The sequence below is a fragment of the Schistocerca americana genome, chromosome 1, assembly GCF_021461395.2.
Source record: "Schistocerca americana isolate TAMUIC-IGC-003095 chromosome 1, iqSchAmer2.1, whole genome shotgun sequence".
Taxonomy (NCBI): Eukaryota; Metazoa; Arthropoda; class Insecta; order Orthoptera; family Acrididae; genus Schistocerca; species Schistocerca americana.
In genome coordinates, this window is record NC_060119.1 from 364,767,720 (window position 1) to 364,911,898 (window position 144,179).

Consider the following 144,179-nt stretch of genomic DNA (forward strand, 5'->3'; position numbering starts at 1 on the left):
GAACGATTGCGTACTTACTGAAACATAATCTGAATACTTATGTGTAGAAGAGAAGTATTTCAACCTGTATACAACAAAAAGTACGCTTTTACGACGTCAGTCACTCCGATTAGATCTTCATAGAAATATGAGTAGCGTTCAATAAGTATTGCTACACTTTTTATTCTGCGGCCGATTTCGGCTGAAAAACGCCGAATTTTTTGCGGGACATAATGGAATATTTCCGCTTAAGACACTATAGGTCATAAAGTACCTACAGCTGGCGACGACATACGTAGTCTTCAGGATGGCGGAATGGAGGTGAGTTCAAAGCAGAGAGTTGACACTGAGTTTCTTTTGGCGGAAAACCAGAGCATCGCATATATCCACAGCCACTTTCAGAAGATCTATTGAGACCTGGCAGTGAACAACAGCACGATGAGTCGTTGGGCGAGGCGTCTCACTATCGCAACAAGGTCGTGCAAACCTGTCCGATCTCCCGCGTGCCAGTTGCCCGCACACAGCCGTGACTCCTGCAGTGTTGGAACGTGCGGACACTCTCAGTCGAGATGATCGACGGATCACTAACATCTCGCTGCTCAGCTGGACGTCTGTGTTGGTAGTGTTGATACACGGTTTAATCAGCTAGGATATTCAAAGACGTGTGCCCTAACAGAGGACCATAAAGATCTTTTGTCGAACGCCTTCACAGGCGATGAAACAGAACGGAAATCCATGGAATGGCGCCACACCACCTCTCCTCTGAAGAAGTTCAAAGCCGCACACTCAGCTGGTAAAGTCAAGGCGACGATCTTGTGCGACTCAGAAGAAGCTATTCTGTTTGATGTCCTCCCTCGTTGTGCAACGATCAGCTCGGAAGTGTACTGTGCTACTCTCAGGAAAATGAAGAAACGATTTCAGCTTCTTCGTCGCCACAAAAATGCAAACTAACATCTCCTTCTCCATGACAACGCAACGCCCCAAACGATTGTGCGCACCCGAGAGGAGCTCACAACACTTCATTGGACTGTCCTTCCTCAACTACCTTACAGCTCGGATCTCGCACCGTCCTACTTCATCCGTCTGGCCCAATGAACGATGCACTCCGCAGGAAGCAGTACGTGGATGATGGGGAGGTTACTGATGCAGGAAGACGTTGGCTCCGACGTCGACCAGTAGAGTGGTACCATGCAGTAAGGTGGCTTAAGGCCGTCGTATTGAAAAGAGATTGTATTGTAAAATAGTCTTTTAGCCGAAAAAGAGAAAAAAAATTAGCTTATTGGCATCCTGAATAAGAGTAACCTGCTTTCAGAAGAAAAAGTGTTGCATTACTTATTGAACGGCCTTCGCAACATACAATATGATATGTGGTAACCGCCGGCCGGGGTGGCCATGCGGTTCTAGGCGCTTCAGTCTGGAAGCGCATGATCGCTACGGTCTCAGATTCTAATCCTGCCTCGGGCATAGATGTGTGTGATGTCCTTAGGTTAGTTAGGTTTAAGTAGTTCTAAGTTCTAGGGGACTGATGACCTCACATGTTAAGTCCCATAGTGCTCACAGCCATTTGAACCATTTTTATGTGGTAACCTAAGAAGAATGGCGATGAAATAAAAATACAGAAGAGTATTGCTAGTGGATATGGGTAAGCGGATCCAAAATAGAGTCTATGCTCGCAATAATTAATTCCAAAAATTCTGCAACAGGATTAATGGAGGGTTTGAGCATTAGTTTCAACGTCAGACATCTGTGTGTGTTAATTTTAAAGGAAAAGTTCTGAGGTTGAAAAAATGATGTGCTTCACCTTGTCTTTAAATGCAATAGGGTGATGGATTGTGCATAGAGTGCAGGATAGTTTCCTGTGGAGGCGGGTAGCAGCAGTGGAGAAGGAATTTACGGATGTTTTCATTTTAAGGATGGGCACAGCTAACTATTAGATTAGAGAGATCTTGTGCTCGATAATCATATGACAGTTGCTTTATCTGTGATCTGAGACACTGAAGTGCGTACGAGATGATGAACCGATGAAGTAAGCATAGAATGTGATGTTCACGTAACTTGTCCGGCCGGAACCATTCTAACTGGCTTCCTGAAAGACTGGCATGGTCAAATAGATGGAGGTTGCAGATTCAGCAGACACAAGATTCATGGTTTCTTCTAAAGGTGTCTAGTTTCGTCTTCCCTCGTCTCACTGGATTACTTCACAGTAATGGAGGTCGGTAGAACGCATGACTGCACATGTTGGCGTTTCACGTCCTGTGGACATGTTCCGAGAACACAGAGGTAAGTCAAATTATTCTTGTTAGCGCTGACAGTTTTCTCTTCCCAAATAAGTTCCTCATCCTTGCCTTCAGTGTCCTCTACATTTTTCTTTAATTTCAGTTGTCACCTTCTCGATGAAGACATACAGGACGGTCCATTGATGGTGACCGGACCAAATATCTCACGAAATAAGCGTCAAACGAAAAAACAACAAAAACGAAACTTGTCTAGCTTGAACGAGGAAACCAGATGGCCCAATGGTGGCCCCGCTAGATGGCGCTGCCATAGGTCAAACGGGTATCAACTGTGTTTTTTTAAAAATAGGAACCCCAATTTTTATTACATGTACGTGGAGTACGTAAAGAAATATGAATGTTTTAGTTGGACTACTTTTTCGCTTTGTGATAGATGACGCTGTAATAGTCGCAAACGTATGGCTCACAATTTTAGACGAACAGTTGGTAACAGGTAGGTTTTATAAATTTAAATACAGAACGTAGGTACGTTTGAACATTTTATTTCGGCTGTTCCAATGTGATACATGTACCTTTGTAAACTTATCATTTCTGAGAACGCATGCTGTTACAGCGTCATTACCTGTAAATACCACATTAATGCAATAAATGCTCAAAATGATGTCCGTCAACCTCAATGCATTTGGCAATGCGTGTAACGACATTCCTCTCAACAGCGAGTAGTTCGTCTTCCGTAATGTTCGCACATGCACTGACAATGCGCTGACGCATGTCGTCAGGCGTTGTCGGTGGATCACGATAGCAGATATCCTTCAACTTTCCCCACAGAAAGAAATCCGGGGACGTCAGATCCGGTGAACGTGAGGGCCATGGTGCTTCGACGACCAATCCACCTGTCATGAAATATGCTAATCAATACCGCTTCAACCGCACGCGAGCTATCTGCCGGACATCCATCATGTTGGAAGTACATCGCCATTCTGTCATGCAGTGAAACATCTTGTAGTAACATCGGTAGAACATTACGTAGGAAATCGGCATACATTGCACTAAATAGATTGCCATCGATAAAATGGGGGCCAATTATTCTTCCTCCCATAATGCCGCACCATACATTAACCCGCCAAGGTCGCTGATGTTCCACTTGTCGCAGCCATCGTGGATTTTCCGTTGCCCAATAGTGCATATCATGCCGGTTTACGTTACCGCTGTTGGTCAATGACGCTTCGTCGCTAAATAGAACCTGTGGAAAACATCTGTCATTGTCCCGTTGTTTCTCTTGTGCCCAGTGGCAGAACTGTACACGACGTTCAAAGGCGTCGCGATTCAATTCCTGGGGCACACAAATATGGTATGGGTGCAATCGATGTTGATGTAGCATTCTCAACACCGACGTTTTTGACATTCCCGATTCTGGCGCAATTTGTCTGCTACAGATGTGCGGATTAGCCGCGACAGCAGCTAAAACACCTACTGGGGCATCATCATTTGTTGCAGGTCGTGGTTGACGTTCCACATGTCGCTGAACACTTCCTGCTTCCTTAAATAACGTAACAATCCGACGAACGGTCAAGACACTTGGATGATGTCGTCCAGGATAACGAGCAGCACACATAGCATAGGCCCGCTGGGCATTTTGATTACGATAGCTGTACATCAACACGATGTCGACCTTTTCTACAATTGGTAAACGGTCCATTTTAACACGGGTAATGTATCACGAAGCAAATACCGTCCGCACTGGCGGAATGTTACGTGATACCACGTAGTTATACGTTTGTGACTATTACAGCGCCATCTACCACAAAGCGAAAAAAGTGGTCCAACCAAAACATTCATATTTCTTTACGTACTACACGAATATGTAATAAAAATGGGGGTCCTATTCTTAAAAAAACGCAGTTGATATCCGTTTGACCTATGGCAGTGCCATCTATCGGGCCAACCATAGCACCATCTGGTTTCCCCCTTCAAGCTAGACGAGTTTCGTTCTTTGTAGTTTTTTCGTTTGATGCTTATTTCGTGAGATATTTGGCCCGGTCACTATCAATGGACCACACTGTATACTATATAGCTTGCCCGCGTGGCCTAGCGCGGTCTAACGCGTTGCTTCCCAAGCCGGAAGGTGGGTATTGAAACGGGGACCTAGAAACAACGGAGAGAATCCGCCCGGCGGATTTGTGTCGAGGTCCGGTGTACCGGATAGTTTGTGGATGGTTTTTAGGCGGTTTTCCATCTGCCTCGGCTAATGCGGGCTGATTCCTGTTATTCCGCCTCAGTTACACTTTATCGGCGATTGCTGTGCATCCAATGTCTCCACGTACGCGTACACCATCATTACTCTACCACGCAAACATTGGGGTTACACTCACATGGTGTGAGACGTTCCCGGGGGAGGGGGGATCGGGGTCCACTGGGGGCCGAACTGCAGAGTAACTCTGGGTTCGGTGTGGGGCTGTGGTGGGGTGGGTGGACTGCTGTGGTCTGTTGTGGAGTCGTGAACCACTGCGGGCTATGGTGGGACGAAGCCTCTCTGTCGTTTCTAGGTTCCCAATTCAATATACAAATACACAATTCATACCTTTTTATGAGAACATTTCCCTCTGCGTCGGAGAGCGCACAGTTCTGAAACTTCCTGACAGCCTGAAAAGTGAACCGAATCAGGAGACGAACCTTGATGTCAACTGACCTAAGCAGCCACAACTCACGATCCGTCCCAGCAGCTTCATTATTGCCAGTAACTCTCCACTACTTAACGAACTTCACAGTAACACTCTTGCACACACTGCGGGACTAGATGTCCTGAAAGGAAGGATATCGCGGATAAACGCATTTTCCAGTCTCTAGGACGTTGTATTCAGAGCAGATCTTTCACCGTGTAACGAAATGAGGGTTGTCTTAAGAACTCCAGACAGATTAAGACTGAATACTGGATCGGGTTCCTAATCCAGAAGAGAACTGCCCCCGAAAGGCAGACTTCCTGTTTCGTGTCACGGTCCATCACACACACTCGTGAACCAAAACATTGTGACCCCTGCCCACAGCATGGTTGATAGCCGCCTGGTGGCGCACGTGATGTGGTAAGGAAGGTGTATAAGAGGAACAGAGACGATTGAGGAACCATTCTAGCGACATTGTAGTCCCGAAATGGGGAAATCCACTGACATAAATGACTCTGACAAAGGAAAAGTTGCTATCGTGAACTGGGAACGAACAAGTCGGAATCGGTAAAGCTGCTTGGCTGTAGACGTGCTACTGTCGTGAGCATGTATGCGAAGCGGCTGATGGACATTGAAACCACGGATTGGAGACACTTTATTGGACTTGCACGGGTCATCATAGGACGTGGAGGTCGGAAGTCTGCCCGTTCTGTAAAGCAGGTCGATAGTCGCCATCCAGGCTAGTGACTGCTCGAAAGACTCACCACGCAACCTGACGTCGGCCGTTGAGGGCAGTATTGTGCTATGGCGGACATTCTCCATGCTTCAATGCGACATGTGGTAGTAATCGAAGATATCTGTAGATTACGTGAACATTTCTGCAGACCAGCCATATCCCTTCATGATTCATGTCTCCTCCGTCGGCGGTAGCCTCTTCCAGCAGGATAACTGTCCGTGCCACAAAGTCACAATCATGCTACAGCGCCATGCGCAGCATGAAGCAGAACTCACGTATGTGTCTGAGCCACAAAACTCGGCTAATCTGAATCCATGGTTCAAATGGCTCTGAGCAGTATGGGACTTAACATCTTAGGTCATCAGTCCCCTAGAACTTAGAACTACTTAAACCTAACTAACCTAAGGACATCACACAAGACCCAGCCATCACGAGGCAGAGAAAATCCCTGACCCCGCCGGGAATCGAACCCGGGAACCCGGGCGTGGGAAGCGAGAACGCTACCGCACGACCACGAGATGCGGGCTGAATCCATCGGAAGTAGGAATGCTTTAGAACGGCTACTCTGCGTCCCTAACGTCCAGCCCACGCTTTACGTGAATTTTGTGAGCTGTGTGTAGACACTTAGTGCCAAATACCTCCGGAAACGGACCAAGGATCTATACTGTAGGAAGTGGGACAGAATCTGCAGATATTAACCAAGATGTTAGATAAGGCTGCTCTCTGTGTCGTCCGCCATATTAATCTTTATAGAGAAGGTATCAATCATAAATGATGATTACGTTAAAAGGCACACTAAGAAGTGATCATTTTAATTTCATGATGCTACTGTTTGCTCATGATCGGCTTATAATAGGAAAATCTGGAAAAATGGTTCGAACTGCAGAACATAAGTTGAGTCAAATTGCTGCTAAACACAAAATAAGAAAATTCCCAGGTAAAACATAACGGATGCTATCTCATTGACTGGAACCCATAAGACCCGAAACTGTTATAAATGGCCAAACACTTGAATAAGTGAGGGAGTTAAAATACCTAGGGTGCAACTGAACTGTTTATTACTGAAATGGGATAACTTCTTAAAAACTGGAAATGCAGATTTTTGTCAGTTTCAGTTTCTTGAGACCCAGATGCATCGATTGGAATTAAAAAGGATCGCCGGAATTCCTTGCTACCTGGAGAGAGCAGATTTAAAAACGCAATTGTTTCTAATAGGTGACAAATCCAGAATTAGTCATGTTTTAGAAATAAACTTGTGGCAGGCTTGTAATCGTGCTGAATCAATCGGTCTTTTTAATTGAGAACTTTCGTTAACTATTACAATTATAAAGTAAGATCAGCAGCTCAGAGTTCAAAGTACCAAAAAATAATGAAAAGGAAAGCGAGAAAATGGAAGAAAGGTAAACATGATTATTTTTTAATATGCTATGAGTTTTTGAGATAAACAACATGAAAAGAGATGGAGGCACGTTTCATTGTTATAATGAGAGCTAAGGTAAGAAAGGCCCTAATGAAGCGCTCCTTTCTGTACCGTTACTTTAGTATTTAGAAAACTCCACTTGTCCAGCAATGGCACGTGGTGGCCAAAATCGCAACGATATGGTTATAATAATGTTATTCTTCTTAAAAGACAGTGACAGATTTCATAAAATATAGCATTGTTTTCCCACTGGAGGGCACTCTCATCTAGCATCTGGCCGCACTTACGAATGTGCGACAGAGTACTTATTCCGGATCAGTATATGTCACTTATCACTGAATCCAGCCACCCTGGTCACTTTCAAGTTTATGCAACAAACACAAGCGAAATAGAGAAATTTTTTAACATGTTGGATTCGTTTATACGAAATGTTCGTCACCTTAACTGAAACGGTGGAGAGAGGCACTAGAAAACTGGACAAAGTATCAGTTGCTCCCAATTACGTTCTGTGCTATTGCCACAGGTCAAAAAAGAAAAGGTAAGCCGTATATCGTTGGACCCGAGATCCATATCTCAACGTTGGTGAAAGCCAGGACATATTTTCCCAATTAGAACATTGGGCTTCCTCAGACAGAGGCCTATTATGGGAACGTTTCCATAAACACAAAGAAGAAGGGTGTTATTGAGAAACTAATGAAGTGTGTTGCATATCGACAGTATCAAGTGTTTAGAAAAAGCTGAAGACGTAACCAATACAGAAGTAAATGGAATTGACTGCAAACTGACTAGGAACTGTGATTTTTTTGTACAATGATTTCGTACTCATTTTTGCTAATAAACTTAATACACGTTTCTGAACAAGTGACCAATCATCATTTGCAACATTTTTATATTCACTTTTGATTGAAGTTCGGGCATTTCTGTGAACTTTTAGTGTTATATAGATAATATGAAACGTATTCATTGGTTTAGGTTCAAAAAATTGTGAAGCAGTAAATTATTTGGTTACCATGTAAGTGTACTTCATATCATGATTATGTACGGTAATTTTTCTGTGCGAGTAGGCTCAAGACAGACATACATACATTATGTTAAATTTATTGTCCTCGAAATGCTGTCATTAATAAAATATAACTATTTACTTTTCTTGTAATTCAAATAAGAGCCTTAAAATATATTTGGGTCCTCATTTATTGCTGTAAGAGAATAACTCCACGTGATAAAAATCACCGTAACAGCTATAAATATTTTCTAATTAGTGATATTAGCCTTACACATTCCAGCAAATGATTTGTTTCACAGGACAGAAATAAATTCGCCGTTAAATTGAAACGAAGTTCGTGGAAATTTTTTCTTCTTCTTGAATAATTTGTCTGGCGCGAGTTGTCCACTTTTTATAAATAAGTGATTCACTTTGAATCAATGTAGAGATAAAACTGGCCAGACTCAAACATTTCTGTGGAACCATACAACGTACAATAGAAACGTAATGTAAGTAAGGAAACTTCACACAATCTTCGCAAATTACAAGCTAATATGGAATTAATTACGACAAATCGAATCTTCGCTTTCTAGCGGGAAACTCATTACTGGACCATAAAAGAAACACCTATATTAGACAAGAACTAAATGTAGAACCGATTACAACTGTAACCGAAAAAGCCAGATTGAACTGGAAAGACCATGTCCATGTACACTGAGATGGCAAAAGTCATAGGATACTTCCTAATATCGTGTCGGCCCTCCTTTCTCCCGGCCTAGTGCACCAGCTCGACTTGGCATGGACTTAACAAGTTGTTCGAAGTCACCTGGAGAAATGTTAAGCCATGCTGCCACTAAAACCGTCCATAATTGCTAAAGTATTGTCGGTGCAGGATTTGGCGAACGAATTGCAATCCACGAATGGCTGCAAAGGGTCTCCAAGTAGCCGGAAATAACTACTTCCAGTCAATGATGGTTGATTTGAACCAGAGGACCACGACCATTCCACGTAAACACAGCCGACACCATTATGGAGCTACCACCAGCTAGCGCAGTGCCTTGTTGACAACCTGTATCCATGGCTTCGTGGTGTCTCTTACCAACTAAAACTGGAACTCATCTGACCAGGCAACGGTTTTTCGGTCGTCTAGGGTCAATCCGATATAGTCACGAGCCCAAGCGAGGCCCTGCAGTCGTTGTTGTGCTGTTAGCAAAGGCACTCGCGTCGATCGTCTGCTACTATAGTCCACTAACGCCAAATTTCACTACACTATCCAATGGATAAATTCACCGTAGGTCCCACACTGACTTCTGCTGTTATTTCACGCAGAGTTGCTTTTCTGTCAGCACCGACAGCTCTAGCAAACGCCGAAGCTCTCGGTTGTCAAGTGAAAGCCGTTGGTCACTGCGAAGTCCGTGGTGAGAGGTAATGCATGAAATTTTGTATTCTCGGCACACGCTTGACGCTGCGGATCTCGGAATATTGAATTTCCTTACGGTTTCCGAAGTGGAATGTCCCATGCATCTAGCTCCAACTACCATTCCTCGTTCAAAGTCTGCTCATTTACGTTTTGCGGCCACAATCACGCCGGAAACATTTTCAGGTGAATCACCCGAGCACAAATGACAGCTCCGCCAATGCGCTGCCCTTTTATACACTGTGTACGCGATGCTATCGCCGTCTGTATAACAGCATATCGCTGTCTCATGACATGGTCACCTCAGTGTACGCCTAGTAATGGAATAGCTAAATTTTCAATACTGTATAAACAAATAGGAACAAGAAACTTTGGATGTCCTTAAGGAACTGGTGTGAACATTGTGGGCGGAGCAAGCCAAAAGGCCTGATCCTCGAAGACAATGATGATGACTAACCAAGCAAGGACTTGTCGAATCCACGCCACAAAGAATCGCTGCTGTATTGTGCTTCAGTGGTGGACGAAGGTGCTATTAAGCAGGGAGTCATCATGTTTTGCCTCGTCAGTAGTTCTAATTCATGGGCAACTATTCAACCCTGGTTCAAATGGCTCTGAGAACTATGGGACATAACATCTGAGGTCATCAGTCCCCTAGAACTTAGAACTACTTAAACCTAACTAACCTAAGGACAGCACACACATCCATGCCCGAGGCAGGATTCGAAACTGTGACCGTAGCGGTCGTTCGGTTCCAGACTGAAGCGCCTAGAGCCGCACGGCCACACCGGCCGGCAACCCTTGAAATTTATCCAATTCGAACTTGTTCTAGAGTATCCAGAATGAGATTTTCACTCTGCAGCGGAGTGTGCGCTGATATGAAACTTCCTGGCAGATTAAAACTGTGTGCTGGACCAATACTCGAACTCGGGACCTTTGGATTTCGCGGGCAAGTGCTCTGCCAACGGAGCTACCTAAGCACGACTCACGCCCCGTCCTCACAGCTTCACTTCTGCCAGTACCTCGTCTCCTACCTTCCAGACTTTACAGAAGCTCTCCTGCGAACTTGCAGAACTAGCACTCCTGAAAGAAAGGATATTCCGGCGACGTGGCTTAGCCACAGCCTGGGGGATGTTTCCAGAATGAGATTTTCACTTTGCAGCGGAGTGGGCGCTGATATGAAACGTCCAAAATTCCTGCAGGAGACCTTTTGTTTGGAAGGTAGGAGACGAGGTGCTGGCAGAAGTGAAATTGTGAGGACCGGGCGTGAGTCGTGTTTGGGTAGCTCAGTTGGCAGAGCACTTGCCCGCGAAAGGCAAAGGTCCCGAGTTCGAGTCTCGGTCCGGCACACAGTTTTAATCTGCAGGAAGTTTCATGTCCTAGAGTACGCCATTTTGCACTATGACCTTCGCCTCTTTACTGACGTTGCGAGTAACACGAATGTTTTTAAAGGTCATAGACCCTTCGATTACGTGATCATTAACGATTTCCATTGTGCCGTTTTGTGATCAGCTGAAGGCGGTGTTTGTCACGTGCTAAAAGTGTAGGTGTAAAGAGACGACAACGGCACCAAAACACTTCGTCAATTAAACGTCCTCCGTGTGGCAAGACGGTTAAGAAGAGGTTTTGTGTGTGGGACACTGAACGGCGACGCTTTGTGTTACGCGAGTCGCGACACAAACGCGGGCGCCGACTTGCGTGAGAAGAAGGCGGGAGGCCTTCGCACGCTCTGGCGGCACCAAGACGGAGAGGAAGCGGCGGAGCGCCAGCAGCAGCCGCGGGCTGGGCGAGGGAGGGGAAGGTGTCTGCTGCTAGGTCGCGCGCCGGCACAGTGAGCGCCCATCTGCAGACATGGCAGCCACGCCGCTACTCAGCCTGCTCCTACTGGCCGCCGCCGCCACCACCGGTAAGTCAGCCTCAATACACACGTTTTCAAGTGTTCTCTCTCCTGTTCCTGAAATGGACAAGCTACATGTGCACACATATTAAACCAACGGTATATACACTACTGGCCATTAACATTGCTACACCAAGAAGATGACGTGCTACAGGCGCGAAGTTTAACCGACAGGAAGAAGATGCTGTGATATGCAAATGATTAGCTTTTCAGAGCATTCACACAAGGTTGGCGTCGGTGGCGACACCTACAACGTGCTGACATGAGCAGAGATTCCAACCGATTTCTCATACACAAACAGCAGTTGACCAGCGTTGCCTGGTGAAGCGTCGTTGTGATGCCTCGTGTAAGGAGGAGAAATGCGTACCATCACGTTTCCGACTTTGATAAAGGTCGGATTGTAGCCCATCGCGATCGCGGTTTATCGTATCGCGACATTGCTGCTCGCGTTGGTCGACATCCAATGACTGTTAGCAGAATATGGAATCGGTGAGTTCAGGAGGGTAATACGGAACGCCATGCTGGATCCCAACGCCCTCGTATCACTAGCAGTCGAGATCACATGGCTGCAACGGATCGTGCAGCCACGCCTCGATCCCTGAGTCAACAGATGGGGACATTTGCAAGACAACAACCATCGGCACGAAGAATTCGACGACGTTTGCAGCAGCATGGACTATCAGCACGGAGACCATGGCTGCGGTTACCCTTGACGCTGCATCACAGGCTGGAGCGCCTGCGATGGTGTACTTAACGACGAACATGGATGCACGAATGGCAAAACGTTATTTTTTCGGATGAATCCAGGTTCTGTTTACAGCATCATGATGGTCGCATCCGTGTTTGGCGACATCGCGGTGAACGCACGTTGGAAGCGTGAATTCGTCATCGCCATACTGGCGTATCACCTGGCGTGGTGGTATGGGGTGCCATTGCTTACACGTCTCGGTCACCTCTTGTTCGCATTGGCGGCACTTTGAACAGTGGACGTTACATTTCAGATGTGTTACTATCCGTGGCTGTAGCCTTCATTCGATCCCTGCAAAACCCTACATTTCAGCAGGATAATGCACGACCGCATGTTGCAGGTCATGTACGGGCCTTTCTCGACACAGAAAATGTTCGACTGTTGCCCTGGCCAACACATTCTCCAGATCTCTCACCAATTGAAAACGTTTGGTCAATGGTGGCCGAGCTACTGGCTCGTCACAATACGCCAGTCACTACTCGTGATGAACTGTGGTATCGTGTTGAAGCTGCATTGCCAGCTGTACCTGTACATGCCATCCAAGCTCTGTTTGACTCAATACCCTATCAAGGCCGTTATTACGGCCAGAGGTGGTTGTTCTTTGTTCTGGGTACTGATTTCTCAGTATCTATGCACCCAAATTGCTTGAAAATGTAATCACAGGTAAGTTTTAGTATAATATATTTATCCAATGAATACCCGTTTATCATCTGCCTTTCTTCTTGGTGTAGCAGTTTTAATGGCCAGTAGTGTAATATCCTGTTCTCCCTTGCAAGTTCCCTCGCATAAGTAGCACGAAAGAACACAAGGTGTTTTCAGCAGGAACTGTAAATACGAGGGGCTTTGAGTAAACTGCAACGCATTTTTTTCCCGCCCAATTTCTGTTGGAAAAATGTGGAATTTATTATGGGTCATCGTGGAATATGTCCGCTTCAGCCCCTATAGTTTCACGAAGTTCGGTAGGTCGAGGCGCTATACGTAGCCTTCAAAATGGCCTCTGTAACGGAGATCCGTTCCAAGCAGAGAGCTGTTATCAGGTTTCCTCTGCAAGAAAAACAGAGCATCGCAGGTATACACAGGCGCTTTCAGAATGTCTATGGAGACTTGGCAGTGACAAAAGACGGTGAGTTGTTCGGCGAGGTTTCTGTCATCATCGCAAGAAGATCGCTAGAGCCTGTCCAATCCGCCACGGGCCGAACGGCCGCACACAGCTGTGACTCCTGCAATGTTGAAGCCTCATTCGAGGTGATCGACAAATCACAATCAGACACACTGTTCTGCAGCTGGGGAGGTTATTGATGCAGCAAGACGTTGGGCATACAAGGCCGCCCTGTAAGCTGGCATTGAACGAAGTTTATGTTGTAAAACAGGACTTTTTAGCCAAAAGAATGGGGAATAATATAGCGTATTGAAAACCTGAATAAAACCAACCTACTTTCAGACAAAAATGTATTGCATTACTTACTGAAGACCTCTCGTATTTTGAGAGGTAGAACTATAGACTATTTCGAATAAAACATTCCGTGTAACACGTGTCGGAGATGTATTGGTTAAAAAGATGTACGTGATACTCTGTCACCTAAACAAATACTAACAGAAGGTTTTAAGACTGTCACCCAAACAAATACTCACAGAACGTTTTATGCAAAGACAAATAAGTTCGAAGTTGATTTTCATAAATTCAACACTCTTTGCATTCAATGGACATTCTAGTTCTCCTCTCAAGTTGTCTCGGCGTTCTTGTTGAGGTCTGCGCTATTCAGAATCCGATCAGTTTTTTGATTACAGACTCTATCAACCATCATCACAGTCAAAAGTCTAAAGGGGTAAGGTCGGGGGATATTGGTCACAAGAAGCTTGACCATTTCTGCCTTTCTAGCTGCGGGGAATCCCAGCTTAGGTGATGTGTAATCTGACGACTTGAATATGCAGGGTCTTCCATCATGCTGGAAGAACATACTCATCCTTGTACCCAAAGGAAAAGCTCCCAATAGCGCTGGAAGCTCGTTTTCAAGAAAGTCCAGATAACAGGGACAGGTGAGACGATGCGGTAATTCAATAAACGCTATCAAATGATCGTCCATCGAACCAGCCCACACATTTATAGAAAAGCGTTCATCGGACCACCAAAACAAAACTAATAGTGGATAAATAAACCCATAGCAGCTGGAGTTCAAACATACGAAATGCAAAATTCTCTCTATAACCAACTGTATCTCTGTACCTAATAAAAACTTGACACATGTTACACGGAATATTTCATTTGTATTGGCCCATATTTCGACCTCCTAAAATATTTGTTATTCTTCCCGAAACACTCTTTATATCCCTAGGAATCGGCAACTATCGCTATTAACTTGCCCTTACGCAGAACATACAATAGAAACATTTAGTATTGTTTTGCTGGTTCTCGTATTTTATCAAACAACGAATATTAAGCAGAATATAGTAATTATTCCATCACTGCCCATCTAAGTTTCCAGAACATAGCTTCAAAACATTCGTATTGACTAAAAACACACGTGATAAGTATCACTCAGTGTCTTCGACATGTATCTTCAGGCTGACTTAGTGTTTCGATCGTGATCTTCAGCCCGAATACTGGTATGACGTAGCGCCTGACTGTGGTCGGTCGTGTGCCAGCTTCTTCATCTCCCTGTAGCTGGGGCAACAAACATTAACTCGAGCCTCCTTACTGTTATCAAGACTGTCTCCATCTACATTTTAGCCGGACGCTGTGGCCGATCGGTTCTAGGCGCTTCAGTCCGGAACCGGGCTGCTGCTATGGTAGCAGGTTCGAATCCTGCCTCGGGCATGGATATGTGTGATGCCCTTAGGTTAGTTAGGTTTAAGTAGTTCTAAGTCTAGGGCACTGATAGCGTCAGATGTTAAGTCCCATAGTGCTTAGAGCCATTTGAACCCTCAACATTCGCGCCCGGGTTCCCAGGTTCGATTCCCGGCGGGGTCAGGGATTTTCTCTGCCTCGTGATGACTGGGTGTTGTGTGATGTCCTTAGGTTAGTTAGGTTTAAGTAGTTCTAAGTTCTAGGGGACTGATGACCATAGATGTTAAGTCCCATAGTGCTCAGAGCCTCCCTCAACATTTTCAACCCCCACACTCCCCCCTCCCCCCTCTCCCCGTTAAAAAATGTACGACTCCTTGATGCCTCTAGATCTGTCCTATTAACCAATCCCTTCCTTTAATCAAATTGAACGATAAATTTCTTTTCTTCCTAATCCAATTCCGTATCTCCATTATGTAAACCGATCTTCCCATCGAATCTTCAGCATTGTTGTACAAACCACATCTAAAAAGCTTATATTCTCTTCTTGCCTGAAATATTTATCATCTATCTTTCATCTTCAAACGGAAAAAGATTTCCTAATTCTCTAATTGATATTCGATGTTAACATTTTTCTCTTTATCAGGCCAACTTTCTTACTGTTATCAGTTTGCATTTATATTTTCCCTGGATCGGCTATTATCAGTTATTTTGTAGCAATACTTATCGTCTGCTACTGTTGTCTGATGTCCTAATGTAATTTACCCACCATCACCTGGTAATACGACTCCGTCCTGTTACTCTTATTCAACTTTTGTTGATATTCTTTTTATAATGTCTTTTCATTACAGCATTACGAATATAGGCCACACAATGATAGAATACGCTGTTTATTCTGCAGAGGCATCTTATTCTCGCAAACTTTTTTGTGATGAAGTCACCTCGCCTCCCAGTAACTTACTCTCTTCCTCTCTGTCGCAACACCTAAATATGTATTCGATATGACTGACTCCGGATGTTGTTATTAATTCTATAAAACAAAGTAATATTTTCTGATATTTCTGAAATATAATTTAGCTCCTATTCTCATATACTGCGAGCCTGACTTGAGTAGAACTATTTCGGCAGTCAGTGTCACTTTTGCGAGGAAAGAGATGGCGAGGGGGGGAGGGGGCACATCCGTGTTCTGACTTGCTTCTATACGGCGCGCTACGACTTCCCCTTCTGTCCAGCCTCTTCATTTCAGAGTAGCACTTACACCCAACGTTCCATCTTATTTGTTGTTTGTATTCCGATCTCTGTCTACCCCTACAGTTTGTACCGTCTACAGCTCCTCTTGTACCATGGAAGTCACTCTGTGATGCCTTGAAACACGTCCTGTCATCCTGCGCCACCTGCTCAGTGTTTTCCACATATTTCTTTCCTCACACATTCTGCGGGGAGTCCCCTCATTCCCTACCTTATCAGTCCACCTAATTTTCAACATTCTTCTGCAGCACCACATCTCAGACGTTGGGTTCTCTTCCTTTCTTGTTTCCCCCCAGTCCATGATTCACTTCTGCACAACGCTCTGCTCCAGACATACATTCTCAAGAATTTCCTTCTCAAATTAATCCCAATGTTTGATATCAGTAAACTTCATATAGGCAAGAACGCTATTTCTGCCTGTGCTAGGCTGATTTTTATGTCCTCTATTATTCGTCCGCCGTTCGTGATTTTGCTTCTGAACTATCAGAATTTCTTCACTCTTGTGGACCTTAATTTAGATGACAAATGTCTCATCTCTTTTCTATCACTCTTCATTACTTTCCTCTTCCTTCGGTGTATTCTCAATCGATATTCTGTGCTCAGTGGATTGTTCATTCCGTTAAGTACGTTCTGTGTCCCTCCTTGCTTCCAGTGAGGATAGCAATGTCATCATCGAATCTTATCGTTGGTAAACTTTCATACTGAATTTTAATCCCATTCCGGAAGCTAGCTTTAATTTATGCAATTACGTCTTTGACGTACTTATTGAACCGAAGAGGTGGAAGGGATGGGGTGGGTGGAAAGACTGCATGTCTTGTACCTTTCCAAGCCGATCACTTCTTATTTGGTCTTCCATTTCTGTTGCTCCTTCCCGATTCTTACGTATGTTCTATATTACTGTTTGTTTTAAAGCTTACGTTTGTTTTTCTTAAAATTTTGAACAACTTGCACGCTTTTACTTTGTCGAACACTTTTTCTAGGTCCACATGTCTTATGATGTGACTTGATATTTCTTAGTCTTATTCCCATTAGCCAATCTGATCGTTACCCATGTATGCTCAATTTTTTTATCCATTCTTCTGTATATTGTTCTCGTCAGCTATTTGCGTGCTTGAGTTGTTAGGTCAAACTTGCGATGATTCTCATATTCATTTAAACTTTGCATCTTTGACCGTTTGTGGATGACATTTTCCCGAAAGTTTGATGCTAGGTTTGCAGCCTCATAGATTCTACTATGTCACTTACGCACTTTAAATAATGGCTCTACTTACGCACCTTAAATAATGGCTCTCAAGTAAGATATCCTAATAGTAGAAATACTTTTAACAGCTACCCGTGGACCACAAATTGACATTAATGCTGACGACACCACTGATCCACTGAGGCAACTGAGGGAAGCAATCTGTGTGCCTGTATCGTTTTCACCTTCTCACTCTCATCGCGCAATCACTCATAATGACACAGAGACAAGCATTCGCCGCAATCGTTTGCTTGTCATCATCACGCAGTGGAGCCCGCCTGCCCATCTGACACGTAGGCGCAGCTGACTGCCTTGCGGAGGAGCCGGGTTAGATTCCAGATACAGTCAGGTTTCTTTCTGCATGAAAGGAGGCATCCAATGACGCCAGTGGCAGAGGTTAGCTTTGCAGTCGGTCGGCGGACGGAGTTATTTAGTTAATTAGTGAGTAAGCAGAGAACGCCAGACACAGAACTATAAGATAAAGAACTCAGCTCTGAATTTTTCTTTGACTTAGTAAAACTATCCGCAAATCAGTTGCAAATTCAGGTTGGAGAAATGATAAGGCACTACATTTCAAATGCTAGAAATAACCGCTGTCTCAATGTTCATTAATCACTGCAGGAGAATACGAATGCAGCTACCCTATTTCAGTAGTTATATTACCCAAATGTTCCACGAAACTGGTGCATTAAATCTTTGAAGAACAATACTAGAGCGATTGCTGGAGAGTGTCTGTTATTTGTCCTCCGGCATACCTCTAATCCAAGTGTGGAAGTTGTTCCATACCTTCTTTCTCTTCTCTTTATTCTTCTGTTGTCTCTATATCGCTAAATGTACTGAATTCACAGAAATAACTGCAAAAATTATTTCTTAGAGATTACTAAAACCCGATTTCCAACAGACTCTTAATGCGAAATTTGCAAAGTTCTATGAACACTCTACATTCTTTTGGTCTCACATGACGTTATGCCTAGTATTTTGTGGTTTCCTAAACTCAAAAGATATTTTCTTTCAGTTTTATATACACGCTTCTTACAGCTTCATTCTCATTACTGATTGTGGAACGCTTACTTGCTTCCATTTCCTTCTTATTTCTGTCTTTAAACACTCGAGTTTTCATATAATGTAGTTGATTTTCTACTATGTAATGACACTGTAGGGATGCGTTTTACTTAGTAATACTACAGGAACCAAATATATAAGAAATGCAGAGAGGCCAAGGCTAAATACCTGAATGAAAACTGCGAACCGATGTAAAAAGAAATGGTCATCGGAAGGACGTATGCAACAAATAGAAAATTCATGACAAGCTTCGGTGGAATTGAAATCAAAGGAGTTAACTCGAAGAGCTCAAGAAGGATTTCACTGTTAAACGGTGAGCAGAGTATACTGACAGTCCCGGCGAGTGGGAGGAAACTGACTGAAGATGTGACAGAATGAGAAATGGGAGTCGATATGGAAGACAATAAGGATCCAGTATTAGAGTCAGAGTTTAAGAGAGCTTTGGAAGACTTTCCATCAGATAAGACGGTAGGCGTGTACCACATATCTTCCGAATTTCTAAAATCATTGGGAGAAGTAGCAACCAAACAATTAAAATTTCTTTGTGGAATCTCGTTTGAAGATTTCGGAAAAATGTCATCCACACAATCCCGAAGACAGCAAGGGCAGATAACTGTGACGACTGTCGCACACTGATCTTGAAAAATTATGCATTCAAGTTACTGCCAAAAATAATATACAGATGAATGGAAAAGACTACCCCTTCAGTTTTTATCTTCTGCGACTTCCTCAACCACCACGGAAACTATTCTCTAATGTCTTAACACATGGTCTATCACTTTATATTTTTTGTCAATGTTTTCCACATGATCCTCTCCTCGATGGTTCCAGGGTGAACTTCCTCATTTCTTATCATATCAGTTCACCAACTTTTAGGCATCCTTCCGTAGCAGCACATCCTAAACTTTTCGATTCGCCCCTTTCCCAGTTCCCCCAACAGACCATGATTCACCTCCATACACTGATGTCCTCCACACGTGTATCACCAGAATTTTCTTCCTCAAATTAAGGCCATTGTATGATGTATAAAGAAAATGAATGATCTTTTAAATGACGATCCATTTGGCTTTAGTAAAGATAAAAGGCACCAGAAAGGCACTTCTGGAAGCAAGACTTAAGAAAAACGAAGACACGTTCAAAGGATTTATGGATCTAGTAAAAGTGTTTGGTAATTTAAAATGGTGCAAGATGTTCGAAATCCTCAGGAAAATAGCAGTAGGCTACAGGGAAAGACGGGTAATAAACAATATGTATTTGGACAACTAGTCGCATCTTCACATGGCTACAGTTGTTCAATAAGCCTGTCACTGTCGTTTCCTGTTGTACTTCATGAGAATATGTACGCAGTTTGCGCCACTTTATGTGTTTTATGGATGACTTACATAAATAAAAAATGTACTAATGTACAAAAAGCGAATGAAATGTGACCATTGATGAGAGCATCAGTGATCGATATTTGTATTAATATTTGTGACTAGTCGATCTCAACAACCTTGTTGAAATGTATCTGACTCTCAAAACAAAAATTTCATTCCGCTAGTAGAGTGCACACAGTAAAGAAAGATGCTAACATGTTAAAGCTGTATATCGGACCACAGCTTACACATTATCTGATAACACAACTGAATTTGCTTGCAAATTTCGTCACCGTAGGAAGATAATCAGTCGAATGGAGTAACAAACTAATGGAATCTGACATTGTAGCTTGTGAAAATCTGACATCGAAAGGTGACAAAATAAATTCCCAAAACCGAATTTCTCTCTCATTACTCCTTATTGGCGTATGCTGTTAACTTGTTTGCAAGACTTTTAAGGGAACTTATTGCCTACGTGTTGTATGGCACCCTGAAGTGCTAAGATAATGATAGGAAAGAATACGCATCTACTTAATAGTCAAAAGCGTTTCTTGTTTCAAATACTATGCTATAACACGACTGCTTCATTGTAGTGATGAAATTACATAGCGAGGAAGAACAGCCTGCAGGTGAAGGACTATCATTAGTTCCGCTTAGGCAGAGCACCTGAGAAACAGCGTTTTCGTTACCCAACGTGCCTCCTCAGGATTGTCACCGCATAGGCTAGTCTTGTGACGATGCAGGAGGATATTTATCAAGATGTAAAACTGTATTGTTGTGTGTGGTCTTCAGACCGAAGGCTGGTTTGATGCAGCTCTCCATGTTACTCGATCCTGTGCAAACCTCTTCATTTCCGAGTAACTAGTGCAGCCTACAGCCTTCTGAATGTGCTAACTGTATTTCTCTCTTGGTCTCCATGTACGATTTGTAACCCCCACATTTCCTTCCAACACTAAATTGATGACTCCTTTATGTCTCAGAATGTGTCCTATTATCAGATCCCTTCTTCTACTCAGGTTGTGCCACAAACTTTTTTTCTCCCCAGTTCTCTTCATTACCTCGTTATTAGTTATGTGATCTACTTATCTAATCTTCAGACTTCTTCTGTAGCATCACATTTCAAATTCTTCTATTCTCTTCTTGTCTAAACTGTTTATTGTCCATGTTTTACTTCCATGCGTGGCTACACTCCATACAAATACTTTCAGAAAAGATTTCGTAACACTTAAGCCTATATTCGATGTTAGCAAATTTCTTTTCTTCAGGAAACCTTTTCTTGTCGTTGCCAGTCTACATTTTATATCCTCTCTACTTCGGTCACCATCAGTTATTTTGCTTTCTTAATAGGAAACCTCATATAGTACTGTAAGTGTCTCGTTTTAATCTAATTCCCTTAGCGTCACCGGGTTTAATTCGACTGCATTCCATTAATCTTGTTTTGCTTTTTTTATGTTCATCTTATATCCTCTTTTCAAGACACTGTCCATTCCGTTAAACTGCTCTTCCAAGTCCTTTGCTGCTGTCTCTGACGGAATTACAATGTCATCGGCAAACCTGAAGGTTTTTATTTCTTATTCCAAAACTTTAATTCCTTCTCCAAATTTTACTGCTTGTTCAGTGTAGATATTGAATAACATCGGTGATAAACTACAAACCTGCCTCTCTCCCATCTCAACCACTGCTTCCCTTTCATGTCCTGCGACTCTTATAACTGTCATCTGGTTTCTGTAAAAGTTTAAATAGCCTTTCGTTCCCTGTATTTTTCGTCTGTTATCTTCAGATTTTCAAAGAGAGTATTCCAGTAAATATAGTCAAAAGCTTTCTTAAGTCTACAAATGCTGACAATGTAGTTTTGACTTCCCTTAACTTCTCTTCTGAGAGAAGTCGTAAGGTCAGTATCGCCTCCTGTGTTCTTACATTTCTCCGGAATCCAAACTGAACCAGTGGTCGGCTCCTACCAGTTTTTCCATTCTTCTGTAAGGAATTCGTGTTGGTGTTCTGCAACCACGAGTTACTAAACTGAGAGTTCGGTGCTTCCTTAGCAATTGGGATTATTATATTATTCATGAAATCAGATGTATATTGCCTGTCTCATACATCTTGCACATCAGATGGAAGACTTTTCTGATGGCTGGCTCTCCCAAAGCTATCAGTAGTTCTGATGGACTGTCGTCAGCTCCTGGGAATTTGTTTCAGCTTACGTGTTTCAGTGCTCTGCCAAATTCTTCTAGCAGTGTCATATCTCCCATTTCATCTTCATCTATGTCCTCTTCCAGTTCTATAATATCGCCTTCAATTACACCTCCCTTATATAGACCCTCTATATTCTCATTCTACCTTTCAGCTTTCCCTCCTTTGCTTAGGACTGGTTTTCCATCTAAACTTTTGGTATCCATACAGCTGTTTCTAATTTCTTCAAAGGTTTCTGTAATATTCCTGCAGAGGGTATCTATCTTTCCTCTAGTGATATATGCTTCCAAATCCTTATATTTGTCCTGTAGCCATTCCTGATTAGCCAATTTGCTCTTCCCGTCAACCCCATTTTTTAGATTTTGTATTCGCTCTCTCCTGCTTCATTTGCTGCATTTCTATATTTTCTCCTTTTATCAGTTAAGTTCAGTACCGCCTGTGTTATCCAAGGATTTGTACAAGGCCTTGCCATTTTCCCCCATTTGATTATCTGCTTCTTTCACTATTTCATCTCTCAAAGCTATCCATTCGTCTTCTAACGTATTCCTTTACCAGTTCTTGTCATCGTTGCCTAATGCTCCCTCTGAAATTCTCAAAACCTTTGTTTCTCTCAACTTATTCAGGTCCTGTCTCCTTAATTTCCTACACTTTTGCAATGTGACAGTTTTATTCGTCGTATAATCTAATACAGAGTCTAAAAATAGCTATACTCTCACATCAGACTTAAAAATAGATTTCCATTCTCCGTAGCTTACGATGAAATTTGTCGACAATTCAAGGAACTTCCGGCCCCATTAAAAGCGTTATTTTCAATATACACATTTTTTCCGAGACGTTATCCTTGGATTAGATTAACACAATGCCTTCTAGCATAAGATATGACGGACTCAAGGCTATGTTGTAAGGCTGGAGGAGACTACCACACAGTAAGAGTCTGCTACACCTCCTTAATTGTATATCTACTAGTATTTAAAAAAACTCCAGATTTATTGTTATACTCAGTGAGGGTTAAAAACTGAAGGACATATTTGGTGCCCTGCAATAGTCTGTCAGTACTCTTATAACCATTACGTTCATTATATGTGCATCAGACCCATTCAGAGGTGGATGGAACATTGAAACTACTGCTGAAGAATGTTCCCCTCTGCTTCCTTTCTCTTATTTATCCGCACTCAAAATAACAAATTTATTCAGCAGACGAAAACTTTCTTAATATTCATAAGATACTTCAGCTACTGTAGATTCAAGGAGCAAACATCAACTGCTGTATGACATTCCATGAGTGGAATCTTTTTGTAGGGCGTGTATACTGAAAACACTAGCGTGAAAAAATGTAACATCTCTGTAGCTAGAAAAACTTAGTGTTAATAGGAACAAGAGTATTAGAAAGAAGGTAATATGCTAAGGTTAATAATATCATTGATCCGATAATGTAAATCTTAATCAGACTTCGCATAGGAACCTGCCCGATGACACAGGACCAAATCACACGCTAGGTAATCCAGTAGCATGGGTCGAAACTGGTGTGCCATTATCCACGGAACACCTTTTACTAAACTGTGTTCGATCCTGTGACAGGGGGAGCAGTGTTAGAACTTCTTAGAGATTTGCTGCAACTTACGTTACAAAGAAACTGGTGCAGAAAAGATTTTAAAATTTCGTTTGTCCGGTATACCGCTAAAACTTTTAGAAAGTAGATTTCTATATGTGTCTCAAGTGGTGATATATCGTTTTTCCTATGAAATAAAAAGATTACGGGAAAATCCTTTGCATGCCTCAAATAGAGAACCTACCTAACAATCCTCACTACAGAAGTACTTTCTGAAAGTGAACGTGGACATTAGAACAGAGGTATGAGGACAACAGGGTAAAGATCAGAAGACACACTCAGAGCTCCATCATATGCATCACGTCAGTGTTAGTACTCATATCGTTGTCAAAATGTTGCGCACCTGTTATGCTTGTCGCGTTAAACCTGGATAGTAGGCACCATATTTTAGACGTTTTGCCACCATCTCGAGTTCTCAGTTCCCCCATGTGTCCTGCGCAGCAGCAGCGATGGATGTATGAACATTAAAACGAACCACTTTGAGCGCCATGATGTTTTTCGTACATTCTGGCGTGGAGAGTGTTTTTTACAGATCTTCGACAGCTGGCAACACGTGCTATGCACGGAACGGCCTTGTTGGTGTTGTGTGTTTACGCGAGACCGCTTCGTACGTGACACCTGTGCTCACAACAGGTCTGGCTGCTCTTTGGGGACTGTTGTTTCCCCTAAGACAGACATTAGCGGAACCCATCTTTGTTAAGTTTACGTTCTCAGGGAGTACCTACCAGCCTCCTTACCGTAATATAAAAGCTACCGATTAAAATTAATAACAACCTCATAAGAACGTTAATTTTTTAATCGGGAGAAGGAACCTGTTGACCATAGCGGTTGATGTAGCACAATGAAACTTTGGGAAAAACGTGAGTGAAATTGTAGAACGGAGCAATCAGTAAATTTTTCTCGTTTTCGTAAATTATACGAAAGCTTTAGTAGTTTCAGTTCCAACAAAATCTGTGCTGATTTCATTGAGGTACAAAGTGTTGATTCAACATATTATACCCAATAAAACCATACATTTTCACAGCTTCCATTAGACATCATTTGGATAATGAGGAATTCAGAACTGATAGAGCAGCCAGGCAAGAAGGTTCCACAACATCAAAATATTTCTTAGCTGTCCTAGAGAGAGTTTCCAGATCTTTAAACTGGGCGATCGAAGATAGGATATGCTTCAGTGGAATATAATGAAGCCACCTCCTTTCCGTTATTCACATTGAACTGTTTGCCTGTAACTCAAATAAACTTTCCACGACGAATGCAAGAACTTAGCAGAGCAAGCTTAAAATAGGTCTGAAACGCAATGTCATTGTAACTAATACAACGTATAATTACATACACTGAAGAGCTAAAGAAACAGGTACACCTGCCTAATATCGTGTCAGGCCCCCGCTAGCTGTGCTGTGTGCAGTCTGTGGCTGGTTGGCATTGTTGGAATATTCGCTTGTGTAGTGCTGGGCAGCCGGATGGGAACAGCGTGTAGCGTTGCGCAGCTGCAGTTGAGCCACCACTTATATATATATATATATATATATATATATATATATATATATATATATATATATATATATATATATATGCACAGTCAGTGATTTTCATACAGAGCTCTACGTGGAGTTATCAACATAAAAACCTAAACAGCCTACTTACACCGTGATTATCAGGAATACGGTAAAATATCAAATCTCCGACATCACTGCGGTCGGAAAAAAGATCCTGCAGTAACGTGACCAACGACGACTGAGATTGCAGCAGATTTCAGCGCTGTGGCATCAGCGTGCGAACGAGTAAACGAAGCATCATTTATATGGGCTTTCGGAGCCGAGAGCCCACTCGTGTACTCATGATGACTGCACGACACAAAGCTTTACGCCTCGCCGGACCCTTCAACACCGACATTGGACTATTGGTGACTGCAAACACGTTGCCTGGTCGGACGAGTCTCATTTCAATGTCTATAGATCGGATGAACATGTACGGGTATAGAGACAACCTCGTGAATCCATTGACCCTGGATATCAGCAGAAGACTGTTTGAGCTGGTGGAGGCTCTGGTGTGGGACGTGTGAAGTTGTAATGATATGGGACCTCAGATATGTCTAGATACGACTCTGTCAGGTGACACATACGTAAGAATCCTGTCTGATCACCTGCTTCCATTCATGTGCATTGTGCATTCCGACGGACTTGGGCAATTCCAGCTGGACAATGCGACATCCCACACGTCCAGAATTGCTATAGAGTGACTCCAGGAACACTTTTGTGAGTTTGAACACTTCCGCTGGCCACCAAACTCCCCAGAAATGAACATTATTGAGAACATCTGGGATGCCTTGCAACGTGTTGTTCAGAAGTGATCCCCGCCCCGTCGTACTCTTACGGATTTATGGACAGCTCTGCAGGATTTATGGTGTCAGTTCCCTGTAGCGCTACTTCAAACATTAATCGAGTGCATGCCACGTCGTGTTGCGCCACTTCTGCGTGCTAGCGGGGGCCTGACACGATATTAGCCAGGTGTATCTGTTTCTTTAGCTCTTCAGTGTTTATATAAAGAAACAGAGGTAAGTGAGGTAAGAGATTCATGAAAGGTACAGGTTATTGTTAGTCAGGGCCATACTTTTGTGGGGATTATTGAAAGTCAGATTGCGTTGCTCTAAAAATATTGTGCGTCAGTTTAGTGACGATCAGAATAAGCAAAGAGAAAACTGCTTGAGTACGTTGAGTTTTGCTCAGCTGTTTGAAAATCAAATAACGTAGGAGTTTACCAACACAGTCATTCTTAATTTTCAAAGGGGACGTGTCAACGCTACACTCGTGAAATGGGTATACGAGAAAATCCCCACTTCATCGCTACCTCGAAGATGCTGTCCCATCCCTCATGTGCCCACTATAACACCCCTTTGAGACACACTTAAATCTTGGTAACCTGCCTTTGTAGCAGCAGTAACCGTTCTAACGACTGTGCCAGACACTTGCCTTGTATAGGCGTTGCCGACGGCAGCGCCGTATTCTGGTTGTATACGTATCTCGGTATTTGAATTCGCATGCCTATAACAGCGTCTTTGGCGGTTCGGTGTATATAAAACCAGCATATAGAAGAGAGAGTTGCACAAATTAACAAAGTAGTTGTGATAACAGTTGATGAACTTTTCGTATCATAGCAAAAGTAGGGGAGTAAAAGTGCCGAGGTGAAATTTTAGTAAGGTAAATGACGTGTTCAAAACCAAGCTCTCTTTGTTTCCGAAGCAGAAAGATTATACTCATAAACTGAGGGTGCTCAGTGAGCAATGTAGATATGAATGTTGGAAATTTTGGTTACTAGGAGACACAAGAAAACGAATAAATGAATCAGGTAAAAGAACAAAGTGGAGTGCAAGACGTAGCTCTGAATGTAATAAAAATAAAATGGGAGCTAGCCAGATGAATAGAGGTAGAACAAGGAATTTCGTTGTTGGATTGCAAGATATGAAACCGATATAGCGAAACGATCTGACAAGCGGTCGGTCGGCCAGAGTGACCGAGCGGTGCTAGGTGCTACAGTCTGGAACCGCGTGACCGCTACGGTCGCAGGTTCGAATCCTGCCTCGGGCATGGATGTGTATGATGTCCTTAGGTTAGTTAGGTTTAAGTAGTTCTAAGTTCTAAGGGACTGATGACCTCAGAAGTTTAAGTCCCGTAGTGCTCAGAGCCATTTGAACCATTTGATACAAGGTCTGTGAAACAGATATTGTAAATAAACATAATTGTCCATTACTTTCTATGTCTGTGAGTCCAAGAGATAGGTTAAAAACGTTTCCCAGTTTTAGCGGTTTAAAATTTTGAAATTAGTGTTTCGTTATTTCATCAGTCACTTGCGCAGTACTAGCTGATTCGGATATGTGGCCATTGTCAACTGGGAAAGTTTTGTTTACAAAGACAATATCTCTGAAGTGTGGAGGAAGTTCTATTTTTGACAAAATCCACATAAAAAATCTTTTCAACGTTGTTCGACGACGTGGGGTTGAGGAAGTTGTGTTAGTTCCCTATTTCATTGCTGTACCAGCACAATTTCTTGTTGAATCTGACAAAAAGTCTACAGCACAGTATGAATGGTCCGTAGCATCTGAGAATAGGTGTAACCACTGCCTAAGTCTTTCGAGCACACCTTGTGCGAGTCCATATGTATAATATTTTGTTTGTATATGAACGTCCCCGGTATTCAGGCTAGTAGTCGAAGTGGGCATCTAGGTCGGGTAATGTGTTTTGGGAGTGGTTGGCAAGTTTTTGCCGTGTCCTCAGAGTACAGCGGTGTTCTCGCGAGAGTGGCCTGCGGGCATCCGCCGCGACTCCGCGTCGTCTCGGCAGAGGCGGCGTTTTTGCGGGTGTGACGCAAGATCCTGGCCACGCTATTACCTGCAGGAAGCACTTATCGAAACAGCCATCTCCGTCTCCAGGAGACAACCTCGCTACGGCATGAACATAAGCAGGTCTTTCTTCAAACCGCTCGGCGTCTGTATCCACGTTCCACACCGTTTGCTAATATACCTGCTGTTGCCCCATAGCTGGAGCAGTTATTGGTACAGTGCGATAATTATCACAAGTATGAAGAAATCAGGACCGTAATCGCTTGAACTATTTCCTGTGCATTTCCTTACATTATTCACATAACTAGCGAATGTTTACAGCTTTCGTTTAATGAAACAAAATGGTTCAAATGGCTCTGAGCACTATGGGACTTAACATATTAGGTCATCAGTCCCCTAGTACTTAGAACTACATAAACCTAACTAATCTAAGGACATCACACACATCCATGCTCGAGGCAGGATTCGAACCTGCGACCGTAGCTGTCTTGCGGTTCCAGACTGAAGCGCCTAGAACCGCTCGGCCACTCCGGCCGGCTTAATGAAACACTATGAACTGAATTACCGGCTCAAATGGTTCAAATGGCTCTGAGCACTATGCGACTTAACTTCTAAGGTCATCAGTCGCCTAGAACTAAGAACTAATTAAACCTAACTAACATGAGTACATCACACACATCCATGGCCGAGGCAGGATTCGAACCTGCGACCGTAGCGGTCACGCGGTTCCAGACTGAAGCGCCTAGAACCGCACGGCCACATCGACCGGCCCGAATTACCGCGCAAGGTATAAGTGATATGCCGCCACTGAAAACTGGTGCAAAGACATATGCTCCATTAATTTAATCTCTGGTGGATGGCGTCGAACTGTTGAGCCACGCCGCTTCACACCCTCTGAAACGCTCCACGTGTTGAGCCAAAACTGTGGATACTATCACGAGGAACAAACAGTATACCCTGTCCTGATAAACCAGTACTAACTCTGATTTATAGTACACACTTCCCGTCCATGCAGTTGGGTAATTCTTCTGGAGGACTATACACACTCTAGTGTGTACAAAACAATACCTCTTTCAATTACTCTGCTTTTCAACTCACTTATGGCATTTCTAGAATGTTTACTAACCCAATTAGAAATAACATAACGTTAAAATAATTGCATAGGCTTCCGCTGCCAGTCAGTTAACGTGGGACTTTTCTGGGTATGGTATTGCGTCATATTGTCGTATTGTAAATAACTATCACTAATGAAATCAACGTTTGGGTAGACCCAGAAAGAGGCCACTGTAACCTCTGCCGAAACGCTGGTTTTACCAGTGATAGTCTTTTACAATATGACACGGCAATACACCCAGAAAACTTTCATGTTAACGGAACATTAGTATATCAAGTGAAACACAGTTGACGTTTAACGAATATGTAGTGATAAATGAAAATTTTTACCACGCTGGAATGAGAATCAGATTTCCCGTTTTTTTTTTTTTTTTTTTTTTTTCGAGCAGCAGTCATAGCATGCTTCCAGGCCTCACTGAAGTGTTCAGTGTTACTGTTTCTCAAGATTGATTTACGGCAGGTACTGCCAGATGTTCTTACTCGGGACAGACGGGACTAGGACCACTGGTGCAACATCCTATCTAACTGAATAGAAGTACGAGGTGCTTCAAGTAAGGTGTTTTCCTCTGCAACTTATAAAACAACTGAAAGGAATGTTTATTTAGATATGTAAACGTAAGAACAATGCTCTTTGTCCGGAATTATAAACATAGTTATCTTAGTCATTTACCACAAAACTACAGAACGAATTACAGTTTTTTCAATAGAACATTTTCCCTATCATGCAGCTACACTACTGACCATTAAAATTGCTGCACCACGAAGATGACGTGCTACAGACGCGAAATTTAACCGACAGAAAGGAGATGCTGTGATATGCAAACGATTAGCTTTTCAGAGCATTCACACAAAGTTGGCGCCGGTGGCGACACCTACAACGTGCTGACATGAGGGAAGTTTCCAACCGATTTCTCATACACAAACAGCAGCTGACCGGCGTTGCCTCGTGAAACGTTGTTGTGATGCCTCGTGTAAGGAGCAGAAATGCGTACCATCACGTTTCCGACTTTGATAAAATGTAGCCCATCGCGATTGCGGTTTATCGTATAGCGACATTGCTGCTCGCATTGGTCGAAATCCAATGACTGTTAGCAGAATATCGAATCCGTGGGACAGGAGGGTAATACGGAACGCCGTGCTGGATCCCAACGGCCTCGTATCACTAGCAGTCGAGATACAGGCATCTTATCCGCATGGCTGTAACGGATCGTGCAGCTACGTCTCAATCCCTGAGTCAACAGATGGGAACGTTTCTAAGACAATAACCATCTGCACGAACAGTTCGCCGACGTTTGCAGCAGCATGGACTATCAGATCGGAGATCGTGGCTGGGGTTACCCTTGACGCTGCATCACAGACAGGAGCGCCTGCGATGGTTTACTCAACGACGAACCTGGGTGCACGAATGGCAAAACGTAATTTTTTCGGATGAATCCAGGTTCTGTTTACAGCACCATGATGGTCGCATCCGTGTTTGGCGACATCGTGGTGAACGCACATTGGAAGTGTATATTCGTCATCGCCATACTGGTGTATCACCCGGCGTGATGGCATGGGGTGCCATTGGTTACACGTCTCGGTCACCTCTTATTCGCATTGACGGCACTTTTAACAGTGTACGTTACATTTCAGATGTGTTACGACCCGTTGCTCTACCCTTCATTCGATCCCTGGGAAACCCTACATTTCAGCAGGATAATGAACGACCGCATGTTGCAGGTCTTGTACGGGCCTTTCTGGATACAGAAAATGTTCGACTGCTGCCCTGGCCAGCACGATCTCCAGGTCTCTCACCAACTGAAAACGTCTGGTCAATGGTGGTCGAGCAACTGGCTCGTCACAATACGCCAGTCACTACTCGTGATGAACTGTGGTATCGTGTTGAAGCTGCATGGGCAGCTGTACCTGTACACGCCATCCAAGTTCTGTTTGACTCAATGCCTAGGCACATCAAGGCCATTATTACGGCCAGAGGTGGTTGTTCTGGGTACTGATATCTCAGGCTCTTTGCAGCCAAATTGCGCGAAAATGTAATCACATGTCAGTTTGTCCAATGAATACCCGTTTATCATCTGCATTTCTTCTTGGTGTAGCAATTTTAATGACCAGTAGTGTATGTATTTAATCCATGTACAAATCAGTCTAATCAGATTTCTATAACTTTTAGTTTGGTCGCTATAAACTTTATAAACATTCCGCAATCTAGCCGAACATGACTTCAGACTGTACACCGAGAAACCTTGTCTCTCCGTTACACAAATATCTTTAAGTCTACATCTAGTCCGCAGTTCGTTTAGAAAGCACTCTTACATACGAAATGTGGAAAATAGGCAGTTTTTGGAACACCTAGCTTAAATGAACACCCACACGAAGACAGGCAATTATGAACAGTATGTTGCATCTACCCGTAAAACTCTGAACGTATCTAGCTCCATGAATAAAAGTTATAGATATATAATTTAAATTAATTTGCACACAGTTAGTTCAAATACGTCAATTGCAAGGTATAAAAAACAATTTTATAATTAAAGAGTTATAACTTCTTTCTCCTGCTCTTGGAACAACCATACATATTAGGAAAATGGATGTATGCATATATGTATACACTGAGGTGACAGAAGATCATGGAATACCTCTGTTTTCCGGGTGTAATGCAGCAACACGACGTGGCATGGACTCAACAACTCGCTGTAAGTCCCCTGCAGAAATATTGAGCAATGCTGCCCTATAGCTGTCCATAATTCCGAATGCGTTGTCGATGTAGGATTTTATGCTCGAAAGGAGCTCTCGATCATGTCTCATAAATGTTCGAAAGGATTCATGTTGGATGATCTGCGTGGCCAAATCATTCGCTCGAATTGTCACGAATGTTCCTCAAACCAATCGTGAACAATTATGGCCCAGCGACATGGTGCATTGTCATCCCTAAAAATTCCATGATTGTTTGGGAACATGAAGTCTATGAATGGATGCAAATGGTCTCCAAGTACCCGAACATAACTGGAGGATCCAGCCCATTCCATTATCGAGTCACCACTAGTTTGCAGAATGCGTTGTTGTCGACTTGGGCCCATAGCATCGTGGGATCTACGCCGCACTCTAAACCTACCATCACCTCTTACCAATTGAAATCGGGACTCATCTGACCAGGCCACGGTGTTCCAGTAGTCTAGTGTCCAGCCTATGTGGTCACCAGACCAGGAGAGGCGCTGCAGGCGATGTCAAGCAGTTAGCAATGGTACTCGCGTCGGTCGTCTGCTTTCATAGAACGGCAGATTTCACCGCACTTTCTTAATGAATACGTTCTTCGTACATCCCTCATTGATTTCTGCAGTTGTTCCATGCAAGTATTGCTTGTCTGCCAGCACTGACAAGTCTACGCAAATGCCGCTGCTCTCGCTCGTTACGTGAAGACCATTGGCCACTGCGCCGTCTGTAGTGAGAGCCAATGCCTGAAATTTTCGATTATGTGCACGCTCTTGACACTGCGTATCTTGGACTATTGATTACCCTAACGATTTCTGAAAAGGGATGTCCCATGTGTCTAACTCTCCAACTACCATTCCCCGTTCAAAGTCCGTTAATTCTCATAGTGCGGCTGTAAATACATCGTAAACCATTTCACATGAATCACCTGAGTGCAAAAGACAGCTCCGTGAACAAGTTGTCTTTTTATACCTTGTATACGCGATACGGAAATTTGGAAATTTGTGGTAAGGTCTTATAGGATCAAACTGCTGAGTTCATCGGTCCCTAAGCCTACGTAGTACTTAATGTAACTTACGCTAATGACGACACACACATCCATGCCCGAGGGAGGACTCGACCTCCGACAGGGGGGAGGGGGGGGGGGGGGGGCGACCGTGACAAGGCGCCCAAGACCGCGCACCTACGCCGACACTACCGCCATCTGTACATGTGCATATTTCTATCCCATGACTTTGTTGCAACCCCAGTGCATATGTTTGTATGTTCCACATCTTCTCCTAAACTATTAAACTATTGGACCGATTTCAACAAAACGTTGTATACCTATCACTTACTGTCTGAAAACAATCGCAGTGAAGATAAGGAGCACCTACCTACCCAACGTGTTGGGGGGTCGGTGAAATAAGACGTGTAGTCCGCGACACGCAAATGACCAAATTAATTCATCCAATACATAGTTAGTCCCTTGGAACATGCTTTAGAGATAATTTCAAACCTTCAAGAAAGTTTTTGTCGCTGACAACCTCCACAAAATGATGAAGGGGGAAAGTTTGTCCCTTGTTATATTGTCGCTGCTCAGGCAGTAAAACTCCTGCATCAGGCATGACGTTTAAAATGATTATTTCTTCGCTGCTAAGTCGATCCGCAATTCATTTCACAGACAGTATTCACATGTGCCGCTGAATGTATCTACAAAATTACATCATTGTGCGACACATGGTTCAGGAGATATGACGTAGTGAACATTGGGCTGAATGGAAACGAAGGTGTAGGGCGAATTTCGCTAGAGATACAGGTGAAATATGTATGAAGTGAATTACATACGTCATGTAAAAGTGCGTATGTGGGCAAAGCCACGGGTAAAATATTCTCCTAAGCCCCTGAATTGTGTTTTTAAACTTGGTACTCTTATTACTCACTATCTGGAAAGAAATACAGTAGGGGTATGAACCAGCAATCTCGCATTGGGATAGGAGTGCTGACGTGGGCAGAGAGAGACTGACAGACAGGAAGACAGACAGAGAGCCAGAGAAGGGGAGGAAGTATTGGACAAACTGAAATGGCGAAAGAGGATATGGACACAGGCGGGAGGACGAATTGGACAGGGAGGGGGGATGAGGAAACTGACAGAGAAATGGAAGGGGAGATAGACAGAGAGAGAGAGAGGAGAAGTAACTTTAAAGAGAGAGTTGGAAGAAGCTGATGGAGAAAGAGAGGGTGGTGGGGGAAGAGCAAATGGACAGAGAGAGTCACAGGAGAGGTGGGCAGAAAGAGGAGGGACAAGGAGATGGGCTGGAAGACGCTGAAGGTGAACAGAGGAAAGGGAAAGGCTGAAGTGGGCTAATAGATTTGTTATAAACTAATAACTAAACAAAGAATGATCATAAATCCGCAGAGAGACTCAAATTTGTTACGCTTATTTATTGAATTACAGAGACTGAACAAAAATAAGGAGACACCGCGAAAAATGGATGCTGGAACATAAATGCAGATGCAAGCCAAACCTGCAGGTTCCGCTGTTTATTTGATCACGAACGGTATGTCTGCAATATCCTCAATACGTTGCAGGTGTCAGTCGTCGTTAGAGCAGTGTTCTGTGTAGTTGTGAGTGCATTATGTCGGAGCTAAGTGAATTCGAACGTGGGCAAATTGTGGGTCCTCGTATGGTGAGTGCTAATCAGGGGAGCCAAAATGTTTGGTGTTTCGTTGGGCACCGTGCCGAAGATTTTACCGCATTCGAGGAAAGCGAAAACACGTCTTCCTCCTAAGTCACAACGTGGATGAAGCTGTGTGTCGAGTGATTGTGGCAGACGGTTATTGAAGAGGGTTGTGACGAACAATACGAGAACGACAGCTGCAAAAGTCACTGCACAACTGAATTTAGGTCTTACGAACACTGTCAGCACTAAAACAATACGAAATGGCTCCATAATCAGGAAACTGCAGAGCGAGTAGGAATTACAAAACAACTCGTCTGTGATGTCAATGCCCGTAACAGAAAAACGTGGCGCCGAAGCCATGAAACCTGGACGATGGAGCAATGGAAGAAAGTAATTTGATCGTATGAGTAGTGTTACACACTTTCAAACCTCTGGCCGAGTTTACGTCCCAAGTCCTAACCATGACGCCGGTTCGGTGATGATTTGGCCAGTTATATCGTTGTACTCCATGGACCTCATGGTTACTCTGCAAAGTCGCAATACTGTCAAGAGTTATGTGACCGTTTTGGTTGATGAGGTCCATCCCACAATACAACGTTTGTACCGTAATAGCGATGCTGTGTTCCAAAGCGACGTGACCTCTGTTCACACAGCAAACATCGTCCACGACTGGTTTTTTGAGCATTACGATGACTTGTTGCAGCTACCCAAGGCCACCAGAGTCACCAGACCTCTATATTATGTAACCTTTGTCGCCTTCTTTAGAGAGAAGGGTGCTTGGTCGCCATCGACTTCTAAAGTATCCCGTTAGGGGTAAAGCGTGCACAAGAAGAGAAATACGCCCGGGTAGCCAGAAACAACAGAACATTATTACTACAGAGAAATATATAAGAACGTGGGCAACAGAAAACAGTTTCATGATGAAGGCAACGTAAAGATCATCCTGATCTTATGAAAGAAACTCGTAAATACGACAGAGTTCTTGAAAGCGCAAACTGAGCACCTAGCGTGTCACTATTGATAATCAATGCTGTAGGCAGGGTCGGTGTAGACTGCACTAATAATATCCAAGGTCCCGATAACATACGCTGTACTTGGAGGAATAAGATCGCGGCACTTCCGAAGTAGAACGTCGATGTCCAGGCACGGGCTCGCACTGGCTAGCGAAGGCTGGGTGGTGTTCTATGAAGACCGCGCGGTGGAGGAACACAGGGCAGTTGTCTGGTGTCCCGTGGCTCGCGGATGTAAGCTAGTCCCGGCCTTATTCAGCGCCCTCAATACTGTGCGTCAATGATGGGGCCGCGCTGACTTGCAGGCAACCCGCAGCACTCTGTAGTGTGACGTGTAGCTGGGCCATGAGGCGCCATCAATACGCTACACACCTGTCACCGTTACCTGAACTTTCCACTGTTTTGCAGGAAGAATGGTATAAGATCTCTTTAAAACCATACAGGACCTGTATTTATCAATTCTGAGGCGAAATGAACGTTACTTTAATGCCAACACTTTCTCTACACTATATTAGGTATGATAATGTGTAGTGTTTTCGGTATTTTCATATTTTGTCCATCTCCTGTTAATATTCTATTCACTTATGACAATGCTTGACCAAAAAAGTGAAGCACCCACAAGGAAGAGGGGGGGGGAGGAGGGGAAAACTTCACAGGTTGAGAGGCTATGTGATTTTATTTCAGTGATCACAGTATCGAGTGAAATTTACAAAGAACTGGGCAGTACGAGACGACATATCAATACGACGCTGCAGAACCTCTGGCATGGATTCATGCACTGAATCGATTGCGAAGGGTTCCACACAGCCATTGTACCTTCTCCTGAGGCAAACTGGCACACAAATGTTACAATTGATCCATTATATTCTTGATACTAGCCCTGGGTAGAGTTGACGACCGAGCTGGTCCCACAGATGTTCTGTCGGGGACAGATCTGGGGATCTTGACAGCCACGGGAGTACCTCATCAGCACGCAGACAGTTAACAGAGATGCGTACCATATGCGGACTTGGATTGTGTTGAAAAATGGTTCGACTATATACTGTCACATGGTAGCTAACACATGAGGAAGCAGGATGTCCTTGGCTGACCGTTGTGCCGTCAGCGTTCCTCCAGTCACTACCTACCACAACCTGAAGTCATACCTGATGGCTGCCCACACCATGACACCAGAAGCAGTGCCGACGTCCAAATATTGGAAGAATATTGTAACATTTGTAAGCCAGTTTGCCTCAGGAGAAGGTACAATGGCTGTGTGGCACCCTTCGCAATCGATTCAGTGCATGCATCCATGCCAGAGGATCTGCAACGTCGTATTGATATGTCGTCTCGTACTGCCCAGTTCTTTGTAAATTTCACTCGATACTGTGATCACTAAAATAAAATCACATAGCCTCTCAACCTGTGAAGTTTTCCCCTCCTCCCCCCCACCCCTCTTCCTTGTGGGTGCTTCACTATACTCGCCGATGATGGTCATCCGGGGTATGGAAGAATCGTGTTTCATCACTGGGCAAACGCGACGTTATTCATCAGCAGTTCATGCTCGCCCGTCACTGTGTAACGATGCTATATTCTTGAACGTTACTTAAATAACCTTAACTTGGCCTGGAGTTTATTTGATGGGTGAAAATAACAGTTTCTAACTTCATAAAATTTATTGACAACTGAGCTGCATACTCGTCACGTTAACAAAGCACTGACTGACATACTTCACTGATCTCTTTGACTGACAGAACAACAACTCAGCAACTAACTCCCAAAAACTGACCTGCTGGCAGCAACGCGGCTTTGCTTTGTATAGAATTTTAATAATGAATTACAAAAAAAATCCATTATTAAATTTGTACAAATTCAATGTTACACTTAAAATTTACAAAACGTAAAGAAACTGATGTTACAGCTGAATAAGGTAAAAAATACAATATTAATTGGTGTAATTCCTATAGCATCATCACTATTTTTAAATATGAAAATCGATCTGAACTTTAATTACAATAATGTCTCTTGTATTATTTTAGTTACGTAATTAATTATAGTTTGGATTTTGTTACTAACATTCAATGACATTACAAATCTTGTACTTTATCCGACTGCATACGAGAAAGCTACAAATAACGCCTCAAATTCTGAAAATTGGAAAATTGTGTGATGTAGGAAAATTGAAGAGTTAATTATAAATGCAGTTACAAAGAATATTAATTGCAGAGGAGGACATAAAAATAGATAACAAATGAAAATACATCGCTTGGTAATAACATTTAAGCTGTTTCTAAAGATAAAGATGTTTTCTGTGTTTACTCGTTATTCAGTTCTAATTGTGGTAATTAGAGGCGCCAGCATTTCCACGGCCTTTTTACATTTGTTACTAAATATCTGTTACTTCAAATTCGCCACTAGGGTTTTAATTTTGTTAAAGACAACAATCCCATGACAAACATGATAATATACGTTTTTCCAGAACTTTCTATATGCTTTCACAATGAATATCAAGTGTTTTAATAAATTGGACAGAATGATATATATAAAGACACACATACAAGGCCTTTGGGAGCACTAAAAAAAAGGTAGTTCAGACATTTCATTAGAGTTTTGGGGAAGGCTGTATCGTTATAACGGGACACGTCTAACCGCAGGCGTTTGTACTGTGATGTTAACGAGAGCCTACGTGCACAATCCCCCAGTGCGGTTGCTGATACTCTCCCACCAACAGTGCTGTATGATACAGAACATTGCAGGAAGTCCATTACTTGTCCTTGGAAGGCAGGCGCAAATGTGATGCACTGACAATGTGCTTGGTGGACAACATGTCGATCGATCCTTTTGGTTGTCAGACAGGGTCGATAGAAAGCTTGACGACGAGTATGCCTCTCCTCAAGTTCACATGCATTCGAACATCGAGCCACTGTCACACCGAATATCCGAGAAATCTGGATATTGAATGATTGTACCAGCCGGCAGAATGAAGGTCCACAGTGAGACCTCTTTCAAACTCTGTTACGTTCTGATAACGCTCTCTCACACAAAGACGTGACATCTGTGTCCTACACTGTGGTCAGCATCTAACGCTGTTCACGCCCGATATATACCTTACCATGCCTGGCAACAACATTAAACGCAAACAAGACTAGTTCACTACGGTGGCCGTTCTATCTGTCACAGATAACTGCAACTATAAGTATTTACATGCTCTCTTTCAAATTCTGAAGGTGGCAGGGGTAAAATATAGGGAGCGAAAGGCTATTTACAATTTGTATAGAAACCAAATGGCAGTTATAAGAGTCGAGGGGCATGAAAGGGAAGCAGTGGTTGGGAAGGGAGTGAGACAGCACTGTAGCCTTTCCCCGATGTTATTCAATCTGTATATTGAGCAAGCAGTGAAGGAAACAAAAGAAAAATTCGGAGTAGGTATTAAAATTCATGGAGAAGAAATAAAAACTTTGAGGTTCGCCGATGACATTGTAATTCTGTCAGAGACAGCAAAGGACTTGGAAGAGCAGTTGAACGGAATGGATAGTGTCTTGAAAGGAGGATATAAGATGAACATCAACAAAAGCAAAACGAGGATAATGGAATGTAGTCGAATTAAGTTGGGTAATGCAGATGGAATTAGATTAGGAAATGAGACACTTAAAGTAGTAAAGGAGTTTTGCTATTTGGGGAGCAAAATAAGTGATGATGGTCGAAGTAGAGAGGATATAAAATCTAGACTGGCAATGGCAAGGAAATCGTTTCTGAAGAAGAGAAATTTGTTGACATCGAGTATAGATGTGTCAGGAAGTCGTTTCTGAAAGTATTTGTATGGAGTGTTGCCATGTATGGAAGTGAAACATGGACGATAAATAATTTAGACAAGAAGAGAATAGAAGCTTTCGAAATGTGGTGCTACAGAAGAATGCTGAAGATTAGATGGGTAAATCACATAACTAGTGAGGAGTTATTGAATAGAATTGGAGAGAAGAGAAGTTTGTGGCACAACTTGACTAGAAGAAGGGACCGGTTGGTAGGACATGTTCTGAGGCATCAAGGGATCACCAATTTAGTATTGGAGGGCAGCGTGGAGGGTAAATGTCGTAGAGGGAGACCAAGAGATGAATACACTAAGCAGATTCAGAAGGATGAAGGTTGCGGTAGGTACTGGGAGATGAAGAAGCTTGCACAGGATAGAGTAGCATGGAGAGCTGCATCAAACCAGTCTCAGGACTGAAGACCACAACAACAACAACAAGCATTTACATACCCGCCGATGTGTGTAGGTGTAGGTGTACGAAGTTACGTTGGCATCTGACTACGTCTTCTTAGTGCACTTTTTTGTCAGGCGGTGTATTTTGTAAATCACAGAGAAAAATGCGTTATCTGAAACACACTGTATATCCCTTGCGACTGGGTAAGCCACAGTCGCCCACCAGCTCAATTCCCCAGTTGTGCTACTGCAACACACTCACCGGGAAGGCCTCTGGTAGCAGTGTTAGGAGGCCATCCGTGGGAACATCCGTGACAATGGAAGTCTGAGTGGAGGCTGGCTCAGATCGGCTAATGGTTTCAGAGCCACGAGAAGGGTTTCCAACCAAATAAACTGATTAGATTTTCAGTTTGAACTAATACAGAAAGTTGTTTTTAATTATTCAAGCAATATAGCCAAATAATTGAAATAGGCGCACGAAAGTCTCCGCTGAGAGAGGAGGAAGAATTCAATAAATAAATAAATAAAATTATTAAGCCGACTGCTCCCGATAAGCAAGAAGTCAGAGCACGAGCACCGCCCCGGTAAAAATTTTCGGTTGTCACCACATACGAGAATTCATTATACTGCGTGGTCAGCATGTCTGATATGTTTGCACCGATATATCACCCCATTACATCTTTACTGATATCACCCTCACTCATCCATTCGTTTCCTATCAGCTCACTTCATTCATTTCATATGGTTTTTAGGGACTCATAGTTTTAATGCTTAGTACATCGTCCTTACGAAATGGCATCCTTTTCCATTTGTCTTTCACCACTTACCTCCCGATAAAAGTTTCTTTCTCGAATTTCAGACACTACGAATTTGACACAGGCTGCAAAACGTAAAGTATCAGTAGTGTATATTAAGGATAACAGTCTGATTACCGCAGACTGCTGTTGTATTATGTTTTTCTTGTGCAGCCTCTTGCTTGTCAACCATGTGCAGGCTTGTGCGTCGAGGTGAGCAACAAGCTGGACTTTTGGGAGGAAGAGGAGACGGACACGCACGAGAACGAAGTGGAGCATCGTCCCCCGCCGCTGACCGTCGTCGACGTGCACGTCATCGTGGCTAACGGCAGCGCCGGCAGCACCGAGAAGCACCGAGACGTGCCCGTCTACGTGCCCGTGGAACTCGTCACTCCCAAGCCAGCCACCTCCCGCCCGGTAAGTTGTCTCGGCACGTCGCATACCTATGAATCTTTGACTACGAATTTTATTTCGAAAACAATAACGAATGTCTTAGTCGGAAGTAACAATAAGAAAATAATATTTGCCGCCTTTCAGAAGATGACTGCGCAAAACCTACAAGACATACAATAGTGGACAGAGCGTCCCTCCAAGCTCATAACTCCACTACAGGTGCTCAGTATGAGGCCGGCCGGTGTGGCCGTGCGGTTCTAAGCGCTTCAGTTTGGAACCGCGTGACCGCTACGGTCGCAGGTTCGAATCCTGTCTCGGGCATGGATGTGCGTGATGTCCTTAGGTTAGTTAGGTTTACGTAGTTCTAAGTTCTAGGGGACTGATGACCACAGATGTTAAGTCCCATAGTGCTCAGAGGCATTTGAACTCAGTATGAGCTTCAATTGTGATGTGGCAAGCGTCAATTCGTGAGTGCAAGTCGTTGACGCGAATACAGCCCGCTTTGCTAACCTAGTGATTGGGCTGCCTTTCTGTAGGTGCGAACTAATTCCAAGTGACAATACGGTGACGAGGATTAACAATGAAACTTGAGGGCAGCACAGCCTACAGGCGTAATCTGTATTTCTAAGAATCCTGTAAACCATTAGCAGGCTTCTCTTTATCAGTGGGACAGTGATACATAACAAGAGCATGAAACAAACTGCATCTGATAATATATAACATATAGTACTTAAGTTTTTTTAAAAGTCTTTGCTCTTCCCGCCAAGAAGTGGTGCAAAACTCACAACAGATTTCTGAATCTTCACAAGAGAATAATAATCTAATCAAAATATAATTAAAAAAAAAACCACCACACTTGGCGCCCGAATAGCAAAGACTTCTCAAAAAACTGAAGTACTGTATGTCATATTTTATATGTCAGCTGAAATCGTTTGCAGAAGGCGTAGCGTTCTCAAGATCAAGAACAGAGATCGCATTGCCACTTAATTTATATGTGCCGTGATCATGTTCGATCACGACCGGATATGAGACATAGCAACTACGAACAGAGAAACCTAAGGGACGAGACAGAGCTGGAAATTTTATTTACTATACTACACCACACATTAAAAGAAGTTGGATTTAAATCACAAACAAGGTAAATAGCAATGCGCCTTCTGCCTTCACTACGACGTTTGCCGACATGCAGTCGGTCCCTGGTAGCTGTATGAAAACTATAAAAACACCGTTATTTCTGTTGCTATTAATAGGGGATGGATAGCACAGAAATACTTTAAGTAATAAGCAGGCACTGCTGCATTTGAGAGCACAACAAATTATTTAATTACCTTAGTCAGTATTGCTAACAATAGGCTAAGTAAAATTTCAGTTTTCTATTTTTCTGGCTGTTTCCTTAAATAAAGTCCTTTAACATCTTCGATATTTCATCTTAGATGCACACATACTGATTGTCTCAAACCTATGATGGCATACATATGTCCCGTTTGTAGTATTGCTAAACGATTAAAACAAGTGCCACAGACAGAGATTCGTGTGGCAGTGTCTCTAATGTCTTCTATAAAAATTACTTCGAACAGGTAAAGAACTGATTCTTGAGGGTACTGCCTTAGACCTTCTAGTAACTAACACACCCAAGCTAGTCGAATCCATTAATGCAGAAGAAGGCTTTACTGAACATATGGCTGCCATAGAATTATCGACTACCGGTGTTATAAGGAATGTTACCAAGGATAGGAAATATGCTTGCGTAAAAAGTGAGATAGGAAACAAATTGAAAATTATATGAGTAATCAATATCAAATTTTCAGCTCTGAGGACGAAGATGAGCAAACATGGACGACATTCGGACATGTCCGAAAGAACAGACACCATTGATGACCTGCAGCCTTCTAGAGCTAAATTAGAATTGTATATTAATACCTTCAGCTGCTGACGGGCGTTGATATATAGCAACGGGGACAGGTGGAAATGTGTGCCATAACAGGGACTCGGACCCGGGATCTTCTGCCTACATGGCAGACGGTCTATCCAGCTGAGCCACCTAGGGCACAAAGGATATTGCGACTGCAGGGACTATCTCGCGCACGCCTCCCGTGAGACCCATATTCTCACCTTGTATGTCCACACGTTACATTCGTAGAGTCCTACCGGAACACACTCATTACTCGTGGAAGACATTCTTACCAAGTCCCGTAAGAGTTCGGGAAATATGTGTGCATCCGCACAGAAGAAGAATATCATGGCCGGTATTGCCAGAACTATATACTTATATGGATATGGTGTCTCTTCTTTCGGACATGTCGGATAGAGCGTCTGCCATGTAAGCAGGAGATCCCGGGTTCGAGTCCTGGTCGAGACACACGTTCTCACCTGTTCCCATTTATATATATCAACGCCAGTCAGCAGCTGAAGGTATTAATGTATAATTCTAATTCCTCCTTATATTCAAGTCGAAGAGATCTTTGAAAAATTAAGCTGATTCGTGTGTTATATTGCTGATTACGTTTACATATACTTATAGCTTGACGTCTTCTTTGCATTCATAAACATTTTACCTTACCTGTTATTACTTTTCTGTTGTAATAAAAGAGAACAACCTGGGCTAAGCCAAGAACACGCAGAACTCATGTACCATGCGACAGGAACCGTCAAGAACTGCGGAGATTGGTTCTAAAAAATCGGATGAAATCACTAGCATCCAGTTCCACAATTACTGTGCGTTGGGAATTACAAAGTGTTGGGTACAATGGTCGAGTACTCTTCATAAGCCACGTTCTTCTGTCAGTGCTAGGCGAACTTTGAGGTGGTGTAAACAACGACGCCCCTGGACAGTCAATGATGGAAACGAATGGTTTGGCGTGATGAAGTATGCTGTACCCAGTAGTAACTCGTTGGAGGGGTTCGGGTCTGGCGAATGCATGGAGAATGTTAACTTCCATCACAAGTAGTGCCAAGAGTGAAGTATAGAGGAGCTGGTTTTACTGTACTGAACCTGTTTTCCGTGGTTAGGGTGAGGTCTCCTTAATTCTCTCAAGAAAACGCTAAATCCGAAACAAGATGAACACATTTTACAGACTGTGTACTGCGTAAAGTAGAGGAACAGTTGAGAGACGATGTCTTTGTATCAGCATATGAGGCAATTGTTTGTGGACAATAACTTCCCCGAAATCGTCTGGACCGCGCAGGGTCCCGATCTCGGATGAGTTAGAAAATCGATTTCTCTCCAGACCGCAGCGTCCAGCATTTATATCTGGTTTCGGCTCTTGAGGAAGAAAGAGCTGCCATTCTTCCACAGATATTCAGACACCTCATTTAAAGATCGCGCAGCAGAGTTGAAGCCGTCATAAAGGTGGAGGCTGGACACATCCCATATTAATGTCCACTATTAGCTGTCCACATTCTCTTGATCAGATACAGTAGGAAATCGTTAAGTCGAAGAAGTCTTCCGCGGCTTCAACCACGAAGTTGAAAGGAGAATTATGGGCCACAGACACGAGAAAAAGAGGCAGGAGAACCACTATCGGCAGGAGGAAAGTTACGCAGTTCTATTCATTTGCTGGAGGTGGCAAGCTCGTGGCGAACGCGGGCCAGGTCACAAAGATACAGACGTAATGGTACAGCCCGCAGGCCTTCTACGTAAGCGATCATTCCTTTTAGTGCTCAATGCACTTATGCTATAGAGAAAAACCAATTATAGTACTGCATTTAGCCAAAGTGGTAGAAGGTAAATGTCTATTGGTTCAAATGGCTCTGGGCACTATGGGACTTAACTTCTGTGGTCATCAGTCCCCCAAGAACTTAAAACTACTTAAACCTAACTAACCTAAGGACATCACACACATCCATGCCCGAGGCAGGATTCGAACCTGCGACCGTAGCGGTCGCGCAGTTCCAGACTGTAACGCCTAGAACCGCTCGGCCACTCCGGCCGGCTTAAATGTCTATTATTCACATAATCGCCATCACATTCGGTGTTAATAAAACTTCTCGTATCTTCAGTTATAGAACGTATTGCGGCACATACGCTGCATTGGTGTAGGAGCGATTAAGGTGTGTACAGGGTAAGGACCCCTATTTCAAAATGATGTTCTTTCTCTCAAAGGCCACCCTCAAACAACTCGTAAATATTCTTCGTGCACAGGAAATGAATCACCCATAAAGAAACATTCTATTACCACGTAGACACTGAACATTATACTTGCAGAGACCATTGAAGTAATTTTTTCTTTGTTGTCATTTGGGCAGTGCCACACAGCCATCCCTCTAAATATGCACTTTAACTGAAAGGGGAATGGTCCAATCCAACATGTCGAAACCTACTCTACAGTTTTTCACTCAGGAAGAATACGTCGAAAAAAAAGCACTGTCCAAATTTTAGCTGCTAAGGCTCACTGCAAGCATTATTAAAAATGTTGAAGTTACTTATTTTGCCGCACGAAGAACCTCTTATAACAGAGGTTTGTACAGCCGTTTCTGCCCAGTGCGCGAATTGGCTAATAAGCAGACACAGCTGTGACAACAGAATGTAGCGCGACGTAGCGAGAAATCCAAAGTGCACAGACGCGAATTTTAATCACGTAAACTATATCAAAAATATAATTGCGTAGGCTTCCGTGGCCAGAGTCTATCGACATAAAAGTTTTCTTGGTGTGGTACCGCGTCATAGTGAATAAAACTACTGCTACTGGAGAAAACCCAACGTTTCGGCCACAGTTGCAGCGGCCTTCTTCTGGGTCTAGAAGGCCGCTGCAACCGTGGCTGGACGATGTGCACAATCGACATAAAAGTTTTCTGGTTGTGCTACCGCGTCATAATGTGTAAAACTACTGAGTAGACCCAGAAGAAGGCCGCTGCAACTGTGGCCGAAACGTTGGGTTTTCTCCAGCAGCAGTAGTTTTACACATTATGATGCGGTAGCACAACCAGGAAACTTTTATGTCTATTGTGCACATCGTCCAGCCACGGTTGCAGCGGCCTTCTAGACCCAGAAGAAGGCCACTGCAACTGTGGCCGAAACGTTGGGTTTTCTCCAGCAGCAGTAGTTTTACACATTATTACACGGAACCACAACCAGAAAACTTTTATTTCTTGATCCAATAATTTACCAACAACCATATGTATTGTAGAAATTTATTTTATCAAGTTCTTATGTGCTGCCTGTTTCGGCATTATATTGATGCCATCTTCAGGCCCCACACGTCATAGTCATAAAATCGCTATACACGGAAGGAGTCATATATCTGGATCCGTGAATCAAATCGTTATGCAACAGCTCTTGGTGGCCAGGCGACACAGACTGAGGCGGTTTGCAAACATCTGGCCACCAAAAGCTGTTGCATAACAATTTGATTCACGGATCCAGATATATGACTCCTTCCGCGTATAGCGATTTTACGACTATGACATGTGGGGCCTGAAGATGGATCAATGTAATGCCGAAACTGGCAGCACATAAGAAGTTCATAAAATAAATTCCTACAATACATAAGGCTGTTGGTAAATTATTGCATCAAGAAATACATGCCAGCCGTTGTCCCATGGTCGATAATGGATCAACGAAGAAGAGAAAACGTTTATGTCCATTTCAAAAATGTCACAAATCGTCACTTATTTGAATAACCTCATGTTCATATCGACAGTTGTACTGTTGCACATGTATTACACAACTGACTACCAGAGGAAAAAAATCAGTGCAGTGTAAATTACATTGTAGTGTACGTTACATCGATCGGGACTTCAATTTGTTGACACTGAATATTTTATAGCAATCACTGTGACACAGTTCTTATGATTATTTTTAATAATGTATATTTTACTTGCAATCAAACAGTTTCTTGTTTGTTCCCTGTAGTCGTCACAAAATTGCGAAGTGTCTCTTGAACGACGAAAACGAACTTTCCTTACACCAGGCACATCTGATAAAAGAAAAATATTAGAATGAATATCCAGAAAATTAACTAATAAATACTTCAGGAGAAGTAAGCGATTTCGATTGGGTACCAGGTTCTTCATATTTCATCTTACTGATCTCGAAAACATTATTCGGATCCACATTAATGTGGAAGTCTGTAATCTGCACAAAGACAGATGCTATTAGCAAGCATGCAAAAGAAAATTGCAAAGAAAATTAATTTAGTTTTAAATCTGTTGATAAAACTTAATGATGCCGAAAAGGCAACTGCTAATTGTAATGGGTGTTAAATGAGTCGCAAATTCAAGTGAATAATAACTGTCAACAATTTATTGTGCCAGAGAAACTATCAAAGGAAGCTGAGATTCGTTTAACAAATTACGATCGCATTGTGCCATGTCATGTTTAATGATGTGCCGTTAACCAAGGATATGTGCTCGATTTGTTGCGCACGCCTAGCTACGGCAGGTGTGTACATTTCTCCAGCCGCCTGGCGAGCTACGAATTTGGCAAATTTCAACATTTATTTAATAAAAATACTTTCAGTGTGTTTTAGCGTCCAACATTCTGACATTGTGTTACTTTCACTGTATACACCTTGCTATAAAAAAAAAAAAAAGGAATGTTTCAGCATGTTGGATTGGATCATTCCCTTGCGAGGTAGTAACATCATCATGAAAGAAATCATTTCTGCGGCATACATTCTGGTAAATTAACCAAAAAGTGGTAAAGAGTGTGAGTGGACTCGACAGATAAACTTTCAGATATTGATAAAGATTAATAATGGTCGTTTTGTGTAAGCGATCTGTTGTAACTGACACTTTGAAAGTTTTTACAACACAACTTTTATTTACGTGAGTCTACGTGGAATAGACTGAATAACAACGAAAAGTCACAATCACAACCTGTAAGAATTTCCTACTAGAAGCAACAAAAGATAACTTCTAAGTTTCCCACAAGAGTCCGAGGTAACACACATACACTTAATTCCAAGTCATATTCCAATGGCGAAGACATAGCCTTCCGTGTACACGTCCTGGAGGTCGGTATTCCGCGCGAACTGACGTCCGGTACTGGTTCTAGCTTTTAAATAGTACTGGCCAACCAATCAGATGTTGGTGTAGTAATACTTCCTGCAAGCCATTTCGAACGCCCTCTGCAGGAAGTAGTACGCGGTATGTCTACTTCCAAAACAGCCTATGTTTACCACGCTTACGTCTTGGGCATTGGCGACCTCGGTCCTGTGTAGTGTTAGATGTGTTACTAGCCCGCAGGGGCTACCTTAGCGACGGCGTAACAGGAGCTATGGCTTGTTCTGAACGAAGAGACGATAGAGCTTTTCTCCGCGTTGTTAAGAACGCATAATGTGAGGTGCTGACAATGTTTCCGTTTGAAAGACCTTACGCATTCCATACGACATGCCTTTGCTCTATCGGGCAAGCATTTCCGTACAATTATGAACGTGAATTTGGTAACAAAATGAAAGATTATTACTGTACAACGAGCCACCAGAGACAAAGGTTTAATTGCATCAAAACACTGATTAAACCTTTGTAAGTCTGTCAATAAAATAAATGCTGTTTTCTGACGTTCACATTACTGTGTCGTCGATTGATGTCAGTAACGTCATGTATGTTTATAGAAGTACGATGTTATATTCTGTTTCCTTTAACAGCTGATCATTAAGTTATTTTTCGTGATTTTTGACGACCGTGTTATAACTTTAATGTGTAAGTAGGTCTACAAGTAGCCTTAGTGAAAAATTTCACTTTTATTTATCAAATGAAGATAATGACTGTCCTTAGCGTCCAAATTCCTCCTCTATAGCCGGCCGATGTGGCCAAGCGGTTCTAGGCGCTTCAGTCTGGAACCGCGCTGCTGCTACGGTCGCAGGTTCGAATCCTGCCTCGGGCATGGACGTGTGTGATGTCCTTAGGTTAGTTAGGTTTAAGTAGTTCTAAGTTCTAGGGGACTGATGACCTCAGATGTTAAGTCCCACAGTGCTCAGAGCCATTTGAGCCATTTTGAACCTCGTCTATATGTAAACATCAGCGTTTACAAGCGCAGAGTACCTCACGAATTTTTTCGTGTCAAAAAGGGAACTTATTTAAGTTTTATAAATTTAAACAGGAATTCTAACAAATCAGCACAATGATGAACTAAATTGGTACGAGGCGTTTCTACAATACGTCATCATAATTTTAAGCCTACATAAGCGTTTACATGTCGTCAGATGTATCCGGGAAGGGCTGGAAGTATGTAGCGAGCTGCAGAAACAGGCCACGCCAGTATAGTTTCTTCTAAGAAAGAGGATAATTCAGGTAGCACTGTGCTGCTACACAGAACTGACTGGTCTGTTGTTTCTGCAGTGGAAGCACCACGGCAGCTACGCGCCTTCCAGCGCCGTCCCAGTGCACGACGTGCCCGTGTACGTGCCGGTGGCCAACAGCGTCTCCAGTGGCGCCAGCGGTCACAAGGTGCACTACGACGACGTCCCTGTGCTGATCGGCAGCAGCGGAGTCAAACACGTCAAGACGGACGACTCCCAGAAGACGGTGCCCGTCGTTATCCCCATCAGTATCAACATCAGCACCGGCAAGGAAGACAAGTCACCGCCGGCTAAGCACCCGGACGTCCCGATAGTCATTGGCAAACCTCCAGCTGCCTCCAGTACAGTGCCGCCGGATGTCCCCGTCGTCTACGGACTCAATCTAGGTGAGACATTCTTTGCGTAAGTACCAAGTGTCATTGTTATTTCTGCTGTTGTTGTCTTCGGTCCGAAGACTGGTTCGAACATTTCTCCATGCCAGTCTACCCTGTGCAAGCCTCATCATCTTGGCATAGCTACTGCAGCCTACATCCACTTGTGTAATGTAGTTAAGCCATGGCCCTCTACAGTTTCTATCTCATACACTTCACTCACTTACCAAGTAATCTATCCCTTGATACATCAGCATCTTTCGTATCAACTCGGCCGTTCTGCCTGTCTCTGTGCCACAAATTCGTTTCCTTCCTTATTCGATTCAGTACCTCTTCGGTACTTACACACTCTATCAGTCAAATCCTCAGCATTCTTCTGTAGCATATTTCAAAAGTTTAGATTCCTTTCTTACACACACCAAAAAAAGTTTTTCGTCACCTCGGTTCTGGGGGTTCTGGAATCTGTACCGTAAATTCGAATGGGGATCAACATAAACATATTTTCCGCCCTTTTTATTGCTCATGAAAACAAGCCTTTACATGTCGCACCACCATATAGCGAGACCTTCCGAGGTGGTGGTCCAGAGTGCTGTACACACCGGTACCTCTAACTCCCAGTAGCACATACTCTTGCATTGATGCATGCCTGTATTCGTTGTGACATACTATCCACAAGTTCATCAAGGCACTGTTGGTCCAGGTTGTCCCACTCCTCAACGGCGATTCGGCGTACTTCCTCAGAGTGTTTGGTGGCTCACGTCGTCCATAAACAGCCCTTTTCAATCGATCCCAGGCATGTGCGATAGGGTTCGTGTTTGGGGAACATGCTGGCCACTCTACTCCAGCGACGTCGTTATCCTGAAGGAAGTTATTCACAAGGTGTGCACGATGGGGGTGCGAATCGTCGTCCATGAAGACGAATGGCTTGCCAATATGCTGGTGATATGGTTGTACTATTGGTCGGAGGATGACATTCACGTATCGTACAACCGTTACGGCAACTTCCACGACCACCAGCGGCGTACGTCGGTCCCACATAATGCCACCCCAAAGCAGCAGGGAACCTCCAACTTGCTGCACTCGCTGGACAGTGTGTCTAAGGCGTTCAGCCTGATCAGGTTGCCTCCACACACGTCTCCGACGATTGTCTGGATGAAGAGGACGTGATGCCAATCCTAAGCTGTCCATTCGGCATATTGTTGGGCCCATCTGTACTGCGCTGCATGGTGTCGTAGTTGGAAAGATGGACCTCGCCACGGACGTCGGGAGTGAATTTGCGCATCATGCAGCCTATTGCGCACAGTTTGAGTCGTAACACGACGTCCTGTGGCTGCACGAAAAGCATTATTCAACGTCGTGGGGTTGCTGTCAGGGTTCCTCCTGAGTGAGACATGTCGTCGACAGTTCCTGTCTCTCTGTATCTCCTCCATGTCCGAACTGAATCGCTTTGGTTCACTCCGAGACGCTTGGTCACTTCTCTTGTTGAGAGCCCTTCCTGGCACAGAGTAACAATGCGGACGCGATCGAAACGCGGTATTGACTGTCTAGGCATGGTTGAGCTACAGACAAAGTGAGCCGTGTACCTCCTTCCTGGTGGAATGACTGGAACTGATCGGCTATCGGACCCCTCCATCTAATAGGCGATGCTCGTGCATGGTTGTTTACATCTTTGGGCGGGTTTAGTGACATCTCTGAACAGTCAAAGGCACTGAGTCTGTGAAACAATATCCACATGCAACGTCTATCCTCAGGGTTCCCGGGAACCGGGGTGGTGCAAAACTTTTCTTGATGTGTGTATTTGGATTTACTTCCGTACATTCCTGTACCTCAGACAAATACCTTCGTAAAAGTCTTTCTAACACTTAAATTTATACTAGATGTCAACAAATTTCTCTTTTTTGGAAATGATTTTTTTGATGTTTTGCAGGTCAATACTTCGGACAAAGCAGATATTTTGCTGCCCAAATAGCGAAACACGTCCACTGGTTTTAGGACGCAATTTCCTAATCTATAAGGTTCCTTCAGCTTACCTGATTTGATGCGACTGCATACCACTGCTTTTGTTCCACTTTTGTGGATGTCCATTTCATAACCTCTTTTCAAAACTCTATTCATTTCGCTCGACTGATCTTCGAAGTCTTTTACCGTCTCAGATAGAATTATAGAGTCGACCCAACACACGAAATTTTTAGTCTTCAAATTGCTTCTTGAGAGAGACTGTAATAAGAGCTGCAGCTTTCAGTCTTCTCGAACTGTAGCTTGACATTCCTCAATGATACTGATACACAAATTTTCGTTTATCATCTCTTACACAATTGCATAGTTACTTACGTTTCATTAGTATGACTGTAATTATGAGCTAATACGTGTCTTACACTATGAAGCTCTTAACAATATTTTGATCTGCAAGTCCTTCATACTATAATGAAAACATTTTTAGCATGTTTCTACATTTTAGGAATCTTGCTTAGCATAAACGTCATATAATACAAATGCTACATTATAAAACATTTATCTCACATGTTTAATGCAAGCTTTTCATTCCGTAATCTAAATAAGTCCTTTTCTTTTGATAAACATTCGTAAACAATAAGGCGATACATATGGAGCGTGAGGTGTCATAAATTTATTTAACTTCAGGAAGGCACGATTACTTTGCACACCATTGGAGCGGTGATATAGTCACGGCCGTCAGCTGAGGATTTTGTAAGGACAGTGGCTGCCATTTCACGGCAGTTTGTTACTTGATAATGGCAGGGAAGATCTTTGCGAACTTTCGTACATTTTTAGCTATCCCTTGTGATGCATTAGAAATAATGATACATTATCATTAAGCGTGACTTGCGTTGAGTTTATTGGCTCGATATTCTTCGTAAAAAATTTTCTGTGTGCCTTGAAGAACAACCGCTACAATATGTAGGATGGTCAGAAACAGTCTTACAAAGTTGTGATGGTGTTGCAGGATAGGTTGTGATGAGTTGCAATTGTTAAAAAAATTCGGTTCGTTCTGCCGTTTCCGATTTCATTTGCATTGAAGTTAGCCAATCAGGTAGCTGCGCACACTAAATGCGGCGCTGATATCTGCGGATTTGTGAGTTACCACTTTTGAAATTCTCACTACCAGTTAAAATGTGTCTTTTTCGCAAGTAATAAATTTAAGATAGGTGAGCAAAAGCTACATTTGTTCTGTCTGAGGACAGCAAATGAAGAACACGTTTCGCGACACTGTCTCTGGCAGGCCGCTTGAATCTGCGTGCGCAGCAACCTGATTGGCTAGCTTCAGTGCTTAGTGTATCGGAAATGGCTCAACGTGCCCCTTTTTTTCTTAACAGTTATTTCTTAGCACTTTCTACGCAACAAAACCCTTACAAGCTGTTTCTGACCTCCCTGTATACACGCAGGGTACACAGGTAATAGCCGGCTGGAGTGGCCGAGCGGTTCTAGGCGCTACGGTCTGGAAGCGCTTGACCGCTACGGTCGCAGGTTCGAATCCTGCCTCGGACATGGATGTGTGTGATTTCCTTAAGTTAGTTAGGTTTCAGTAGTTCTAGGGGACTGATGACCTTGGAAGTTAAGTCCCATAGTGCTTTGAACCACAGGCAATACCTGCCACCACATAACCTGAAAAGACCGCACATTTCCCTATGTTTAAACAGTATCATTTTCTTTCAAGCTGCCGTATATCAATGTGCATGTCTTCGTAAAAATATAGTGCTAATTGGAGGAATTATCATGTCCTTCAGTATCGTTCACTTAGAAGTCTTTACCGCTCGGTGAGTAAGCGCCACAATACGCATTTAAAGGTGTGGGGTTGGTTCCCGTCCATCCCGCGATATTTGCCTCTCACTTATCTCTTGTTTCATCACTGACAATTATTGTTAAACTGAAAAGTACCAAATTGCACCGGGGTTCTAAATCCACATTCCCCTACAACTGGTTGGATGAGTTAGTTCAAAGGTCATAGGAAGGCAAGTCTGTGCCACTTCTAGTGTGTCCACAGCTAGGAAAGTGCTTCGGTGATCTAAACAACACTCAGTGTGATGACAATTTTAGTTACTGTCCGTAACGCAAACGAGAAAAGCAAAAAAAAAGGACGAAATGTAGGACGAACTCAAACAATCGCCAGAATACATCATTATTTGTGTCACGACTGTTTTCCGATTTCGACCACTTTAAAAACAGAGTATGTCATTGCTACAAGTATCTGGTTCTGTTCCATGCATCATCGCTACCAACATCTTGACATCCATGCTGAATAAAGATTTGCGAATTTTCCGTGCGTTACAGTAGTCATCCATACATATCCACGTTATTTCTGTATGCTTTCAAATGCCTTCTATCCAACTTCCATACAATCTTCATATATTTTTATTATCATTTGGAGCCCTGCAAGGAACTTGCTTGATTTGTCTGATATCCATTCATGTGACTACATTAGCAGCTGACCTCCGCTTCGTTTTCATTGCCGTCATAGTTACCAATTCTACTCAGGTCTGTTGCTGCCTGTCCCTAGTTCTTCAAGTAATTCCCAACGTGCATCACTTCACTGCTTGCAAAGTAACCCCTAAGTTTTAATTTTTATCCTGTAATTCAATGCCTCAGTGACATAAATCTGAACTGGTAATACGTTTCACATCAGTTTTATTTAGTCATTTCATTTTAGATCGCTCCTAGATATTAAATGAACTAGGCTTCTAATGATGTAATAATGGGTCATTCTGCTTATTTACACTATGTGATCAAAAGTATCCGGACAACCCCAAAAACATACGTTTTTCATATTAGGTGCAGGTACTCCATATCAGCGACCTCAGTAGTTATTAGACATCGTGAGACAGCAGAATGGGGCAGTCCGTGGAACTTACTGGTTTCGAACGTGGTTACGTGATTGAATGTCACTTGTGTCTTATGTCTGTATGCGAGATTTCCACACTGCTAAACATCTCTAGGTCCACTGTTTCCGATGTGATAGTGAAGCAGAAACGTGAAGGGACACAAAAGCGTACAGGTCGGCCTCGTCTGTTGATTGACAGAGACCGCCGACAGTTGAAGAGGGTCGTAATGTGTAATAGGCAGATTTATATCCAGGCCATCTTCTGAATTCCAAACTGCATCAGGATCCACTGCAAGTACTATGACAGTTAGGAGGGAGGTGAGAAATCTTGGATTTCATGGTCGAGTGGCTGCTCATAAACCAGACATCTCGCCGGTAAATACCAAACCACGCCGCACTTGGTCTAACGAGTGTAAACATTGGACGATTGAACCGTGGAAAAACGTTGTGTGGGGTAACGAATCACGGTACACAATGTGGTGATCCGATGGCAGGGGATTGGTATGGCGAATGTGCGGTGAACGTCATCTACCAGCGTGTGTAGTGCCAACAGTAAAATTCGAAGGCGGTGGTGTTATGGTGTGGTCGCGTTTTTCATGGAGAGGGCTTTCACCCCTTGTTGTTTTGCGTGACACTATCACAGCAGAGGCCTTCATTGATGCTTCAAGCACTTTCTTGCTTCCCACTGTTGAAGAGCGATTCTGGGATGGCGATTGCAGTTTTCAACACGATCGAGCACCTGTTCATAATGCACGGCATGTGGCGGAGTGCTTACATGAAAATAACATCCCTGTAATGGACTGGTCTGCACAGATACCTGACCTGAATCCTATAGAACACCTTTGGGGTGTTTTGGAACGCCGACTTCGTGCCAGGCCTCGCCGACCGACATCGATACCTCTCGTCAGTGCAGCACTCTGTGAAGAATGGGCTGCCATTCCCCATGAACCCTTCCAGTACATGACTGAACGTACGTCTGCAAGAGTGGTAGCTGTCATCAAGGCTAAGGGTGGACCAACACCATATTGAATTCCAGCATTACCGACAGAGAGCGCTACAAACTTGTAAGTCATTTTCAGCCAGGTGTCCGGATACTTTCGATCACATAGCGTATGTGCAATACGCTACAGTAGTTGATGTTCGGGTTCAACTGCTATTCTCTGTACCAAGCGTCGATTATCTGCACACCCACGCGGAAAACGTTATGCGAGAGTGTTTGGATCAATGGAAGGAGCAAATAGTGGCGTGTGTGGGCTCAAGTGGGATACACTTCCAAGGCGACTAACACTAATTCAACACTGTTTGTTAGTGCAAAAATGCTGCAGCATCAATCTCGTTTTTCTTGAGGCGAGACTTTCCTCTTTTATAAAGAAAATTGTCTCATAGTACGAACACAGTTGAATGTCAAAAGTCAGAAGCTTACTAATGCGTAAAGATAAATATTTCCTTCTTCAATTGCAGTTTCAGAAGACGACAATTTCGACTTCGTTGCAGGTTATACAAGAACCTGAATAGAAAACAACACCAGACTTTTTACTGGGAAGATAGCTAATGAAATATTCGAAAACGTTGATGGCCGATTCAGTCCAAATGAATTATCGCTGAAGACTGAGCACATACAGTTCAGTGCTTCTCAGAGATCGCCAGACGAAATAAAACAAGTTTTCAGACCATGAAATACAAGAAGAACGAAGTTTCAGGTTTTATGTATTTACAGAGAGATCATAATTTTAAGTGGAACACCCACTACCTAGACTTAATGAAGCACTTTAGTTCAACTACTTCAGCAGGTCGTATTATCGTATTATTACTACCGTGTTTGATTTAAAAATAGATAAAGTAGTATGTTGCACTAATTAATGAATTATAGTATATTTTCTGGGGGAATTAAACTGTCATAGACAGTATATTAAAGAACTCTGCCATTAATAGTACTTCTCTTACCTCAAAAACTAATGAAAATCATTAATACATACATCAAAAAAGTTTCGCATCTCCCCTGTTCTCAGAACTCCTGTTTATAGACGTTGACTGTTGTACCACAGACACAGTCCATTTGACTGCTCAGAGGTGTCACTAAACCCACCCAAAGATGTAAACAGCCATGCATGAGCAGCGCCTATTAGACGGAGGGGGTCCGACAGCCGATCAGTTTCAGTCATTGGTCCAGGAAAAAGATACACGGCTCGTGTTGTCTGTAGTTCAACCATGCCTAAACAGTCGATATAGCGGTTCGATCGCCTCCGAGTTGTTACTTTGTGCCAGGAAGGGCCCTCAAAAAGAGAGGTGTCCGGTCGTCTCAGAGTGATCCAAAGCGATGTTGTTCGGACATGGAGGAGATACAGAGAGACAGGAACTGTCGATGACATGCCTAGCTCAGACTGCCCAAGGGCTACTACTTCAGTGGATGACCGCTACCTACGGATTATGTCTCGGCGGAACCATGACAGCAACGTCACCATGTTGATGCTTTTAGTGCAGCCACAGAACGTCGTGTTACGACTCAAACTGTGCACAATCCTGCATGATGCGCAAATTCACTCCAGACTTCCATGGCGAGGTCCATCTTTGCAAACACGACACCATGCGGCGCGGTACAAATTGGTCCAGCAACATGCCGAATGGACCGCTCAGGATTGGCATCACGTTCTATTCACCGATGAGTGTCACATATGCCTTCAACCAGACAATCATCGGAGAAGTGTTTGGAGGCAACCCGGTCAGGCTGAGCGCCTTAGACACACTGTTCAGGGGGTGCAGCAAGGTGGAGGTTCCCTGCTGTTTTGGGGTGGCATTATGTGGGGCCGACGTACGCCGCTGGTGGTTATGGGAGGCGCTGTAACGGCTGTACGATACGTGAATGTCATCCTCCGACCGGTAGTGCAATCATATCGGCAGCATATTGTCGAGGCATTCGTCTTCATGGACGACAATTCGAGCCCCCAATGTGCACACCTTGTGAATGACTTCCTTCAGGATTAACACATCGCTCGACTAGAGTGGCCAGCATATTCTCCAGACATGAATCCTATCGGACATGTCTGGGATAGATTGAAAAGGGCTGTTTATGGACGCTGTGACCCACCAACCACTCTGAGGGATCTACGCCGAACTGCCGTTGAGGAGTGGGACAATCTCGACCAACAGTGATTTGATGAACTTGTGAATAGTATGCCACGACGAATAACGTTTGACGGTCTCACTGTATAGTGGTACAACACGTAATGTGTAGTTTTCATGAGCAATAAAAAGGTGGGAAATGATGTTTTTGTTTCCAGAATGAAATATTCACTCTGCAGCGGAGTGTGCGCTGATATAAAACTTCCTGGCAGATTAAAACTGTGTGCCGGACCGAGACTCGAACTCGGGACCTTTGCCTTTCGCGGGCAAGTGCTCTACCATCTGAGCTACCCCAGCACGACTCACGACCCGTTTGCCCGCATCTCGTGGTCGTGCGGTAGCGTTCTCGCTTCCCACGCCCGGGTTCCCGGGTTCGATTCCCGGCGGGGTCAGGGATTTTCTCTGCCTCGTGATGGCTGGGTGTTGTGTGCTGTCCTTAGGTTAGTTAGGTTTAAGTAGTTCTAAGTTCTAGGGGACTGATGACCATAGATGTTAAGTCCCATAGTGCTCAGAGCCATTTGAACCACGACCCGTTTGGAGTGTAGGAGATGAGGTACTGGTGTAATTAAAGCTGTGAGGACGGGTCGTGAGTCGTGTTTGGGTAGTTCAGATGGTAGACCACTTGCCCACGAAAGGCAAACGTCCCGAGTTTGAGTCTCGGTCCGGCACACATTTTTCATGTTTCTGTTGATCTCTATTCCACTTTTCTGTACAGGTTCCGGATCTCTCGGTACCGAGGTGATGCAAAACTTTTTTTGATATGTGTATAACGCTAGGAGAAAAACATCTACAGGATTCAGGGGGTTAACAGTAGTACACAATGGTGTCAGAGGCATTGGTGCACCTGTAATCAACAAACGGCCAGATCACACTAAATGCCACGTAGCTAATGTGGGGGAATTTAACGCTGAATGGAAGGACTTTATATTGGGCAACTCCTTCTATACCCTTCAAGAGTGAATTCACAGAAACTCTTAAATATAATATTATAAGTTGGTTTGTAATTATAATCACAATTAGCACTATAATGCAGTAATGTAAAGTTGTTTCCGTGTATTGCGCTTACATTACATTCTATGTACAATTCTGATTTCTCTTCACATCCCAGAGGTCACTCTTCGTGACATACATGTAATCAGTAATGTGAACAGTCTCGTTTCTTCTGTAATTCTTTTGTGTGTTCAGATATAAGTATTAAACATACAGTACTGATATCAACTAATCCACAGGTACTCCAAAAAAGTCGTTTATGTATTGCAGATGGTTCAAATATTTGCAGCTACCGAGAGCTTGCGATCTAATACACATGTATTATATTGGTGCATAAGTTCTTAGTGTTTTTCCATAGCCTTAATAAATGCAACAGATACACATAACAGTCTACCATAGTTGCGATAACTTTTCGATTCCGCGACTTTAGAAATCACGTGGTTTTGAGGGGGAGAGTCGTCGAGCCATGTTCGGAGCGTATTTTTATCCGGAGACGAAGTTCCTTGAAGGTAGTTCGATAGAGAGCGGAAAAGGGTGAAAATCTCAGGACCAAGGTCAGATGTTTTGGGTGAGGAAAGATTTCCCAACCCAACTTCTGCACAGTGTTTTCTGTCATCTAGCAGTATGCAGGCGGCCGTTATCGTGGAGTAGCATCAATTCACGCAGTCTTCCTGCCCGTTGTTCTTGAACTGCGTCTGCAAGACGTTTAAATTGTTGACAATAAATGTCAGCAGTGATGGTTGCACTTCGCAGAAGTAATTCGTTGTACACCTCACCGTCGCTGTTCCACCAGACGCACAACATTATATTTTGTGGACGTTAGCAGGTCTTTGAACGACGATTTCCTGCTTTCTTGGGCTCAAACATTCCTTTCTTTTGTTTATGTGACAATACAGACACCATTTTTCGTCATAGTGACGATATAGGATAGAAATGATCGGTGTTGTTCACGAGCCAATTGATCACAAGTAAACAGGGATGCACGTATGGACCCCGGCTGATTTTTGTGATTTTGGCTTTGAGCACTCGCAAACACGGTTTTTGAACCTTCCCCATTGCATGCAAATGTCGCACGATGGTTGAATCATCACAGCTCATCACACTTATCAGTTCTCCAGTACAGTGGCGTGGATCATTGTAAATTACTGTATTTAAACGATCTTTGTCAGACTCTGAAGGTCTTCCCGAATATGGAGATTCATTAATGTCAAAAGGACCCTCTTTAAAACGAGTAAACGATTTTCTTACCATGCTTTGTTCAGTGGTTCGTATTATCCCCATATACGGCGCAAATGTTTCTGGTTGCCTCCGCTGTTGTCACCCGTGTATAGAAGTCAAACAGAACAATATGTAGGAAATGTTAACATTTCTCCACTCGCACTCCATTTTCTAGCGCCCACAGCTCCACTCACTATCTCCAGATGCCAAAATAACAATATGTAAACTCAAATAGCAACAATCAACTACAAATAAAGAAACCTCAATCAATAAATAAACGCATAGCCACGGGAATATCAACATTCAAAACAAAGACGTTACAAACTTATGCATCAGCTTAATACATTCTAGAATAATTGATTCACATTTAGGTGAAGTTCTTTCATGATATACTGTCAAGTAACTGTACTTTCAACAACAAATCAGTTACGTAAACAATGCACCTGAAAGTTGCATGAGAGCGTAAGCTCGCAAAAAAATTTTAAAAATTGTTGGGTAACATTTACCCACCACCGCTAACGTAAGCCATGGAAGTGAAGTGATGTCTATATGTCAGTCATTTACGGGGAATCGGGGCAGATCTGACTGAATGTCAGCAATAAGCTACCGTGTTTAAACGCGTCCATGGCCACATTGTGAACGATGTTGCACGATTTGTTGGTGTATCAACGAAGACTGTACAGTGTACACAAGGTAAGGTGCACCAGCAGCATGTAACACAGTGGTCGTAAAATAGATTTTAACCGACAGATACCGGAAAATATAGCCACTCCCTGTCATCGGCAGTTGGTTTCAGGCCCAAGAGGAATTGCTCCTGTCAGTGAATTCAGGCCCATCTCAATCAGTTTCCAAGGGACCTTTGCGTTGGGAACAGCATACAGTAGTAATTTTTAAGTCGGGCACTTCGCAAAATGCCAATGCTCACTGTGGCACCAAAACGTGCACTTCAGTGAGGCGAACAACACATAAACTTGACAATAACTATCTGGAGGCGCGTAGTGTCTTCTGACGCGTCGAGAATTACCATTTTTTCGAATGATGCACGGGTTGAGTACTGGTCAAAATAAAGCGATAACCTGCAGTGTCTGAAGGACACTGATGAGGTGTGTGAAGTTTTGAGGGTGTTCCCAGCACCATGGCTTATGCCTGCCGTGAACATGATCCAGCATGTCGTTTTTTTAATATTCTTGGTGACCAAAGTCCGCCCCGATAGGTGAATGGTCAGCGCGGCGGTACATCACGCCAAGGGGCCAAGGTACGATACCCGGCTGGATCGGAGATTTTTCTCCGCTCAGGGACTGGGTGTTGTGTTGTCCTCATTATCATTTCATCATCACCAGTGGAAGGCAACGGGAAACCACCACTGGAATCACTTCCTTAGAAGTTCATCCGGTGGACCTCTCTGACGAGGCTTCCCCCATGACAAGACCTGCCCTAAAGCAGAACACAAAGCTTGTTTTTGTTTTTTGTTTTTTTGTGACCAAATGTTGCCCTTTCATCTGCATCTACGTGATTAGAATGCCGCCGGCAGTCCCATCTTGTAAGATGGATGCTCCCGTACATTTGACGAATATGAGGCGTCCTATAATACACCCACAAATGTTCCGCTAAGTCAGCCGATCGCAGTCCCACCGAAAGTATATGGGAGTGTGTGGAAGACCGGGTGTACAGTAGCTATCAATATCCCCACCATTTTGTAGTTCTAGGGTTGACATGCATTTCATTGTGTGTGCTTATTATTCGAAATACATTTTTTCCATGGTTTCTCCATCGAGCAAGTCACTATGGCTATGACTGGAAGTACTGTAACTTTTTCTTCCCAATGTAGTTATAAGCTTCGTATTCGTCATATAGTAGTGATGTCGGTAATACACTGGTGTGCAAAGTTAAGGACGAAAGTATCTTTAGCATGATATGTCACTGCAAGTAACAGCTCGATGAAACTTGCATAGCAAGTAGGATAGTACAGAGGGTAATTGATAGAACTACACAATGAGCGGAACAAAAACGACAGTTTTATTGAAAGAGAATAATTACACTGAACTTTCGACGATTCATGATGTTGCTCTGGATACTGTGAAAGGTTCCTAACAGGGTGCGTGATCACCACGGACCGGTAAACATACTTTGAATGTGCTCTCATGCTGATCATGAGGTTCGCCGATGACATTGTAATTCTGTCAGAGCCAGCAAAGGACTTCGAAGAGCAGTTGAATGGAATGGATAGCGTCTTGAAAGTAGGATATAAGATGAGTATCAACAAAAGGAAAACGAGGATAATGGAATGTAGTCGAATTAAGTCGGGTGATGCTGAGGGAATTAGATTAGGAAATGAGACACTTAAAGTAATAAAGGAGTTTTGCTAGTTGGGGAGCAAAATAACTGATGATGGTCGAAGTAGAGAGGATATAAAATCTAGACTGGCAATGGCAAGATTTAAGTGTCAGGAAGTCATTTCTGAAAGTATTCGTATGGAGTGTAGCCATGTATGGAAGTGAAACATGGACGATAAATAGTTTGGACAAGAAGAGAATAGAAGCTTTCGAAATGTGGTGCTATAGAAGAATGCTGAAGATTAGATGGGTAGATCACATAACTAATGAGGAAGTATTGAATAGGATTGGGGAGAAGAGGAGTTTGTGGCACAACTTGACCAGAAGAAGGGATCGGTTGGTAGGACATCTTCTGAGGCATCAAGGGATCACCAATTTAGTATTGGAGGGCAGCGTGGAGGGTAAAAATCGTAGAGGGAGACCAAGAGATGAATACACTAAGTAGATTCAGAAGGATGTAGGTTGCAGTAGGTACTGGGAGATGAAGAAGCTTGCAAAGAATAGAGTAGCATGGAGAGCTGCATCAAACCAGCCTCAGGACTGAAGACCACAACAACAACAACAACATAAATACCTCGCGAACGGTTAATCAAGGTAAAAGCAAAGTCAAGATGTGTATGATTGTATCGCGTTGGTGGTTGAAGGCAACAAAAGAAAATATCAAAAAAATCAAATTTATTCAGGAGATTACCAAACAAGTTCTTTGAACTTAATACTTCCACATTTGCGGGATCATTCCCATAACATCGAAAAGAAAAAAAGTTAGAAATTCAAACTTCAATGAAACGTTCTGTACGTTTTTTATAGCAGTAGATTTGTTTAGTTGCTACTAATAAGTTTTAATAACTATGGAACTTCATTGTTTTTAGGTTTACCAGCTTTCACGGATGGTCGCTGAAATATAACATGAGGCAAACCATTTCCAGTTATAAAAATATCTCATCCGTAATGATGTCATCACCACAGTAGATCCAATTCCATAAATATTTAAACATTTCTTTTATCATCTGTAACTTCTTTCTCTTTTCAAACAAGTGTTCCTTCTATGGTTGTTTTTCTCTCGGCGTGGGTAATAAAGCTGTAGTCAACAGATTTTTTAAAATTTATTTTTAATTTTTAATGTTCATTGGTTTGTCCACTTTCATCCCTATTCTTATCTTATGATCAACTACTTGTGGATAGCAATGGACGTATAGAATCTAGAGGATGTATTTACCACCTCTATACAACCGATTTTTCGGTTCCACAGAGTACGAAAATAATAATTTACGACTTACACTTACTTGTTAACTATGACACCATGGATCAAATATCGGTAAATATCTAATTAAAACTATACATAACAAACGTATGTAGTGAATGTCTATTATATCACTAAAGAAAGTTCCCAGAGCAATGAACAATTCAGTATTTTATTAATGTGGGAAACTATTGTTAATAAGTTCAGGTAGTTAACACAATCTCTATGTAGTATATTACATATTTTGTGAACCAACTGCGTATTAACCACAACTTGTTTCTTATCTAGTTGCAGTTTAGCTCCAGGAAACCTTTCCGTGTGTGTTGTGTAGAGTAGGAAACGTGAATTCAGTTTACCGTACTTCTTTGAAATCAGGTAGTCATATCCGAAATTATTTTTCTTGATGTTTTATAGTGAACTCTGACTGTGAGTGAAAATTGGGGAAGCTAGTAGATTGATGAGTAGTAGGATGCTCTGCAGTAGATGCAACAGGCAGTCTCCGAGGGAGTAAAAGTGGGTGAAGCTGCCGATTAGCTTTGTGACGCCCTCTCCTGGTCATTCCGATCTCACAGCGAGAACTGAGTATGGATGAGAAGAAAGGAGAGAATTTTCAGCCACCTATACCGATAGGACACGGAAAATACTCAAGCAAAAAAAAAAAAAAAAAAAGAAAAAAAATCGCAATACCAAGGAGTTGTGTGACGTACGCGAAAGTTAGTAGGTCTGTTTCCACATTTGAAACATGATGTCTCTTCAGATTTCGCGCCACTCGCTTAAGAGTGGCACTAATAGCGCCATTACGACGATGAAAATCAGGTTTGCTTTAAATACACGCTGTACTGGTCGTAAGCGTTAGTTATCTTTAAGATTGGACGCGGTGAGTCGACGATCGTCAAGAATGCCTTTAATGAGATAAAGACACCATTATCAACATCTCACAAGGTTCGAATGGGGTCGTTTAATAGGGCTATGGGAAGCTGGATGTTCCCCCGATACCGCCGAAAGATTTGGCAGGAAAGTATCCAATGTACATGAATGCTGGGTAGCGGTTATCATGAGAATGTACGGTTGCAGGAACACCGGGCATCGGACGTCCAGGTAGCACTACCGAGAGGGAAGACCATCGTGTTTGACGTATGGCTCTGGCGCATCGTTCTGCATCTGCAGCAGCAATGTGAGCATCAGTTGGCACTACAGTGACACAACGAACTTTTACAAATCAGTTACTTCAAGGAGAGCTCTGAGCCAGATGCTGTATAGCATGCATTCCACTGACCCCAAACTATTTGCAAAGTGGTGTCAAGCGAGAGCTCACTGGAGAGCGTGGTGTGAGTCTGGTGTGTTTTCCGGTGATAGCTGGCTCTGTGTCGGTGCCAGTGATGGCCGTGTGTTGGTTAGAAGGAGGTAGTTGAGGGTCTGCAACCAGTCTTTCTGCGTGCTAGACACACTAGACCTAAACTTGGTTTTATTGTCGGGGTTGCGATTTCGTATGAGAGCAGGATCACTCTCGTTCTTATCCCACGCACACTGACTGCAAATTTGTACGTCCATCTGGTGATTCGACTTGTGGTGAGTCAATTCATGAGCAGCAATCCAGGGGGTGTTTTCCAACGCTCGCCCACATAACACTGCTGTAACCCAATATACTCTACAGAATGTCGACATCTTGCCTTGGCCTGCTCGATTACCTTATGTCTCCAGTCGAGCACAAACGGGACGTCACCGGATGGCAACTCCAACGTCATCCAGAAACAAAATTAACCGTTCCTGTATTGACCGACCAAGCGAAACAGGCATTGAAATCCATCCAGCACCTCTACAACAAACCTCACGCACGTTTGAGTGTCTGCTTTTAACATTCTTGTGGTCACACCGGTTATTAATGTACCAGAATTTCACATTTTCAATGGCTTATCTCACTCTTTTCTGAACCTGTGGTCTTGCGGTGTTAATCACTTAAATAAGTTACCTGCACAAATGTGTTGCCAAAACTTCATTACTCTACATTAACCATTTTTTGGTGTTACGACTTTCTTTTGCTAGTGTATAATGAAACAGAAGACAACACTTTTGAAACTGTGGAGGTGTTGTAATATCTCGTGGAAGGCAGAGACAAAAAAGCCACCAGCAAAAGTCGAATGCATATCGCTATGGTATGATTAGTATATTGTCCACATTCAGCACCAATACCACAAAGTAACATCACATGTTGTAGTATCTTAACGTAAAATGGATTAATATTTGGGCACCTCACTTGAGGAAGAAAGAATATTTTTAGCCAAAAAGCGAATCATCTTAACCGTCTGTCGTTATAATTCACTAAATTCGTTTAGGCTTTTATTCAGCGACCTGAATAGGGAATAGGCTATGAAACTGGGAGAAGATTTCGAAATCTTTGTCTGCGCTACCCAATGCTAAAATAATAAAATACAGTAGATGTGGAACATAATGAAAGATTTGAGATACTATATGGCCTTTCGAAAACCTGAGGTTAGTTTCAAAATTCTAAAGAAATTCGAGAGAAGACAGTAGCGTACTTACTTTGAAGTATAATCATCAGAAAATGCAGAACGGTAACAGGAGAATGAGTTCCAAGGGCACTAATCACGAACGCAAACAAGCTAGAAGGAGGTTGAAGAACTGCCCACTATAGCGATGGAAGAAGAGAGTTTTCTCAGGAAATTTGAAAGTGAAAGGGGGAGAGCAATGAGCAATAGTTTACTAGATAACTGATTGGCCTAATTTTTTACAAGTGATCAGGTAAAAATTAAAGACAGGCGACCGTACATCGATGATATATCAGCGGAATTACTAAATCCCTAGTTGTTAGAGTAGATACACCAAATAGCGAGATATGCCTAAAACACAAAATAAGATACGTACCAGCAGTCTACCTTGGTAGTCTCCAACAGAATTAATGCACCTTTTAAAGCCACAAATATTCAACTACCCTTTCGAACCAATAACAACCTGTCAATAAAATTTAGTTCCCCCACCACTAGAACATAACCCAGGTATACACAAAACTACATGTGGCATTGGCCAACAGGAAAATTTTTAACGTGAGATATAAAGCACATACTAGAGAGAGCGAATAAAATCAGTCGAGCTTCTTCCCAGATTTGGAAAATCAAAATCACGCTGCTGATACGATCTAAAATGCACTACAGATTCTGCGCAGAATACTAAAGGGTTTTGCAATGAGCATTCTAGAGGAATTAGAAATTTACATGCATATGACAAAATACCCACAAACAATATTAAACGAACATACAGAATTTAGACACAAGTACTACCCTAAAACTTTATTGAACTTTCAGAACACGAAAATGGATAAATTGGGAGTAACATATGAAACAACCAAAGATAAAGTAACATATACAACAACAAAAGCTAATCGTAAAAAAATGTAGTTAATAACACAATATCGCTCTTCATCTGCACAGTCTTTGTAAACATATAGCGTCGTAAGAGTGGAACTGTCATACCGCTGTCCCGTCGTAACTAACATTTAATTTCAACATATTGACATCATTTACGATCTTAATAAAGCAGTGACAGTTACAAAACAGTCCACTAATGACGAAATATGGACGTCACGTCAGTCTAGACGTGAGTACAATATTGCTATTTTAATATGAATGACACTGGCATCCATACCTATTCTCACCAAAATTGTAATTGCAGGTGCTTGAAAATGGCGATTAAGCCGAAACAGACTGTCGTAAATAAAGATTAGTTTTTATAAGCAGCTACTTGGTGTATCTACTCTAACAAAAATGTCGTTATCAGACATATATTACGCTGCTGGCCCTAAAGAAGATAAATAACTAGTGTGTTCAGAAGCTAGAAGACCATTCACTCTGATCTCCTATAACGCTAGTAAGAAACCAACAATTTCCGGAAAGGCATTGTGTGATTCAAAGAAACCGCAGTCATTCGAATGAGAATTTTTCATGATCAATTTGTCACACACTAGGACTACTCCGCCAGACTGATATACAGATCAGTAGAAAGGAAAATCGAAGAGATAGTTCTTGATAATCAGTTTGAAATCAAAAAAGGGTAAATAAAGGTGCAAAAGATGATACTCTAGCATTTCCCTAGAAATGAAGCGGGGAATAAAATTAAAAGAATGCAGAAAAGGAAGCAACAAATTTTAACTTAAAAGAACGGAAGCGTGTAAGGTAGCTTATAATTCTTGGCGATAACAGGTTATAATTGTACGACATAATAGATATGTACGCACATAAAAAAAATGAATAGTAGTAAACTGCTAATCAAAGAGAAGTTCGCCTTAGATTAGTCTGAGACACATATTGTTTGCCAAGGATCATGAAAATTTCAATACCAAATAACTTATATAAATTTCTGCCACCGATGACGTAAAACACGAATTAATCGGTTTAGAGAACTGTACACGGCCTCTGAGATCTCAGTATGAAATGAAAACCCACAAGGTGCGATCAGATCTTCTGAACGTCGTAGCATGGAACCAAGGAGGGTCGTAATACGCCCCAGTTCAGCAATGGCTGGAAGACCCTGACGAACAAGTTGGTGACTAACCGTGTTGCGGATTTCTTCGATGGGCGATATTTTAGACGAATGTGCCAGCCTGAGAAGCAGTGGAACTCGTCGTTTTCCGAAGAAGGCTTATACATTCTGTGGCACAAGTTGCTGTTTGAAACGGGGGCTTATTGAGTTACCCAAGGCTCAAAATCTGGGACTCTGAAACCGCTAATACAATGGAGGCAGACTGTGTGTGACCGTACCCTATTCAGTGGTTCTATACATGTATCACTCTCGCAGCATCGTATTCTGTGCTAAAGAAAATGTCTTGAATGACAAACCATATTCGTGGAGATTAGAGATCATTAACTTTTGTCGTTCAAAATTGCCCCCGTGCCATTGACATCTCCTGTAATGCTATAAAAAATATGACGACATTGGTTAATAGATACGAACTAGCACGCTATATTTGGTAAAGGATCTGTAGACAGCTAATTAACAACCAAAATGGCCTTAAAATTTCTTTACTGTTTGATCAAGATTGTCAATTAATTCGGTATTCAGCCTTATTGTATTTACAATGCTTCCTTGACTGATAGTGTTCTGGCCAGTCATAATCGAATTCAAATTCCACTTTCCAATGTACAGGGTGTTTAAGAAAAGTGTCACATTTTTTACAGGAGGTAGAATTGGTCGTAACTAGAAGAAAAGTTCGTATAACGATCGGAACCAGACTGCTGTCGACATATAAACCAAGAAGTCCTCTCGTTTCCATGTGTCTGTTACGTTTGAGTAGAGACTATAGGCAGTGCTGCGTGTGATTACCAAGTATCCTGATTCACCCTTCAGGCCTTCTTCACAATGAATCACTCATTCCTTCAAATACACCTGGCTCCATTTGGATTGTGTCACATGCACTGGCCATGCGCTCCTGTAGCTTCTGCACGTTGGCAGTGGGATAGGCATACATGGATACTTTTAAATGTCCCCACAGCCATAAATCCGACGTATGCAGTTCAGGTGAACGGTATGGTCATGCTACCGGACCCCGTCGACCAATCCATCGGCCATGAAACTTTGCGGCGAGGTAACGTCGCACGATCCGCAGAAAATGGGGTGGTGTCCCGTCGTGTATAAACCACAGTCGTCTTTCTGCATGGGTAGCATTCTCCAATAGTGCTAGTAACTGATCGGTGATGATACGTGGTACTTACTGGAATTAAGGAAAACGTGGAAGGGAGGACCCACCAATATAACTTTCTTTTCACACAACCTGTTTATTTAACAATATATATACTGTGTTTTACAGATAATCGAAGAATTTAATCATAAAATTTTCTTTACCAAAATGAACAAATTTGCAAAATTCTTTTGACCTTAAACCATAAGTCGAATAAGATTTAATCTTTGCAAAAGAAATCTTAAGTGCTGTATTGCAAAACAGCTAACAATATGACAATGATTACAAGATGGCCGGACTTGCAGCCCGGGTGAAACAGCGGTGTTTACTACCTCGTTGGACACAGTCTGTCTTATTAAATGCTCTTCTGCAACATACGAAAACTATATAAGCACCATAGATGACAAGGTTGATTCAATTACTCAAAACAGATGACGTAACCTTTAATTTGAAAGCTGTATGTCGAAAGGTTCGAGGTTAAGATGCCCACCTGTGCTTAAAGGTTAAACAGAGTAGCAAAAAATATGGCAACGATAACGCTTGCTTCAAAGCAACATACCTCTTAATTTCAATGGGCATCCAAGGTGCGACTGAATCCAAACCCGTCCCTTCTCACAATTTTATGTTGACTGAAGCCCTGGTGACACTTGGCTGTTAATATTTTCAAAGTTAAACTGACTGTCTGTTATTAAGACTGTTCTGAAGGAACGTCTTAAAACATTACTTGCGAACACTTATCACAAGAGAATCCACTCGATGGAACCTCCAGCTCCAGCTAAAATACACCAATAATGACTCAGTCTTTCAAACACAGAAAGGAACAGCTTAGTACAACAGGTTGTTCAGATTATAAATGATGACTGAGAAACGCAATTACAGCCAAAGCTGAATCTAACCACAAGGTTCCCCTCTGTTTAACGGTACCAATTGTTCCGGCTGCATTTATGACCAAGAGCTGATTAATTAGAACATTAATGATCGTGTATGAACCAGAAAGGAAAGGCAATGTAATAGCGGGACAAATTTTCAAACGACAACTAGTGTCTTAGTACAATATTACCGCCTATATTACGACCAAAGGGCCGACCGAGGGTCGGGTACAAACCAGAAAATAATAAGGAGGGCAGACAGACAATGAAACAAATCACCACAAAGATTACAGAATATTACTCCCCTTTATCAGTAAGCAGTTCCATGGACCCACCGTGCGTCGCAACGGTTTCTGAGTGGTGCCGATGAAAGCCAGATAGAAGAGGGCTGCCAGGCCACGAGCGGTCGTCCGACAAGAATATTCCAACCAACCGACGGGATGTCGGCCTGCTGCTTGGCGCTGACCCCGGTACCCTCGCTCTGCGCAGGCCCTTCTTGCGCAGCTCGTGGCTTCGGCCACTCGGACCTCGTGACCACCTCTTGTCGCGACGCTACCGCCAATCCGCTGACTTCGTGCCTCCTTCTCCTTCCAGCAGACTCCGTATATATATCGGCAAGCAAAGACCTTCTAAGGACACAACCCACAGATACCAACTGTTCCTCATAGATACTGGCAATGGGGCTGCAAGAGGGGTAGTCGATACTACACCTGAGCCAGTGGTGCCAGACAGAACAGTCTACTATCTCAATGGCGCCACGGTTCAGGTGATACGCAAGATCAGTTAATATATTTCACACAGTTTATGTCCCTGTGACTCCTGTCACCAACATTTCCCATTCACTGATGCTGAAGTGACCCTGATGCCTCGCCTCCAAGATTGCTGGAGGACTTGCATCTGCCTACACTCCCGTACTGTGGCAACTTACTAAGCTATCTTCTGGGAATCCAGACTGATCTGCAAATAAAATGTAGGATGTGAATTGCGGATCATCAGCAATTTACTGCAAAAGCCGTTGACAGGACTGTAATCGGGATTGGTGATCTGCTGGCCGGAGATCTTGCACATGTTGTTTATGATACAGATAATGCAACTGCTGATACAGAACTGGCCATGGAAGAGTCTGGTTGATATCTACAGTAACTTAAATTCTCCGCACGCTTGCTTCATGACCATCGTCTACATGTCACAAAACCTATTCCTCCACCTGTGACGTGTGAACTGTGCGGTTTGTTGTCCTTGATGCGAATGATCTAGTGTATGCTAGTAACTGGAGTATCCTGCTGATTGATGCTTTCAGACGGAATGGCGCGCTGTGGATGTCGTTAGGCATGCACTTCACGGGCCTGGTGTTTAGCATCATCGGCAAACCATTAACAGATTACTGCTTCTGTCAATTTCCGTATGGAATAGCAGGTCTCCAGTGAACTGTTTACACTGCACAGAATCGCTACTCTTGTTATGCTAACGTAGAGCATGAGCAACACAATCTCATCTAAAGCAGTAGACAGTTGAGGCACTGCTATGACTGATATCAGCGCCATCATCAGTGTCCTGCAAATGACAACCAGTCAGACATGCATAATGACAACAGAACGACGCCCTTCACCACTGAATACCACACATTACTCGTCACCAGTACATTGACCCACATCTCAACAGGAATTACTTTCTGGACATGTCGCTGTAAGAACTTTTCTTCTAGATTTGATCAATACTACCCCCTGTAGAAACACGTAACACTTCTTTTAAACCTCCTCTGTACGCGAACGGTGCTGCCGCGTAGCTACAGACCCACTATCATTGGATCAAATGCTATTTTTTCTTTATTATTTCTCCCTGTCATAGGGCTTTTAACAAAGCACTGAAATCTGCAGTGAACAACTGTAATGTCATTCGTGGTGGTACCAATGACTATGAGAAGTACTGTATACAACGAAACTAAAATTAATAACAGTGTCAAATAAAGTACCTATACTGATCAGATCTTCGCAGTTCAGGGAATAGCGTGTATTTGAAAGTGGTCATCAGTGCCAGAATACCGAATAATATCATAGCGAAACTGGTAAACGTCACGTGAAGTGAAATTCCAACTTCCTCCGAGTAGCCCTTCCTTGATGCTCCTTGGCGAAAGTCTGTTCGTGATCATCTGGTTGGTGCAGCTATGAATGAGACATGACAAACTGGACAAGCTGCTTAAGACCAACTCCTGACAATAAGATCTCCCGCTCATCACCTTATCACATCGCATATTTAAAAAGGCCAGTAACAGAAAAAACTAATATAAAAATTATGAAACTGACCTACGACGACTTATGAACATTCAGACGAGATCACGGAACATCACCACACACGATCCATATTCCACATTCAACTTCACCGGAAGTGATAAGGCAGTTCATTTTGTTGAAATTCTATGTACTAGGGCTATTTCTTTTTCAACCTGCAATTTTCGCGAAATTAAAACCACAATGAAAAATGCGGTGAAGCTTTGCGCAGATGTGTAGCGCAATGTCCCTTGTATGCCAGTCTACAGCGTCACGTCGCTCTATTCAGTGCTGAGAGTACAATGAGCACATAAAGATGCATAGAAAATACTGTCTCCCGCCAAGTATGAAGTCCTGCTGATGAATTTCACCTGATTTCATGCAGCCCACATTCCGTAGTAGTCATAAGTTCCCATCTTCATGAAAATTCTCAGGTGCGTATCGCAGGTGCAACGAAGATGCTGCTGCAGCGGTTTCGATGTGTGACGTTTGATCAATAACCGTAGAGCGCGGACTTGGTGTGAGTTTTCCGTAAGAAATTTATCTGTGTATGAAAATACTGAACATTCTTTTCTCAAAAACTTTCTCTTCGCGTAACATGAGCTTTAGATACCGTATTTAACTCTTGAGCAATATTGACTGCTGGTTGGTCGTATATTGCGCATGTGAATAGGGTCGTGAAACAATACTTGAATCTTAGTGAAATGCCGAATGTGAAATAATGAAAATGAATCTAATTTAATACCAAAAGAAACTAATTGTGTGCTCACTGAAAACTATATAACTGAAGTATATATTATAGAAGCTGTGTAACATGAAGTGCAAGGTCTGACTTGAAACATCCACGAAAATAAAATACTGCTCTACACAGAAGAGATTTTGCACACCACCTAAAAATTCCATCCACTGTTTCCACTTAAGAATGCAAAGTAAGATCTGCCCTGAAATATTTGTCCGCAGCTCGTGGTCTAGTAGCTAGCGTTGCTGCCTCTGAATCATGAGGTCCCAAGTTCGATTCCCGGCCGGGTAGGCGATTTTTCTGTCGGGGACTGGGTGTTTGTGTTGTCATCATTTCATCATCATCATCATCATCACTCGTGACAGTGGCTACAGTGGAAAATTAGACTGTGTAAAAATTGGGATTTCGCACGGGAGCTGATGACTGCGCAGTTGAGCGCCCTACAAACCAAACATCATCACCATATGCCCTGAAATAAGAGTAGCTTACCTCGTACTCGGTATGCTGCCTCGTGTCTGGTGTACTGATGTTCTCGGAAGCAAATAGAAATCAGCAGATGCAGCAGCCAAAGGAAAATGAATTAGTCACTACAAAATTTTTCTATGCTTGTCAGGAACAACCTGTGGCTTCGTGTGGTGTAAGGCATAATGCACAGACGACAAAAACATACAAATCGTTACTACTACAATGGAGGTGAGTTTTACTTTAAAGAAAAGTGTTCTTGAAAAATTAAACTCTGATTGTTGCCAAAATAAAAAAAACTGTACGACATAACAAGAGTTAACAATTATGAAATTATCTCAGCACAAATTAGCAATAATTATGAATGTTATTGGTTATCTCAGGGACAAAAATTTCCTTCAGTTAATATATCTGACATATAAAAATTTCATTCTTGCTCATGAATTGTTTACCTTTAAAGATTCAAAAATAGCTCTGAGCACTATGGGACTTAACTTCTGAGGTCATCAGTCCCCTAGAACTTAGAACTACTTAAACCTAACTAACCTAAGGACATCACACACATCCATGCCCGAGGCAGGATTCGAACCTGCGATCGCAGCGGTCGCGCGGTTCCAGACTGTAGCGTCTAGAACCGCTCGGCCACTCCTTGAAAGATTCCTCCAAAAAATCTTCTCCATCAATAGAATCAGTAAGATACGTCTACAGACAAGTTTTCATCTCTATAATAAATGAAATATTCCAGATAATTTCTATGAAATTCACAAATATTAAATCGCGTTCTCTAAAAATTCAACTGCTCGCTGTTATGCCTGAATTAAGAACTACACAGCGCTGCAAAACTGACAGGCGAGCAAGCGAACCACAGATAAACTTAAACACAGAGTTAAGGATCTTTTTTACTGATCGTGAAGCGCGCTCATTCATCTTTGCCGCAGTACAGTAAAGGTGAATTATTTACAATGTCAGAAATCGTATGAAACTCTTACATTGGCTCCCTTTGAGTTTTGTCTTTCCGCGTGCATTAACGGCTGGATATGAAGACAGCATTTTGAGACAGCAGAGATGAAGACCAGCGTTCGGGATTAGCCTTCCATGACGAGGGCATTGAAAAATTGGTACCACAAATGTCAAAGTCTGAGCGGCCACTATGTAGAGAAGTAGCTAGAAGGTGTAGCTATAAGTTTCTGTTTTTCGCTGTTGTCTACATTCCGCAATCTATCAGAGCTTTTTAAAAAATAAATTAATTAATTAAACTCTTAGTTTATATGAATTGAAACTTTTAATTTAGATTGCTCTCGATGTTTGTGGTTCAACGTCGGACAGATAAACAAATACATGCGGTATCCATGGTAACAGTTCCTTGAATGTCCTCAGTGAGTGACGTGGCTGTGTCCGGCAGGTCCGCAGTTCCACCGTCGAGGAGGCGGTGGGTTGGTGAGGCCGGCGCCGCCACTGCAGGACCGCACCTTCTGGTGGCCGCCCGTCGTGGCCATCGCCCCCCGCCCCTGGCTGCCGCCCGTGCAGCTACCGCACTACCACCCCCAGCCCCCGCAGCCGCCACCTAGGCCTGTAACTCCCAGCCGCACTACGAGCACCACCACAACGACTGCCTCTTCGTTGGTCGTCGACGGGAAACTTGACTTCGGCGACTATTAGAACCAGACGCTGTTCCTGCTGTATAAGCATGGCGGGCAAAATATGTATACTCGCCAATATCAGTCCTGATAACTTCATACCAGAAGTGATTAATATTCATCTGAGCATGAATCTTGATTTAAATGCCTGTATTATCGATGCAGGTCAAAGTTTCACTGAAAAACAAGGTATTGTGAGATAAAAAATTAATATCTGTACCGTATGGCAGCAGATGACAGAGTGTTAATTTACACGTAATATATGTTTTTCAGTATAAATTCGTTTAATTCTTATTGTTCGGTAATTAATTTGAGCAACTACTGTCTTAGTCAAGGTATCCATGAAGAGATTCGGAGCTACAAATATCTATCATCAAGCGAGTTGTCTGAAAATCGTGTGTAAACGCAAAAAGTATTTTGGTTGGTCGACAACGTTAATTAAATGTGATTAACCGACTTTGTACACTAACAGGAATTTTAAAATTAATGTTTGCATTCGTCAGACGTTAGTGTGATGTCTCTCATTTTCTGATAGTGTCAGCAGCTTTGGTTGGAGACAGGGATATAATAAAATATAAGCGGCTGGTTGCAGAATTTATTCTGCTGATTAGACACAGGTACGGTGTGCTCATCATATAATGTTTACATTCAGAAGTTAATTTAATGGCGATTTCAAATTTGTACTTAAAAATTAAATATATGTTCAACAATGAATAATAGAGTCTATGATGTACATAAGGCGTTGAATTTTAATAACAGGAGATAATACACCAAACTTGGATCCACAGAGAAATCTGTTGAGTTTTGATACCAGTTAACATTAAAATTCTGATATCCATAACGTGCTCCTGTGTCAGGAAGTCATTTCTGAAAGTATGGAAGTGAAACATGGACGATAAATAGTTTGAACAAGAAGAGAATAGAAGTTTTCGAAATGTGGTGCAACGGAAGAATGCTGAAGATTAGATGGGTAGATCACATAACTAATGAGGAGGTATTGAATAGAATTGGGGAGAAGAGGAGTTTGTGGCACAACTTGACGAGAAGAAGGGACCGGTTGGTAGGATATGTTCTGAGGCACCAAGGGATCACAAATTTAGCATTGGAGGGCAGCGTGGAGGGTAAAAATCGTAGAGGGAGACCAAGAGATGAATACACTAAGCAGATTCAGAAGGATGTTGGTTGCAGTAGGTACTGGGAGATGAAGAAACTTGCACAGGATAGGGTAGCATGGAGAGCTGCATCAAACCAGTCTCAGGACTGAAGACCACAACAACAACAATGTGCTCCTGCTGTGGTCACTGTGGTGTGTCCCACCTTCGAACAGTTTCTGGGGATTACAGTTCAGCCACTTTATCAAAAACTCATTCTTTTGAGGGATACATTACATAGGGCTACGGCAAAGATGATATTCTGTACTTTTATCGGCTACTAACAATTTAATTGTTAGGTTTACGGCAAGTTTGCTTTGCGCTTCTGGGTGAATGGACTAGTGAGAACAGCCCACAACTAGAGAGCCTGTCTACAGAGAGAATGGCCGTAGGTGAAGTTGTTTGTGATTGGTTGATTAGCTTTGGCGCCATTTTTCTTCCAAACGTCTCTCGCACTTCCTATGTTCGCCGTGCTTTTGAGTTGAATTGAGGTTCAGAGGACTTTTGGTAACGATTAAAAGGTATTTGAATTATTGAGAGATTTGTTATGCGTTGTGCATGCATGTTCGATTTAGTTGTATATCGTTTTCAGTACGTAATTAGCGTTTGCGATCTTAAATACGAGTTGAACTAATGAAGAGTTTTGTGATGAAGTCGGTAGGCCTACATGTTTGAAGTAAGCACATTAGTAATAGTACAGTATTGGTTTCGACATCTGTAATTCGTTCTGCAGACGTTCGTAAACGATGCCAGGTTGTGTTGCATTTGGTTGTTCCAATAGAGGCAAAGGTGGATTTCGCATGTTAGCATTTCCACGCAATGGTTGCTGAAACATTATTCGTAGTAAATAATTGTACGTACTCTTGAAGGCTGTTTTTAATAGGCCTACTTACTGTAGGGTAGAAGGGATACGGTAGTTTCCTTGTTATATTTGGTCGTTATTTACAGTAGCCTACATTTAACATTACCTGATTTTTTAAATCTTTTTCGTTTGTTATCTACGAGAGGTATTCAAGTCGTAAGCAGTTGTTTACTTGTGACATGCAAAAAGTTTGAAGACGTGACAAGAAGTACTAATACGTCTCACACTTTTTTCATGTCACAAGTAAACAACTGCTTACGACTTTCATTCATCTGACGTAATACAGGTACGTTAAATCTTTAGCGTTATGGACTTGCGATACAAAACAAATGCTATACACTATATTTTTTATTTACGTTACTTTCATTGCAATATGTCTAGTAAACGAACTTTAAAGGAGATAAATGCAAGTAAGGAATAATTTTTACAGCCACTGTATCAAATTTTCCTGTGTTGTACGTAGAAGACTACTATGAGTATATTATAGCTGTAAAGAAAGGCATGTAACGAATGATTTCGCCATATTGTCTTGTGCTTTTGATTCGGTGAGTGTGTACTCTACTACTCTAGAGTGTGTACTCTACTACTGGCCATTCAAAAGTCCCGCCCGCAGTTTGGCAGAAAAATGGCCGCCGTATCGTCCGGTTGGCCACTCTCTCCCTATACAGGCTCTCTACCAACAACCAAGAGACGCTGGAGTCACTCTCTCGTCTTCCGTTTTAAATTGGAAAGACATGTAGGAATTAGCATCCTACATCGGTAGTTTTGAAGGTTTCCTTCATCTGTGTGTCAGCTCTTGGTTGCGTGACCGTCCGGGACTGCGGAGCACTGGTGGCAAGCGGGGTGCTCTCAGCCTTTGTGAGACCAACTAGGGAGCTGCTTGACGAAAAGTGGCGGCTCCAGTCTCCAGTCACGATAACTGACAACGGGCGGAAGACCGGTATGCTGACCACATGCCCCTCCAGATCCACATTCAGCGACGTCTGTCGGCAGAGGATGACACGACGATCGGTCGGTTCTGTTGTGTCTTCCGAGGTCTGTTCGTGGGGAGGATTTTTTTTTTTTTTTTTTTTTAGTCTGTCTGTCAAGTGTCAAGCACATTCCATGACCAACAGATCCCAAGAAATCAGTTGTCGGCCGGCCGGGGTGGCCGAGCGGTTCTAGGCGCTACAGTCTGGAGCCGCGCGACCGCTGCGGTCGCAGGTTCGAATCCTGCCTCGGGCATGGATGTGTGTGACGTCCTTAGGTTAGTTAGGTTTAAGTAGTTCTAAGTTCTAGGGGACTGATGACCTCAGCAGTTAAGTCCCATAGTGCTCAGAGCCATTTGAGCCAAATCAGTTGTCAAGGTGGCGATGTATATAGACTCCACGTCAAGAGTACAAAGGTCGTCCAAGAATGCTTCCAGAACAAGACTGGATGCAAAACCAGTACGTGGTTATGTGTCACAGTTGAATGCAGAGTGGAATACACAAGTGGCATGTAGAAGGATGTGAATGACATATTGCCAGGAGTACCTGTTTTAACTTTACTTGGCTGTTTCTTATAATTTATGTATACCCATCCGTGTTTCTCTATCCGTTGACATTATTTTATTTCCATTCTTATTTTTGACATTCAATCAAATACTTAGCGTTGTAGATGTTTCACATATTAGCGCAACACCACTGTTACTGGGTAGTGCGACTGTATTGTGTGAAAATGCAAAACAGACCCTACGAAGGGTCAAACATATTAACCTAATTCCGAATGTGGCTTTGTGAATGTATGAATGAGAGTGGATAATATGTATGGTAGGAGACACAACTGCCATTACAGTCTTTTTTCGGTGCCTGCTAAGTAAAGAACAATAAGCTAAGAGCCGCACTGGCACGCGAAAGTGGTGATACAGTTTCCCTTTCAACTTTTCAGAGATGCTGCACCAGATTTGTACACACCAAAGATCTACTTCGAAATTAGTAAATGGGTGAGTACGTCGCAGTCTCGGAGCTCAGTTGCGAATTATTTTTACAGAAGCACATTTCAACGCCCTCCAATCTCATCTTTTTAAGTTTTCCCACTATCCATGTCGCATTTCATTGACCACCGCCTCCCAAATGTGCTTTCTCCGATCGCTACTCCTTTATTCTACCTTGTTCTCCGTGGTGAAGAGGTTTATTTTAGTGTAACTGCCCCTCTAACGTTTTCTCTGAATTTAGTGGAAGAGCTGGTTCAATTTTATACTTACGAACGCGTAAAAGTAGTTCTGTACATGATATGCAGGCGGTTGTGATTTGAAGTGTATCTACAGGGAAACGTAATTAATGACTTCGTAGTCACTTTCGCGTACTACATATGGCTTAGTACAGAAAATCAGTGTGATCGTAACATCAGGAATCCAATCATTTTGAGTTTCTAAACGAACTTATATCGTTTAACTAAATTAAGCTTATCCATTACGGATATTTTAGAGCCCGTGAATGTTAACTGAATGTAAATAAGTTACATAAAACTGCAACCACTCACTTTTTTTTAATAATTATGTTTCATTCCATGAAACGGTTTTCGAACCTTTTCAGGTTCAACTTCAGATGGTTTCTGGAGGTTACATCACTATTTCTAGCATAATGCCATAAGCCAGCACCCAGCTTTATGATTTTACATTTAACTAAATGTTTCTGCGTTTGATTTTCGGTCATCATATGTTTCAAAACAGAGTAAGTAGTTTGTTGTTACCCTCTTGTCTTGCAGGTGTCTGCGTGTCACGATGTACGTCCTTATTCTGTCATTTTGTTTGTAATAATAATGTTATCTAAGTCCATTTATGTTTCTTTTGAAGAATCAGTAGGCCATAATTCTTTACTAACGATGATACAGAATTTGTGTGAGTTTCAGCTATTTAACTATGTTGAAAAGCGATTGGTTTGGCGGCGTGTCAATTATGCGCCATCATACACACATTTACTTTTTGTAAATAGAACCTTGCACTCCAAATTTCTCTTTATGAAACCCGATTACTGTTCTGTGTAATGCGAACCATTTATTGCATTATATTTAAATATTATCACGGCCCGGAATGACGACTCTCAACCTGACCCTAAAAGAAATCACAAAATAGTAGGTAACGGAGACGTCTTCAGCCAAGTAGCAGTTTTAACACTAGTTAATATTAAAATTCTAACTATCAATTATTTTTAATGTGCTCCTGCTGTGGTCACTGTGATGTGTCCTACCTCCGAGCAATTAGATTTCGGAGGGCTAAAGTTGAATCATTTTATAATACATTGATTCTTTTGAGGAGTACATTATACACGGCTACTGCAAAGATGAGATTCTGTACCTGTTATCGACTAAAAACAAGTTGATTATCTTTGGAGGTGTACGGGAAGTATGCTTTGCGCTTCCGGGTGTGCGGGTCATTGAGACCTGCCTGCCACAGGAAACGTTGGAGGCAGGCGTTTGAATAAGCACACTCTTGTCTTCCGCTCTGTAGTGAAAAGACGTGTTTGGGTTACTGCTGGTGGTCGCTGAGATTACTTTGTTTCGAGATGGTATCATATAGTTGGGATGAGTGTAGGTGATGCACTCCTCAATACATGCTTGTATCATATGATTAACTTTTCCTTTATTCGCGTTACGCTACTGCTATGATTTCAGCTCGTTGGATTCATATCACGTGTATGGTTACCAGTTTTGTGTGTCTTTGAAAGAGTAGTTGGGTACGAGACTAGGTACAGTATCTGACCAAAATCAATTAATTCGAACGGTAGTATAGTAAATCTGGTCATTTTTCCTATCGATGAAACTTGCTAAACGCTTTGCTTTGTGACTTGTACTGAACTTAGTTTATTTGTTGTTATTAAATAATTATTTTAACTTTGCGTGTCACGTCTTATCTGTGCACTGACAGTTGGTGTATTACTATGTTTACCTGGTTTTCTAAAGTCATTTATACGAGTTTAACTGAAAATGCTTTTGCTATTCCACTTATTTGCTATATAGACGCATTAGCGTGACTTGTACTATGCAGCAATTATACGATAACAGGATTTAAAATGCAACCTTTGCCTTCAGCATGTGGTAACAAGTTTCTTACGGCATTTCACATCAAAGTTAGCATCCGTTATTATGAATATTATGCATCAATTTGTTTGCATGATTTTCAACAGATAAAGTACGTCTTGTCGTTGATGCAGCCTGCAGAGACATTGAACGATATTATACACAAACAGAAGTGTATATGTATGATGCAGTATATTTGTGCGTTGCTATAACTGCGTCGGTTTCACATCTCCACTTACAACAGGCTACAAACAACGTTGCTTAAACACTTTCATGTTTGCTGAAATACTAGATATGATTTCTCACATCACTTAAAATCAGTTTCTGCTTGCTACTGTCACTAACTTGCTAACTGATGTACATGCTAACGTAACTACCACTGCAACTGTTCTTGTAACACACGTGATTTGCTGTTGGATGCAAAATACAGAATGTTAAAGTGTTATAATTGTCACAGATATATTGTCGCAAAAAGCTAGTCGCTGAAATAGTACTGGAACTATCGATGTACACAGAGGTAACAAAAGTCGTGTTTCGGACCTCCTTTTGTCCGGCGTAGTGCAGAAACTCGAGGTGGCGTGGACTCAAGGAGTCGCTGTAAGTCCCCTGCAGAAACACTGAGTCATACTGCCTCTACCATTGTCCATAATGTTGTGGATTGGCAAGACAGCCAACCCACTATGAGAGGAAGCCGAAAGGCACGCGTTTTAGCTCACGCAGGCTGCCGTGAGGTCTGGAACAGGTCAAGGAAATGAGACTAACAAAAATGTACGTAGCTGCTGGAATACTTAACTTTAATCCATAATTGGTGAACATCGCTCTTGACGGTACATGTTTTACAGCATCAATAGTAACTGGTAATGGCGCCTTGCTAGGTCGTAGCAAATGACGTAGCTGAAGGCTATGCTAACTATCGTCTCGGCAAATGAGAGCGTATTTAGTCAGTGAACCATCGCTAGCAAAGTCGGCTGTACAACTGGGGCGAGTGCCAGGAAGTCTCTCTAGACCTGCCGTGTGGCGGCGCTCGGTCTGCAATCACTGATAGTGGCGACACGCGGGTCCGACGTATACTAACGGACCGCGGCCGACTTAAAGGCTACCACCTAGCAAGTGTGGTGTCTGGCAGTGACACCACACATAATTGCGAAAGTGTTGACGGTGCAAAATTTTGTGCACTAACTGTCCTCTCGACTATGTCCCAGAAATGACTGATGGTTGGCCAAAACATTCACTCGAACTGCCCAGAATGTTCTTAAGCCAGTCGCTAGTAATTGTGGCCAGATAACGTGCCGCACTGTCATCCATAAAAATTCCATCGTTATTTGGGATCAAGAAGTCCATGAGCGGCTGCAGATGGTCTCCAAGTAACCAAAATAATCATTCCCAGTCAATGATCGTTTTAGCTACACCGGAGGATCCAGTCCATTCCACGGATCCACAGTCTATACCATTATGGAGCCACTACCAGCTTGCACAGTGCCTCGTTGACACTTTGGGTCCATGACTCCCTGGTATCTACACGACACTCAAACCCTTCCATAAGCTCTTAGCAACTGAAGTCAGGACTCATATGGCCAGGCCACGGTTTTTCAGCAGTCTGTGATTCAACCGATATGGTTACGAACCCAGGGGAGGCACTGGCAGCGATATCGTGCTATTGGCAAAGGTACTCACGTCGGTCGTCTGCTGCTATACCCCGTTAAGGCCAAATTTCGCCGCACTGGCCTAGCAGTTACGTTAGCCGTGCATCCCACATTGATTTCTGCGGCTATTTCACGCAGAGTTGTTTGTCTGTTAGCTCTGATACCTTTACGCAAACGCTGTTGCTCTCGTTCGTTAAGTGAAGGTCGTCAGCCACTACGATGTCTGTGGTGAGATGTAATGCCTGAAACGTATTCTCGGCACACTTTTGACACTCTGGATCTCGGATATTGAATTCGCAAATGATTTCTGAAATGAAATATCCCAAGACTCTAGCTCCAACTTCCTTTCCGCGTTCAAAGTCTGTTAACTCCCGTCGTGCGGCCATAATAACAACGATAATCTTTTCACATTAATTACCAGTATAGAAATGACAGATCCGACAATGCCTTGCTCTTTTACACTTACTGTACGCTGACACTTGGTTTAAGAATCATGAAAGAAGGTTGTATACTTGGAAGGAGCCTGAAGACACTGGAAGGTTTCAGATAGATTATATAATCGTAAGACAGAGATTTAGCAACCAGGTTTTAAATTGTGAGACATTTCCAGGGGCAGATGTGAACTCTGACCACAATCTATTGGTTATGAACTGTAGATTAAAACTGAAAAAACTGCAAAAAGGTGGGAATTTGAGAAGATGGGACCTGGATAAACTGAAAGAACCCGAGGTTGTAGAGAGTTTCAGAGAGAGCATTAGGGAACGATTGACAAGAACGGGGGAAAGAAATACAGTAGAAGAATGGTTGGCTTTGACAGATGAAATAGTGAAGGTAGCAGAGGATCAAGCAGGCAAAAAGACGAGGGCTAGTAGAAATCCTTGGGTAACGGAAGAAATATTGAATTTAATTGATGAAAGGAGAAAATATAAAAATGCAGTAAATGAAGCAGGCAAAAACGAATACAAACGTCTCAAAAATGACATCGACAGGAAGTGCAAAATGCCTAAGCAGGGATGGCTAGAGGACAAATGTAAGGATGTAGAGGCTTATCTCACTAGGGGTAAGATAGATACTGCCTACAGGGAAATTAAAGAGACATTTGGAGAAAAGAGAACTACTTGTATGGCTATCAAGAGCTGAGATGGAAACCCAGTTGTAAGCAAAGAAGGGAAAGCAGAAGGGTTGAAGGAGTATACAGAGGGTCTATACAAGGGTGATGTACTTGAGGACAATATTATGGAAGTGGAAAAGGACGTACATGAAGATGCAGTGGGAGATATGATACTGCGCGAAGAGTTTGACAGAGCACTGAAAGACCTGAGTCGAAACAAGGCCCCGGGAGTAGACAACATTCCATTAGAACTACTGACAGCCTTGGGAGAAGCAGCCCTGCCAAAACTAACTCTACCAACCGATAGCAAGATGCATGAGACAGGCGAAATACCCTCAGACTTCAAGAAGAATATAATAATTCCAATCCCAAAGAAAGCAGGTGTTGACAGATGTGAAAATTATTGAACTATCAGTTTAATAAATCACGGCTGCAAAATACTAACACGAATTCTTTACAGACGAATGGAAAAACGGGTAGAAGCCGACCTCGGGGAAGATCAGTTTGGATTCCGTAGAAATGTTGGAACACGTGAGGCAATACTGACCCTACGACTTATCTTAGAAGATAGACTAAGGAAAGGTAAACCTACATTTCTGGCATTTGTAGACTTAGAGAAGGCTGTTGACAGTGATGAGTGGAATACTCTCTTTCAAATTCTGAAGGTGGCAGGGGTGAAATACAGGGAGCGAAAGGCTATTTACAATTTGTATAGAAACCAGATGGCAGTTATAAGAGTCGAGGGACATGAAAGGGAAGCAGTGGTTGGGAAGGGAGTGAGACAGGGTTGTAGCCTATCCCCGATGTTATTCAATCTGTATCTTGAGCAAGCAGTAAAGGAAACAAAAGAAAAATTTGGAATAGAATTGGGGAGAAGAGAAATTTGTGGCACAACTTGACCAGAAGAAGGGATCGGTTGGTAGGACACGTCCTGAGGCATCAAGGGATCACCAGTTTAGTATTGGAGGGCAGCGTGAAGGGTAAAAATCGTAGAGGATGACCAAGAGATGAATACACTAAGCAGATTCAGAAGGATGTAGGTTGCAGTAGGTACTAGGAGATGAAGAAGCTTGCACAAGTTAGAGTAGCATGGAGAGCTGCATGAAACTAGTCTCTGGACTGAAGACCACAACAACAACAACGCGGGAGTAACGCCATCTTTTGTCTGCATATCGCTACTGCATAATTTTTGTCACCTAAATGTATGCAGACCCATAGATCGTCTTTGGTTTCACTGGTTAACGGTGATCAGCGGTGCTGTAGGCAATATATACTAGCATAATGTGTCCGATCGTAGCGTAAATGCTGACTGTTGATATAGGATGAAAGTGCACTTGTGGCACATTTTTTGACTGACATTGTGATTTTTGTTACTACATGACAACAGGTAACTCTGTGTAAACGCAATGCATGTACGTTGCTCATGATATTCTTTGTCGTACCTCGTTACATTATTCTGTGTGTTGTTCTTTTACTTCCAGCGACAGTTCTTTATTCTGTGACATCACTGATTTTACATCGTTTAGCATCATTTAGCAGTAGGTGACAGCTTTTCTTGTAATGGATTTTATACGTTCTTTCATTCGGTGTACAGGAACCTGTTGGCGGTTCGTGAACCGAAACTGGTTGTTCAGCGAAGAAATATTATCTTGACGGTAAATCATGGCGTTTTTCAAATAATTAGGACCTGTGGAGCACCACCTTCTTACAAACACTAACGTTCCGGTCACATATGAAAGGAAGAGGATAGTAAACATGTGGCACTAGTTACTAGAAATCACTTCTCTATTTTATTACCATTTGGCACATGTACAATAAATGGATACATTAAATTAATTGAATTGGCACTGTACAGAACAGACGAGCCCCGTGTTGTGAGACACGTGCGCGCTGGCAGACCTCAGCGCTTGCCGTACACCACGGGCACGGCATACTGGTACTGGGGAGGGGGGGCGTATCCGGCCACGGCGGGCACGCACACCCCGGCGTAGGCCAGCAGCAGACCTGCAAAGGAAACACAGCGCAGGGCCGCTCTTACTAGTCGTACAGCCTGTATTCTCAATGGCAAGGTGAAGCAAACAGGTTTACAGTGTATTAACAGATGCGCTATTTGATCAAATGTATCCAGACGCATATTAGTGGACAATATGGAGTGCGTCCATCCTTCGCCTGTATCACGGCTTGAACTGTGCGGGGGATATTCCAGCGAGGTGTCTGCATGTCTGTGGAGGAATGGCAGCCCATTCTTCCTCAAGACCCGAAACCAGAGAAGGTGATGGACGCTGAGGTCTGGAGTGAAATCGGTATGCGAACTCTTCCCAAAGATGTTTCACTGGGTTCTCTGGAGAGGCCAGTCAACTTAAGGAATGTTATTCTGCACAAAACATTGCTTCAAAGATGATGCCTAATGATAGGGCGCGTTGTCATGCTGATACAATAATCGCCTCAGGAATGTGCCCCTGCCGTGCACAGTAACAGTGCTATACAATGTCTTCGTGTCCTTCCGCATTTAGCGTTTTCTTAAGCCTAGTTTACACGAAGACACTACGTTGCTGGCAACTGCGCTACCAACTCGTCGGTGAGACTGAACACTTTCGGCGTGTTCCAGCTTTGACGACACTTGTTGCATGAGTTTTGAGGTTGTGTGTGTTCGTAGAGAATAATGTTCGATTTTTGGATATCTATGCTTTGCATAGGTGTTTGTGGGATTTTAGTGATGCTGATTACAAAAATAAGCAATATATTGCTGCTCCTGAGACCTTCACGTGCGATCAGAACACAGAAGGTTTGACAATATCTGAGCTGCAGGGCAAAATTTATTGGATTAGAAGCACATATACAATTGAATTAAGAAAAATACAAGCAAATTTAATTCTAGCTGTGGAAATTCTCTCGTCTACAAGACTAATATCCCATCGTTCGAGTTGCCGACTTTTTTTTTTTTAAGGAATATTGTTGACAGGAAGGAAGGCTACACAAATCAAGAAGCTGTGTTCTTTATTCAATATTCATCGATTTAAAACGTCGCAGCAGTCCCTCCCATTCACATGTGTTTGAATTTTGAAATATTGCCACTGTACAGATCCATCTTCAAAAGAGTAGTTTGCAAACCATTCTCTTCTTAATGCGGCCTTTTCGAATAATTACTGCTGTTAACGTTAATAATTACTACTGTTAATGTTAATGATTATTGGTGTTAATGAGAAAGTGTCATCGCCAACTAAATCCGCATCTTATGGCATGCCGAGTGTTCTTAATTGTAATGCTCGCAATGTGATACGTAATTTCAGTTCTGGCAAAGTGCTTCATGCATTACAGTATCTTTATTCCTTATCGCAAAATTAACTCTATTTAGAAGAAACGTGAACAGCTCTGGTGACATTCTAAGCTAATTACAAGAACTTCTTGGGTCTTCCATTACAAATTATCTCAGCAAGAATGTTGAGCAACGGAGCTGACGTCTTTTCTTCGTTCAGTCACGAATCGAAACATGTTTCTTATTTTTTTCTTATGCAGCGATTCCACGCAACAGCTCTAACGCTATCGCAACTCGTGCGATGTGCAGCTGCCAAAACTTTCATTTCAGACACGACTCAGGAACCCACAAAACGACGAAACTGAAGTGTATACTGGTTTCGCCATGTCGACAGTCAAATATGAAACCATTTGCGTGCAACTCAATCCACACGAGTGGCGCAACCCAATGTCGTCGTGTAAACTAGGCTTTAAGCGCAATACGGGATCACACCTTACCCACGAAAACCGTCCCTATACTGTAACACCACCCCACCTGTACTTCACAGTTGTCAGTACATGTGACCTCCAAGTATTCAACAAACCATGAACCTTGCATTGAATTGCCACAGGCTATATAGTGATTTATCACTCCAAATCACTCGTTTCCAGTGATTCAGGGGTGTCGCTCTTTACACCACCTCCAGTGTAGTTTACCGAAACTGTATAGCTTATGAAAAGCTGTTCAACCGTTTTTTCCCATTCTTTGTCACCACCTACGCACAGTCGTTATGCTAGGTGTTCTGCTGGTAGCACTTTGGAAATCACAACTCACAAGTGATACTTTCTGCTGATTTCATGTGATTTTTTGCAACCCTCACCCCCCCCCCCCACCCCCTCAATGATCGATGGACGCTGTCCGTCAGCACACGATCTAGATTCAGCTGTGGTTATTCCTTCACATTCCCACTTCACAAGCACACCACCAACGGTCGATTTGCAGCTTCAGAGGGATTGAAATGTCTCTGATAAATTCTTTATTCAGGTGACATCGAATGACTAGCGCATGTTCGAGATCACTGAGCTCTGCTGACCGTCCCATTCCGTTGCTACGGCTTCTCTACTGACAAAACAAAAGTCTCTGCCTCCTCCTGTAATGGCGGGTCCGTCTCTTGTGACGTCTAGTCACCAGTTCTGTATTACAGACGGGCGTACGAGTATTTTTGATCAAACAGTGTATGCTCAAGTGCATGAATAATAAATGTGAATAAGTTATCTTCGTCACATAACAATCGCGTGCCATGCGTAAGTGTGCTCAGTACAGTCGTCAGTGTGTACATTTCGCGACCTATAGCCACAAAGCACACCTACACTCATGCTTATAAAAGGATAATTGCGGAACGTGGTGCCACACAGCGTGGCACTACACAAAACTGGCGCTAATAGCAGAGGCACATAGGGAACACAAACGACCCAGATCTGTAAGTCCGCACACACACACACACACACACACACACACATGTGCTACAAAACGCCACTGTTTCCTGCGCATGTACCCCGACATCATATGGGATATGATCACCGTGCACACGTACACAGGCTGCACAATGGGTTTACATACTCTGGATCAGGTGGTCCAGCAGCTTCTGGAGTATAGCCTCCCATTCTTGAACCAATGGCTGTCGGAACTCCTGAAGTGTCCTAGGGGTTTGAAGACGTGCAGCGATACGTCGAGCCAGACCATCCCAGACGTGCTCGATGAGGTTTAGGTCTGGAGAACAGGCAGGTCACTCCATTTGCCTGATATCTTCTGTTTCAAGGTACTCCTCCACGATGGCAGCTCGGTGGGACCGCGCGTTATCATCCATCAGGACGAAGGTGGGACCCACTGTACTCTTCAAAAGGCGGACATGCTGGTGCAAAATGTCGTCCCGATACACCAGACCTGTTACAGTTCCTCTGTCAAAGATATACAGGGGTGTACGTGCACCAATCATAATCCCATCCCACACCATCAAACCACGACCTCCATACAGGTCCCTTTCAAGGACATTAAGGGGTTGTTATCTGGTTCCTGGTTCACGCCAGATGAAAACCCGGTGAGATTCACTGCTCAGACTATACCTGGACTCGTCCGTGAACATAACCTGGGACCACTGTTCCAATGACCACGTACTGTGTTCTTGACACCAGGCTTTACGGGCTCTGCTGTGACCAGAGGTCAGTGGAATGCACCTTGCAGGTCTCCTGGCGAATAAACCATGTCTGCACAGTCGTCTGCAGACTGTGTCTGGAGAGAACTGTTCCAGTGGCTGCGGTAAGGCTACCTGCAGTAATCCGTGGCCGTCTGCGGGCACTGATGGTGAGATATCGGTCTTCTTGTGGTGTTGAACACTGTGGACGTCCCGTACTGTAGCGCCTGGACACGTTTCATGTCTGCTGGAATCGTTGCCATAGTCTTGATCACACTTTGTGGCACACGGAGGCCCGTGCTACGACCTGCTGTGTTTGCCCAGCCTCCAGTCGCCCTAGTATTCTACCCATCATAATGTCATCAGTATGTATTCTTTGAGCCATTTTCAACACAATCACCATTAGTACGTCTGAAAACGTCTGAACACTTACTCGCTGCACCATACTCTAACATGCACCAACACAGCTCTGGGTATGTGGACTGCTGCCAGCGCCACCGTGCGACGACCGCAGGCCAAATGCACCGCTTGGTCATACCTCGAGGTGATTTAAACACGCAAACCACCCACCAGAGCGTTCTTTCGCCATGTATCAGCATTATCCTTAATTTATGAGCGCAAATCGCCCACCAGAGCGTTGTTCACCATGTATCAGCATAACCTTAATTTATGAGCATGAGTGTAGCACAGCTGTTCACGGCTCCGCGGCGTGTCTAGAAATGTCATCTAATATTATTTCAATCTTGCATCATCTTGTTCATGATAACTTTTCTCGGTAATGGCTAAGTCCTACTTCTTATCCCAATTGCCTCTACCGGCTGATATTTGTCAAATGAGCACAAATATTTTCTAGGAGCTGATTCCCGCTGCGAAACAGAAAATGGTCAACCGTAACGCAATAATAAAGGTAACAAAATCCCTTCCACATAAGTGTATCGACGCAAGCTCTTTAAAGAATATATAATGCTGACAAACTCGAAGACGGACTGAACCTGTATTCCAATTTAGAACTCGAATCCAGCTCTTTTAGTTTCGTGGTTTAGGGTGTTAACGAATTCGCTATCCACTCACGACTCACAACCCTCCTTCTCAGCTTCTGTTCTATTAAAAAATCTCTCCTGCTTTCCAAAATCTACAGAATTTCTCCTGCATATCTTAACCCAATGACAAACATTGAAGGCACAAACAGAGCCGTCCTCCCCATGGGCTTTTGCCGAATAAAGGGCTCAAATTATTGACAATATAGTCTTGTAAAACGTGAATGTATTCCACCGGATTCTCCCTGGATCAATCTACAACCACTTCTCCTATTCCGCCTGTAATCAACTTGCCATTTGTGCTGTGGGAACAATGTGATTTGGACACTAGTGATTGTTATCCGCTTTCCAAGTAGACAGCCATACTTGTCTGACCAGAGTACCTTTGACTGAGTCCGGCTGCAGCATGAGGTTCCAAAAAGTCATTGCTCACTGGCATAAACCGGAGATGAACACCATTCCTTTTTCTTGATGAGATATGACGGCTTGTTTTCTTGCAGAATCGCAGTGGATCTAGTTATTGCAGGCAAGTATCATTCGCAATTTATACGAGAAAATCACTCACTACAGCGACGGAAGTAGTGAGCCCTCAGGATCGGCGTCAGATGACAAGTCCGAGCATAAAAGAAGGGCCGGGCATAATGGTAATTACCGTGAGCCACATTTGGAGGTGGCTGCACAGGAGGGGACGACATGTGGGCAGCAGGTGTTGGACTTACCCGGTAAATCGCACTGTGCGCAGCGCAGCTCACACTCGTTGAGGTACGTGACGCCATTGTTGCCGCACACGGGTTGTTGTCCCTGAGAACAGGCGCAGCCGACACCGCAATGTACGCTGCCCAGTTGCGCATGAGCGCAAGCCACCAAAGCTGCAACATTGGATCAAGAGGCCGTGATTAAGACTATGGACAGGCATTTGAGCCGATACGGACAGAAGGAAGATCAGGATTCAACGTCTCGTCTTGAGCACATAACGAAAACTTACCACTGACAGTTGTGATGTAATCAAGCTGAGGCATTTTCTGATTTCTTCAGTACCGACGGGTATCCGTAATTTCATTACATAGTACAAAAATCGTGTAAAACTACACCCAGTAAAATTCATTACTTCATGCATAACTATTTATATCTTATGTGTTTGGAACAAATTTTGAAGTTTTAACACAAAAATCCGTAAAGTTAAATCTAACAGGTTTAGCTAAATATTTCTGACCTAATGTCTTTCATAACGTACACCTCTTTGCTTCAGATGTTATCTTTGTACTTCGTCTTTGTATATTTTCCAGGAAGTTGTGGGGTAGTGGAGGCAAGTCGTGTTTTGTGATGCAGTAGAAAGCAGACATTGTAGGAACTGAGAGACAAAGAAAACGAATGAATGCTACATTATGTTATACCAATTTCTGAAGAGTCAAAATACAGATATTGAAATGTATAGATATTTACTTCATTCGTTGTTATTGACACGTCAGGCGTTCAGAATTCTAGCATATGTGGATGCTTTCTGTACAATCCAGACCAGCGGACATTATCATGGCTCTATGAAAAGACAGCGAAGACAACTTCAAGACCATTAGCTAAGCAAAATTTTGTACGTATTTTAGAAAAGTGAATATACCCTTCAGTGCAACTCCATTCAGAATGATGCCAAACGTCCGTTCCATGGACGTCATTGTGTACACCGTACTGAATCGGTATATTACACAACCCACACCCATATATAGTAATCAGATGAAGACGAATGGCAACAGTGGTCGGCACGTTCGTACATCATTTTTCAAGACGACAAGATCTACAATCCAGAATAATTTTAATAGAAATTGAAACCGAGCGAGAAAGCCAGTTAACAATGTACACTTCCTTTTTACATGTCGTCACGAGTGGACACGTAATCTAGCGCTCTTGGAACTGAGTGAACAGAAGGAAAATGTGGTCCAAGTAGGCTGTAGGCTGTTATCCGTACAGTTGACTAATTTCAACTGTGGATCATTTTCAAGCAGTTATTTTAAGCTTTACGCTTCATTTCACATTCTTATTCATCGCTGGTACATGTGGACGGGTATACATCGCATTTCTGTGCGTATGTGGCACAAAACAAACATGTGTGCATGATTACGTCCATTGACAGAGTAAAGGTTAACTCAACTAATGTTAACGAAAGCTGGGGGAATAAGAGGGCCAGAGAACATTAAAAATCTCGAACGGCATGCATGTGCTGTGGTTTAGATTGTTTTTGTAGGGCAGTATGACGTGGTTCATCAGCTCGATAAGCCACAGATATGTTATATCAAATAGTTCGCCACGTTTTCTCTTGCGGCCTGTGTTGTGTTGTTATAGGCAAATTTGTCTCTAAAAACAACTATAAAATATGTTGGTAAGCGCATGTTTAATTGTCGTATTAAGATTTCCTTCCGTTTCATTTAGGGTTATGAGATGTCATACAAACCTGTGGCCCATAAGTAACTGAAGGACGTACCCATAGTCCCAGAGCGAGTGATGTAGTAGGTGATCCAAGTAAGCTAAACATCTCTAAAACTTCATAAACGTACACTACAAAATGATATTAAAGAAAGAAAGAAAGAAAGATTAGCGTTTGAGGAGCTTTTGATATTGAGTTCACGAGAGAGAGAGAGAGAAAGAGAGAGAGAGAGAGAGAGAGAGAGAGAGAGAGAGAGAGAGAAGCTGAGCAACTGGCTCATCACAATACGCCAGTCGCTAGTAGTGTACATTCGGCAACCGTCTTATTGTGGGTTACTTAGTGTATCTCTGCCACTTCCCACCCTTTTTCTGTTCTAGTCGCGAATGGTCCGCGCAAGAAACGATTGTTGGTGAGCCTCTGTGTAGGCTTGAATCTGTTAGCTTCATTACCTTTTCGCGAGATTCCCGTACGGGGACCCAAGATATTGGCTGATTCTTCTCGAAACGTTTTGGTGCTTACTAAATGAACCTGTAACGAAAAGTGCTGCTTTTCTTTTGAGTTTCTCTTTCTTCTCTATCCTATCTGGTACAGATGCCAGACTGACAAACAATTTTGACGTATTGGCCGAACGGGGGTTTTGCAACTTACTTTCAGCTGTGTTCTGTTTGCTAGGTTTTCTTCAGTCCAGTCACACGACTGGTTTAATACTCGGAACGCTCGTAATTTTTTCACTAGTCAGTGGTACGGAAGTGTTTCCAACTGTGTCTGGCGGTCAAGAAACACGGTACCAGTCTGGGCGCCAGTATCTACTGCTTTCTGGATCTCGTGGATGAACAGAACGAGCTGGCTTTCATACGATAGTTGTTTGCACAAGTGAAATTTAAGTGTAGTATCTACATAGTGTAAGTGCTACATTTGCTTCAGTTTACTGAAAAAATGGTGATTTCGAAAAGTCATGATAACAGAATATTGGTACACACGGCTACTCATGGAAACACAGAATAGCCTATCGGATGAAACATTCAAAAGTTCTATACATATGGATTAATATTTCACTGGTCATGTGTTGTGGGAGTTCAGTTTGAGTAAAATAGATCTATGATCATACTTCCCTGTAAACTCGCGATGTGTCATGTTGTTATAAACTGCTGCTATTCTCAAACACTCGAATACTATTGCAGTATGTAATGTGTTGTACTTCGTATCGTTCGCATATGAACAGTGGTTTTGCCGAATCGTACAGAGGTACCAATGGCTGTCAGCTACTTCGCACACCGATAAACGCATGTACTTGTTCGCTTCTTTATTAAATCCGACGCCTTACAGAAGGGGTCAATAGATCTAACAGAACTGCAATATCTCATCTTTGTACAGTGACGCCTCGGGCATGGATGTGTGTGATGTCCTTAGGTTAGTTACGTTTAAGTAGTTCTAAGTTGTAGGGGACTGATGACCTCAGAAGCCCCATAGTGCTCAGAGCCATTTGAACCATTTTTTTGTAAAGTGACTCACAGCAGTCAAATATTATATTCCCGAGGATAGAGAGACTTTCTTAAACCTCGAGATTTTAGAACGCATTGAAAAGGCCTGTAAATAGATACATTTTTGTTCAGGAAACAGTGGCTGTTATATACTTATTTAAGTAATTTCCTTCACGACCCATCTTCAAAAAATAATTTTATTTTAATAAATAAATATGAAGCGTATTGCTTCATTGTTCCCATATTTGCTATGAGAGATTCAGCTGTTAGCTGTGTTAGGTAATTGAAAACACAAGTCTTGTCTCGTAGGAGCATTCAAAGCATACAACTTGACGCAATTGTAGAGAAATGCACAAACACCCAAAATATCGCTACTTTCTTTGTGAGTGAATGTGGAAGAGGTTTAATAAGACCTCTGAGTAATTATTTCTACGTCTCAGAATAGGACTACGATCTGATTATATTTTACACGAAACGTTGATGAATGATTTGCTATTTGCATATTGCCTTCTGCCCACACTTCTTTACATTGGAGCTACTTTTCAGGCTTAACCACAAACTTACACACACGTAGGTAACACATTGTTCATATGACTGAGAGCAATATGGACACCCCACTGCATGACGTATGTTTCGTGTTTGTTAATAGATTTTTGGTATTTTGCGCCATATTAACGTTTGTTTATTCCCATATTTCATTCTGATCAGCATTCTGTCTTCGGTCTTTGACTTTGATCCAAAATCCGGTTTTAACTTCTTGCATGGTGAGAATATATTATTTTGTTTTTTCAAAATGTGTGCGTCTAACTGCGTATGATACGCCAATCGTAACCGGCACGTCTCAACATGTTAACATTCAACGTTTAAGAGGCTTTATTTGTAATGCACTTTCAAATGACGCTAACAATTCCATTCGACAAATAGTTGCTATTATAGAAATTAAATAGAGACGTGGTTATGTTGCTGCATTACAGTTCCACTGATTCTGACAGTTATGGTATTTATGTAGTTTATGATCCTGGTATTTGTTTCGGACGGTATGCGGAACTTAATCGGAGCCACACCGGTTTACCTTGTTGTCCACTAGCTGACAAGGATCTACAGACTGTAAGAGCAGGCAGTTAGAGGCTGATGATCCGAATAGAGGAAGGTTAGCTGGAAATATTTCAAGGTTAAGGCGTTGCTTTCAATAGCAGCTTATAGTTATTCGCCCTCAACACCTGCCACGGAGACAACCATTGATGTGTCTTCAGATGTAACGACCCACGTGGTGTCATTTAGGAGCGGGAGAAGCAGGAGTTACGCAATACCTACAGATGTCTGAAGCGTGGAAGCGTCACACAGTCCAAGGGGGAAATATCACATTTATATGCAGAATCAAAACGCCAATATGTGCGAACTTATTTGTGTCCAAGGAACTGAGAAAGTATTCTGATACCACAGAATTATGCTGCTCTCCTTATCGCCGTAATAATCAAGAAAATTAGACGATCGAGGTGCCACACCACGGAACTGACTAGTTCTGAGTGCTAATAAGAAAGTTTTTGTTTCAGGTGCCATTAATACAGAGACACTACATTTTTTGTGGTGAAACGAGCATAGAAAAACAGCACTAATACTTGAACTAGCTGAAATGCAGTCAACAAAACACACGTATCATAAGTTTTCCATTTTTGAAAAAGAATAATGAAATTAAATTTAAGAACAAAATTTCTCATTATTGACTTCTGTTTCTTACGTAATTACATTCTTGCAGTCAGGTGTCGCTAAATTTACTGTAGTAGTTCCTGCGCCGTTGAGGAAGAAATGGGACCATTACGAATAGATCTTTTTATTTTACAAATGGTAAACATAGCTGGTCTTTCAGATGAAGTACGGCATAACATACATCAGACATGGTCTTTTCTTTTTTCGATACCCTTTTACCATTCTTCCGCTTAAGTGAAAGAATTTTTTGTAGCTGTTTGAAACGGATGAGCATCAGATACTTTGACCTACTGCATTTGGAGCTCTTACTCATCTGCACTCATAAAGTTTCCGCAGCATCTTTAAAATCAAAGAAATTCTATGCAATGGAATTACACGGAACAGGTTCGTAGCTTAAGCTGACTCAACAGTCTGTCTTGCAGAACAAAGATGTTGGCGCATGGCATTTGATACTGCAGAAGAAAGCACTACTTGGTACAAATACCAAGCGCCATCTATTGGTAAATATTTGAAACAATGATTTGACACTAGGGACAAATCTAAGGACATGTAACGGAGTGACAAGAACACAATAGCACAGAAAACGTGATTTGTGAAGAAGTGGCTCTTAGAACGTTTGACTTTTCCACCCTTCAATTGTTGTCTCTGGCCGTCGAGGATGCTACCAAGCCTTCTGCAACAGTGTAATCAGCTATTATAAAAACACGAGAGATTAGAGCTCAATTTCAGCTGGAACAGGAATTTTTACAGTATTTCCATGAAACGCAACTGACAGTTTTAACTGAAGAAAGAGGATTCGATAGTTGAACATCCCATCGTCGACGTCTTTGAAGACAGAGGAAATGGGTAACGACCTTCACAAACGAACCCCCCCCCCCCCCCAGAATTTGTCTTCAGCGATTAAGCAAACTAAAAAATACCTAAATATCTTTAGCTGGACCGGAATGTGAACCTGTTGTCCCCCCGAATATGAATCCAATGTATTACCACTCAGCCTTCTCGCTGGTTAGTACTGATCGAAATCACGAGTAGGAGTCTCGTTCCGTCAAGGATTTTTCGCAGCCCAGATGAAGGTAGGGTATGGCAAAGGAGTTCCGCACGTCCTAGTGACGCGTAATGAAATGTAGGTATTCTGAGACGATGTGATGTGACCTCAACTCTCTAAAGCAATGCGAAATCAGCAATATACTTTTATTCCTTCATGTTCACGTGGAAGTGAAGCGTGATTAGCGCACTGAATTAACAAAACCAATATCTAGCGTTCTTCCGCTAGTAGTACGACTATCTCCACATAGGGCTGTGAAATCTTTTGAAAATTTGAACATTTTTGGAAGGAACTATCAACAGCCATCAAGTAATATATAAAATGCATGTTTGACTATCAGCCGCTTTTATTTTAAACCCGAATATCGACCAATGTCATGGACCATCTTCACGGATACGGGTTAAAATGATTTAAGTCACAGTTTTATATTTGTCATTACTTAAATAATGTGTGGAGCATGTCATGAATATCAATATACGACACAGGACTTTTAGAAGCAAACATACTAATAAGTGTACACAAAGCAGTACTGAAGAGAAGGTGAGGACTATAGGTATTACAATGTAATAGTTTTAGTCCTGATCTTCTCTTCAATACTACTCTGTGTATACTTGTTGCGTTTGCTTCTAAAAGTGTAAAAATTAATTTTCTACACCCAAAACTTCTAAAAATACACAATTACTAAACTAGTTGTTTGGTTACTTTCCCGTGAAGATTATCGTTTTTTAGACACCAGCTTTTTGTGCACCCCTTCGCCCTCATGCACACATGTCACATATATTCACGCATATTCAATTCTACACATATTTAAAACTTTTCACACCAGCCTGCATTGTGCTGACGTGTTCCAGCACAGCCTGAAATCAATGGTGTCATTAATAACATGTTTCATTTCTTTGCAATAGTTTTGCATTTTCCACTTCCGTTGAATCTGACCGACAGAATTCGGTTTCGTCTGAAGCAGGCTGACAGGTTGACAACGACAACTTATCATCGTTTCGACAAAAAAGATTGCGATTAGCAACTATCTGATTTTCCACTGATTTACACTAAGTAACTCCAGAGAAAACGTTAAATGTACTGTTGTTAGGACTACCAGGTGTCCCGCCTCAACCGGACATGTCCAACGTTTTACGGTCGTGTCCTGTCGGATATACAAGTGCTCTGCCTGTCCAGCTTTTGTTAGGCTTTTCAGCGATGAGTAAAGCACACACAACTACGGCCCTTTGCAAGCTAATGACGTACGCGGGAGAAATAAGTAAAGGATGAATAAGAGGACTCATCATAAGGATGTACAGACAAACCAACCGGTATTATTCTTATGTCCTGCATCCTGTGTTTCTCTTCGTAGAACGAGCGAGCCTAACACACAACGTCCACAACCACGCTACGCGCGGAGCAAGCGAGGCATAAAGGAATGTACCCATCAATCGATGCCATCTCGCCCCGCCACATCCCGCTAGCAGTTTGCTCCATGCGTGATAACCTTGTGTCGTTCCTACTCGTGTACAGACGAGCAACTGCGAACGATAATTAGTCTGCGCCGTACCTTCCCTATTCCAATACTGATTATTCATAAGTCCAATTGAAATAACCAAAGTTGTTGAATATTTATTCGTTTTCTGTCGCAGTAAAATACGTTATCGTTTATTATGTATAATGAAGAACTTTTATTTTTTGGTAAAATTATCTTAGCAATAATACTGTGCAATTGAGAAGGCTGAGCACTTAGTTGCTACCGTAACTGCCAAATCAGAAGGCTGTTTACTGATTGTTTTCTTAGTTCATGCTCGTTTAAATTTGATCTTTCAAAAACCTAACTGCAACGATTGAAAATATCAAAGGAATAGTCCTGTGCTTAAGATAAAATGTCCAGAAAAATACAACGCCGAGTCCAGCTTCTCTTCTTTTGGACCTGGCAACTCTATATGCGGTATCAGTAAGGTATTCAGCCGTGTGGTATGATCTTTGGCCGAGAAATATGTTGACAAAATTAGTGGATAGCTGGAGAGCTGAATCTCGCGTTTTGGTTGACGGTGCATACTTTTAAAGTGTTCCAATTCAACCAAACGAAGGAAATCAGTTCCAATATTACCCCTCTCCCATAGGGGTAATATTCTAATGGTATTGTTGAACAAATAATGAGTCATGTATAATTTGTTGAAACTGTCCCAGTCGTTCCCGAATTTTCTGTCACATATTTCCGCGCCAACCTTCAGCCATTGGGTTGCTACAAGTGTCTCACTGTCACAGTAATTTTGTCCAGGTAGCAATTGATAAGTCTGGTAGATTTTCCTTCAGGCCCCACAGAGATATGCTGATACGTCATGGTCTTTGCGCCGCCCACCCCGCACATCTTCCCTCCAACCCCTACGTGTAACAGCTCATTGGGACTGTTTACCGACGCCGGAAACTATTGATGTGATACTAACATCTATAGTTATTCAATATTTTTATATGTCATGAGTTCATTCCGTCTTATGGTGTATTTTTCCCTGTGAATATACTTGAGAAAAGGACTTACTGTTTTTCTGTAATACGAGGGCCGCGTGGGATTAGCCAAGCGGTCTAGGGCGCTGCAGTCATGGACTGTGCGGCTGGTCCCAGCGGAGGTTCGAGTCCTCCCTCGGGCATGGGTGCGTGTGTTTGACCTTAGGATAATTTAGGTTAAGTAGTGTGTAAGCTTACGGACTGATGACCTTAGCAGTTAAGTCCCATAAGATTTCACACACATTTGAACATTTTTTTTTGTAATACGAGGGTTGGAACTTTGATATTGGCAACTACTTATTTACAGCTGATACAAAATAGATACGTGTTTCAAAGTTTTGCGACTTTCAAAGTAGTCACCAGCATTGTGTATAACCCGTTGCCAGCGATGTGGAAGTCGTAGAATAGTCTTAGCAGTGCCAGTTGTGTTGACAGTTCGAGCGGCGCGGTCTATTGCCCGACGAATTTGTAGCAGTTCTGAAGCGAGTGCCGTGAAGTGTTTCCTTCAGTTTAGAAATCGAGTTGAACTCAAGAGGGTTTAAGTCAGGGGAGTGCAGTAGGTGGTATAGCACTTAGCAGCCCCATCAGTTAAACAAATCAGTAACAGATTGCACTGTACGTGCTTGAGCACTGTCCTGCAAAATGATGGTCAGGTCCTGCAGAAAGTGTCATTACTTCTGTCTCTACGCAGTTCATTTTTGGAACGCAACCTACGACCAGCTTAGAGACAGAAGTGATGACACTTTCTGCATGATCTGACCATCATTTTGCAAGACAATGCTCAAGCACGTACAGTGCAAGCTGTTACTGATTTGTTTAACTGATGGGGCTGCTAAGTGCTATACCACCTACTGCACTCCCCTGACTTAAGCCTTCGTTAGTTCAACTCGATTTCTAAACTGAAGGAAACACTTCATGGCATTCGCTTCAGAACTGCTACAAATTCGTCGGGCAATAGACCGCGCCGCTCGAACTGTCAACACAATTGGCACTGCTAAGAGTACACTACGACTTTCACATCGTTGGCAACGGGTTCTACACTATGTTGGTGACTACTTTGAAGAGCAATAAAACTTTGAAACACATATCTATTTTGTACGAGCTGCAAATTAACAGTTGCCGCTATTAAAGTTGCAACTCTCGTATGTGACAACATTGACATTTTCCATGCGAAGAGCATCGAATGAAAAGGATACAGACAATAAGCACGATTTATTATCCGTGTAGACAATGCTTAAAGAAGACAATATAAACCCTATTAATTTTTATTTGTCCGATTACAGAGAAGACATCGAACCCCATTCGAGTACTGCCGCCGATTTAGCAAGACGCGCTCTTCCTACGTTCCATGTTGAGAGGTCTGTAATAAGTGTAATAATTGTTCAATTGTGTAACAATATAATAATACAATATTATTTTTTACTGTTGAAACTGTGTTTCATTTATAGTAGAATTGTTGTTTCCTGCAGTTACCGACAGTTTCCCCCCAATGAACCATGGACCTTGCCGTTGGGGGGAGACTTGCGTGCCTCAGCGATACAGATGGCCGTACCGTAGGTGCCACCACAACGGAGGGGTATCTGTTGAGAGGCCAGGCAAACGTGTGGTTCCTGAAGAGGGGCAGCAGCCTTTTCAGTAGTTGCAGGGGCAACAGTCTGGATGATTGACTGATCTGGCCTTGTAACCCTAACCAAAACGGCCTTGCTGTGCTGGTACTGCGAACGGCTGAAAGCAAGGGGAAACTGCAGCCGTAATTTTTCCCGAGGGCATGCAGCTTTACTGTATGGTTAAATCATGATGGCGTCCTCTTGGGTAAAACATTCCGGAGGTAAAATAGTCCCCCATTCGGATGTCCGGGCGGGAACTACTCAAGAGGACGTCGCTATCAGGAGAAAGAAAACTGGCGTTCTGCGGATCGGAGCGTGGAATGTCAGATCCCTTAATCGGGCAGGTAGGTTAGAAAACGTAAAAATGGAAATGGATAGGTTAAAGTTAGATATAGTGGGAATTAGTGGAGTTCGGTGACAGGAGGAACAAGACTTTTGGTCAGCCTAATACAGGGTTATAAATACAAAATCAAATAGGGGTAATGCAGGAGTAGGTTTAATAATGAATAAAAAAAATAGGAGTGCGGGTAAGCTACTACAAACAGCATAGTGAACGCATTAGTGTGCCCAAGATAGACACGAAGCCCACACCTACTAAAACAGTAGAAGTTTATATGACAACTAGCTCTGCAAATGATGAAGAAATTGATGAAATGTATGATGAGATGAAAGAAATTATTCAGGTAGTGAAGGGAGACGAAAATTTAATAGTCATGCGTGACTGGAATTCGATAGTAGGAAAAGGGAGAGAAGGAAACGTAGTAGGTGAATATGGATTGGGGGTAAGAAATGAAAGAGGAAGCCGCCTGGTAGAATTTTGCACAGAGCACAACTTAATCATAGCTAACACTTGGTTCAAGAATCATGGTTTTATACATGGGAGAAGCCTGGAGATACTGACAGGTTTCAGATAGATTATATAATGGTAAGACAGAGATTTAGGAACTAGGTTTTAAATTGTAAGACATTTCCAGGGGTAGATGTGGATTCGATCACAATCTGTTGGTTATGAACTGTAGATTAAAACTGAAGAAACTACAAAAAGGTGGGAATTTAAGGAGATGGGACCTGGATAAACTGACTAAACCAGAGGTTGTACAGAGTTGCAGAGAGAGCATAAGGGAACAATTGACAGGAATGGGGGAAAGAAATACAGTAGAAGGAGAATGGGTAGCTTTGAGGGATGTACTAGTAAAGGCAGCAGAGGATCAAGTAGGTAAAAAGACGAGGGCTAGTAGAAATCCTTGGGTGACAGAAAAAATACTGAATATAATTGACGAAAGGGGAAAATATAAAAATGCAGTAAATGCAGTAGGCAAAATGGAATACAAACTTCTCAAAAATGAGATCGACAGAAAGTGCAAAATGGCTAAGCAGTGATGGCTAGAGGACAAATGTAAGGATGTAGAGGCTTATCTCACTGGGGGTAAGATAGATACAGCCTACAGGAAAATTAAAGAGACCTTTGGAGAAAAGAGAACCACTTGTATGAATATCAAGAGCTCAGATGGAAACCCAGTTCTAAGCAAAGAAGGGAAAGCAGAAAGGTGGAAGGAGTATATAGAGGGTCTATACAAGGGCGACGTACTTGAGGACAATATTCTGGAAATGGAAGAGAATGTAGATGAAGACGAAGTGGGAGATATGATACTGCGTGAAGAGTTTGACAGAGCACTGAAAGACCTGAGTCGAAACAAGACCCGGGAGTAGACAACATTCCATTAGAACTACTGACGGCCTTGGGAGAACCAGTCCTGACAAAACTCTGCCATCTGGTGAGCAAGATGTATGAGACAGGCGAAATACCCTCAGACTTAAAGTAGAATATAATAATTCCAATCCCAAAAAAAGCAGGTGTTGACAGATGTGAAAATTACCGAACAATCAGTTTAATAAGCCACAGCTGCAAAATACTAACGCGAATCCTTTACAGACGAATGGATAAACTAGTAGAAGCCGACCTCGGGGAAGATCAGTTTGGATTCCGTAGAAATATTGGAACACGTGAGGCAATACTGACCTTACGACTTATCTTAGAAGAAAGATTAAGGAAATGCAAATCTACGTTTCTAGTATTTGTAGACTTAGAGAAAGCTTTTGACAATGTTGACTGGAATACTCTCTTTCAAATTCTAAAGGTTGTTGTTGTTGTTGTGGTCTTCAGTCCTGAGGCTGGTTTGATGCAGCTCTCCATGCTACTCTATCCTGTGCAAGCTTCTTCATCTCCCAGTACCTACTGCAACCTACATCCTTCTGAATCTGCTTAGTGTATTAATCTCTTGGTCTCCCTCTACGATTTTTACCCTCCACGCTGCCCTCCAATGCTAAATTTGTGATCCCTTGATGCCTCAAAACATGTCCTACCAACCGATCCCTTCTAAAGGTGGCAGGGGTAAAATACAGGGAGCTAAAGGCTATTTACAATTTGTACAGAAACCAGATGGCAGTTAAAGAGTCGAGGAACATGAAAGGGAAGCAGCAGTTGGGTAGGGAGTGAGACAGGGTTGTAGCCTCTCCCCGATGTTATTCAATCTGTATATTGAGCAAGCAGCAAAGGAAACAAAAGAAAAATTCGGAGTAGGCATTAAAATCCATGGAGAAGAAATAAAAACTTTGAGGTTCGCCGATGACATTGTAATTCTGTCAGAGACGGCAAAGGACTTGGAAGAGCAGTTGAACGGAATGGACAGTGTCTTGAAAGTAGGATATAAGATGAACATCAACAAAAGCAAAACGAGGATAATGGAATGTAGTCGAATTAAGTCGGGTGATGCTGAGGGAATTAGATTAGGAAATGAGGCACTTAAAGTAGTAAAGGAGTTTTGCTATTTGGGGAGCAAAATAACTGTCGATGGTCGAACAAGAGAGGATATAAAATGTAGACTGGCAATGGCAATGAAAGCGTTTCTGAAGAAGAGAAATTTGTTAACATCGAGTATAGATTTAAGTGTCAGGAAGTCATTTCTGAAAGTATTTGTATGGAGTGTAGCCATGTATGGAAGTGAAACATGGACGATAAATAGTTTGGACAAGAAGAGAATAGAAGCTTTCGAAATGTGGTGCTACAGAAGAATGCTGAAGATTAGATGGGTAGATCACATAACTAATGAGGAGGTACTGAATAGAATCGGGGAGAAGAGGAGTTTGTGGCACAACTTGACAAGAAGGAGGGACCGGTTGGTAGGACATGTTCTGAGGCATCAAGGGATCACAAAGTTAGCATTGGAGGGCAGTGTGGAGGGTAAAAATCGTAGAGGGTGACCAAGAGATGAATACACTAAGCAGATTCAGAAGGACGTAGGTTGCAGTAAGTACTGGGAGATGAAGCAGCTTGCATAGGATAGAGTAGCATGGAGAGCTGCATCAAAGCAGTCTCAGGACTGAAGACCACAACAACAACAACATCCGACAGTTTTATTAGTTACGATCTTACACTATTGTTGTCCGCGGTTACGTTCGGTACAACTATTTTTGGTAATTATGGCTCTTCTAATCCAGATAGTATTGACGATATTTATTCATTTTATGTATTTATGAAAGTAGCAAAGCATCTCCGTCATTGTTTTTGTATTATGATGCAAATTTTCCCGTACTGGGCCACCACTAATGTCGAGTATGTTATTTTTCACGTATGTGCCACTACAGAGACAGGTGTAACGAAATATGCTTCACGCAATTAAAATTAACCAATGTGTTATAAATAAATATATATACAGAACCCTAAAGTTTCAAACTCTGAGACGAAAACAGATCATTTTCATATGTTGTTTCTGTTTCGGTGTGTAACAACGTATCAGTACGTTAACGTAACTTCAGCAAAAGGAAATACAGTAATTATAATCAATTATTTAGCACACTGAAGTGTTGAGTGTAATAAGCCTGCTAACATTTTTTCAGGTTAAACGAGTGTGGTAAAAATAATTAATCAGTTACAATTACGTTACATACATTTAAATTTTCATATAAAGGCTATGTCATGTATATACAAAATTTTGGTTGGCAATGCTCCATGCATTCCTGAGTTATGCTTTTACATCACCCCCTTTTGATACCCATCCGCACCCCCATAGAAGATACGTAGTTACTCTAACAGTGTTTCTTTCGAGATAGTAAACGGTATATGTACCAAATTTGGTTGAAATCGGTAAAGTGTTTTAGGAGGAGATGTGGAACGTACATACAATGTACAATAATTTTTATAAAAGTGTTAATAGATAGACAGTATAGGTGTAGATATGGGTATAGATTGTTTTCTAAACGTAAACCACGACGAGGAAGGCTAATGGCTATCTGCCCACGGACTACGCCTGTTCTGATAATTAGTAGAGGTTCTACAAATTACACCTGAAATCTAAGGCAGCAAAAATATTTTCACGTAATCCAGTACTAAAATAAATAGAAATTGAAAAGGGCACTCTAACTTTTAACAATAATGAAATGGAAGATGAAACTCACCGACGAGGAGAATTGCGACCACAGTGTTCATCTTGCTGTGTGTTGTGTGTTGCTGTACGGCACACTCTGCCCAGACGGTGTACTAAAGCGTCTTTTATAAGGCTGTGAGACACTTAGCATGGGCGCACGGGGTGCGTCGTTAAGATTATGACGGCTAATGACCGGGCGTTCCGGCGGCACGCACGCTTGTCGCTGCCGGCTCTTCTACTACGGATTTTCCGAGTAGATTCCGCTACAGATAACTCCCATCCTTCTGCCACGATTCCTTCGACAGTCTGCGAGAATTTCTCGCGGAGTGATATATCAACGGAATGGTAGGCACTATTGTGACATTGGCACTATTGACATGTTACGACAAGCGAGTTAGTAATTCTGTTTCATAACCTATCAACACTAATGCTAACGGAAACTACGGAATCTCGATTCCGAGCGGGAAGACGTGCCGGTCCCCGGCACGAATCAGCCCGGCGGATTAGTCTCGAGGTCCGGTGTGCCGGGCAGTCTGTGGATGGCTTTTAAGGCGGTTTTTCACCTGCCTCGGCGAATACGGACTGGTTCCCCTTATTCCGCCTCAGTTACACTATGTCGGCGATTGGTGAGCAAACACTGTCTCCACGTACGCGTGCACCACCATTACTCTACCACGCAAACATTGGGGCTACACTCGTCTGGTGTGAGACGTTCACGGGGGGGGTGGAGGGGGGGGGGGTGGACTGCTGTAGCCTGCGTGAGGTTGTCTACTGAGGGCTGACCTGCCCGTATAAAAGGAGGCAATGAGTATTATTTTGCCGGCAGAGAAGCAGTAACAACAAAATGAGTCGGACAGGAAAGGTCAGAGACCTCTAATGTGGACTGGTCATTGGCTGCCGCATGAGTAACAAATCAATCACGGACATTTCAAATATTCTAAGGCTGCCCAAGTCGACTGTTGGTGATGTGATTTTTGAAGTGGAAACGTGAAGGGGGGTTGTAAAACCGCATAAATCAGTGGAAGGGATGACTCATTTATTCCAAAGTGCTGACACCAGAACAGATAGCACAATGGTTGCGATTATTAAATGTAATGGGGTACAGTGGACACTGGATGGCTCAAAACGAGTTAATTCGAATGATGAATCACGCGATACCCTATGGCGATCCAATGGAATGATATGGGTTTGGCTAATTCCTGTTGATCGTTACCAACCATTGCATGTAGTGCCAACAGTGAGTTACGTAGGTGGTGGTGTTACGGTGTGCGGACACGTTTCGTGGTTAAGGTGTGGTCCCCTTACTGCGCTTAGTAAAACTTAAAGTGCGAAAGAATACGAACACATTTTACAGCGTCGGTTGCATAATACAGAAGAGGAACAGTTAGAAGACGATGATTGTATCAGCATGACAATGCAGCATGTCTTGAAGCTACAACTGTGGGGCAATGGTTTGTACACAGTAACATTCTTGAAAGCGAAGGTCTTGCCCAGGGTCTCAAATGAACCCAGTGGAACACCTTTTGGATAAATTAGGACACTAACTTCTCTCAAGACCCCTTCGTCCAACACCTCTACCTTCTCTTGCTTCTGCTCTTGAGGAAAACTTGGCTGTCATTCCTCTTTAGACATCAGGCACTCTCACTCAATCCGTCATAAATGCGAAGGGGGCTGACACAGCAAATTATTGTCCACTAATACATGACCGGATACTTCTGGTGCGATACCCAGCAGAGAGAAAATAAAAATATGGCTGCGGTAGAAGAACGTGGGATGAGGAACAGTATATTCGTAGTACAAAAGCGAACTGAAAAATAGATCAAATGATTACATCAAACGAGAAGAATATCATCTTGTACTATGCAATGTCGAGAGCAATTTATCATTTACATCTCACTAGACAATGGCATACTGAGTTCCATCTTCGACGGTCTAGTCCGGGTTAGGCACAGTCTTCGGAGGAGAACACAGGACAGATCACACATATTAAATTTCATGTCTACTCTTGGGGTGGAGCCCTCAATGAAGGAAGGGAGGAAATTTAGACTTCAACATTTTCTCGGCGACGAGGTCATTAGAGACGGATTAAAAAAATATGGGGAAGGAAATCGGCCGCGTCCTTATCAAAGGAATCGTCCAGGCATTTGCGTAGAGCGATTTAGAGAAATCCGGAAAATCTAAACCAGCCGGGGATTTGAATCGTCGTCCTGTCATGAAACCTTTTATGCTTGATTTACCGATAACCCAACTAACAAAGCACGCTAATCTAGCTGACATAGAACAAAAAGAAAAGAAAAAATAAGTTTTCATTCTGAATCCGCCATATGACCCGTATAGTATCCTAAGAGCCAAATGCTGCTTATCAAAAGCCAAAAGTTGTAAACTTTATTTTTACTGCTTGATATCTTACTGTATCCTCTTCAAATATATTGCCTGTATACTAATGAACAAGACACAAAATTTTACACAATATTACAACGTTCTTAGGCAGATGGTAGTTGCCTGCTCTGTATCTACCGAGCAAGATGACGGTACAGTTAAGATCCTGGACTAGTATTAGCCAGGAACAGGTTTCAAGTTTCCGTCTACGAATGCTGATTTATGTTTTCCGCGGTATCCTGAATGTCTGACCAATGACAGGTTGTGTCTCTATTTCTCGTTCCACTTTTTGTCTCACCGCTGTTCAGTTACGAATGCTCTTGCAGTTTCCAAAATGTCCTAATTTAGTTCTCACGGGGTAATGAATAAAAAATAGCCAGAAGTGGCCGTATACTGGGGGACCATTATCGGGGAAACATATGTTTTGTTTTATTGTTGTTGTTGAGTAAACTGGTTTCCTGTTCTTTAACTTTCTCACGTTTCTGTGTCGAATGTGAACCTCAACAATGCAAGTGATGCGATTACCTAAACGTTATCTGAACAGTCGCCAAATACATCAGAAACTGTGTAACTGTATCATAATTAACTTTTACCAAAAATAATTAGAAACCCTAAAACTATACTAGCAAAACTATACCGCGAAATTCTGTATTGTGCAGTGCAGTGAACAGTGATACAACGTGTGAATCACAGTACCTGACCTGCCGCTGGAACGCACAGAACTAAGAGTAAAATTTTACGTATAATTACAAATTAAATTTTGAAAAAAAGTCTAAAACGGTTCTGTGAAAATAACCTATATACGTATGCAAATTGACTAAATAAAATTCCGAACACTAAAAGGTATACACGCGAATGTAACACTACACTGAAAGGGAATGTCTGCGTAAGAAATGAGATCTGAACAGAACTTTAACGAAACTGACCCTGAAGATAATTTTGAACCACAATGTTTAATTGTGACTGATCTTACTGTTTCCTGTCAGATGCTGAAATGACCCTAACAATTTTTGCACGACTTACGTTGTGGTAACGGAAATTTGCTACTGCTCGAAAGCGATGAATATTAAAATACAGTGCCATAGCAAACCAGTTAAGAAAAACTTTGCCAAGGACAATGCAAGACAAAACAGCTACGCTAAGCACATCAGGCTTTTTTCAGTGACTGTTCCTCTCAGTGCGTTGACGCAACACACGATTAGAAAGTGACCTTTCGTAAGGAGACGGTGGTAGAAACTAAATCTATTGATGTCGAAGACACAAGCATTCAAAAACTTTATTGTGAATTGTGAGACTCAATCCTTAATAATTACAACAATCTTCAAAAAATTCATGTCTTATTGAAAAATATGTTAATCTGCTGTATAATACGTTAATGAAATAGTAAAGGAGTGGTAAAACTGTAATTCTGAGTCCAAGCTATGTGAGCAGATAACTTTGATTAATCACGTGTCGAAAATAAAATTGGCTGACCCTGATCAATAAAGAAAAATCGTGTTAAAACTTAGTCTTTCTGAAAGTCATGGCAAATTACGTACCAGTATGAAAAGCAGCGACAATATTACCTGAATATCTTCAGACTTCTCAAATCAGCCTTTACATAATCATGTTTCCAAAAAACAACATCCTCTGTGTTTACGTTTCTGTGATATGCTAGTTGTTTCCAGACTGCTCAGCAGCATAACACACGCCCTACTCTCTATCCGTCTGCAACTTTACGAGACGCCTTTACGGAAAGTAGCAGTCTATCTTTTCCTTACATTGCTGATATACCAATCCGTAGTTTTCATTGTTTTGTTTTAATTATCACTGAATGCTACAGTGACAACGATATTGCTACTGACAACCAAAGATCACACTGTTTGTACTCAAGCCCTGTGTAGTGTAACATATCTAGAATTGAAGACTTTTGTTTGAAAAATATCCAGCGTTCAGATATGAAGTACACTACTGGCCATTAAAATTGCTACACCACGAAGATGACGTGCTACAAACGCGAAATTTAATCAACAGGAAGAAGATGCAGTGATATGCAAATGATTAGCTTTTCAGAGCATTCACACAAGGTTGGCGCCGGTGGTGACACCTACAACGTGCTGACATAACGAAAGTTTCCAACCGATTTCTCATACACTAACAGCAGTTGACTGGCGTTGCCTGGTGAAACGTCGTTGTGATGCCTCGTGTAAGGAGGAGAAATGCGTACCATCACGTTTCCGACTTTGATAAAGGTCGGATTGTAGCCTATCGCGATTGCGGTTTATCGTATCGCGACATCGCTGCTCGCGTTGGTCGAGATCCAATGACTGTTAGCAGAATATGGAATCGGTGGGTTCACGAGGGTAATACGGAACGCCGTGCTGGATCACAACGGCCTCGTATCACTAGCAGTCGAGATGACAGACATCTTCTCCGCACGGCTGTAACGGAACATGCAGCCACGTCTCGATCAATGAGTCAACAGATGGGGACTTTTGTAAGACAACAACCATCTGCACGAACAGTTCGACGACGTTCGCCGCAGCGTGGACTATCAGCTCGGAACCATGGCTGGGGTTACCCTTGACGCTGCATCACAGACAGTAGCGCCTGCGATAGTGTACTCAACGACGAACCTGGGTGCACGAAAGGCAAAACGTCATTTATTCGGATGAATCCAGGTTCTGTTTACAGCATCATGATGGTCGTATCCGTGTTTGCTGACATCGCGGTGAACGCACATTGGAAGCGTGTAATCGTCATCGCCATACTGGCGTATCACCCACGTGATGGAATGGGGTGCCATTGGTTACACGTCTCGGTCACCTCTTGTTCGCACTGACGGCACTTTGAACAGTGGGTTTCAGATGTGTTACGATCCGTGGCTGTACCCTCCATTCGATCCCTGCGAAACCCTACATTTCAGCAGGATAATGCACGACCGCATGTTGTAGGTCCTGTACGGGCCTTTCTGGATACAGAAAATGTTCGACTGCTGGCCTGGCCAGCACATTCTCCAGATCTCTCACCAATTGAAAACGTCTGGTCAATGGTGGCCGAGCAACTGGCTCGTCACAATACGCCAGTCACTACTCTTGATGAACTGTGGTATGGTGGTGAAGTTGCATGGGTATCTGTACCTGCACACGCCATACAAGCTCTGCTTGACTCAATGCCCAGGCGTATGAAGGCCGCTATTACGCCCAGAAGTGGTTGTTCTGGATACTGATTTCTCAGGATCTATGCACCCAAATTGCGTGAAAATGTTATCACGTGTCAGTTCTAGTATAATATATTTGTCGAATGAATACCCGTTTATCATCTGCATTTCTTCTTGGTGTAGCAATTTTAATGACCAGTAGTGTATAATACGTTGAATAGAAAGAGAGCTCATATCAGTTCCATGGAATACCAAAAATTGGCTACAGATCTTACACACTCACTCTTCCAGTGAGCAGCTTAACAACTGATTATCTTTTCGTTTTATGAACGTTGCGAAAATATACAAACAAAAATTGGGACAACACATAATATATTCACCCATGGAAGCAAGCAGATGAACAATCTTTGACTTTACCACTTCACCCTCAATGTTCTCTTCTAGTTAGAAAAAAAAGAACAACCAAAGTGATGTTTTAGGGCGTCTGTAAGTAAGTTTATTAATCGAAAACTGTCATTATCTATAGTAATTTTATTTCTCGTTCAAAAGCAGCCAATCGAAATGCTGTGATAAAAAAAAACAACAAACAGAACGCTATGCAAGAGTGAGTGATGCCATACTCCCCCCCCCCCCCCCCCCCCGCCCTCTCCCTACACACACACACACACACACACACACACACATGCATGCACACACACACACACACACAAACACACACACAGTCGAAAAACTAGTTAGAATGTTCCCAAAACTTCTTGGCCAATCCAGGTCACTTTTTCTCCGCAAATACAACAGTTCTTCTACTTCTTTTTTATCAGCCGTTTGTGTGCGTTTTCACTCCCCCCTTTCTCCCCGTCGCTTCTATCTTCCATATTGGCCACCACTACCACCCCCCATATGTTCCCTTCGCTACCTCTGTCTCTGTATTAGACGGGTTTGAAATCATAACGCCTAAATATTGGTACATTTTTATTATAGTGTGATTCCAGTTATACATTTAAACAGTTTTAACTTGCCTCTATCGTCTTCGTTAAGAGTTACTCTACTTTTTCATTCTAGTTGGTATATTGCTGTTCATTACATAGAACTTAGATTAGGCACACGCGAAAGTAATGGAATAACACGAAATGGACTAGCTAACGGTTAGGAAACTTGGAAGACATTAAAGATGATGCACCTGAGAGCATTCGTAGACAGGCGGAAAGTCTGGAGACCCGTTAGGAGATACCCAAACAGTTATGTAGCACCAATACAGAAGAGATGGAACGAGTCCGCACGCCATTCACGTTTAGCTGAAAGCTTGTCTGGTTTCTCTTGCATTCAAAAGCTATCTCGTGCATGACGTGTCTTCTAATTTCCTAATTTATTCAATGAACTGTTGCTGCAGTTTATGTTCACGCAACGAATGCGACGAATTGCATAGTTTAACAATTAACACGTTAATGCTGTACAAAATTCCGAGTAATTCGAATCGTGCGTTACGTCAGACTGAAAAGACACATAGAGGGTGAATTCGATTTCAACCGACCTTTATTTATGGATATTTTCTGAACATTTTGGTATAAGAGATGCGTGGTCTCCGGTGACCAGCTCAAGTGTAACAGTATTTCATTTTATTTCTTATTCCCATTTATCTTTGCATATGTCCATTGATAAAATGGAGCCTCATGTGATAGTTCTTCTTCTACATCTGAAGATGAGCACGCTGCAACAATCGATGCTAAACCGTTGAAAGTGAGTAGCAATATGACACTGATTACGAGGCGCAGGCGTAGAGTTGAAAAAATGAGGAAGAGTGAAGTAACTGATCCTCTCTCTGTGGTGAACCATGAATCGCAAAAGAAAAGGAGGCCATGGTGCTCGAAGGCCGGTGCTATAGCAGTCCAGGTGATAGTGGAAAAAGGGAAACTCAGTCCTTGGCCAATCTTCAGTACGGCATATTGAACATGATGAGGGTCGCCGCCAACTGGAATGCATGGCTGCTAAGATCCTTTCGCACCGCATGCCGAAGGGAGGTAGCAGAAAAAATTTTGCAGCTGTGTCGGTCTGTCCATATGAGTTGTTTAGTCGCCAGTCACAATGGACGAGCGTTGACCGTTTCACCATGACTCAGACATAAAGGAAACAATACGTAGTGATGAGTAGTTTCTGGGACTACTATTTATTTAACGTGACAAGATTAGGGCTATCAGGTGCTCACTTACATCTAACCAGAAATTTTACATATTTGGCAATATGCATATATAATATGCAACAAGATAAAACATTTAGTAAATGCTAGCGCAGAAAGAGGAAAAAGATACTCTACATCTGTAAATGTGAAGTACAACTCTAATGACAAGGTACAGTTAAACTACGAGAGCTGGCAGCAGTGGACACGCGAGAAAGATTGGAAGAGAGGACGAAAGATGAACTTGATAAAAAAATATTTGCGAAGACAAAGAAAAAGGAAGTGGCATGATTGACTGAGAAATGGAAAGAACAAGGAGATTACAACAGTATTTTTGCTGGTAAGAGCCACATCCCAAGACAACGATGGACATCATTTGGTTTCAGTATGATGGACGTATTGGAATTATGGCCAAAGTTTAAACGGAATGTAAATCGCTCTCTGGCCAAGTATTGCTGAGTAAGTGGATTTAGTACAGCCGTATTTGCCGATTATAGGTGGCCACCACAAATAAGCTAGAAATAAATAAATAAATATTTTGCGCGAAAATAAGCCGCATACTGATTGAGAGGAGAAAAATTACCAGAAATGTACTAGTAATTACGAGTAAAACTTAGGAATGTCTACATCTACATCTACATGGATACTTTGCAAATCTCATTCAAGTGCCTGGCAGAGGGTTCATCGAACCACCTTCACAATTCTCTATTATTCTAATCTCGTATAGCGCGCGCAAAGAACGAACACCTATATCTTTCCGTAAGAACTCTGATTCCCTTTATTTTATCGTGGTGATCGCTTTTCCCTGTCTAGGACAGGGTCAACAAAATATTTTCTCATTCGGAGGAGAAACTTGGTGACTGGTATTTCGTGAGAAGATTCCGTCGCAACGAAAAATGCCTTTCCTTTAATGATGTCCAGCCCAAATCCTGTATCATTTCTGTGACACTCTCTCCCATATTCCGCGATAATACAAAACGTGCTGCCCTTTGAACTTTTTTGATGTACTCCGTCAGTCCTATGTGGTAAGGATCCCACACCACGCAGCAGTAGTCTAAATGAGGACGGACAAGCGTAGTGTAGGCAATCTCCTTAGTAGATCCGTTACATTTTCTATGTGTCCTGTCAATAAAATGGAGTCTTTGGTTAGCCTTCCCCACAACATTTTCTGTGTGTTCCTTTCAATTTAAGTTGCTCGTAATTGTAATTCCTAGGTATTTAGTTGAATTTACGGCCCTTAGATTAGACTGATTTATCGTGTAACCGAAGTTTAACGAATTCCTTTTAGCGCTTATGTGGATGACCTCACACTTTCCGTTATTTAGGGTCATCTGCCAAATCCGCACCATTCAGATGTCTTTTCTAAATTGCTTTGCAATTTGTTTTGATCTCCTGATGACTTTTAGTCGATAAACGATAGCTTCACCTGCAAACAACCTAAGACAGCTGCTCAGATTGTCTCCCAAATCGTTTATATTGACAAGTAAAAGCAAAGGGCCTATAAAACTACCTTGGGGAACGCCAGAAATCACTTCTGTTTTATTGGATGTCTTCCCGTCGATTAGTACGAACTGTGACCTCTCTGACAGGAAATCATAAATCCAGACACATAACTGAGACGATATTCCATAAGCACGCAATTTCACTACAAGCCGCTTGTGTGGTACAGTGTCAAAAGCCTTCCGGAAATCCAGAAATACGGAATCGATCTGAAATCCCTTGTCAACAGCACTCAACATTTCATGCGAATAAAGAGCTAGTTGTGTTTCGTAAGAACGATGTTTTCTAAATTCATGTTGACTGTGAGTCAATAGACCGCTCGCTTTCTTCAAGGTAATTCATAATATTCGAACACAATGTATGTTCCAAAATCCTGCTGCATATCGACGTTAATGATATGGGCCTCTAATTAAGTGGATTACTCCTATCACCTTTCTTGAAAATTGGTGTGACCAACTTTCCAGTCTTTGGGTACGGATCTTTCGTCGAGCGAATGGTTGTACACGATTGTTAAGTATGGAGCTAGTGTATGAGCATTCTCTGAACGAAACCTAATTGGTGTACAGTCTTGACCGGAGGACTTGCTTTTCTTAAGTGATTTAAGTTGCTTCATTATTTCGAGGACATTTACTTCTACGAAACTCATGTTGGCAGCTGTTCTTGATTCGAATTCTGGAATATTTACTTCGTCTTCTTATGTGAAGGCATTTCGGAACGCTGTGTTTAGTAACTCTGCTTTGGAGGCACTGTCTTCGACAGTATTTCCATTGCTATCGCCCAGAGAAGGCATTGATTGTTTCTTGCTGCTAATATACTTCACATACGATCAGAATCTCTTTGGATTTTCTGACAGGTTTCGAGAGAAAGTTTCGTTGTGGAAATAGTTGTAAGCATCTCGCACTGAAGTCCGCGCTGAATTTCGAGATTCTGAAAAAGATCGCCAATCTTGGGGATTTTGCGTCTATTTAAATTTGGTATGTTTGTTTCGTTGTTTCTGCTACAGTTGTCTGACCCGTTTTGTGTACCAAGGAGGATCAGCTCCGTCACTTGTTAATTTATTTGGTATAAACCTCTCAACTGCTGCCGATACTATTTCTTTCAACATGTATCGTAAACATTTGTTTTAACTTATGATACAGCTTATTGGCACCCAATAACGGTACCATATTTTGTCTTAGGCTATTCGCTCTCATCACTGTCAGCACCGGTATTCACCATCATACTCACTCCCACCATTTTCTTGATTCTCTTCCCACAGTACGTCTTCCTCGCTGTCATCCAGCGCATTCGAAATGCAGCATTTCTTCAACCGCTTGATGTTGAACTCTGGTGATATGGAGGACCATGAAATAATAATTCGCTTGTACAGGAGAGTGGCTGATAGCTTCTTACTCTTACATTGTCTATTGAAACCGAGGATCTAGAAACGACTGAGAGGTTTCGTCCAGCCGTAGCACTCAGCGGTTCACAACCCCACAACAGGCCACAGCAGTCCACCCACCCCACCGCCGCCTCCTCACACCCAGAGTTGTTGTGCGGTTCGGTCTCCAGTGGACCCCCCTGGGAGCGCCTCACAACAGACGAGTGTAACCCCTATGTTTGCGTGGTAGAGTAATTGTGGTGTACGCGTACGTGGAGACAGTGTTTGCGCAGCAATCGCCGACATTGTGTAACTGTGGCGGAATAAGGGGAACCAATCCGCATTCGTCGAGGCAGATGGAAAACCGCCTTAAAAACCATCCACAGGCTGGCCAACACACCGGACCTCGACACTAATCTGCCGGGCGGATTCGTGCCGTGGACCGGCACGCCTTCCCGCCCGGAAAGCAGTGCGTCAGACTGCACGGCTAACCGGGCGGGCCGTAATGGTGTAACTACGGACAGTAACCTACCACCTCTCGAGGCAGCTGACTTATTATCCCACTATGACATCCGAGCTTATTATTATCCTGCAGTTTTCCTTATCGAGATTCAGTAGTTTCCGTTAGCATTAGTGTTGATGTGTTATGAAGCAGAATTACTAACTCGCTTGTCGTAAGATGTCAACAGCCGTCCCTAACTGCGAAGCTGTTGCACGAACTGATTACTCGATTATGTCGTATAAATATACGATGGTAATCCCGTCGGGCGATCTGGGTGGCAAAATCATTCGTTGGAATTGTCTAGAATGTTCATCAGTCGCGAACAATTGCGCCCTATTGAAATGGCGCATTGTCATCCATGAAAATTCCCTCCTTGTATGGGAACATGAAGTCCATGAATGGCTGCAATCGGTCTTCAAGTAACAGAACAAAACCATTTCCAGTCCGTGATAGGTTCAGTTCGACCAGAGGACCCAGTCCATTCCATGTAATGCAGCCCACACCATTACGGAGCCGCCGACAACTTACACAGTGACGTGTCGACAACTTAGGTCCATGGCTTCGTGGCGTCTGCATCACACTCGAACCCCACCATCAGCTGTTACCAACTAAATTCGGGACTCATCTGACCAGACCAGAGTTTCCCAGCCGTCTAGGATCCAAGCTGTATAATCACGAACCCAGGAGAGGCACTGTCGTGTTATTAGCGAAGGCACTCGCGTCGTTCGTCTGCTGCCACAGACCGTTAAAGCCAAATTTCACGACACAGTACTAACGTCCGTCGGTAATTCGCACATTGATTTACATTGATTTCTGCGGTTATTTCACGCTGGGCTGCTTATCTGTTAGCACTGATAACTCTATAAAAATTCCGCACTCTCGGTCGTTAAATGAAACCCGTCGGCCACAGCGTTGTCCATGGAGAGAGGCAATGCCTGAAATTTGGTATTCTCGGCATGCTCTTGACACTGTGGATCTCGGAATATAGAATTCCCTAATGACTTCCGAAAGGGAATGTCTCTTGCGTCTAGCTCCAGCTACCATTCCGCGGTCAAAGTCTGTTAATTCCCGTCCTGCGGCCTTAATCACGTCGGAAGCCTTTTCACACGAATCACCATAATACAAATGACAGCTCCACCAATACACTACCCTTTTATACCTTGTGTACACGATACTGCCGCCATCTGTATATGTCCATGTCGCTATCCCATGACTTTTGTCAGCTCAGTGTATTTGTTGTGACGTTACCATACGGTGTTAGTACTATTTAAATGTGATAAGAGACCAAAATGTATACATTTTATGACAGTGGAATCAAGGATTGTAGCGACATTGATTCGACTTGGAATATGATACTCTAGCTTCACGTGTATGAGATTACTGATTTTTTGTGTTTTGTTTTAATGCCTACGAGACCAATCATGAACCAGACAATGGGCAGGTCAGTTTAATTCATAACCGTATAACCATTCTTAACGTAGGAATACGATATAGTCGCAGACTGACGGACGGTTATTGCTACTAATACAGAGCGAATATTAATAAAACCGACAAACATCAGGTACATATTCCTGGGAAAAAGGTTCTACGAACATGCGTCCGGAAATGCACGGTTGTCATGGCAGATAGCGCTGACGAATGGCAGTGCCTCTGACAGATCTCCCGGTTCGATTCCCTGCGGGGTCAGCGATTTTCACCTGCCTCGAGATGACTGAGTGTTTATGTTGTCCTCATCATTTCATCATCATTCATAAAAGTGTCGAGTTTGGACTGAGCAAACGTTGGGAATTTGAACGGGCGCTGATAACCGCGCAGTTGAGGAGGAGGAGGAGGAGATTAGTGTTTAACGTCCCGTCGACAACGAGGTCATTAGAGACGGAGCGCAAGCTCGGGTGAGGGAAGGATGGGGAAGGAAATCGGCCGTGCCCTTTCAAGGGAACCATCCCGGCATTTGCCTGAAGCGATTTAGGGAAATCACGGAAAACCTAAATCAGGATGGCCGGAGACGGGATTGAACCGTCGTCCTCCCGAATGCGAGTCCAGTGTGCTAACCACTGCGCCACCTCGCTCGGTAACAACCGCGCAGTAGAGCGCCCTACAAACCATTCATCATCATCATCTGAGAGATTGCTGTGTGTTTCTTATGTGTCGCAGGCTTTGTGATTGACGCAGCGTACTGTAAGCAGCAGAATGGTCCGGTATTCATATCGGAAACAACCCGAGATGGTGTTTGTGTACGGCCAAGCATATGGAAGCGTTGGAGAGGCAGCACGGCTATATCAAAGTAAGCACCCTCACAGACACCAGCCACCTCACACAACATTTGAAGCCCTTTTTGGGCGTCTGTGTGGTCATAGGTCCTTTCAGACAGACGAATGTGCAGGGAGGCGACGAACTGCGCGTACACCAGATATGGAGGACCGGGTTCTACAGGATACTGGGACGAACCCTAGCATAAGCTCCAGGCAAGTGGCTCGCCAACATGGTGTAACCTAAAGTACGATTATGTGTATCCTGCGTGACAACCGCTACCATCCGTATCACCTGCAATCCCATAGAGGCCACTTTGAACACCTGTTGTTGATTTCAATGCTATGCAGCTCTGTAGTGTGTTCCGGGACGACTTGTTGTTGCACGCACACTGGCCATTTTCTGACACGTGTTCATAGGACCTTTTTTCCACCATTTCCAGTCAGTAATCCGTCCCTGCAGCTCGTCCACTCTGTATACTACTGATAGCACAACACGCGACGACTATGTACTGCTGCGAAGGAAAATTCAACTCGTGGTGTCAGGCCATGCTTTGCCACACAACACTACGAACATAACATGCACGAAATTTTAACTTCTGCATCGCTTTAGCAACACTACCATACGAAACCTGAGATTGGACACAAAGTCTCATGACACCTTTTTCAAGGCGAACTGAGTCTCACATTCTTCGTCTCAGCCAGTTTAACGTGTGTCAAAATGACCGGTCTCCAAGTTTTCTTTTTATCAGCAACTGACCCGCATGCTCGAAAACGGGTGATTAATCTCGCTAGTGTGGAAGTGTTCGACACAGCGGCATCTGTATATTTCTCATAAATTGCGTGTACAGCACTCCGTGCATACCAACACCTTGAAAAATACTGTTCAGCAAGAAAACTCGTTGCTCTTGTGGAAACATGTTTACCAAACAATGAATTGCGCAATACGAAAGACGCATATGACCTGTACCCATCACAATGACGTCTTGGTGTGTTGTCGGTAATACTTTTAGTGCTGTCATGCAATCGCTGATTTAACGAATGCGATGCAACTCCAGTTTACACACTCTCCTCTTTCTGTAAGTGCGACTTTTCGATCGTGCTGCAAGGCGAACTCTTGTCTGCAACAGGTCGATATAGGAAAGCGTTCTTTCTGGCAGGGCAGTCCCAGTCATTAACCAATTACCGACGAGCCTAGTCAAATGAGACGCGAGAGGAATTTCCGAACGATGTGGCCATAGGTCACGTTGCACGAGTAGCACCGGACTCATAACAAAGCTGCTATCCACTGCGGGAGCCAGACAGTCGTTATCGTGGCTGTATCTTAATACTTTGCTGCAGCGTGTGATAGAATTCCACGTGTCTGCTGACTTACGTGAATCGAAGGTCGATTTTATGTACCTGTTCGATAACTGACAGTCTATTACAAACTGCAATGTCTTTAACTCAATAGGTAAATTTACGTGGTTTCTCGGCTACATTTCTCCCCTCGTCGGAGGTTCAAGTCCTCCCTCGGGCTAGGGTGTGTGTGTGTGTGTGTGTGTGTGTCTGTGTGTTGTCCATAGCGTAAGTTTATTTAAATTAGAGTAAGTAGTCTATAGGCTTAGGGACGGATGACCTCAGCCGTTTAGTCCCATAAGACCCTTACCACAAATTTCCAATTTCAGCTACATTTCACCGGGCGAGATGGCGCAATGATTAGCGCACTGGACTCGCATTTGGGCGGACGACGGTTCAAATCCTCGTCCGGCCATCCTGATTTACGTTTTCCGTGATTTCCCTACATAACTTCAGGCAAATGCAGGGATGGTTCCTTTGAAAGGGCACAGCCGACTTCCTTCCCCATCCTCCCCTAATCTGATGGGACCGATGACCTCCCTGTTTGGTCCCTTCCCCCAAATCAAACAACCAACCAATCAGCTACATTTTATTGTTCATAATATCGTTCCGACGACACCGTGCTTGTAGATTCTTCAGTTTCTTGATACCAGGCGCACAAAATTGCTTACTCATATGGATATCTTTGAGTGAATCCGATATAAGCTTCAGTTTCTCTGTTTCGTGTGCACGCTTACGTGTTCTAACATTTATTGAAAAGCAGAACATAGTTTGATTGGAATGTAAGCTGAAGTGACTTTGATTAGAAAACAAGAAGTAATGGTAACATAACAGGGTTCGTTGGAGATATAAACTGCCCAATCACATGCGATATGAAAGCTCGTAATGCATCATTTTCATGACATCTTCTGCCAGAATGATAGCGCTGCTGCTGTTGATGCAGGGTGTTATACTACATCGCAATTGAATGTAAGCAAATGGCTATGTTTCAATTAATACTGAGTTAATGACTTAAAACAGGGCCGTTAAAAGCTTAATTACTTCATGAATACTCCTAACATTTTAACACCAGAAACTAATTCTACATTGATATTGCAGACAGTTGATGTACATCAACATATTATTTTAACTTTCTTCTACTTTTAAGAAAAAAATAGGTATTTTTAAATGTGAGCCATATTTTGTTCTTTTTTCAAAACTAATTCGATCAAATAAATGTAAATAGTGATTATATAGCAAAAATGTGACATTCTGTCATAGTCACCATTTAAAATTACAATTTATGTACACCTGGATATATCATTCAATCGACAATAAAGTCTTCTGACTTGTAAATTACGACGTTGCCCTGTGCTGCTTTTAAGGAGAACCATTTCAAACAGCGAGTTAGCAAGTGATGAACATGACATTTGTCTGTTACTATACAGCCGCTAGAAAAGTTTCCATAAATATCAGATTCACAAGATATCAGTCAGTTTGTTTCAGCTGGAAGGTAAGCTGTCGTGTCTTGTGTTATATTATAAAACAAAGCAATAACATTTTTCTGAGTTTCTTTTAGTTAATGAGCTGCCATCCACTATCGAAAATCAGTTCCAAAATGAAGATGGATGTAATATTTTTATTGTTTCTTTTTTCCACCTATCATTGAAAATCAGTACCAAAATAGTGAACCTGTGGTAGTACAACAGAAAAAAATAACAAAAAAAGAAACAAACTAAAGTAAGTATTGCTGTTGTGTCTAGACAAGACAGCCTAGACACAATGAGAGGAAGCCGAAAGGCACGCGCTATAAGCTCACGCAGGCAAGAGATAGGTCTGTAACAGGATACGTAATGAATGCTATAAAGAAAAGTACGTAGCTTCTGGAATACTTAACTTTAATCCATCCTTGGTACATTGCTATTGACGATATAAGTGAGACTCTATAGTTTCAGACAATATACTGCTAATGGCGCCTTGCTAGGTCGTAGCCATGAACTTAGCTGAAGGCTATTCTAACTATCTGCTCTGCAAATGAGCGAGGCTTCGTCAGTGTGCATCGCTAGCTACGTCGTCCGTACAACTGGGGCGAGTGCTAGTAAGTCTCTCGAGACCTGCCGTGTGGTGGCGCTCGGTCTGTGATCACTGAAGTGGCGACACGCGGGTCCGACATGTACTAATGGACCGCGGCCGATTTAAAACTACCACCTAGCAAGTGTGGTGTCTGGCGGTGACACCACAATTGCAACTGCATGGTTTAGAAAAAAATATGGAAGCACCAAAAAACGCTTCGGTGTAGAAAACCCATCAGCATTCAAAACTGCTTCCAGTCGCCTCGAAGTAGATAAGGGAATCGTGTATCATTCTCCCTGCAGGATCTAATGATTGTGGTGACCAGGGTAACTACGACACTTCACCTTAGTGCTCACTAATCCACTCCTGGGTAGAGATGCAAATGGTACATCGATGCTTTGAAAACATCGAGATTTCGATCATAAATATCGTGGTTTCCGTCGTTGTTTTGAATGGCAATACATAACCGATGCATCGATGACAAAATTCCAAAAACATCGAAATCATTCAACAATGGATGTTTCACTCCGTTCGTGGGTCCTCAGTCTTCGACGCTTCGGGTCTCGTAATTTGTGCAGTGTTACATTTACTGCGTCGTCTCGATTTTTGTACTTTCTATCTAGTAGATAAGTAAAATAAGGTTACAAGATTTCATTTACTTAAAATAGTCTCCATTGAATTATGCGCTGGGATCACTGAGCGTAATTCAATTGATTCTCATTGTCCCATTTTACAAGGTGTCAAGTCGACAAACTATAAAAGCCAGGATTGACTACTCGTATGAGCAATGAATGATATTTCTAAAACATACAATAAGAATGCCAGATACTGATGCATTACCTACAATATTTGGACAGAAACAATGCAAAATTAATCATTTGTGGGTATTAATAGTTACTTTCTAGACAAGGCTCAACTCCTCAGCCGAGCATTAGTGCTTTTGAGCTGACAGAATACGACACATCGCTGTACATCACTGGAAAAAATGACAGATATTTTCTCCGAGTGGAATATTTCAATCGAAAAAGTTTCAGCTACCATATCAGATAATGACAGCACTGTTATGAAGGTCAGTTGACACATGTTCGGCGACAAACGACTACCTATTGTGTAACCTCCCCACATAAATTTTATAAATGACAATATTATTTAAGAATGCTAATGGACATTGCGCTAAGTGTAACCTCTCCACTGAAATTTTAAAGACAGAAATAATAAATGAATGGGATCCAAACGTAACCTCCCTAGCAATTAAATTTAATGACAATAAAAATGAGAATCGCAATCTGACTCAAGGTGTAAGCTGTCACGAAAATAATGAAAAACAATTCAATGATAAGAAAATCTCAGTGATAATGAAAATTCAATTAAACCGAAATATCCGTCTTTGGCCCTGTGCAAAAAAAATCAGAATTAATTTCTTACCTCATTGAAACTGCTTCTCAAATTTCTGCTCTTATTGTTGCGCACGGCTTGGAGGAACTGCATTGCAAATAATATTTTTATTTTTTTTTTTGTTTTTAAATTTAACTGAAACTTTTCTTTAAGGGAAATAAAGGATATCGTAATTAAATGATTTTTTTGTGTTAAAAATAGCTTTGAAATAAAAATTATTATTGGGGCACTTGTTGGAAATTAATTACAATAAATAAACTTTACATTATCTGATGATTACCTACATTAACAATATACCTCATTCAGCATCTTGACCAGAATGCCATGTCGACGCTCGCCGACTGCGTCCCGCTCGCGACCGTGACAGGACTAGACCACTACTGCCGACAGGCTACATAACACAACCGCACTGGGCTGCTACTACCGACAGAGTGCACTGGCCTACTGCAACTCGCGTACTGCTCTACATGACGACTACTAGCGTACTGCTCGCAACACTCGCGCGGTCAAGCGCAGACTAACTACGATAATAGGCTCTCTGGTCAAAGATTTTAACGTGCCTCACCATCGCTGCTACGTTACATACGTGTGTCAATTGTTTTGGTCATACGATTAACGTATTCGTAACTAAAATCACTGATGATGCAAAATATTAAACTGAATTAATACTTACGGTCCAAGATATCATCAAATATATTAAAGCGAGCATCAGTGCCACCGACCAGTTGCGGAAAATTTAGGTAGAGACAAGACTGAAGGAAGGCCAAAATAAAAAAAAATAATAAAAATCTTTACTTGATATTCGCGCATAATGGAATTCGTGCTTGTGTATGCTGGAACGTTTCCTAGAGTTAGTGTCCGTTGCGGGAGTGATACTTCTAATTAGACTGAGGCTCTCTCAGTGGTTTCCAGCAGCGGGTTAGATTGTGTCAAACAAATGGCGGAATCGCTACGACCATTTGGAAAACCAACAAAACCGATTTCAGGGGACACTTCCATTACAGTAAGCAATGTGATCCCGTTAGTCACTTGTGATCGGCACACTGTCGAAAAGATGATACCTACAAATAAAAGCTGGCAAGAACTTTCGACAACTTAGAACATACCACCTTTCTGCCATTTTCAACAATTCTTGATCCAAGATTCAAATTCATTGCTATCTACAAGGTAATTAATTACCGCCGGCCGAAGTGGCCGTGCGGTTAAAGGCGCTGCAGCTTGGAACCGCAAGACCGCTACGGTCGCAGGATCGAATCCTGCCTCGGGCATGGATGTTTGTGATGTCCTTAGGTTAGTTAGGTTTACTTAGTTCTAAGTTCTAGGGGACTAATGACCTCAGCAGTTGAGTCCCATAGTGCTCAGAGCCATTTGAACCATTTGAATTAATTACCTACATAATCGTATACGGGAATTTACAATCAATTACGACACATCCGATGAGTCGGATAGCGAAGCGTCTGACACTTGAAAATACCACAAGCAGCTGACACACAGAAAGATGACAAATGAGTGATCAATCTCTGCTGGAAACATTAGTGAAAATGAGGTTCAAATGCACCTGTTGTCTCTTGTTACGCCACCAATAAAAAGAGGCTATATTACAATCTGGGAGCGCATGAAGTAATTTTTCTTAAAACTTGCAAAAACTGTCAAAGTGTATCTTCCCGTCGCCGCCACATCTGTACCAAACAAGTGCTTGTTCTCTAAGCCTGGGGCAACCACCCAGGAAGAAGCTTTTAGGAACTAGATTATCTAAGCTTATTTCCTAAATTGCGTGTTGTCAAATGAAAAAAAAATAATTTAATGATAAAGAATGAATTTCCTTTACAAGATCCATTTTATTTAGTTTCGTAATATGGTTTATATGAAGATAGTCACCGCATCGGCATCATTGCGTCTAACGTAACTTAACGTTAGAAATAACATTAGAGAAGGAAAGTTGCTGCTCACCATATAGCGGAGATGCCGAGCCGCGATAGGCAAAAACAAAAAGATTCACACAATTCTAGCTTTCGGCCATTAAGGCCTTTGTCAGCAATACACACACACACACACACACACACACACACACACACACACACACACATACATCTGCAGTCTCAAATAACTGAAACCACATCTGAGAATGGAGACGTGTGTGTGTGTGTGTGTGTGTGTGTGTGTGTGTGTGTGTGTGTGTGCGCGCATGTGGGTATGTGTGTCTATTGCTGACAAAGGCCTTAATGGCCGAAAGCTATAATTGTGTGAATCTTTTTGTTGTGCCTATCGCGGCTCACCATCTCCGCTATATGGTGAGTAGTAACTTTCCTTCTCTAATATTGTTACATTCAATCCTGGATTTTCCATTGTTTGATTTTTGCTTAACGTTAGAAACGATAGACAGATCTGTGAAGAAACAGGTTCCTTCGTGTTTTAAAATATCTCTGACCACATAACATATGCTGTTTTATTATGCTAATTAAAAATATCATTTTGGCTTGCTTTTTGAAATATTTCCAAAACACATAGAAACATCGTAAAAACATAGATGTATCGTTTTTAAGAGTGATATTCTTTTACTATCGCCGGCCAGAGTGGCCGAGCGGTTCTAGGCGCTACAGTCTGGATCCGCGCGACCGCTACAGTCACAGGTTCGAATCCTGCCTCAGGCATGGATGTGTGTGATGTCCTTAGGTTAGTTAGGTTTATGTAGTTCTAGGGGACTGATGACCGCAGAAGTTAAGTCCCATAGTGCTCAGAGCCATTTTTTCTTTTACTATGGAAGCTTTTCGGGTGAACGTCGACGTCACAGCATCGCTGTTTCACTACTGAGACGTAAACTCGGCCAGAACTCGCAAACGGTGTGAAATAAGACTAAGCCCACAAAATGACTTTCCTCCATTGCTGCATAGTCCATGTTTCATGGTTTTCACGCCACGTTTCCCTGTTACGGGAGTTTGCATCACCGATGAGTGATTTTGGAATTCCATCTCGCCTTACATTTCCTTTCTTATAGAGGTTCTTCTGCGTTGTTTTAGTGCTGACAGAGTTAGTCAGTGTGACATTCAGCTCTGCAGTGACATTTGCAACTGTCGTCCTGTCATTCTTCGTCACAGACCTGTTCAACGGGCGTCTGTCACGATCACACAACACACAGTTCCGCCCGCGTTGTAACTCAGCTGATGTTCTTCCGCTATCCCTGTATACGGCATAAACCTTCGATACGACACCTCTTCCAACACGAAACACTTCGGCTGCCTTGGTTACGAGCACCATAGGAGCACAATTTGCCACTTTCTAACTCACTCGGCTCCAACATAGCGTACTCATTTATAAATACACAGAACACTGTTATGACCATGACTGACAACTGAAACGTATTGCGGACATCGTTCAGGTGCCGTTCGAGGTCAAATACAACAGCACAACCTGTAGGCTCTGCTAGCATCTGCATTTATGTTCAAACATGCGTTTCTCGAACTATTTTCATATTTACGTCCAACCGCCGTATTGTGCAAATGGAGATTCATTTACCTGTGATGGTTACTAGATTTATGACGACATGTGCTCAAAAACATATCGGGAATGGTCAACAATGCCGATACAACCGGTACGCAACATTACGGCCGTCTGCTGCGTCCGTACAAAGACTTAACTTCAAGGTACTACCACAGAATGGCTAGTATACGGAAAGGAAGCAGAGGGTGGCTCGTTTGATATGTATGAGGTCACGCATTGCGCTCGACGCCGTATTGAAACCGAGTAAAGGCGAAGCGTTAGCTGCTTACTGCTACGGCTCGAAATGGAAATCCTTACCAAACGGAAGTAATGCAATCGTCAATGAAACAAGTTGTGATAAATCTTTAGTTAAAAACTTATATTATAAGCCCTTAAATTCATTACTATTCATATGTGCAAGCTGCGAACTGCCACTCCTAGTTTCAGATAACAATGAAACTTCTTTGTTATGTAAATATCGGTTCTTTCTTTGCAGCAATTTCATTTTACCTCTTAATTTTTCGCCGCGCGGGGTAGCCGTGCGGTCTGGGCTCCTTGCCATAGTTCGCGCGGCTCCCCCAGTCGGAGGTTTGAGTCCTCCCTTGGGCATGGGTGTGTGTGTTGTCGTCAGTGTAAGTGCAAGTTAGATTAAGTAGTGTGTAAGACTAGGGACCGATGACCTTAGCAGTTTGGTCCCATAGAACTTACCACAAATTTTCAATTCTTAATTTTTCTTTTCTGAGGACTTTGAGCTGAATATCAAGTTCACCTCCAACAGAAACAGCTGTTGCGGGACACTTCGCAGCGGTTTATGTTGTATCAGTGCTGAAATTTTCATTTGCACTTCCAAACTGAAAACAACGCATAGGTGGTATTCCCTTGTATGTCTGGATGAACAGCCGTTAATGACTGCTGTCTGAAATAAATTCACAATAAATTGGTGTGAACGGATAGCCGAAGTTGTTACGGCGACCACCCGCAAGCGGAAAATCCAGGTTCGAGCCCCAATCCGGCACATATTGCGATGTCACAGATATATGGTATATGTATAAACACAGCTGATGCCAAAATATTCGCAGTCAGCGAATTGATTTCCAAATGACAATCGTTCAACTGTAAATGAAGACAGTGTGTGATGAGGTCCTACACTCCGAGGTGCGTAGGGGACGATGCTATGCTAGGCAAGGTCCTAGTGGTGGTGGTTTGCCATTGCCTTCCTCCGACCGTAATGGGGATGCATGATGATCATGAAGACGACACAACAACACCCAGACATCTCGAGGCAGGAAAAATCCATGACCCCGCCGAGAATCGAACCCTGGACCCCGTGCGCGGGAAACGAGAACGCTACCGCAAGACCACGAGCTGCAGACAAATGAAAACATTAGGCTACATTAAAATTTAATTCATACAAATGTTTTGAATCAGGCCGAGACCCGCAAGTTCATTCTAACATGTCATGTATTATGAATCATATTCGTTCAATAAACGATTGATTAGTGTCGCAAACAAATTCTTACAAGCTTTATCCTAAATATGAGATGTGTTTTAGATTTTCCATTATGTAACTGTTGGTATCTAATGTCTTCTTCACCATTTTCTTCGAGCAGTAAATAGAACAATAAATCGTGATCATTAATCACTCGACTCTCATTAGTGTGGACGACGGTTCAATCCCGCGTCCGGCCATCCTGATGTAGGTTTTCCGAGATTTCCCTAAATCGCTTCAGGCAAATGCCGGGATGGTTCCTTTGACAGGGCATGGCCGATTTCCTTCCCCATCCTTCCCTAATCCGATGAGACCGATAACCTCGCTGTTTGGTCTCTTCTCCCAAATCAACGCAACCTTAACCCAGCAGTGATCATTTTTTGATGAAACATGCGTCTACTTGCAAGAACTGTTCACGACTGAGCTTCAGCCGACTTGCACAGTTTCAATTTATAAGCTATATTTAGCGCGCAGCATGTATCATCTGAAATGAACTAAACTTAATGTAGCCAGTGACCACATGTTTCACTGCAAACACTTGAAACTATTTGCTGCAGAGTATTAAAAATCAAATGTCGCCGAGACTATGACCAATTTGAAAAAATAGATCATCATTGACCTGTGATACGAAATTGTAAGTTATGAAAGAATTGTTTTGTGCACCAGTTGGTTTCCTCGGAATCTAACGAGAGGTATTAATGAAGAAAACGCGCAAATGCAAAACAAGTCGTTTCTTTCTTTTTTTTTAAAGAAAAGGACCTCTACCGAATAATTAATCACAGGAGTTGGTGTAGCTTTGCTTCATTTACACTTTTTAGAGTTTAATTAGTTATTACTGTTTAGAGCACGAAAACTGGAAAAGTAACTCGTTCTGTAATATTTTCTCCCGTTTGATAACATTATTTACCAAACGCAATCGACGATTCATGGCTACCACGGAAGTCGGCGGTGTGAATTTATGGATGAAATACTATCTGGAACTTGAAAGAACATCATGAGAATTATTCATGGTAGTAACGGAAGATTTTGTGTGTCCCAGGCACCGTACAGAAGTACAACGTTTTCTGCAAAAAAAAAGTATTCTGTTGGTCTTTACCAAGTTATGAAACGCCCGCAACTGATTCCACACAGGAGTATCTGGCACCATTCACAGGAGCTGCAACAGTAAGAGTAGTAGCTGCTATAGCAGAGGTTGTAACACTAACAGTCTGTAGTAGCTGCGGTTTTACTGATAACAGAATCATTAAACCTGACAACGTTGGAAGTAGGTTAGTCGTTACAGCGGTTATGTGTTTCTCCGTGACGACTCAATGTAGTCGATGTCTTGACAGGGTTAAGTTAATGGAGGATCATATAGCAAATAATATTATATTAACTTAATGCTCGTGATTATTTCATCACTAGTTGTGCACTGACGGTAGAGTTGTCTGTAGCAGGACGATCAACCAGGATTCATCCATTGAATCAAATCAAACGACGAGTAACACTACAATGCACAAAGATAACCAGATTATTCGCTGCACCCATCTTGTAAGATGATTGCGTATTACTGGCCATCGTACCGTTACATAACAGGGAAACAATCTAAATAATTAATAAATGAAATGCTGATGCAGAAATGTAAATAAACGGAAGACACAGCCACTAAAACGAAAAATGTACAAATTAATGTAAATGCATTACTGATGTCAATAGTATTCCAAAAATGCTAAAAAGACGCTAAAGTCACAGCTTCTTCCGCGTCGTTCATGACAGTAAAGAAAAACAAAAATGTGACGTAAAATACTGATTCCTAACATAGATCTTGAGGTTCTTAAGTTACTAGTTAAAATATGAACGTGTTTATTTCTTTCAAAAAAATGGTTGTTAGCTTGTTGTGCAAAGTAGCATATGGACCTCGAAAATGTTTCTTCAGTCAGTGTGAATCCACAAGGAGCTCGGGATATTTCATATTATTCTTTGAGTAAAGGGGGGAGTGCAATGAAAGCTTCATTTATTTTTATTGGAATACAGAGAGAGACGTTCAATAGTGTAGAAAAGGTTTGGTAACACTGGTTCCTCCATGAAATGTTTTGCTTACACTCAGCGCGGTGTTGATTATCTTTGAAGCTCCCTCCGCGCATTTTTTAAGCCATCACTTCTGTGGCAGTAATCCTTATTTTAGAAGGAACAATCCGCTTCAATACCTATCTCTCACTGTCAGCGAGGTTAATCATCTTTCCATTGTCAAGGCACTTGATACTATAGCTTTAGAAGAAGGAGATTTACACGTGTGAAACATGCACGAATTAAATAGGCACTTCGGAACTGTGTAAATGGCCGGTAATTAACCTAACACCACAATATCCGCAATCTCAAAACGCTTTCAGCGAAATAATAGTATGAGGGAGAAAAAAACAAAACGTCGTTATGCAACAGCCAGATGCCATGATAAGCTCATAACTTGAGGTGTCCTTACCGTGGAGGTCCTTACCATGGTGTTCATATTTCTTTTGTCCGTCCCTGTAATATTCCATGTATTTTAATACCCGAGTTATGTGTAACTAGTGTCCACATCATCTGTTAACAGAACGCAGACTTTAAACAACATTACACAAATGCTTCGCAGAAAGTTATCAGTACTCGCAACATGCCCAGGAATGTCTTCGACTTGAGCTTCATTCAGTCGCAAATATACTCCATATCGAAGTCAACCTGGAAGGCATTGGTGGTGCAAAATCCCAACACTGGTCACACAATTATTATTTACATATTCTCCGTTGTAAATGAACTAGGTACTGATGTGCAGTTTGCCATATTTGACGTATTCCTTAGAGTTCAGTTCACATCAGTCAAGTCCTTAATACTCTAAAGGCAAAGTCGATTTTCAGTTTAGCAAATGTTTTTCTCTATGCATTTCTGTCATCTACGCTCCGTTTTAGTCCTTAAACAGGCTACAAGGGTCCCATCACCTGTATCTGATTTAATATCAATCCTTTTTCGCTCTGCTATAGATAAAAATGTCATTCTATAATAGTTTCAACGTGGTCCATTGTTTGAATAAATTCGCCAATAACATCTTCTCGAGATTCCGAGGATAATTACTAATGCGCAGCATATTAACTAGGTTTATAACTCAGTGTTGGCAGAAATAGTTCATAAAACGAGAGCCGTACCTTTTAAGTGTCCGTTCACAGTGAATTCGCGTGAAGTGGTGCCGCCTAGCGGTGACTGCCTGCTACAACTACGTTTGCCGCCCACCGCTAGATGGCACCTCATTTCACTTCATCGTAGACAGCACCAGAACGAGGTCGAGCAGCACCTTACCGTGACAGCAAACAAGCTATTAAAATGCGTATGTACAGATAGCTGGAGCAACGAGCTACCTATTGACAAACCTTCCATTCCGCAGAACTACAGTGCAACGAATGACAAGGAAATGTGTATGGACTTGCGCAGTAGAAATCTTCTGACTGTTGTCCCCAGATTCATGTGATTAAGAAATACTTTGGTTTTGAAGTATCGTTCATATACTTTTACTCTAGATACCGGTACTTATACATACCATAGTTAATATCTTTATCAATTTGTACAAAATTTCCTCATATTTCAACAGTAATGTAAAAAAATAAAAAAATTTCCCCATTGTGCACGTAGATAGCAATTTTGAACTAGTGTGCACGAATACCAAACGGCACCGAACGATCAGATACGACAGAATCAAGTTAAGGATAATTCTTAGATAAAAAAAGGTAATTATTATAAAGACATCGACGGTAACATTTTCATGGTGAGATCACTGTATTTGCGTAATGAATTATATGAAGTTTTTAACGGTAAAAGTGTCTGTACCATCTTGAATGAGAGAGAATTAGGATTCAGAATGAAATTTTCGCTCTGCCGTGGAGTGAGCGCAGATACGAAACTACCTGGCGGATTAAAACTGTGTGCTGTACTGGGACTTCAACTCCGGACCTTTGCCTTTAGCGGGCAAGTGTTCTACCTATTTTTTCCGATTGAGCTACCCAAGTACGAATGACGACCCCTGCTCACAGCTTTACTTCCGCCAGTACCTCGTCTACTACCGTGGGCGTAGCTACCGCCTCATCAATAAACACCGAATGAGAAATGGCGCGCCAATGTCATCACGTTCGAAGGAGAACTCCTTGGGAGTTACAAAGAGTGCAAGACGTTCAGCTAGATATCCACTCTAAGAGAATGTACCGAGAGGGTGACAATTATTGAGCTATATGAAAAAAATAGCTATAATTTCTGAACGGTTCGCATTAGGACGTTCAAACTGCACGGTTGGCCGCTGAGCATGACGGGAATTAGTACGGGCATGCATGGATTGGTTTAGCGACGAAGCCCACTTTCATTTGGATGGGTTCGTCAAAAGCAACACTGGCGCATTTGAGGGACTGAGAATCCGCATTTCGCGTTCGAGAAGTCTCTTCATTCTCAACTGGTGACTGTGTGGTGAGCAATGTACAGTCACGGAATAATCGGTCCAGTACTGCAAGATGGTATGGTGACTAGCGAACAGTACGTGTAAGTTTGGGAAGGTGATTTCACCCCCATTATCCAAAGTGACTTTGATTTCGACAAAGTGTGGATCATGCAATACGGAGCTCGACCCCAGCAGGAGAGTGTTTAATGTTCTGAAGGAGCACTCTGGGGACCGCATTCTGGCTTTGGGGCACCCAGAGGCCACTGGCATGAGCCTTGATTGGCCATCTATTTTCCGGATCTGAACACATACGACTCCTTTTTGTGGGCTATATTAAAGACAATGTGTACAACAATAACCCCAAAACCATTGCTAAGCTGAAATCAGCCGTTCAGGTCATCGACAGCATCGATGCTCCGACACTTCAGCGAGTCATCCAGGATTTCGCTATTTGTCTGCGCCACATTATCGCCAATCATGGCAGGCATATCGAACATGACACAGCCTAAATCCGAATATCGGTAGCGACGTTTACCTGTTAAATAAAGTGTGTCCATCCTGTAGATTGTAACTAACGTACGTTTCTTATCATATAATTCAATAATTGCCATCCTGTACAATCACATTGATGTAATGGGCTGCTGAGAACTGATGGAATGTGATGGCAAGCAAAAGAATGCGAAACAGTCTTCCGTGGAGATTATCGTGAAACTGGCTATCCTTTACGGCGTAGCCCAGATAGTGTGATAATGTGTTTTACAGGCACGGAAAGGACAAAACATCCAGATGCTAAATTTGTACAATGGTTCATGATGGTATGAACTGAGATGTCGCACACTTTTCAGGAGGTATAAATTGCTGTAAACGAGAGTGATTTTTAGACGCAGACCAGGAACCAAGGAAAAGCAAGTTATTTTGACGAGCTATGGGCCAAAAGCAATGATCATACCATGGTTGTAGTTCTCTTGCTCCCATCTGCTGTTACATAAATATTCTCTACTGCCTTGAAAGATCATGCATACTAGAAAGAATCGTAGGGGACATAGCACCTCCAACTTCTCGCAGCGCAGTAAATAACTTTACAGCCAATTTACCATCTAGATTAACTTTCTATATAACTGGTTACGATTGCGCTAAGGCACTGATGTTAACTGATCTCTCTTGGTGCCTCTGATGTCCAGAGTTTCTTTCATATGCATTTCCTCTTCAAATCCCAATTGGTCGAAACTGAAAATAAATTCCTCACTCAACGACGAGATCAGTTTATCTCAGCTACAAATTTTCGGGCCGATTCCGTAGTTTGCTATGCATCGTCAAGTTGGCGCTTTGTTTGAAATTTCGTTATCTTACGCCTTCCAATTCTGTAATTGTGAAGTTATGCAGCCTCTCATTGCTACCCTTGAAAACGCTGTGATTCATGTCCCGCATAATTTTATGTGCATAATGTAGTAGGTCAGCATCCTTGAAACGCTCAAACATCAGTTTTTGTAGCAAGTGTGCATTGTTCTGCCTCCAATATCCCTAGTTTTTCTTATGTCTTACACGGTCATATTGCTGTGGGCCTGATCGAAATTTGTTCGTAATTGTGCGTGATCTTCGATGTGCGTAATTATGTTTAGTACCCGCTCCTTGGACAACGATTATCCAGCACTACGTTCCAATGGAAACGGCGTTTTGGCTCCCAGCGCGACAAGGATGATGAACTACATGGCTCGAAACTTATTTAAATATCACGATCACTTGTTGAGCACGTATCGTCATCGGTGTATGCCTCATGTACATTGTTCGTGCAGTCGATGTATACGACGCCACGCATTCCACTGACATCTTGCAGATACGCTAATATATCATCTGCCACTTCTTTCTCACTCTGCGAAATTGATTGGGTTCCTCCCTGACGAATTGTCAACTTCGGCGACTGTTACTGTAGAAACAATGCAATGTTTGCTTTTTTTTCTCGCTTGCGTTGTTCTGCTTTGCGTCAACAGCAATAGCACTGTTGCGAGTTACTCACGGACTAAGTACACTCATGGTCATAAATTAGGGATAATGCTGATACATGGTGAAACAACGCTCTAGTGGGCGGTTTGCGGGTTTAAATCACCTCGGGGCATGACCATGTGGTACTTTTGACCTGCGGACGTCGCACGGTGGCGCTGGCAGCAGTCCACATACGCAGAAGTGTGTAGGTGCATGTCAGAGTACGGTGCAGCGAGTAAGTGTGCAGACGTTTCCAGACGTACTAACGGTGACTGTGTGTTGAAAATGGCTCAAAGAACACATATTGATGACGTTATGAGTGGTAGGGCGACTGTAGGCTGGTCAAACACAGCAGGTCGTAGCACGGGCCCTCCGTGTGCCACAAAGTGTGACCTCAAGATTCTGGCAACGATTCCTGCAGACATAAAAGGTGTCCAGGCGCTACAGTACGGGACGTTCACAGTGTACAACACCACAAGAAGACCGATATCTCACCATCAGTGCCCGCAGACGGCCACGGATTACTGCAGGTAGCCTTACCGCAGCCACTGGAACAGTTGTCTCCAGACACACAGTCTACAGACGACTGTGCAGACATGGTTTATTCGCCAGGAGACCTGCAAGGTGCATTCCACTGACCTCTGGTCACAGCAGAGCCCGTAAAGCCTGGTGTCAAGAACACAGTACGTGGTCATTGGAACAGTGGTTCCAGGTTATGTTCACGAACGAGTCCAGGTACAGTCTGAACAGTGATTCTTGCTGGGTTTTCATTTGCCGTGAAGCAGGAATCAGATACCAACCCCTTAATGTCCTTGAAAGGGATCTGTATGGAGGTCGCGGTTGATGGTATGATGTGGGATTATGATTGGTGCACATACACCGCTGCATGTCTTTGACTGTAACGCGTCAGGTGTATCGGGATGTCATTTTTCTCGACTATGTCCGCCTTTTCAGGGGTGCAGTGGGTCCCACCTTCCTCCTGATTGATGATAACGCACGGCCCCACCGAGCTGCCATCGTGGAGGAGTACCTTGAAACAGAAGATATCAGGTGAGTGAAGTGGCCTGCCTGTTCTCCAGACCTAAACCCCATGAAGCACATCTGGAATGCTCTCAGTCGATGTGTCGCTGCATGTCTTCAAGCCCCTACGACACTTCAGGAGCTCCGACAGGCACTGGTGCAAGAATGGAGGCTATACCCCATCAGCTGCTCGACCACCTGATCCAGAGTATGCCAACCCGTTGTGCGGCCTGTGTACGTGTGCATGGTGATCATATCCCATATTGATGTCGGGGTACATGCGCAGGAAACTGGCGTTTTGTAGCACATGCGTTTCGGGACGGTTTTCTCAACTTATCACCAATACCGTGGACTTACAGATCTGTGTCGTGTGTGTTCCCTACGTCCCTATCCTATTAGCGCCAGTTTTGTGCAGTGCCACGTTGTGTGGCACCACATTCTGCATTTATCCTTAATTTATGAGCATGACTGTGGTTGAACTACGCTCCACAGCCTCATGCTGTGCTCACCACTGGATACTTCCAGTCCCGCCCTCTGTTGCCAATAGCAGCCAATATTGTAGTTGCATATGTGGGACATCGAATGACGTAAACATCATTAGCCTTTTGCGATCTCACACTCAAGGAGTTTCATATGGGTGGTGTGTTGTTCTTATAATCATTCATCCTCATCGACAAGCAGGTCAGCCAACAGTGGCGTCACCTGAAAAGACTTGCAACTCGACGACCTATCTTCTCCAGGTGGGGACTCCCGGCCGTCAGTGCCATTTGATCATTTTTTTTTTCATTTATGTCAACTGAAATGCCCATCGTCACTACGTATCTGAAAAACGCCAAGCCACTCCGTGGCAGTATAGGTTAACACATATTTTGATAAAACCGCAAAGGTGGAGGCCTGTACATAAATGATATTGAAGAAACATGATGATGATGTCAAATGCTATTCCTGTTTGTGGACTGCCATGTAACATCTTCTGACACTATATCAGTTAAAACGTTTACGGAATTGTGGTAACCACATAGAATGAACAGTAAAAAACTATTTCTTTTGGTTTACTTTTGAAGAAGCAAAGTCTTTGGCATCTGTAAACACCGATATTATACCAGTCTTTGTTGTACGAAATTATTCTATCTGTGAAATAAACGTTAGATGGTTTTTTCTTCTTCTGGTATCGCCCAGTAAGAGTGGCGTTCAATATGTAATGCAATACCATTTTTTCTCGCTAAATTACGCTTGAAAAAATGTGAAATACACTCCTGGAAATGGAAAAAAGAACACATTGACACCGGTGTGTCAGACCCACCATACTTGTTCCGGACACTGCGAGAGGGCTGTACAAGCAATGATCACACGCACGGCACAGCGGACACACCAGGAACCGCGGTGTTGGCCGTCGAATAGTGCTAGCTGCGCAGCATTTCTGCACCGCCGCCGTCAGTGTCAGCCAGTTTGCCGTCGCATACGGAGCTCCATCGCAGTCTTTAACACTGGTAGCATGCCGCGACAGCGTGGACGTGAACCGTATGTGCAGTTGATGGACTTTGAGCGAGGGCGTATAGTGGGCATGCGGGAGGCCGGGTGGACGTACCTCCGAATTGTTCAACACGTGGGGCGTGAGGTCTCCGCAGAACATCGATGTTGTCGCCAGTGGTCGGCGGAAGGTGCACGTGCCCGTCGACCTGGGACCGGACCGCAGCGACGCACGGATGCACGCCAAGACCGTAGGATCCTACGCAGTGCCATAGAGGACCGCACCGCCACTTCCCAGCAAATTAGGGACACTGTTGCTCCTGGGGTATCGGCGAGGACCATTCGCAACCGTCTCCATGAAGCTGGGCTACGGTCCCGCACACCGTTAGGCCGTCTTCCGCTCACGCCCCAACATCGTGCAGCCCGCCTCCAGTGGTGTCGCGACAGGCGTGTATGGAGGGACGAATGGAGACGTGTCGTCTTCAGCGATGAGAGTCGCTTCTGCCTTGGTGCCAATGATGGTCGTATGCGTGTTTGGCGCCGTGCAGGTGAGCGCCACAATCAGGACTGCATACGACCGAGGCACACAGGGCCAACACCCGGCATCATGGTGTGGGGAGCGATCTCCTACACTGGCCGTACACCACTGGTGATCGTCGAGGGGACACTGAATAGTGCACGGTACATCCAAACCGTCATCGAACCCATCGTTCTACCATTCCTAGACCGGCAAGGGAACTTGCTGTTCCAACAGGACAATGCACGTCCGCATGTATCCCGTGCCACCCAACGTGCTCTAGAAGGTGTAAGTCAACTACCCTGGCCAGCAAGATCTCCGGATCTGGCCCCCATTGAGCATGTTTGGGACTGGATGAAGCGTCGTCTCACGCGGTCTGCACGTCCAGCACGAACGCTGGACCAACTGAGGCGCCAGGTGGAAATGGCATGGCAAGCCGTTCCACAGGACTACATCCAGCATCTCTACGATCGTCTCCATGGGAGAATAGCAGCCTGCATTGCTGCGAAAGGTGGATATACACTGTACTAGTGCCGACATTGTGCGTGCTCTGTTGCCTGTGTCTATGTGCCTGTGGTTCTGTCAGTGTGATCATGTGATGTATCTGACCCCAGGAATGTGTCAATAAAGTTTCCCCTTCCTGGGACAATGAATTCACGGTGTTCTTATTTCAATTTCCAGAAGTGTAGTTTGAAGGAGTTCCGCTAGGTATCGGCGCTATACGTAGCCTTAAAAATGGCGTCTACAACGGAGGCGGGTTTCGAGCAGTGATATGTCACTAAGTTCCATTTGGCGGAAGACCAGAGCATCGCAGATATTCATTGTCGCTTGCAGAATGTCTACGGAGACTGGAAGTGAACAAAAGCAAGGCGAGTCGTTGGGCGAGGCGTCTGTTATCGTCGCAGCGAGGTCGCAGCAACCTGCTCGATCTCTTACGTGCCGGTTGGCCGCACAAAGTTGTGACTCCTGCAATGTTAGAACGTGCGAACACATTTGAGGTAATCAAACACCCCACTGCACCCCACCATGCCGCCTCACTCCGTGAGTGTCCCGAGTATTTTGATGAGCGGGCCGTCCAGGAGATCCGGGTGAAGGAAAAAGTCCCTGACCCTGTCGCTCGCAAGTTGTCGGCTAGTCGAAAGTCTTGCACTTACTATCCGACACTTACAATAACGTTCTTGCTACGCCTCCCCCCCCCCCCTTCCCCGCGAAGCACATTGTTGCCCAGGCTTGCGACGTCCAGTTCAGCACTGCAGTTGTAAAATCCCGTTCTCTTCCAGCTGTGCAAGAAGCCACCAAATTTTTGCATTCGGTGGGAAATCACCTGCTACAAAACCGGCAAGCCAGAAAGCACAAAAGGAATACTCCTGCGAAGTCTTCTTACGTCCCTCCAGCCAACAAACATCTCAGTCTTCATCTACCAATCGCAAAGGCTCTAAGAAATCAAACAAAGACAAACCGTCTTCTCCTACTCCGACTTGTAGATCCTCTTCAACGGTGTTGCCTCACCCAGCTAATCTCCAATTCGCCGGTGCGCACCGCCTACCTGTTTTCCGCCCTGGTATCCGGAGGTCGACCCATTGAGAATATCGACACCTCTGAAGATCTCACGGAACAGTATTAAAAAAAAATGTTCAAATGTGTGTGAAATCTTATGGGACTTCACTGCTAAGGCCATCAGTCCCTAAGCTTACACACTACTTAACCTTCATTATTCTTAAGACAAACACACATACCCATGCCCGAGGGAGGACTCGAAGTCCCGCCGGGACCAGCCGCACAGTCCATGACTGCAGCGCCTGAGACCGCTCGGCTAATCCCGCGCGGCGGAGCAGTATCGTTCACCCTCTGTGCCCAACAGCAACGAGTCTTCGAAGCCTGGCACTCGGCAGCTGCCGAGGTGACTACCGTTAGTTTGTTCCCTGCACCCCAATCACCGCTATGACTCTTCTCCAATGAATGTTCGCGGCTTTACGTTTTTTTTTTTTTTTTGGTCATCAATCTACTGACTGGTTTGATGCGGCCCGCCACAAATTCCTTTCCTGTGCTAACCTCTTCATCTCAGAGTAGCACTTGCAACCTACGTCCTCAATTATTTGCTTGACGTATTCCAATCTCTGTCTTCCTCTACAGTTTTTGCCCTCTACAGCACCCTCTAGTACCATGGAAGTCATTCCCTCATGTCTTAGCAGATGTCCTGTCATTCTGTCCCTTCTCCTTATCAGTGTTTTCCACATATTCTTTTCCTCTCCGATTCTGCGTAGAACCTCCTCATTCCTTACCTTATCAGTCCACCTAATTTTCAACATTCGTCTATAGCACCACATCTCAAATGCTTCGATTCTCTTCTGTTCCGGTTTTCCCACAGTCCATGTTTCACTACCATACAATGCTGTACTCCAGACGTACATCCTCAGAAATTTCTTCCTCAAATTAAGGCCGGTATTTGATATTAGTAGACTTTTCTTGGCCAGAAATGCCTTTTTTGCCATAGCGAGTCTGCTTTTGATGTCCTCCTTGCTCCGTCCGTCATTGGTTATTTTACTGCCAAGGTAGCAGAATTCCTTAACTTCATTGACTTCGTGACCATCAATCCTGATGTTAAGTTTCTCGCTGTTCTCATTTCTACTACTCCTCATTACCTTCGTCTTTCTCCGATTTACTCTCAAACCATACTGTGTACTCATTAGGCTGTTCATTCCGTTCAGCAGATCATTTAATTCTTCTTCACTTTCACTCAGGATAGCAATGTCTTCAGCGAATCGTATCATTGATATCCTTTCACCTTGTATTTTAATTCCACTCCTGAGCCTTTCTTTTTATTTCCATCATTGCTTCCTCGATGTACAGATTGAAGAGTAGGGGCAAAAGGCTACAACTCTGTCTTACACCCTTCTTAATACGAGCACTTCGTTCTTGATCGTCCACTCTTATTATTCCCTCTTGGTTGTTGTACATATTGTATATGACCCGTCTCTCCCTATAGCTTACCCTTACTTTTTTCAGAATCTCGAACAGCTTGCACCATTTTATATTGTCGAACGCTTTTTCCAGGTTGACAAATCCTATGAAAGTGTCTTGATTTTCTTTAGCCTTGCTTCCATTATTAGCCGTAACGTCAGAATTGCCTCTCTCGTCCCTTTACTTTTCCTAAAGCCAAACTGATCGTCACCTAGCGCATTCTCAATTTTCTTTTCCATTCTTCTGTATATTATTCTTGTAAGCAGATTCGATGCATGAGCTGTTGAGCTGATTGTGCGATAATTCTCGCACTTGTCAGCTCTTGCCGTCTTCGGAATTGTGTGGATGATGCTTTTCCGAAAATCAGATGGTATATCGCCAGACTCATATATTCTACACATCAACGTGAATAGTCGTTTTGTTGCCACTTCCCCCAATGTGTTTAGAAATTCTGATGGAATGTTATCCATCCCTTCTGCCTTATTTGACCGTAAGTCCCCCAAAGCTCTTTTAAATTCCGATTCTAATACTGGATCCCCTATCTCTTCTAAATCGACTCCTGTTTCTTCTTCTATCACATCAGACAAATCTTCACTCTCATAGAGGCTTTCAATGTATTCTTTCCACCTATCTGCTCTCTCCTCTGCATTTAACAGTGGAATTCCCGTTGCACTCTTAATGTTACCACCGTTGCTTTTAATGTCACCAAAGGTTGTTTTGACTGTCCTGTATGCTGAGTCTGTCCTTCCGACAATCATATCTTTTTCGATGTCTTCACATTTTTCCTGCAGCCATTTCGTCTTAGCTTCCCTGCACTTCCTGTTTATTTCATCCCTCAGCGACTTGTATTTCTGTATTCCTGATTTTCCCGGAACATGTTTGTACTTCCTCCTTTCATCAATCAACTGAAGTATTTCTTCTGTTACCCATGGTTTCTTCACAGCTACCTTCTTTGTACCTATGTTTTCCTTCCCAACTTCTGTGATGGCCCTTTTTAGAGATGTCCATTCCTCTTCAACTGTACTGCCTACTGCGCTATTCCTTATTGCTGTATCTATAGCGTTAGAGAACTTCAAACGTATCTCGTCATTCCGTAGTACTTCCATATCCCACTTCTTTGCGTATTGATTCTTCCTAACTTATGTCTTGAACTTCAGCCTACTCTTCATCACTACTATATTGTGATCTGAGTCTATATCTGCTCCTGGGTACGCCTTACAATCCAGTATCTGATTTCGGAATCTCTGTCTGACCATGATGTAATCTAATTGAAATCTTCCCGTATCTCCCGGCCTTTTCCAAGTATACCTCCTCCTCTTGTGATTCTTGAACAGGGTATTCGCTATTACTGGCTGAAACTTGTTACAGAACTCAATTAGTCTTTCTCCTCTTTCATTCCTTGTCCCAAGCCCATATTCTCCTGTAACCTTTTCTTCTACTCCTTCCCCTACAACTGCATTCCAGTCGCCCATGACTATTAAATTTTCGTCCCCCTTTGCATACTGCATTACCCTTTCAGTATCCTCATACGCTTTCTCTATCTGTTCATCTTCAGCTTGCGACGTCGGCATGTATACCTGAACTATGGTTGTCGGTGTTGGTCTGCTGTCGATTCTGATTAGAACAACCCGGTCACTGAACTGTTCACAGTAACACACCCTCTGCCCTACCTTCCTATTCATAACGAATCCTACACCTGTTATACCATTTTCTGCTGCTGTTGATATTACCCGATACTCATCTGACCAGAAATCCTTTTCTTCCTTCCACTTCACTTCACTGACTCCTACTATATCTAGATTGAGCCTTTGCATTTCCTTTTTCAGATTTTCTAGTTTCCCTACCACGTTCAAGCTTCTGCCACTCCACGCCCCGACTCGTAGAACGTTATCCTTTCGTAGATTATTCAATCTTTTTCTCGTGGTAACCTCCCCCTTGGCAGTCCCCTCCCGGAGATCCGAATGGGGGACTATTCCGGAATCTTTTGCCAATGGAGAACAAGAGGTCCAAATGGGTATAGGTGTGTGTAGAGTCTGAAAGGAATGAGGGTGCTCCAGTGTTAAGACAAATGAGATTAAGTTGATTGAAAAGGTCAGTGAAGAAGGCACGTCTCAAACAGGTTCTGGAAGAGCCCCAAAGGAGATAGTGTGCATTAGAGTCACTGAGCAGCACAAAGGGATAAGGTAGTTGATTAATAAGGGAGGAGCAATTACGGCTATTGTTGGAATCGCAGCGTCTACTTGTTATCTGCCTCTAAGAAACAAAATTGTGTCCTCGCAACCACTTCTTTGACCTCTCCCATTTCCTTCTGGTCCTCTATGACCCCCCCCCCCCCCCCGCACCCCTCGGCCCAAGTACGGCATTCCACCTCATGGTGAGTCACGCTGCTTATCTGGGATGACAGTTATAGCCAAACTATCAAACTGAACACTCGGCTGCAAGCTGCTACGGTCCGCATTGTCCTTCCTCACTTCACCTTCTCTCCTTGCAACGTCTACATCCCACCGTCATTTGGTGTCACCAGGACAGACTTCCTCCCTTATTGATCAACTACCTTATCACTTTTTGCTGCTCAGTGACTCTAATGCACACTATCTCCTTTGGGGCTCTTCCAGAACCTGTTTGAGACGTGCCCTCTTCACTGACCTTTTCAATCAACTTAATCTCATTTGTCTTAACACTGGAGCACCCTCGTTCCTTTCAGACTCTACACACACCTATACCCATTTGGACCTCTTGTTCTGCAATGCCCAGCTTCTCGTCTTCTCGTGTGTTCCGCTCTCTCTGACACGTACTCGAACGACCATATCTCGTATGTTATCCGTTTTCTGGCTCCTACCCCACGTACTTATAAATCCAATTGGCAGCTTTCTAAGGCTGACTGCAAGCTTTATTCCTCCATGACGACCTTCGATGAACAACATTTCCAAAGTTGTGATTATCAGATAGAGTACCTCACGAATGTTATCCTTACCGCCGCAGTACGATCCATACCTCGCACTTCATCTTTACCGCGCCGCGTCCCGGCCCCCTGGTGGACTGAGGCATGCTGCAACAGTTGAGTTCGCAGTGTCATCGCATTCGCCGCGATAGCAAAACAGCTAGCTCTTCTAGCAGTTTCACTCCCTCTTCCATCATGTGGAGCAACCTCCCTCGGCCATCTGGGACCAAGGTCCATTCCCCGATTTGTGGCCTGACTGTAGCAGATGACGTCATTGTTGACCTTACAGCTATCTCCAACACCTTGGGACGCTATTTTGCGGAGACTTAAAGTTCCACCCACTATCACACCACCTTCCTCCCTCGAAAACACGTGGAGGAGACCTCTCCTCTAAGAATCTTGAATGCTACAATGCCGCCACTACTATCAGGGAGTTGGATTATGCTCTCACTTCATCCTGATCTTCCGCCCTAGGGCCAGATCTTGTTCATATTCAGTACGTTTCTCTCACGGCCAACCACTTTCTCCTTCATATTTACAATCGCATTTGGGCAAATGGCACGTTTCCCACACGCTGGCATGAAGCCATTATCATACGCGTTCGTAAGAC

General features: G+C 42.9%; 1 protein-coding gene across 2 annotated transcripts; it reads left to right on the top strand.

The window, feature by feature from the left end:
* The first annotated feature begins 11,165 nt into the window (after window positions 1-11,165).
* LOC124622804 (leucine-rich repeat extensin-like protein 5) lies at window positions 11,166-75,232 on the top strand. Of its 2 annotated transcripts, none has more exons than XM_047148598.1 (4): window positions 11,166-11,331; window positions 40,561-40,778; window positions 49,035-49,380; window positions 74,529-75,232. In XM_047148598.1, exons 1-4 carry the CDS (start codon window positions 11,277-11,279, stop codon window positions 74,783-74,785), a joined length of 876 nt encoding a protein of 291 aa, XP_047004554.1. In that variant the 5' UTR covers window positions 11,166-11,276; the 3' UTR covers window positions 74,786-75,232. The 2 variants fall into 2 exon arrangements, with proteins under 2 accessions (XP_047004554.1, XP_047004562.1); XM_047148606.1 differs by lacking the exon at window positions 74,529-75,232 and adding an exon at window positions 62,730-62,936 and having other exon boundaries at window positions 11,167-11,331.
* Window positions 75,233-144,179: the final 68,947 nt, after the last annotated feature.

Bases quoted from the DNA above. Each gene is read 5' to 3' on its own strand.
- LOC124622804 (XM_047148598.1), top strand. From the start codon at position 11,277: ATGGCAGCCACGCCGCTACTCAGCCTGCTCCTACTGGCCGCCGCCGCC. The intron at 11,332-40,560 runs GTAAGTCAGCCT...AACCATGTGCAG, and splicing joins GGCCGCCGCCGCCACCACCG to GCTTGTGCGTCGAGGTGAGC. The intron at 40,779-49,034 runs GTAAGTTGTCTC...TTGTTTCTGCAG, and splicing joins AGCCAGCCACCTCCCGCCCG to TGGAAGCACCACGGCAGCTA.